Source organism: Lolium perenne, chromosome 2 (assembly GCF_019359855.2).
Source record: "Lolium perenne isolate Kyuss_39 chromosome 2, Kyuss_2.0, whole genome shotgun sequence".
Classification (NCBI taxonomy): domain Eukaryota; kingdom Viridiplantae; phylum Streptophyta; class Magnoliopsida; order Poales; family Poaceae; genus Lolium; species Lolium perenne.
The window spans coordinates 200,507,967-200,652,145 of record NC_067245.2 but is presented as its reverse complement, the minus strand read 5'-3'; the positions used below and the strand labels follow the sequence as shown (position 1 = coordinate 200,652,145).

Here is a 144,179-nt window from a genome sequence, read left to right as displayed (position 1 = left end):
ACATCCCTCCAATGCCACCCATTGCTCCGATGCTGCCCATGCTTCCATAGACACCAATGCCTCCTATGCCTCCCATGGAACTCATCCCTCCAATGGTACTTATCCCTTCCATGCCACTCATTCCTCCCATGGCTCCAGTGCTACCCATGCCTCCATAGCCACCAATTGGTGCTCCCATTCGTCCCATAAAAGCTATGCCTCCATAGCCTTCAAGTGGTGCTCCCATTTCTCCCATCATCCGTTTTTGCGCCGAGACTTGATCACACATGAGGTTGATGTACTCCTTTTGCTTTTCATCGAGGTTGGATGTGTCCATGAAAAAGAGATTTTTCTCATACTCCACGAGTCGGAGATTTTATTCCATGGAAACTACCTTCTCCTCCAATGCCACCCTTCTTTCCTCGGCCGTGACACTCCTCTCCTCGGCCCTCCTTTCTTCGACCGCCGATTCTTTGTCCCTAGACAACCTCCTATTTCCCGTCACTTCCTTTGTTGCTTACACAATAGCCTCCATAGAGTTCTCGAGGTCATCATCCCCGGTCTTCTTTCCTTTAGCTTTTGTTTGTTTCTTTTCCATGGGTCTCGTTGTTTTGGCAACCGAGTTAGGACTTTCTTCACTTGAAGATTCATTGTCCACTCCAATGACTCATTCCATAGTTGCCCTCATTTATTTGTTTGGCACTTCCAAGCCATCATGGTTCTTCAGTTTCTGTTCATTTTTTTAGCTCCTCCCAACTATGGTGCAAGCCAAATGACTTCCCTGTAACCATCTTGCCCTTCTTATTCTTCTTCGGATTTTTTGGGCAATGTTCACCTACATTGACAAAAAGAGAGAACAAATAAGACATGGAGAACAAATAAGTATGCACATGGAACAAAACACATATTCACAAAAGAGTGGAATTTACCCTATCTTTATCATCTGTGCCACTTGGATAAATTTTATCAACAGACGCCAACACCGCTGACCACTTTGAACAATCCGTATTTATAGTGGACCAACAAGAACAAAGAGATCTTGCGGTCGCCTTGGACTTCTTCGTTACGGGCGCGCGGCCGTCGGCGCAGCAATAGATGATGAGCATTCGTGGCGGCTATCCTAGTCGTGCTGCTAGCGCCTGCGCAGCGATTCCGCCCGCCGCGTTCGGCCGGGGCACGGCGCGCACCAGCCTAGCGCTAGGGTTACCCACGACAGTGGCAGGAGAGGTTGCGGGTGGCGGGAGAAGTCCATCGGTGCCTGCGGGAGGGGCGGCATAGTTGGAATTGGGTGGTGGTGGGGGGGGGGGGGGGGAGCGGTCGTCCATCGCCGGTAGATCGCTTGTGCCGACGCGAGGAAGGTCGAAAGCGTGCACACGGGAGAGGATTCAGTTTGGTAATTGACTTTCGCGCGCATCATCTCGGTTTGCCGCGCTCTGGAGCGAACACGCCAAATATGCCGCCCTTGATAGCGAGTTATCTCGGGTGCTCAATTTTGTTTACTGCCCGCTCAGCTTTACATCGCCTACTGGAGCGCCGATTTCCGCCTTCCACGCCCAAAAAAGCAGTTTTTACTGTGTGAGGCCTGTTTTAGGTGCCCGTTGGAGATGCTCTAAAAATGTGCTAGGAATTATATTTCGCCCTTTTTTTCGGTGAGGAGGATGTGCTAGCGACTGCAGTCTTGCAGAGAAGAAAACCCAGGGTCTTATCTCATGTTTGTGGTCTAGCTCTCACGAGATACACAAATTTCAGCCTCACTGGCTCCGTAGCAGCCAATCAGCCAGTTACGCTTGTAAGTTAAAAAAAGAAGACTTTTCAATTATCTTTTGCTACAATCAAATCTAGGAAATACTACACGATCAAAACCTTCATCCAGAGAAAAGGAATAGATTATAATTTCCACATCGTTTTGGCCTGGTACTGCAACTATCAAGCTGTAAGCGAGGTTAAGCTGGGAAAGGCGCCAAGTGGCTTGAGAAAGAACAACTTTGTACTTTCTGTTCGAAGTTCGGACGCACATACCGTTGGCACAAAAGTTCAGGTAAGTAAATAATATAACTCGTTCGGAGTGCAGGAATTGCAAACACGCGAACATAAAAGCAACACAATCCAAACATCACGTATCCTGAATTTATAAATGAATGAATCAAAACCATGGGCAGCCTTGAGCAAGACCAGTAGGTGGTGCAGCCGCACATGCCCCTCAAGAATCAAGGTCCGGCCCAGGCGAGATATTTATATGGATATAGATAAGTGACATTAGTCCAAGGCCCACTCCTTCAGAAAACTGAATCAAACCAGCACATAGGCCCGCTATAATGCAATGTGCTTGTAAAAACAAATCATTTTTAAAGCACTAGTGTTTATCTGTATAGTAAAAAAGACTAGTTAGGTATATTTAGCTTATACTATAAATAGACATCGATGTTAAGTAAGATCTGGATAATTTTTGTAAGGGTCTCTCTAAACATCTCACATTGTAAATGTTGATCAAACATAAAGACGACAATGCATGTTACACATTTTTTTAGATAAAGGACGCTTTATTGCTTTAGCAAGCAATTACACCCGACCTCTGCATAGCTAAGTGCACACAGCTGTTCGAATGTCACAAAAAGTCTCAACTACGAAAAAAGGTGAATTACATATGAAACATGAGTAATTGTAAAAGCGCATAGGGTGAAGGTGGTGAAGCAATCCTTAGATTATGCTGCCACCTATGTAGGGAAAAAGTATCCCTCGTCGTATCCTCCAACCGTGTACAGACCTCAAAGTAGCATATCAAAATGTTTGATAAATTTAATATCAAAGTAGGCCTCAAAGTAGGAGAAATGCACTTTTGATCCCTTACCACGAAAACAAAATTCAAAATGTTAGAAAACTTGGGATTTTTTTGGCATATCTTTGCATTCTAGGTGTGCTCACTTAAAGTTTCATAAAAAGCTGACATTTTTCGTGGCCAGCCCCATAAGATTCTAATTCTAGGTTCCTCCAAATTTTTCTATAATCAATAGGTTTTTCTTTTCTTTTCATTTTGGATTTTAAAACATATACGTAAAACACAATCTACTAAATTTATTCTTTGATCTAAAATTTACTTAACTAGTATTTATAATGCTTCAGGAGCTAATGAAACTATTTTGGCAAAATTCAATTGTAAAAAGACAATGAAAAGTGCCTCGCAAAAGACTTAATTAGCACTGAATTTTATGTTTCTTACACAGGTCACATAAAAATTTGTTGTTTCTTGAACTAACAACTTTTTAAGCATGTAGAATATAGAGATGTACATGTAACATTTTAAAAAAAATATTTTGACATTTTTTAATATGTTTAAAATACATTTTAAATAAAAGGAGCATCTGCACCAAAGAACAAAATGGTAATATCATCAGAGTAGTTTTTTTTCGAAATGGGGGAGAACCCCGGCTTCTGCATCAATCATGAGAGTAGTTGCTACTGAATTATAAACAACCGCTTCTATAAGCTCTAGACATGGCCTTTTTGCACCCAAGAGGATATGGTCCGAACTTTTGAAGTGAGTTTTGAACTAATTTCAAATTGTCAAAAAAATTGAAAAAATGAGTTTAAAACTGAATACAAAGAGATAAGATCATGAGAAGCTGAATTTTAAGATCTGATCACTTGGTACATGCCGAACGGCCGGCAAGCTTAAGTAGTACACAATATTAGTAAACACTATATCTAATACAGTAATACCTTGATCAATCAACTATTAACCACGCACGATGCATATGTACCGTGTTGCATGCATGGCCAATTGGCCAGGCTGATCGGAGTGGCAGGCAGCATCTCGTCGAGGGGCGATTCAGTCGGCAAGGCATGGAGGCAGGCAGCTAGATGCCTAGGCACCGGTGTAGATGCGCAGTTTGAACCCGAGGGTGATGACGGCGAAGAGGGTGAAGAAGACGAGGGTGTGGATGGTGATGGCCTTGCCGGTGGTGCGGTGGCTGCAGAAATCGACGCATCGGCGCGTACCCGGCAGCTCGAGCAGCAACCCCGGCGAGAGCAGCACGAACAACACCACCCCAACCACCAGAGGGGCCCAGTCAATCATCTACCTTGTAACTATAATGTCTGCTGCTGGCGAGTATGTGTTTCAGCTGCCGCCTCTGCTGAAGTACTGATGGTGGGGGTGGAGGATGAGCACGAAGGAATGTGGAGACCAAAAAGATGGAGGAATCAATGAGGAATGAGACATGGACCTGCTTTGATGCTGAAGGAAAAGAAGGATGAAGATGCCACTGGATGAGGGTATATCATTGACTCATTGAGTGATTGCCCATGTTTGATCGGGTGGCCATCAACTTTTTTTTTGACAGGAACGCAAGCACTCCATTAAGACACGGCAATGTCGCCGGCCACAAGACGTACATCATCTGGGTATCCGACACCCACATAGAATGAGTGTTATGGTCCATACCCATACCCAATGCTGCTAAAACATGAGCAGGCTTATTACATGCCCTTGGGCAAAACTCAATACTGAAGTCTAAAAACTCGGTAGCTAGATGGAACTTGATATCTAGAGAAAAAAGCTGTCCCAGACGAGAATGATCAAACGATGAAGATTGAATAGCTTGCTTGAGTGCTTGGCAGTCCGTGGAAATAACCAAGCATCCAATTCCCAGTTGATCAGCTAAGCGAACTCCATTCTGCAGGGCAATAGTTTCAGTGTGCAGTGCATCCCATGCAAGTTCTACACTTCTACCTTTCCCGCATCAGCAAAGACAATACCACCAGATCTAGAGCACTCCACGAGCGCCCCATCCGTGTTCAGTTTAATGAAGTTCTGTGGAGGCAACGACCAGTGGAAATTTAGTACAGTTGTAGCATTGGATTTTGGTTTAAAGAATTGAATCCATTCATCGGTGTTTCGCTTGACAAGGAACTGAAATTCATCTGTAGAGAGGCGCTTCTCCTTATGATTCTCTTTGTTCCGTTCAGACCACCAGCACCACAACAGAGCGACCATGGTCAAGGGCCCTTGGCAAGACATGAATTCTTGTCTGAGTATTCTCCATAGGATTTGACTCCCTTGCAACGAAAAAATAGATGTCCGCCATGTTCGAACTGACGCCGACAGACTACACAGTTGGTATCCAAGTCCACACCTCTTCTAGCTATGTTCATGTGCATCGGATGACTATTGTGTCGAAACCGCCAGAGAAAGTGGTGCACCTTGGCCGGGCAGTGGAGACTCCATAATTTTTCCAAGTTTCTTTCAACCAGGAATCTCCATCAGCAGACATTCCAATGGGGTTGGACGCCTTCAATTCCTGTGTAACCATATGAACTCGACATGCAGACTTTACACGAAAAATACCCTTTTGTATCAAAATGCCATGCCACAAAATCATCGGGCGTCTTGACATATAGGAATGGATAGTATATCAGCAGCGTCTTCCTGTGTAAAAGTCTGCCTAACCAGCTCGGTTCTCCAAATTGATCCCTCTGGATCGATCAGTTCAGACACCCTAGTAACTTGATGGTGTCCTTATGGGGAGGAAGGGAAGGCCATCAAATTTTAAGCTAGTACAAGTGTGCAACTAGTGGCAGGGGTTCAGTGGCTGTGCCTTCCCAAGGGTACAATCGGAACCTCTTTGAAAATATGCATTAAAGAATGTATCAGCTAGATACTTTAAAATAATTAATAAAAATACTTCCATTTTCGGAAAAAGGGGAATCACGGAGGGCTCCCCCGTGTTGCTCTGGTGACTGGTGGTGACACCGGGGTTAACCGAACTCTAGCCCATGTTGTTGTAATCTCCTTTGTATTTTTACTTTTGCGGCATGTTTGAGCTAATAACTGATTTTCTTTTTGTTGTGCTAATTGCTTGATACGTGGGATTGGATCATATATTTTTTCCTAAGGACTTTTTTGCACTGCATTTCATAGGATTTGTTTCATCAATACAAGCTCTTGGATAAAATCATTTGTTTTTTTTTTGTGACACAATCAAACAAATAAAAAACCTGTTGACTCACAATGAGCATGACATCGAAATCCAGCGAATCAAAGATTCCCTTTATGGTGTCAGCGGCCTCGATCAGTGCGATGGTGATGTGTTTTGGACAATCACGGCGGCAACATATCTCCATGCGCCTATTTTGATTTTTTTTCGATAAAGGATGCTTTATTACTTTTGGGAAAGCAATTACATCCAGTCTCTGCATAACCAGGATGCACACAGCCGTTCAAAAAGTCTGGAACCAAAAATATAAAAACTAGACGAAATACATATCGGAACGATGAATCATAAAACGCCTATGGTGTGGGTGGTGCTGCAATCCGTAGACTATGCTGCCACCCATGTAGGGAAAAAGTATCCCTCGCCGTAGCCTCCAACCGTGTACAGACCTCCATAAATAGGTCTCGGTTCTCCATCCGCTGAAGAGGTAACCACAAACGGAGAATACCTGTACATCTGTAGATGACCTGCAACAAAGAACAATTTTTATCGTTAAAAATCTTGTCATTTCTACTTAGCCAGAGTGCGGATAACTGCTAGCGCCCCCACCCTAAGAAGCAACTTAAACCTTGAATCGATAGCGTGGAGCCAGTTGCCAAAGACATTGGCTACACTAGTCGGGGGATACAGGGTAGATGCGACTTGGATGACTGACCAAATAGATCTCGCAAAATGGCACTGGAAAAAAAGGTGTTTAATAGTTTCGTCTTGTTGACAAAAAACACACCTAGCACTTCCATGCCAATTTCGCTTGACAAGATTATCTTTGGTAAGAATAACTCCGCGACGAAGATACCATCCGAATTTTTTTATTTTTAATAGTATTTTCATCTTCCAGATTTTCTTATTATTATCAACCGGTATATCAGAATGAAGAATCACATTGTATAAAGATTTGACTGAGAAAGTGCCATCTACATGAAGATTCCATCTAAATTCATCCGGTTCAGTTGATAATTGAATATCTCCCAACCGTTGAATTAAAGCATTCCATGCCAAAAGCCTTTGTCCAAGTAAAACCCGTCTGAACGTCACATTCGGAGGTGAGGTAGCCATTACTTTGGTAATGGTATCACCTTTGCGACGAACAATACTATACAAGGCAGGATACTGCTCACTCAAGGAAGCATTGTCTAACCAAACATCTTCCCAGAAGCGTATCTGTTCTCCATTCTTAATAGAGAAAGTACCATGGCGAAAGAAAACATTCTTTGTCGCCATGAGACCAGCCCAGAAGTGGGAATCCCCAGGTTTCCAAACCACTTAGGATAGCGCCTTCGAGCCAATATACTTTCTACGAAGAATAGTTTGCCAAATCCCATCCTCAGTAAGAAGCTTAAAAAGCCATTTACCTAGCAGAGCTGAGTTCTTGACCTCTAGGTCATGAACTCCCAGTCCGCCTTGATCTTTGGGACTACAAACTACGCTCCATTTAACCAGTCGATATTTCTTTTTCTCGCTGTCCCCTTGCCAAAATAATCTGGATCGATAATAATCGAGTTTATGCAGAATTCCTTTTGGCAGCAGGAAGAATGATAACATATACAGTCCCTTTTGTCAGTACTGAATTAATGAGAACCAATCTCCCTCCGAGGGACAACAATTTACCCTGCCAACTACTAAGGCGTTTTTGTAATCTTTCTTCCACAATTTTCCATTCAGCAATTGTAAGTCTCCGATAATGAATCGGAATGCCCAAATAGCGAATAGCAAATTGGCCTTGCCCACAACCAAACAACTCAGTATATAGAGTCATATCGTTTTGGGCATCACCGAAATAGAACAATTCACTTTTATGGAAATTGATTTTCAATCCCGACAACTACTCAAAAACCGCCAAAATTAATTTGAGATTGCGAGCTTTTTCGAGATCATGATCCATAAAAAGAATTGTATCGTCGGCATATTGAAGGATAGATAAACCCCTATCAACCAAATGTGGGATCACACCTTCAATCTGGCCATCAGACTTGGCCCGCTCTATGAGTATCGCCAACATATCCGCTACAATGTTAAACAACATCGGTGATAACGGATCCCCTTGGCGTAACCCTTTTCGTGTTTGGAAATAGTGGCCGGTGTCATCATTAACCCGGATAGCCACACTACCTCCATACACAAAATCATAAATTGGAGCGCGCCACTCTGGAGAAAAACCTTTCATCCTAAGTGTCTGTTGCAGAAAAGACCACTTGACCTTGTCATACGCCTTTTCGAAATCTAATTTTAAAATAACCCCATTTAATTTCTTAGAATGCATCTCATGTACCGTCTCGTGTAACACTGCCACTCCATCAAGGATATACCTTCCTTGCATAAAAGCGGTCTGTGATGGTTGAACGACATGATCCGCAACCGTATTAAGTCTAATGGTGGCTGATGACCCACAAGTATAGGGGATCGCAGCAGTCTTCGCGGGAAGTAAATCCCAATTTATTGATTCGACACAAGGGGAGACAAAGAATACTTGGAGGCCTTAATAGCGGAGTTGTCAATTCAGCTGCACCTGGAAACAGACTTGCTCGCAAGAGTTTATCAGTAGTAACAGTTTTATAGCAGTAGCAGTAGTGAAATAACAGTAGCAGAGTAACAGAGACAGCAGTAGTGATTTTAGTAAACAGCAGGATTAAAATACTGTAGGCACGGGGACGGATGACGGGCGTTGCATGGATGAGAGAAACTCATGTAACAATTATAGCAGGGCATTTGCAGATAATAATAAAACGGTGTCCAAGTACAAAGCAATCAATAGGCATGTGTTCCAATTATAGTCGTACGTGCTCGCAATGAGAAACTTGCACAACATCTTTTGTCCTACCAGCCGGTGGCAGCCGGGCCTCAAGGGAATCTACTGGATATTAAGGTACTCCTTTTAATAGAGCACCGGAGCAAAGCATTAACACTCCGTGAACACATGTGATCCTCACGTCACTACCATCCCATCCGGTTGTCCCGATTTCTGTCACTTCGGGGCCATTGGTTCCGGACAGCGACATGTGTATACAACTTGCAGGTAAGACCATAAACAATGAATATCATGATGAAATAATAACATGTTCAGATCTGAGATCATGGCACTCGGGCCCTAGTGACAAGCATTAAGCATAACAAGTTGCAACAATATCATCAAAGTACCAATTACGGACACTAGGCACTATGCCCTAACAATCTTATGCTATTACATGACCAATCTCATCCAATCCCTACCATCCCCTTCGGCCTACAGCGGGGGAATTACTCACACATGGATGGGGGAAGCATGGCTGGTTGATGGAGAGGCGTCGGTGGTGATGATGGCGATGATCTCCTCCAATTCCCCGTCCCGGCGGAGTGCCATAACGGAGACTTCTGGCTCCCGAGACGGAGTTTCGCGATGTGGCAGCGTTCTGGAGGCTTTCTGGCGACTTCGACTTCTCCCTGTGCGTTTTTAGGTCGAAGGCAATAAGTAGTCCGAAGGAGGGCGTCGGAGGCTGACCGAGGCCGCCACACCATAGGGCCGCGCGGGCCCCTCCTGGGCCGCGCCGGCCTATGGTGTGGGGCCCTCGGGCCTCCACCTGGCTTGCCCTTCTGGCTCCGCCAATATTCTGGGAAAATAGGACCTTCTGCATAAATTCCGAGGATTTTCCTGAAAGTTGGATTTCTGCACAAAAACGAGACACCAGAGCAATTCTGCTGAAAACAGCGTTAGTCCGTGTTAGTTGCATCCAAAATACACAAATTAGAGGCAAAACAATAGCAAAAGTGTTTGGGAAAGTAGATACGTTTTGGACGTATCAACTCCCCCCAAGCTTAGCTTATTGCTTGTCCTCAAGCAATTCAGTTAACAACTGAGCGATAAAAGAACTTTCACGAACACATTTGCTCATATGATGTATATATTCTCATGCTATGGCTAACACTTAGGCAGTTCATAATGAGATGCATACAAATAAGATCATCTAACAGCTATGTCAATCATGGAGAGGTACCAACAATTAATAATAAGCATCATGAATCATGTATATAAGCAGGATTGCAATGTTCATAAGAGAGTATGATAAAGTGGTATCTCGCTTGCCCATATTTGATTAGCAAAACATAAATGCTCAGGCACCTCTGAAGTTCATAGAAAGACTAGAAATAGTGATTATCAAAGATAAAAGCATCAAAGTTATACCGCAATCAATCATATTTTGGGACAAGCATATTATACTAAGAATGACAGTTGTGCTCTCAAGATAGTGCTCAAAGAAAGAATGGAGACACAACACAAAAAGTAAAAGATTGACCCTTCGCAGAGGGAAGCAGGGATTAACATGCGCTAGAGCTTTTCATCTTTAAAACAGGAGTAAAATTATTTTGAGAGGTGTTTGTTGTTGTCAACAAATGGTAATGGGTACACCAACTACCTCGCCAACCGGACTTCCAAGAGCGGCTCCCATGAATTATTTTTATGTTTATGCGGCACTCCTTCCAACCTTTCTTTCACAAACCATGGCTAACCGAATCCTCGGGTGCCTGCCAAAAATCTCATACCATGAAGGAGTGCCTTTTTATTTTAGTTTTATTATGATGACACTCCCCCCAACCTTTGCTTACACAAGCCATGGCTAACCGAATCCTTCGGGTGCCGTCCAACAATCACATACCATGGAGGAGTGTCTATTTAGATTAATTAATTCGGGACTGGGAATCCCATTGCCAGCTCTTTTTGCAAAATTATTGGATAAGCGGATGTGCCACTAGTCCATAATGAAAGTCCGTCAAAAGTAAATGACAAGGTTGAAAGTTAAACACCACATACTTCCTCATGAGCTATGAAACATTAACACAAATTGAGAAGCATTTTGAAGGTTTTAAAGGTAGCGCATGAGAATTTACTTGGAATGGTTTGAAATGCCATGCATAGGTATTTATGGTGGACACTTTGGAACAACTTGGTTTTCAGGTGTTTGGAAGCACGAGCAGCGTTCCCGCTCAGTACAAGTGAAGGCTAGCAAAAGACTAGGGAGCGACAAATCAAGAGAGCAGTAACTGTCATAATCATGCTTGCGGCAAAATAAATTAACGGAGGCATAAAAGTGATACAAGAACTCTGAAGCAATATAAATCATCAAGGCTTAATTGACTTCTGTTCAGTCATATGCATGCGTGAGCATGTGCCAAGTCGATATAAATGAATTATTCAGAGGAGGATACCACAATGCCATACTTACTTATGAATAAAACAATGCAAGCAAACATCCATGACATGCTACTCATATTAATAAATTGGAGCTAAACATGAGAGATCATGAACTACTAGACTTTCTCAAATGACATATACCTCACATGAACCAACTAAGCATGCTCACATGGATGAGTATATGTACAAAAATGAAAACAAATAGAGTTCATACCAGCCTCTCACCACAATCCAATTGTCGTAGATCGTCATTATTGCCTTTCACTTGTGTAGCTTGGATAATATGAAATAAAAACCACGCTCCAGCCACCGAAGACCATTGAACTCATGATGAACTTTACAAACCAAAGAAGAACAGCAAATATTTTTGGTGTTTTCGAATTGGAAACAAGAGCAAAAGGAAACAAGCAAACAAAGCAAAATCTTTTTGGGTTTTCTTATAGCAAACTAGCAATAGCAAATAAAGCGAAACAAATGCAAGAAACCAAAGCAAACAAATTATGAAGTGAAACAACAGAAATATTTTTGGTCTTTTTGTGTTTTGGGAAAGAAACAAAGCGAAAACAAGAATTGGCAAACTAGAAGACTCACATAAACACAAAGCAGCAGAAATTCGTCAAACTTGACAGCAGTACAGTACTCGATTTTTAATAAATTCTTACACTGCTCAAATCGAAAAGTCTTCAACTAATGAAAGTTAGATAACAACCTAGGGAACATGCACAAAAATTGGCTTCGGAAAATACTGTTCTGGCTATTTTTGGGAATTTTTTCGGTAACAGTCCAGAATCTGTTTTCAGGCAGCACTTCCCCAAATATCATCTCCCTCTCATTAGAAAACCACTCAAAGCAACTAAACAAGTATATACAAGTATCCAGCAACCATAATATGCAAAGAATGAGTGATGCCGGTATACCTCCCCCCAAGCTTAGGCTTTTGGCCTAAGTGGAGTTCAACCCCAGCGAGGGTCGCTGTTCCTTGCCGGTGGATAATGCATGGCGTAGTCATAGTAAGGTTCCTATGCAGAAGAAAAGCGTGGAGGCTCCACATGCCCAACATGTTGATGCGAGGAACTTGCTGCATCGGACGATGAGTCGAGGTGTTCCTCGGCCTCCTCCGTGTTGTCTCTTGCATGATGGCCTCCTCCCTCTATGTGTGCATTCAGCGCACTTTCTGTGACTGACCAATCCTCCCTGGAATCAAGGTTAAATAGAACAGTGAGCAATCTCACTAGTTTTTCAGTTTTCTTAGTCGTTCTCCAAGACTTCTTGTAATATGTCATCTTATAAAATAGGTTACCCAAATTAGATGAATCAGAAACAAATTCATGTTTAATCATGGAGACTATGTCAAGTTTTTCTATGGAAAGTTGAATATCAAGATGATGAGGTTCTACATTATGCAAAGCTAGTAAACGAGAGGTGATGAGACCTCCACAAATTCCACCTTTCTCACGGTTAGTAGCAAGTCTATAAGCTATCAATGCCCCCAAATTATAAGTCTTACTACCTTGCAGTGCAGCAGCTAGAAAAGCTAAATCCTGGATAGATAGTTTACCACCACTCTTTCTAGCAAGAACGCATTTAGTAATGAAATAAGCAAAGTAGCGGATAGCTGGGAGTTGAATGCTAGCGATTTTACCACCATCCTCTGAGAAACTCCTTCCATGACAAATCTTCTCGAAGAGGCTTAAAAGCTCTCGCGGCGATCCCCTTATCTTCTCGCATGATCCCCATTGCAGTACTCTAATTGCTGTACAAAAATCATTGAATGGCAAGTTGACAGCTTTATTATAAATCTTATACTGAACCATGGGGTTAGATTGCGACCAATTGAACTTAAAATCCTGCACAACAGACATAGTCAATTTTGCATATTGGCATGGTTCTCCATCAACAAAATCATTCAACCCTGCACGAGAAATTAGATTCTGAACATCTTCCAATATTCCTGCGCTTCTCATGAAATCTGTGCACGGGTAGTAAGAGGGGTATACTCCCTCTTCACGGTTCACTCTCATGACTTGTTGCACCTCCAATTCTAGTTGGTTTAGTTGATATCTATTCCACTCCATTTTCTGAAATTTTTCAACAAACAATATAAAATTTGATTTGGTGACATATAATCAAGGGGAACTACTATAGGAACTTGCTAGAGTACTAATCATGCATCAAAACTAGTTTATACAACTTAGAACAAGCATGCAAGCTCACTAAACATGTTACCTACAGCAGCAAAATATTCAAGATATACTCAACCAAACAAAATTCTACTTGGATGATCGGAGGAGTCACATACCGGAGAGCAAATGTGCCAAATTTCAGACAGAATCTGGGCTGAGCAAAGAGATCGAAAAATCCTGAGCTCTTGAGCAAAAACGCGAGTGAGAGGAAGCTGGTGTTGATTTTTTCGGGAGAGAGAAGAGTCTGGGAGAAAGAGATGAAGTAGTGGGGCAAGGAGGGGCCCACACCACAGGGTGGCGCGCCCCCCTCCTTGGCCGCGCCGGCCTGTGGGGTGCCACCCTGGGGTGCCCCACAGGTCATCCTCTGGTGCTCCCAGGTGCATTTTCGAAAAATAGGACCAACGGTATAATTTTTGTGAATTTTTGAAAACTTTGAAAAATGCACATTTCTGGGTATTAAGTTTATTATTACTGGCTAGGAATTTTTTTTGAAATCTCTAATCAACTAAGGAACTTTGCAAAACAAAAGTGCTACAGCAAATAAAGCAAGTGGAGGGAGAAAGAGATGTTGTTTACCTCCTCTATGCATATAAAAGGTATTTGTTAACAAGGTTGATCAAGTCTTGCCACCAAATAAATTTTACATAGCATATGAGGAAATAAACCTCAAATCAATCATGTTACCTTGAATTGTATTGATATGGATCCAATCATAAGATTTTGATAACCTTCTTTAGGCTCATATATAGGACAATCAATAGTCCCAACTTTGATAGTTCTCACATTAGAAATAGTATTGACTCCACATACTTTATCAATCCTCTTGGGGAAATAAACGGTATGCTCCTTATCATCAACATTGAAAGTAACCTTTCCTTTATTGCAATCAATAACAGCCCCTGCGGTGTTAAGAAAAGGTCTCCCAAGAATAATAGACATATTATCATCTTCAGGCATTTCCAACACAACAAAATCAGTTAATATCAAGCAGTTATTAGTAACTTGAACAGGAACATCCTCACATATACCAACAGGAATAGCAGTAGATTTATCAGCCATTTGCAAAGATATATCAGTAGGTATCAACTTATCTAAATAAAGTCTCTTGTAAAGAGAAAAAGGCATAACACTAACACCGGCTCCCAAATCACATAGAGCAGTTTTAACATAATTATTCTTAATAGAACAAGGAATAGTAGGTATACCTGGGTCGTCCAACTTCTTTGGAACTTTGCCATTGAAAGAGTAATTAGCAAGCATAGTGGAAATTTCCTCATTGGGGATTTTCCTTTTGTTAGTAACAATATCTTTCATATACTTTGAATAAGGAGGCAATTTAATAGCATCAGTCAAAGGGATTTGCAAGAATAAAGGTTTCATCCAATCACAAAATTTATTATAGTGTTCTTCTTCCTTTGATTTTAGTTTCTTAGCAGGAAAAGGCATTTGCTTTTGCATCCAAGGTTCTCTTTCATTACCATGTTTCTTAGCAATAAAATCTTCTTTAGTATACTTTTTATTTTTATCATGTTTTTCAGGCTCATCTTCAACCTCTTCTTTATCAGAAGCATCATTCTTATCATTATCATTATCATGTTCATTACCACTTTCAGTTTCAACATCGGAAATAGAAATACTATTAGGATCATTAACAGGTTCAGAGGATTCTACAACATTTTTATGTTTCTTCTTCTTTTTCTTCTTAGAAGGAGCACTAGGTTCAATTTGTTGAGAATCTTGTTCAATTCTTTTGGGATGCCCTTCAGGATATAGAGGATCCTGGGTAGAGACACCACCTCTAGTTGTTACTTCATAAGCATGTTTCTCTTTAGAATTATTATTTAGCAAGTCATTTTGCACTTTAGTGAGTTGATCAATTTGAGTTTGAATCATTTGAAAATGTTTAACAAGCATCTTAACATCATTGGAGGTTCTCTCGACAATATCATGCAAATTGCTAATAGCTTGAGAATTTTCCATTAGATGATTCTCTACTCTCATATTAAAATTTTCTTGTTTAACAATATAATTATCAAACTCATCTAAGCATTGAGCAGGAGGTTTCGAATACGGAATATCTTCCCTAGTAAAGCGTTGAAGGGAGTTTACCTCAATCATGGGTGAAGGGGGAATTATCTCACATATATCTTCTATGGGAGGTAGATTCTTCACATCTTCGGATTTAATACCTTTCTCCTTGAGAGACTTCTTAGCTTCCCTCATATCTTCATCATTCAATTCAATTAAACCCCTCTTCTTCAATATTGGCGTTGGAGTTGGTTCAGGTGTATTCCAATCATCATGATTCCGGCTTATTCTAGCCAATAATTCTTGACTTAAATGCAGAGTTCTTTTCTGAAAACACAACCAGCACAACTATCCAAATATGCTCTAGATTCAATGGTTAGTCCACTATAAAATATATCAAGTAGATCATTCTTTTCTAAATCATGTCCAGGTCGAGCTCTGATAAGAGAACAAAATCTTGCCCATGCCGCAGGCAATTTCTCTTCATCTCCCTGGTCAAACCTATAAATTCTCTGTAAAGCAATATGTTGAGCACTAGCAGGAAAATATTTTCGAAATAAAACATCACGCAAATCAGCTGGACTTTTAATAGAACCAGGAGGCAAATTATTATACCAAGTTTTAGCATCATCCTTTAATGAGAAAGGAAATTTTTTAATGACAAAGTAAGTACGCATCTTGTCATCATCAGAAAACAAGCTACTCATAGAAAAAAGTTCATTCATGTGTTCTACAGCACTTTCTTTTTCAGTACCACAAAATGGTGATTTCTCTACAATAGCTATATGAGATAGATCAAGAGAAAAATCATAATCTTTATCCTTAATGCATATAGGAGATGTGGCAAATTTAGGATCGGGAGATAGCTTATGTCTAACAGTATATTGTGTAAGAAACTTTTTAATTTTACTTGCATCAGCAGTAGCATTGCATCTATTAATAAAATCATCATTAAGCTCCACATAATCTTCATCAGGATCATCACTAGAATAATCAAGTTCAGGTGAACTAACAGGTGTAGTGGCATTTTCATCAGGAGTTTCAGCATTTTCAATTTGTCTAGACCTAGCAATTGTAGCATCTAGAAAGGATCCCAACGAACCACTATCATCAAGCACAGCAGAAACATTATCAATATTATGAGAGTTTTCAGATTCAGCAGACGTACCAGCTTGTGGCGGTGAAACAAGTTGACTTATCACAGATGGTGAATCAAGTGTAGCAGAGGTACTCAGAGTTGTACCTTTTCTTGTAGTGGATGGTAATATGGCGACTTTAGAATCGCGAGCTTTACCCATGATGGAGAATTTGCAGCGAACAATATCAATCCAAGTGAACTTCCAAATAAAGCTATGCTCCCCGGCAACGGCGCCAGAAAACAGTCTTGATGACCCACAAGTATAGGGGATCGCAGCAGTCTTCGCGGGAAGTAAATCCCAATTTATTGATTCGACACAAGGGGAGACAAAGAATACTTGGAGGCCTTAACGACGGAGTTGTCAATTCAGCTGCACTGAAACAGACTTGCTCGCAAGAGTTTATCGATAATGCTGATTTTATAGCGATGGCGATCTTGAAATAACAGTAGCAGAGTAACAGAGACAGCAGTAGTGATTTTAGTAAACAACAGGATTAAAATACTGTAGGCACGGGGACGGATGACGGGCGTTGCATGGATGAGAGAAACTCATGTAACAATCATAGCAGGTCATTTGCAGATAATAATAAAACGGTGTCCAAGTACAAAGCAATCAATAGGCATGTGTTCCAATTATAGTCGTACGTGCTCGCAATGAGAAACTTGAACAACATCTTTTGTCCTACCAGCCGGTGGCAGCCGAGCCTCAAGGGAATCTACTGGATATTAAGGTACTCCTTTTAATAGAGCACCGGAGCAAAGCATTAACACTCCGTGAACACATGTGATCCTCACGTCACTACCATCCCCTCCGGTTGTCCCGATTTCTGTCACTTCGGGGCCATTGGTTCCGGACAGCGACATGTGTATACAACTTGCAGGTAAGACCATAAACAATGAATATCATGATGAAACAATAACATGTTCAGATCTGAGATCATGGCACTCGGGCCCTAGTGACAAGCATTAAGCATAACAAGTTGCAACAATATCATCAAAGTACCAATTACGGACACTAGGCACTATGCCCTAACAATCTTATGCTATTACATGACCAATCTCATCCAATCCCTACCATCCCCTTCGGCCTACAGCGGGGGAATTACTCACACATGGATGGGGGAAGCATGGCTGGTTGATGGAGAGGCGTCGGTGGTGATGATGGCGATGATCTCCTCCAATTCCCCGTCCCGGCAGAGTGCCAGAACGGAGACTTCTGGCTCACGAGACGGAGTTTCGCGATGTGGCGGCGTTCTGGAGGCTTTCTGGTGACTTCGACTTCTCCCTGTGCGTTTTTAGGTCGAAGGCAATAAGTAGTCCGAACGAGGGCGTCGGAGGCTGACCGAGGCCGCCACACCATAGGGCCGCGCCGGCCTATGGTGTGGGGCCCTCGGGCCTCCACCTGGCTTGCCCTTCTAGCTCCGCCAATATTCTGGGAAAATAGGACCTTCTGCATAAATTCCGAGGATTTTCCTGAAAGTTGGATTTCTGCACAAAAACGAGACACCAGAGCAATTCTGCTGAAAACAGCGTTAGTCCGTGTTAGTTGCATCCAAAATACACAAATTAGAGGCAAAACAATAGCAAAAGTGTTCGGGAAAGTAGATACGTTTTGGACGTATCAGTGGCCACTTTCGTGAAAATCTTGAAACTGACGTTTAATAGGCAGATAGGTCTATATTGTTGAATCCTTTCTGCCTCATTAACCTTCGGTAACAAAATTACTTCACCAAAATTTAGACGAAATAATTCTAGTTATCCTGTGTGGAGATCACTGAACAAATCTAGAAGGTCCGATTTAATAGTATCCCAAAAAGTTTGATAAAACTCCGCGGGAAAACCATCTGGACCCGGTGCTTTATTACATTCCATTTGGAAAATTGCCTTCTGAACCTCATCCTCAGAATAAGGTGCGGTTAGTAGGCCATTTTCTTCCATAGAAACTTGGGGTATGTCATCCGTTAAGTCCTCGTTAAGAGAAAAAGAGCTTTCCTCCGGAGGACCGAATAGGTCTTTATAATAATTAGTAATGTAAGATTTGAGTTGCTCGTGGCCTTCAATCACCCCTTCATCTTGGATAAGAGAATGAATACGCTTTTTCCGATGTCTGCCATTGGCTAATCCATGAAAATATCGCGTATTCGAATCACCTTCCAAAATGAATTGGGCTTTGGATCTTTGATACTATTTGAGTTCCTCTTCGCGAAGAAGACTCGCCATTTGTGCATTGGATTGATTCTTAAGATCAATCTCTTGCGTGGACAGCGGTCTCACTTCCGCTACGGCCTCAAGATCATCAATCTCTTTAGACAAGCGAGCCTTCTCTTTTTTCAGAATACCAGCCATATGAGCAGCCCAACCAGAGAGATGTTTGCGCATAGCGCGCATCTTATTATTCCATCTCAATATTGGCGAACTACCCCGAACTGGTCTTTCCCAAACCGTCTTAACCATCTCATGAAAACCCTCACGATGTAACCAGCCAAGTTCAAATTTGAACGGCCACTTACAAACAGATCGAGGATTCCCAATGGTTAACAGGATAGGAGCATGGTCAGACAGTTTTTCAATACGTTCTAGTGCACGGACGGACACCATAGGATATTTGTGTTCCCATTCAAATTTGAATAGAGTGGTGATTGTGGGAAGCGCAAGGCCAAGAGAGAACATAGGGGAAGATTATAGAGGTGGCATGTGGGAGCAGCCGAGCAGGTGTGCACATTGTGTTCCATTAGATATTATGTTACCCCAAAATAAGTAGCTCGTTTGTTGTTTTCGATCTAATATTTTCAATCCACTTAACGCCAAGTGAGACATGCCTAATTCTTACAGTTTCCTAGCAACACATGATCTTTAGAGTATTTCCAACAATATGTAAATTTACGGCAGGCGAGGTACTCACAATGAGTTTAATTTTAGAAGTAATAAGAAGTTAGATTCGCTTCTCTGGATACTTGAACCTAGATGAGTGGGTCATACATTCGCTCTCCTAGCCCGGTGAGTAAGTCTCACATCCTCAACATTATATAAATTAGTAAACAAAAGTTTATTTGTCAATAACCAACCCAATATATCATACAACTACTCAGCTAAGGTATGTTATACTATGTAATTAGAAGTAAGAGAATAAATCTCTTTTTTTCTACATCAAAGCTTGGGCAAAGTTTATTACTCCCTTCACTTCAGATTCATAGTAATTCTAGTTTAATCCTAAGTATAGCTTTTATAAATTTGACAATTTTTACACAAAAAATGTATCATTATTTAAATCATAAAGTGATTTTCGTTAGATTTATCCTACATTATACTCCCTTCATTTGGATTTGTAATGCATGCATTTAGTTTAAGAAAAACTTTAACCACGAGTTTTCTCAATAAAATATGATATATATGCCACAAAAAATATACTCTTGGTTTCATATTCAACGCTATATATTTATGACATATAATTTATATTTTATTTATCAGTTAATGTTCATTTTTTATTTTAATATGTGCATGTATTATAAAATCAAATGGAGGGATTAATTTATTATTATATATTAAGTATTAGGTTTTAACAGTTTAATTTAAGAAAAATAAAGTTTTAAATTAATTAGAAGTAGAGGAAATAAATTCCTCTCTCCATCCCCAGATACATGGAGATAAATATAGCCAAAAACTAAAGTCTTTTTGAAGTCTTGCCAAGTATATATATAAAAGTATGAAGCAAATTTTTAAAACGTTTACATCATTGATATGGACATGCCCTTAATTTACTACTAATCGAAAAATTTGCATCGAGTACCTAGTCGGCTAGTGATTGAAAACTTGTACCCATAAACTCATGACTCCCTGAGAAATCCGAGGTTCTTTTGTTTTGTAAGTTCTAAAAACATGGGAATAAAAATGATTGTGATATGAATTCATTTATAAAGAAGATTCAAAACCACATGCGTTTGACAAACTTACATTATAGCAATAGAAAGAACAAAAAGTTGTGATAAACGAGTAGCATATTATATTATAATATTAGGCCTATATGGGTTGTAATAAACTCGTTGTAGGATTGTAACAGACCATTTTTAGTGTTAATTGATGTGTTTCATATGTTCTATGTTTTGTTTTAAATATTGTTGATGTATGTGTTTTCAAAGCATGTTAAATGAAAAAGTGTTAAATATTGTTGACACCACGTATGAACAGAATCTGATTACTGGGACCAGACCCATCTGACTGTATAGATCAGCTACGAAAATATGTTGAAAAAATAATAATGGACTACAAAAAGGACAAATTCCAGCAAATAAAATGGTTGTAGAAAGATTAAGACCCAAAAGAGAGACGGAAAAAGAAAAGGCTAAGCCTCAAAAGACAAATGGACCAAAAGGGCCAACAACTAGAAAAAAAAATGCTGAAATAATTGGGTTTAGCGCATGTAGACCACTGAAATGGCCAGGGCTGATTTTAAATTAATAGGATTTAATTCATCATAATTTTACCACATCAGATTGTCCACGTAGGATCTGATGTGGCATGGCCACATCATCGGTGATATTGAATCGTTATAAATTGGATCATCATAAAGGTTATAGCGATTTAATATCGTCATGGATAATTAACATGGTTCCAAGTAGAAGGTCATGTTGGTTGATTTCTGGCGGACCATTTTTGACGATCCACTTTTCGCCACAAGATTGGTTGATTTCTGACACATTGTTTTTGACGATCAATTTTTCGCCACAAGAACGTCATAATTTGAATATAGTGATGATTTAGTGACGAAAATGAAAGGGTGTAAGTCAACATATTTCTTGTAGTGTGTGTAGGGATTCGTTGCATAGAAAACAAAATTTTTCCTACCGCGAGAACGCAATCCAAGCCAAGATGCAATCTAGAAAATGGGAGCAACGAGGGGATGAACGAGACTAACCCTTGAAGATTTCCAAAGACTATAAGAGTAGGCTCTTATTGCTGCGGTAGACGATCACTTGCCGCTTGCAAAAGCGCGTAGAAGATCTTGATCACGGTGCCACGATCGGGCAGCACCTCCGTACTCGGTCACACGTTCGGTGTTGATGAAGACGACGTCCTTCTCCCCGTTCCAGCGGGCAGTGGAAGTAGTAGCTCCTCCTTGAATCCGGCAGCACGACGGCGTGGTGGCGGTGGCGATGGAGAACTCCAGCGGAGCTTCGCTAAGCGTGCGGGAGAGGTGGAGGAGAGAGGGGCGGCTAGGGTTTGGGAGAGGGGATGGCCGGCCTCAAGGGGTGCGGCCAAGCTATGGCTCTGTGGTGGCCGGCCCCCTCCCCTATGCCCCTCATTATATAGGTGGAAGCCCCAAGAGTTGTAGTCCAAGTCTTCGAATAAGACCCCAACACCAAAACTTCCCAAAGGTAGGAAACCTACTCAAGGAGGGAGTCCTACCCAAGGTGGGACTCCCACCTTTTCCTTAGGTGGGGTGGCCGGCCACCATGGGTGGAATCCACCTGGGATTCCTTCCCCTTAGGGCTGGCCGGCCATGCTAGTGGAGTCCCTCCGGGACTCCACCTTCCATAGTGCCATTCTTCCGGACTTTTCTAGAACCTTCTAGAACCTGCCATAAATGCACCGGATTATTTCCAAACTTGGAATATGACTTCCTATATATGAATCTTATTCTCCGGACCATTTCGGAACTCCTCGTGATGTCCGAGATCCCATCCGGGACTTCGAACAAAACTTCGAACTCCATTCCATATTCAAGTTCTACCATTTCAACATCAAACCTTAAGTGTGTCACCCTACGGTTCGCGAACTATGTGGACATGGTTGAGTACTCTCTCCAACCAATAACCAATAGCGGGATCTGGAGATCCATAATGGCTCCCACATATTCAACGATGACTTCAGTGATCGAATGAACCATTCACATACGATACCAATTCCCTTTGTCACGCGATATTTTACTTGTCCGAGGTTTGATCATCGGTATCACTCTATACCTTGTTCAACCTCGTCTCCTGACAAGTACTATTTACTCGTACCGTGGTATGTGGTCTCTTATGAACTTATTCATATGCTTGCAAGACATTAGACGACATTCCACCTAGAGGGCCCAGAGTATATCTATCCGTCATCGGGATGGACAAATCCCACTGTTGATCCATATGCCTCAACTCATACTTTCCGGATACTTAATCCCACCTTTATAACCACCCATTTACGCAGTGGCGTTTGATGTAATCAAAGTACCTTTCCGGTATAAGTGATTTACATGATCTCATGGTCATAAGGACTAGGTAACTATGTATCGAAAGCTTATAGCAAATAACTTAATGACGTGATCTTATGCTACGCTTAATTGGGTGTGTCCATTATATCATTCACATAATGACATAACCTTGTTATTAATAACATCCAATGTTCATGATCATGAAACGATGATCATCTATTAATCAACAAGCTAGTTATACAAGAGGCTTACTAGGGACTCCTTGTTGTTCACATAACACACATGTATCAATGTTTCGGTTAATACAATTATAGCATGGTATGTAAACATTATCATAAACTCAAAGATATTATAATAACCATTTTATTATTTCCTCTTGGGCATATCTCCAACAGTCTCCCACTTGCGCTAGAGTCAATAATCTAGTTTACATTTGTAAAGATATAACACCTTAGCCTTCCGGTGCTTTATCATGTTTTGCTCACGGGAGAGGTTTTAGTCAACAGATCTGACACGCTCAGAAACGTATGTATTTTGTAATTCATTTGCGTCTCAACGCATCACTCATTTCCAAATGAGTTGGCATTAAATATGTTTGGTCTTCTGGTGGAACCTTAATTCCGCGGTCTGAAATATGTCACTAATATTGTCACACACAATATAGCTTCAAAGTTCTGACTCTGTCGGAACTACACCAAGTTCTCAAAGAACCTCTTGACTTAACATCCTTTGTCATTGTCAAAACAATGACATACTCTGCCTTCTTTTGTAGAATCCGTCACAATATTTAGAATTCTTCTAAATCTAGCATAGACAACTTCTAGCTCATTGTGCTACCTTTTAAACAACACTTAGTCTAATTTGAGATTGAAATTTTATTTTCATATGTGACAAAACAAATATCGGTGCAACATATTACAGCGATTTCTTTGTCATTTCTCCATACAAAACGATATATATACTTGGTTCTTCTTAAGTACTCAAGAATATTCTTACTGTTTTTCAATGATCATCACATGAACCATTCTGGTACATGCTCATAACACCTTTTAGAGCACAAGACATCTGATTGTGTACATATTATCCGTGATCTATAATCACTCATGTGTTTTTACTCACTGAGTGTCAGATATACTCAAGTCTTGTTAAAACTTCACATGACAAGAACATTTTCTTAATATTTCTATATTGAACTATTTCAATATCCATTCTATGTACTTTGACTTAAACTTATTTTGTGTTTCAATCTATCTTCATAGATCTTGACACTAGATATGTTTCAGTCCATATCCTTTCATTGAAATTAATTCTCAATGAAACCTTTTTTTAATCAAGTATATAATTACATCATTTATAACCAACTATATGTCATCTACATAAAGTATTATAAATATGTCTCAGCGCTCCCACTTAATTTCTTGCAAATGCAAGCCTCTTCATCGTCTCTGATGAAAACAAAAACTCTTTGACTATTTCATCTGGTGAAGATTCCAACTCCGTGATACTTACTTCATCCAATTGAAGTTTGTATATCTATCTAGTATTCCACGGACTAGCAAAACTTTTGGTTGTATCTTGTATACACCTTTAATACACACTTCTTATAAGTAATGTATTTTGCCATCCTACTAGCATATCTCACAAAAGAAATATGTAGTGATTACTAGAATAATCCACATAGACTATAAGCATTGCTACGGAAGATCTAATCTTATCGTAGTCAACTCTTTGAACTTTGTCGTAAACAACTTTTCAACAAGTCAAGCTTCATCAATTTTTATAGATCCATTTACTTTCAAAAAGTATTCATCTATCTTGGATTTCATGGCGTATAGCCATTTTAACGGAGTCAGGGCCCATCATAACTTCTTTGGTTGTAGTTGGTTTATCATTGTTCAAAAACAATCCTTTGTCCACAAATCATTTATTTGATCACAAAGTAAAGCATACCTACAAGGTTCAATATGTACTTCGATCTCCATGGCTAAAACACTTTGTAGTCATGGGAGCCATGATCGTCGTGGCCGCTTCCGAAACCAATTCCGATGCTGCGCTACTCTGATCATTATGCTCAGGTTCATAAACCTTATCAAATTATATTGTCCTCCCACTCAAATACTTCACTAGAAACAATTTCTCAGAAATAAGAAACATTGACAAACACTTTTGTCTTTGTCTCGTGGGAAGAATTCCCAATTAAATCTCTGGGATAACCAACAAAGACATTCATCCGATTTTGGTTGTAAACTCTTAGACCAAAATTTAAAGAAAAGACTATGAGGGTTTATACCCATACCATAACTTGTATGGTGTCATTTCAACGGATCATGATGATGCTCTATTCAGTGTAAAAGCGGTAGTCACTAAAGCATAATCCACAAAAATATAATGGCGTCATAATATTTTATCTCATCATTAATCCAACAAGGTTTGGATACATCTCTCGGATATTATATCATCATTATGATGCTCCAAGAAATGTGAGTTGTAGAACAATTTCATGACTCTCTTAGATGTTCGCTAAAATTCGTAATTCAAATATTTTCACCATGATCCAATCACAGATATTTGACTTTTCTATTACGATGATTTCCACTTCATGCTGAAATTTATTTGAATCCATTCAAATGTTTCAAACTTCTTCCTTATTGAATATATCCACATATATACTCAATTCATTGTTGAAAGTTTTCATGAAGTAGAAGAATCTCCCGCACACAACTATGCCTAGTGAACCACATACATCATCATGTATTTTTTCACTAAGTTTGTTGCCCGTTCAACTCTTGGCCTATGAACAGTATTTTAATCATTCTCTTTAGAAAAGATTTGCAAGCGCCAAATGATTCAAAAAATCAAATGACTCCAAAAATCCATTTGCATGGAGTTCCTTCATGCGTTCCTTTCTAACATGACCTTAATGGCGGTTCCACAAATAAGTGGAATTCAAATCATTTGCCTTATGGCATTTTAGCGTCAGTGTTATGTATGTGTGTTTCACCATTAAGATTTATAATAATTTATCCATCGTACATGGAGTAATGTCATAATTTGAACAACTCATTGTTTTCATTTGACCAGAGCAAAATAACAATTATTAAGTTCTTTATTATAAATTCTAAGGGCTAGATAGAATGCTAACGATGAACATAATAACACTTTATTTTGTTCCAGACGTGCATTCTTATCATATTCCTTGTCAGTCACTTAGGCCATTGTATTCTTGTATTGCGATGTTTTGTATGACACTTCATACCAACCAATATAGTACTAATACCCAAGAATTTCATAGTGTGACTTAACTAGGAATACAACCATAACATGTATATCATTTATATACACCTGAGCTAGACTTTCTAGTCTTTTCTTTTCTTTTTGCCAAAATATCTTTTGCAGTTTCTCTTTTAGCTTTCCTCATTATTCAGAAAACACTTTAACATTATTAACTCTAGGTTTGTTGGTCAAATACCAATAACCTTGAGGTTCTTACTTTAAGTTAATCATCATATGACAAGTGTTTCAGATTTCACTATTAGTAACTTTGTAATATGATGAACAATTTCACTCATAATTTTATCCATTGTATCATGATGACTTTCTGAGACCATGTCTGTACATGCTAGGCTCATAAAGTTTAACCTTAGTATTCGCATGTGCAAATCTGGCTTGCACCCGTTGTATGCACACGTAGAATCTATCACACCCGATCATCACGTGATGCTTCGAAACGACGAGTCTTAGCAACGGTGCATACTAAGGACGATTACTTCATGGATATGCGAATATTGTTAGTGCCCTAATAGTTGGAGGATTCGGACGCCTTGCGTCTTCAACCTTCGTACATTCCCATAAAACTTATGAGTTTATGTAGTCTCACTAAATTATATTCTATCATCTTGTAATAAGGTCTTAGATATCACATATATCTCATACCTTGATTATTTCTGAAAACTAAATTTTCAGCTCCTTACTTTTCAAACAGATTTGAACTTCAAGTTTCACGGAGACAAGATAACTTTAGGTACTAATTGAAACCATAGCTCTTTGAATCAACAATGTGAGGTTTACTAAAAGTTTGCAATAGGACTTAAACAATTCTTGATTATTTAACAATACGGTACCAAACCGTAAAGTTTCTTGTCAGATTTTAACAGTATTTCTATCTCAGTAACAAGACTAGCGCATGGTAGAAAAACGGATGCCAATACTACAAAAATTAATTCAAAATACTACTCAGACTATGTTTATGATAATTAGTTCATGTTTTAATCTAATTACTAATAAACTCCCAATTAATACAACATCCCTCAAAGTTGTTAAGTGGTACACGATCCAAATTCACTACACCAAAACCGATCATCACGTGAGATGATGTAGCTTCAATGGTGAACATCAACATGTTGATCATATCATCCATATGACTCGTGTTCAACCTTTCGGTTTCCGTTGTCCCGAGGCCATGTCTGTACATGCTAGGCTCGTCAAGCAAACCCAAGTATTCCGCGTGTGCAACATGGCTTACACCCGTTGTATATGAACGTTGAATCTATCACATCCGATCATCACGAGATGCTTTGAAACGACGAACTTTGGCAACGGTGCATACGAGGGGAGAACACTTTATTATCTTGATATTAATGTGAGGGATCATCTTATAATGCTACCGCCGCGTTCTAAGCAAAATAAGATGCATAAGGGATTAACATCACATGCAATTCATATGTGATATGATATGGCCCTTTTGTCTTTGCGCCTTTGATCTTCATCTCCAAAGCACGGACATAATCTCCATCATCAACGGGCATGATCTCCATCATCGTCGGCGTAGCGTCAAGGTCCATGGCGCCGTCTTCATGGTTGTTCACCTCATGTAGCAACTATTACAACTACTTTGAAATACTACTCAACATGAAATTTAAAGACAACCATAAGGCTCCTGCCAGTTGCCACAATACAATAATGATCATCTCATATATATTCATCATCACATTATGGCCATATCACATCACCAAACCCTGCAAAAACAAGTTAGACGTCTCTAATTTGGTTTGCATATTTTACGTGGTTTAGGGTTTTCGAGAGAGATCTAATCTACCTACGAACATGAACCACAACGTTGATACTAGTGTTTTCAATAGAAGAGTAAATTGAATCTTCACTATAGTAGGAGAGACAGACACCCGCAAAGCCTCTTATGCAATACAAGTTGCATGTCGAACGAGGAACAAGTCTCATGAACGCGGTCATGTAAAGTTAGTCCGAGCCGCTTCATCCCACTATGCCACAAAGATGCAAAGTACTCAAACTAAAGATAACAAGAGCATCAACGCCCACAAAACCATTGTGTTCTACTCGTGCAACCATCTATGCATAGACACGGCTCTGATACCAATGTAGGGATTCGTTGCATAGAAAACAAAAAATTTCCTACCGCGAGAACGCAATCCAAGCCAAGATGCAATCTAGAAGATGGGAGCAACGAGGGGATGAACGAGACTAACCCTTGAAGATTTCCAAAGCCTATAAGAGTAGGCTCTTATTGCTGCGGTAGACGATCACTTGCCGCTTGCAAAAGCGCGTAGAAGATCTTGATCACGGTGCCACGATCGGGCAGCACCTGACAAGGTATCAACTTGTCAATGCCTATGGATTGTAGGCTAGGGTTTAGTTAGAAGTAGAGGGTAAGTAGATCTCGAAGGTTTCAGCCGAAAAGTACTCGACGATTATAAAAACTAGGGTTTGTAGACAATGATTCGATCCCTTCTTCGTCCCTCGACTCCCCCTTTATATAGGAGGTGGAGCCGAGGGATTCGTGCTATACAAGTTACAGAGTCCGGGACGGTTTCTAACTCATCCCGCCAGATTACAGATAACACTTCCTATTACAACTCTTGACTTTCCTTGATATATCTTGGGCTCCCGAATCTTCTTATTCTTCGGGTAGTGGGCCTTCAATAAACCCCGGGTACTATCTTCGGCAGGCCCATTTGGGATGCCTATGTCAGTAGCCCCCGAGATTTTGCTTGAATCGTAGAATCAGGGAAAATCTCCACTGTTTATTTTTATTCGAAAGCTTCAACTTTTTTATATTTCTTCACATAAAATTCTATATTGTACAGGGATAATGGTAGTTGGGGCTAGTTCATCTGATGGATCAGGTACTAGTTAACTGCTCTAGTGGCAATCCGCAAAAACCTACTTCAAAATCACGTCCCTGGACATGATCTCGGGATCTTGGTGTAAACGTCGACAGTGCCGCTTAAGGTCTTACCATTACGTCGAGTCCGGTAAAATTTATCGGGTACCTAACGCGTCCGTTAGGATTTTTCTTCGTATCTGTTGATACGGATAAAAGCAACGAGCGCGATCTTTGGCGATGCCACGCCCAATGAGAACGGATCTGGGGTCTTACCTTCGCAAATTTGCGGCATTCAGAAATTGATCGCAACTTCGGCGTTACGAGAATATATTGTCGAGTGCTTTTCCGGCTGTTGGAATGGCACATTTTATCGAGTCAATTTTGACTTATATTGTTCTCCCGATGGGAGTATATGTAGAGTTAATTATAACTCGAAATATACTCTCTTGCTTTTCTATCTTTTATTTTTGAACTTCATCGGGTACGCGAACAGCGTTCCCGATGGGAGTAGCCCCCGAGGCTACAACCAAGAACTTGTGCTTGGTTGTAGACTCGACATTTTAGTCCACCTTGTCGCTATATTGTCGTTATTTCCCAATATGATCTCTCTCTTCTTTTTTTATCTCTCGGGTGCGCGAACAGCGCTCCGATGGGAGTAACCCGAGGCTACAGCCAAGGACTTGTGCTTGGTTGTAGGCTCCCAATTTCTATATTGCCATACTCGAAATTTTACTTTTTATCGAAGTAGCCCCCGAGCGTTTGGGCAAAAACTTGTATTTGATCAAAGGCTCCCGAAGTATTTAATAATTCCTTCTGTCGCCAATCTTCTTTTATTTTTCTTGTCGACATTCTTCCCTTAAACAAAATTGCTTCATCTCTGTTTATAATCTTGATTTTTCTGCCTTGTGGGTCCATTGTTTCCACCATGTTGACACGTCGTGCAAGTGGGGGACACACGTCCTCCGCTTTTTCTGGCGCACGTACAGTAACGCCTATCTCAGTAAAAATACCTTTTTACCCTTGTATCTAGAAGATCTTTTTTCACCACACGATTTCTTCATCCAACGGCGCACTGCTTCACCCGATTCTTATATAAACCTTTCTTCAACCTCCGTTCATCCCCTCGCTTGCGCCGCTCATCTGTTACTCTTCGCAAAAGCTTCCCCTGCGCCCAACTCTCTCTGATCATCCGCACGCACGAGCATTGCTCTGCCCATTGCCGTTGATGCCACCGCGCACGCGACTCACTCGCCACGCACTCGGAATCCAAGATGGCCGCCGAGGATCTTGAGTGGGAGAGATCTAAAATCTCCAACCAGGACATCAACATGCTGAAGAGGCTTGGCCTCATGAAGAAGGAAGACGCCATCCGCTTTCCCAGCGAAGAAAGCTACCCCAAGCCTCCAATGGAGTACCGGGTTAGTTTTGTTGATCACCTTATCCGTGGTCTTTCGACCCCAATTCACGATTTCCTCCGCGGCCTTCTTTTCGTTTATGGGATTCAACTGCACCAGTTGACCCCCAATTCCATCCTTCACATTTCTATTTTCATCACACTTTGCGAATGCTTCCTTGGAATCCCTCCCAATTGGGCTCTGTGGAAACGCATTTTCTGCCTCCGCCGCAATGGCTCCCACAACGTCACTTATAACATAGGTGGCGTTGTTATCTGTGTTAAATCTTGATGTCGATTATTTCGACGTCAAATTTCCTGATTCTGTCCAAGGATGGCGCAAAAAGTGGCTCTACATTCACGAAGAAAGCGCCAACTCCGTTGAACACAACATAGTTCCTTTCGACGGAAGTGCCAGAATTCAGCGCCGCCGCTCCTGGGATGCCGAAGCTTCTGAGGAAGAGAAAAAGGCGACAGAGGCACTCATGTCTCGTATTCATCAGCTTCAAAACACTCGAGGCAAAGAGCTGTCTGGTGTTCAAATCACTGCCTACTTCCTTAGGATTAGAGTGCAGCCTCTTCAGGCTCGCAAAAATCCCCTTTGGACGTACTACGGCAAAACGACGCCAACAGAATCTCCAACGATCTTTCTGTAAAGGACTTGGAGAAATTGGTTCGAAGAGTTTCTCGACTAGCCAAGAAGGATCCTATTCCCTCCTCTTGTCGAGTAGAACCATACAGTGCTTCCAATCCTCTTCCCGAGGTATTTTGTCTTCTCGAGTTTTTGTCTTGTTCTAAACTTTTCCTTGCATCTCATTGTATTGGTATCTCGCTAATTTTCTTGCAGAACCATCCTACTATGTCTTCCCTTCCTCCTCTTCCTGAGGATGGAGAAGTCGAAGAACAGGCCATCGTTGCCGAAGATACTCAAGGTTCTTCTATTCCTGAAAGTGAAGTCGCGGGTTCTCACAAATCTGCGGCTTCTCACGAAAAAGAAGTTGAGTCTGAAGCCAGTGAGTCGACGCAATCCCTTCCTCCTGCTGTTTCTCCAAGGAACAAAAGGAAAAGGACTGATGCCGAGGATTCTGGCACCTCTAAGGCTGAAGAAGTTGTTCCTTCTCATCCGAAGGCAGCTTACGATCCTTATGTTGAATCCCTCGTCAGCTCGTAAGTCGTCTTTATTTCTCCCTTTTTTTTTTTTTTTTTTTTTTTTTGTACTCGAAATATTTATCTTGTCTTGCTTTTTATGCTGCCGATTTTTTGATCAACAGTGATGACGAGGAAGAAGTACCAACTACTGACGTGGCTCCTCGGACAAGCACGTCAGGTACTGTACTTGCTTCAGACACGCTAGTTGAAGGAGAAGAAACCTCGCCTCCTCAACAAAACGTCGTCACCACTACTCCACCATCAAGCCCCTTGCTCCTTCACCAAAAAGGACAAGGGTTGAAAAGATTGTTGAACCTGCCCCTCAGTTGGGCAGCTCGTCGACTCTGCTATTAGATGATGTAAGCTTGTCGACATCTATATTTTCCTTATTTTGTTTTTTCACACCTTTTCTCTTTTTCATGCCGATGTTTCTCTTGCTGTGTTCACCTTGAACAGCCTATGATCAAAGATCTTCTCCGCATCGGTTCCCAATTTATTGGATACCGTGAATATGCTAGTAGAGCCGAAGGTAACGACTTTTATACTTGTTGTTTTTCCTTGATTTTTTACTCCTGTTGCTTTTCACGATTTTGATCTTTCTTCTCTCTCTTTTCCATATCTCGACAGAGAAACTTGCAGAGGCCAACGAACGCGCCAACGCACTTGCTCGAAAACTTGAGCAAAGTGAGGCGGCTCGCAAGAAAGCCGAACTCGCTGCTAGCAAAGCCAAGGCCGAAGCTGATGAAGCCAAGGCAAAAGCTGCTGGTGTCGAGGAACTGCAGAAAAAACTTGAGGATGCTACAGCTGCCTTGGATGAGCACAAAGCTGCGCAAGCTTCTCGTGAAGAAGGAATCCTCAAGCGCCTGAAAACTCAGAGTCGCCGCACTTTCAGTAATTTTGTTGATCCCTTCTATTTTTATGAGAATCGTTGTTTCTTGTCTTTTCACTAATGCTTTGTTTCCTTGACAGACCAAACAAACCAGGATTTTGATCTGACGAATCCTGTCAATGACCCTGTCCTTGACGCACTTTCCTATCTGGAGCTTCATGGATCCGAGATTCGTGAAGGTGTGTCGAATGCTAGCGCAGTGTTGTCTGCATTGTTCCCCTACTTCTTCCCGAAGAAAGAGGAGCCTGCGACTTTCCTCAACCTTGCCAAGATGTTCAATACACCGGAAGACCTTGGACTGAAGATGCGCCAAGAAAATATGAAGGTTGCCGTTGAGAACACTGTCGCGTTGGTTGGCGTGATCGACAGGACTATTGATTTGGATGAAAGTTGGCGACACCGAGCGAGATAGAGCAATCAAGATGGAGGTCGTTGATTAAGGCAGCCAAGCCCAACACGAAGAAGATCTTGGCCTATCTCGGGATCAAACCAGCGTCGACTCCTAGCTCATCAAGGCCGGAGGTCTAGTTGCATGCCTCTTTATTTTTCTTTCTATGTTTCTTTTGCTCTTGTCGCCAAAGTAGTCATTTGGCGACACGTACTTCCTTAGTTCCACTGTAATGCCCTTGTAATTATTCCAAGAGATTAATGAAAACTTTATCTTTGCTTGTTGTTTGATGTTGTCTTGTTTAAATTTCAGTTGATATTTGATAACTATACTCCATCTTCCGCTCCTTCCGATGTTTCGCCTTCTTCTTCTCGCGCGAGGAGAACTTTTGCTGATACTGCACCTGTCGATGATACCTTGTCGCAAGAACTGGATGAACTTCGACAGCAGCTTCAGTATGCGAAGAAGCAAACACTTGTGATGATGGAGCAATCTCGTAAGTCATCTGAAGCCGAAAAAGTTGCTCTTCAGCAAGCTCGCGAGGCCGTGGCTGCTAAGGAAATTGCTGCTTCCGAGGCTGAAAAGGCAACCACTCGAGAAAATTTCATGCTCGAATTAATGAATGAAGCCAGTGCAGATATGTCGGGTATGCTTGCTTCATCCTCCGATATCTTTCATCCTCATGCTATGTCTCTTAAAGGTTTCCCCTTCGTTGTTTTGATAGGTTCCTTTACTGATGCTGCTGCCGATGAAGAGAGGGTAAATGCTAGGACGAACCTCCTTGTTAACCTTTCCCTGGACCGTGGTTCTTTGTTTTGGGCTACCCCAGAGAGGACCCGACAAATTGTCAGATTCCAAGATCGCACCTCTCAAACTCGCGATTTCCTTGACTTCTGTACCAAGACCTTGTCCATGGTTTACAACTCCATGTTTCCTCGGAACGTCCAACCAAAAACTCTCCCTGAATTGATGGAAAGATTCAAGGATCTTTGGCAGTATCCATGATTTTGTCAAAGCTCAACCGGGTAGCTGGCGCCAGATTTGCTCTTATCATGCTCCAGATCTGCCACTCAAATCTTGACCTTACCCAAGTTGTCGCAAAAGTTCATCAAAAGGTACAACGTCGAAGAGTTGGTGTTGACAGGATTAACACGAAGGTTACGCCTATAGCCGAAGAAATGATTGAGGACCTTCTTCGGATGGACGCCGACTTTTTTGCCGATGGCCATTATGCCGATTTTCTTGGTGCTGCTCCTGAAGAAAACAGAGTTACTCTTGATGACATATTGAATCAAGACTAGTTATTTTCCTCTTGTAGATACTTCTTCTTTGTAATCCATGACTATATTGTAAAGTAATCATTATATTTCTCTGTTCGTCTAGCCCCCGAGTGTTTCGGTGACTCTTTACTGTATTTATATATTTGCGAGGTTTTGAACCAAGGCATTTATATATTTATGGCGAATGTGAGCCCCCGAGCTTCTTTATTGAGTACTATTTTGTACTGACTCACGAGGTATTTTAATACCAAGGCAAGGTTTTTTCTTTTTTGATGGACTATATTGAAATTCGTCGGAGCGAAGACTTTGAACATGTCGATAAAGAGAAAGGTATATTGACACTATCTTTATTATATTGCAGCACCGCGAGCCCGCCTCATTAAAAACCTTCTCCGGCCCCACTCGGTGCCCCGAAAAAGGAAAAGAGTGCGTTCTGAAAACTCGCGGGCGTTTCAGTATATTGAAGTTTTACAAGGACTATATTTCGACTCTAGGCGTAGAACCGCCTGAGTTGCGCCACGTTCCAGGGGTTTGGCTCCTCCACCCTGTCTTCTTGTCCTTTATCCTGTATGCTCCTCCTCCGATTACTTCCGTGACAATGTAAGGGCCAAGCCATGGTGACTCGAGTTTTTCATGACTTTTTTGCGTGAGCCGAAGAACTAGGTCTCCCACCTGAAAAGATCTTGGTCGCAAACGTCGACTGTGGTAATTCTTCAAGTCCTGTTGGTATTTGGTTACCCGAGACAATACTTCGTCTCGGGCTTCATCAAGTGCGTCCACGTCGTCTTCTAGTGCTTTTCTCGACACTTCTTCGTCATATTCGACGACACGTGGAGAGTTGCGCTCTATCTCGATTGGTAGTACTGCTTCTGCTCCATGAACCAAGAAAAACGGAGTTTCCTGTGTTGCTGTGTTTGATGTTGTTCGGATGCTCCACAACACACTTGGTAGTTCTTCTGGCCAGGTATGTCGAGCTTTTTCCAGTGGTCCTAACAAGCGTTTCTTGATGCCATTGCAGATTATACCATTGGCTTTCTCGACTTGCCCATTGGTTTGAGGATGTGCAACTGACGCAAAGTGCAACTTGATACCCACCTCTTCGCAATAATCTTTGAATTCGTGGGATGTGAAGTTACTGCCGTTGTCTGTGACGATGCTGTGGGGCACTCCAAATCTGAAAACGAGGCCTTTTATGAATTTTACTGCGGATGCTCCGTCTGGTGAATTTATCGGCTTCGCTTCTATCCACTTTGTAAATTTATCGACGACTACTAGCATATACTCCTTTCCTCTGGCCAGGATTTGTGTAACTTGCCTACCATATCGAGTCCCCATTGAGCAAAGGGCCATGACAATGGTATTGGTGCTAGCTCTGCCGGAGAGTGAGGTTTTGCGGCAAACCTTTGACACGCGTCGCAAGTTCTTACTATGTCCTTGGCGTCCTCGATTGCTGTCAACCAAGAGAATCCTGCCCGAAAGACCTTGGCTGCAATAGCTCGACTACTCGCGTGGTGGCCACATATTCCTTCGTGTACGTCCTTCGAATTATTCTTCCTTCTTCGGGTGTAACACACCTTTGCAAGACGCCTGAAATACTTCGCTTATACAGTTCTCCTTTGACCACCGTGAAAGCTTTGGAGCGTCGAATTACTCGCCTTGCCTCAACCGGATCGTCGGGTATTTCTTTCCGAGGATGTATGATATGGACGGCTGCATCCCCGGTGTCTGTATCCTCATGACCAGGTCCTGATCTTCTTCTTCTTCTTCTTGCTTTTCCTTGGTAGCCCCCGAGGGTTTCTTCTCCTTCTTTTTTGATTTTGTTGATTTGGTGGAACTCTCTGTTATCTCTTCCCAGAATACACCTGGCGGGACTGCAAGGCATTGCGACCCGATGTTTGCAAGAACGTCGGCTTCGTCGTTGCTCAATCTACTAATATGATTTACTTCGCATCCATCGAACAACTTCTCGAGCTCGTTGTACACCTCCTTGTATGCCATCATGCTATCATTGACTGCGTCACATTGGTTCATAACTTGCTGAGCCACCAACTGTGAGTCGCCAAAGATTTTTAGTCGAGTTGCACATGGCTTTCGCCATCTTCATCCCGTGTATGAGAGCCTCATATTCTGCTTCATTGTTAGATGCGTTAGGGAACGTCATCCGAAGGATGTACTTTAACTTATCGCCTTCAGGTGATATGAGTACTACTCTGCGCCAGACTCCTTCTAGTCTTTTGGACCCGTCAAAGTTCATGGTCCAGGTTCTCGACAAGTCTGGAGGTCCTGTATTTTGCAACTCCATCCACTCTGCAATGAAGTCCGGCAGTATTTGCGACTTGATTGCTTTTCTTTTTTCATACGTGATGTCCCGAGGGGAAAGTTCTATTCCCCAAAGGGAGACACGACCCGTAGCTTCGGGTTGTTCAAGATATTTGACAAGGGAGCTTCATTGACCACTATGATCGGATGTGCCGAAAAATAGTGGCGCAATTTTCGTGCTGTCGTGAACACTCCATATGCTATCTTTTGGTACTGAGGATACCTTTGTTTTGAGGGCGATAAAACTTCGCTAACGAAGTATACTGGCCTCTGCACGCCGTGGAGTTTTCCTTGTTCTTCCCTTTCAACAACTAGCACCGTGCTCACCACTTGGGGCGTGGCTGCGATATACAGCAGGAGAGGTTCCCTTTCTTTTGGCGCCACCAAAATTGGTGGTGTCGAGATTGTGCGCTTCAAATCCTCGAAAGCTCTGTCGGCTTCTTCGTTCCACTGGAATTTATCTCCTTGCTTTATCAAAGCGTAAAATGGTAACGCTTTTTCACCCAGCCTAGCGACGAATCTGCTCAAAGCTGCGACTCGCTTGATTAGCTGTTGTATCTCCTTCAACTTTGTTGGCTTCCTCATTGTTACGATAGCTTGTATTTTGTCGGGATTTGCTTCAATCCCTCTTCTTTGAGACTAGAAACCCCAGAAGTTCTCCTGTTTGGGACGCCAAAGGAACACTTCGTCGGGTTCAGCTTCAGGCAGAATTTGTCGAGGTTATCAAAAGTTTCTTTGAGATCCTCGATCAGTGTTGTCCCCTTTTTTGACGTTATGACGACATCGTCGATGTATACTTGTACGTTTTTTCCGATCTGTGTCGCCAAACACTTCTGCATCATTCTCTGATATGTTGCTCCCGCATTTTTTAGACCGAAGGGCATTGTTCTGTAGCAAAACACGCCGTAAGGTGTAATAAACGCGGTCTTTACTTCATCTTCTTCTTTCAATCTGATCTGGTTATAACCAGAATATGCATCCAGGAAGGAAAGACGTTCACATCCAGCCGTGGAGTCGATAATTTGATCGATCCTCGGGAGGGGAAAGTGATCCTTTGGGCAATGTTTATTGAGACACGTAAAGTCGACGCACATGCGAAGGACCTTAGTGTTTTTCTTCGGCACCAAAGACAGATTTGCTACCCATGTGGCTTCTGTGAATATCTCTTTGATAAAACCAGCTTCTTGTAGTCGATTGATTTCTGACAGCATGGCTTTGCGGTTTGGTTCCGAAAAACGCCGTAAAGGTTGTTTAATTGGTCTCGCTAGTGGATCCAAGTTTAGGTGGTGCTCGGCAAGTTCCCTGGGTACTCCTGGCATGTCAGCTGGACACCATGCGAAGATTTTCCAGTGCTCACGGAGGAACTCGACGAGCGCGCTTTCCTATGCGATATCCATGTCGTTTGCGATAGATGTCGTCTTTTTCGGGTCTGTCGGGTGAATCTGCACCTCTTTTGAATTTTTCTCAGTACTGAAAGTTGATTCTTTGTTTGGCCTTCCAACGTCAGGCAGTACGTCGTAATCAGTCATGCTTTTTGACGCCAAGTACTCAGCTTGCATCCCGAAAGTTTCTGACAACCGGTGGAAATCCTTGTCGCACTTATCGGCTAAGGCAAAGCTTCCTTTTACTGTGATTGGTCCCTTTGGTCCAGGCATCCTCCACAACAGGTATGTATAGTGTGGCACCGCCATAAATCTAGCATATGCTGGTCGTCCCAACAGAGCGTGGTACTGCGACGGAAAATCCACGACTTCAAATTCGAGCCTCTCGATTCTATAATTTTCTCGATTCTATAATCCTCCGTACTCAGTCACACGTTCGGTGTTGATGAAGACGACGTCCTTCTCCCCGTTCCAGCGGGCAGCGGAAGTAGTAGCTCCTCCTTGAATCCGGCAGCACGACGGCGTGGTGGCGGTGGTGATGGAGAACGCCGGCGGAGCTTCGCTAAGCGTGCGGGAGAGGTGGAGGAGAGAGGGGGCGGCTAGGGTTTGGGAGAGGGGGTGGCCGGCCTCAAGGGGTGCGGCCAAGCTATGGCTCTGTGGTGGCCGGCCCCCTCCCCTATGCCCCTCATTATATAGGTGGAAGCCCCAAGAGTTGTTGTCCAAGTCTTCGAATAAGACCCCAACACCAAAACTTCCCAAAGGTGGGAAACCTACTCAAGGAGGGAGTCCTACCCAAGGTGGGACTCCCACCTTTTCCTTAGGTGGGGTGGCCGGCCACCATGGGTGGAATCCACCTGGGATTCCTTCCCCTTAGGGCTGGCCGGCCACCTTCCATAGTACCATTCTTCCGGACTTTTCTAGAACCTTCTAGAACCTGCCATAAATGCACCGGATCATTTCCAAACTTGGAATATGACTTCCTATATATGAATCTTATTCTCCGGACCATTTCGGAACTCCTCGTGATGTCCGGGATCCCATCCGGGACTTCGAACAAAACTTCGAACTCCATTCCATATTCAAGTTCTACCATTTCAACATCAAACCTTAAGTGTGTCACCCTACGGTTCGCGAACTATGTGGACATGGTTGAGTACTCTCTCCAACCAATAACCAATAGCGGGATCTGGAGATCCATAATGGCTCCCACATATTCAACGATGACTTCAGTGATCGAATGAACCATTCACATACGATACCAATTCCCTTTGTCACGCGATATTTTACTTGTCCGAGGTTTGATCATCGGTATCACTCTATACCTTGTTCAACCTCGTCTCCTGACAAGTACTCTTTACTCGTACCGTGGTATGTGGTCTCTTATGAACTTATTCATATGCTTGCAAGACATTAGACGACATTCCACCTAGAGGGCCCAGAGTATATCTATCCGTCATCGGGATGGACAAATCCCACTATTGATCCATATGCCTCAACTCATACTTTCCGGATACTTAATCCCACCTTTATAACCACCCATTTACGCAGTGGCGTTTGATGTAATCAAAGTACCTTTCCGGTATAAGTGATTTACATGATCTCATGGTCATAAGGACTAGGTAACTATGTATCGAAAGCTTATAGCAAATAACTTAATGACGTGATCTTATGCTACGCTTAATTGGGTGTGTCCATTATATCATTCACATAATGACATAACCTTGTTATTAATAACATCCAATGTTCATGATCATGAAACGATGATCATCTATTAATCAACAAGCTAGTTATACAAGAGACTTACTAGGGACTCCTTGTTGTTCACATAACACACATGTATCAATGTTTCGGTTAATACAATTATAGCATGGTATGTAAACATTATCATAAACTCAAAGATATTATAATAACCTTTTTATTATTGCCTCTTGGGCATATCTCCAACAGTGTGGTGCACTTAAGTGATTATTATACTGGTAAAAACCTTGGCCCTCTATGTATTCATTGAAATCATAACAAGAGATCTAAACATATTGTAAAACTAGTTAAGTTCATAAGACTGTTTCTTGTATTTTCTATTTTGAACCAAATAGATGACGTGGGCTTAGCCCAGGGATTGGGGTCGTAGTGGCGCACCCTAACGACCGGGTTCGATTCCTGTCTGGGACGAATTTCGGAATTGTACGCCAAGTCCCGTTTCTACTATATCAAAAAGTGTCTAGTTCCTCCTAGACACGGTTTCATTTTTTTTGTTTTGAACCAAATAACTAAATGGTGTCACGAAAAAAAATCTAGGACCAGACTACGTGCCACGGTGCATGCGGGGATTATAGTGTGGTGACTCACTCCTCTAATGAATATGCGATTACATCTCCAAGATTCGGTCAATATTTCAAATTTTGTAACTTCTATCTCAGTATCTCTTCAAATATCTTTGTTTCATAGTCGACTAGTTGGGAGATCTTTGAAAATAGATCCTATGTTGACATTTATTTTTATTTTTATTTATAACTATCATTAACATAGCAATACGTTATTTTTATTTATATTTCAATTTTTTTAACTTATATCTCAGTATCTCTTAGTCTGGTAACAATAAAAGGCGGAGTGGCGTTTTGGCACCTGGGAGCATATGCTCCCGGTTTTAAACTTCGTTTTAAATGCACTTTTAAAATGTTGAAAAATTTGAACACAAAATTTAGTAGATACATCTTGAAATTTTACACGTTCAAAAAGTGGTTTCATAGAAAACCGACATTTTGAGTGTCATCCGTAAAAAAGACAAATTTTTCTGTAAAAAAAATTGTGTACGAGACGTTTTATTTGTCTTTTTTACACAAGTCAAAAATAATGTCGGTTTTTCGCAAGACTCTATGTGCGCACGTAAAATGTTGATACGTAAGTGAGAAATTTTTTGTTTGATTTTTTTAAACAATTTAAAATGTTTTTCCGGTGGCAGGAGCATACGCTCCCATGTTTCAAATTGAATTTCCGTATTTGAAACACATAGAAATACATTTTGAAATCCTCGTGGAGATGAGTGAAGATGGACCACTGATCGGTTTAATCAACGTTTAGAAAGTAAATCATTCCAATTTTTTTACTTAATAATTTATGTGATAATATTAGCATGAATAGATATATTTCTACATGATTTACACACATACACGTGGTACTTGTATTTTCTCGTGGTACTTGTATTTTCTCAAACTTGTATTTCATCTCCTCCATCCGGCCACAAACAAATGGACGTATAAATTTTTATGATAAATCACCAGGTGGGGAAGAAAGTGTATTGAGAAGGTGTCACTCACCATTTTTTTTCTTTTTAATTCCCCACTTTAATGAACTAAGGTCATTTAAAAAATAAGGAGGTTGTGTATTGAATATGATTTAGCTTGATTCGCGTCTGACAAGAGAGAAGCAAATTTTCTTTTTAAAATGCACTGTAAAGATAAGAATACACTCCTTATGAACAATTCTTAAAGCAAAACATCAATTCATTTCTAGATTTAGTACAAAACGCCAAGCCGGGGAAGAAAGGGCCCTGAAGGGGCGACAAGAACCCCGATCCAACGCCTTCTGTATCGTGAGCCTCCAGTCTCACAGTTCTCCCGTTTGAAAAAGGTAGTCTCAATGTGGAAACTCAAAACTGGTCTCTGATGCATATGGTCGGTATGTATAGAGTATATTTGAAAAAGTTAAGAAAATCCGCATGTAGAGGGGCATGTTCTATGTGCGCAGATAAAGTTTCGCATAAAACCGATATTTTTTATGCCTTGTGTAAAAAAACAAAAAAAAAAAAAATCTCAAGAAATGAACTATTTTAGCACCAAAATTTGTCTTTTTCACACATGTCATAAAACATGTCGGGTTTTTCTGAAGCAACTTTGTAAGTATGTAACATATCAACATATACAGGAGATATTTTTTTATATCTATTTTAACATTTTTAAATATATATAAAATACATTTCAAATGAAAGCTTCATATGCAACCAGAGACACCGTTGCTGTCTCACCGTCCGTTTTTTTTCTCTCGTGGGGCGTGGGATGGGGACACCCGAGAGTCCGAGACGCTCTTTCTGGTTCCTTCCATCCGTTGCCACGACACGCAACCCGCAGCGAAGGGTTTCCTCAACGAGCACGGATTCTTTGCCCCTCCAGATACACACGGCAATGACGTACGGGCCCCTTATCCCTTCCCATCTGCCCCACGTGTCATGCGTATATCAGCTAGTACTACCCACTATTGGGAACTGAGCTGGAGCCCACCTGCAAGCCTTCCCCCACCCTGCCCACCAGCTGGAGTACAAATTAATGCGTGGCTTCCTCTGCTCACTCCAGTCCAGTGCGCTTCCCAGAGAGTTCCAGCAAATCCGATCCAGAAGCTGTTCAGAATTCGGGGGAGGGGAAAATGGCGGACTGGGGCCCGGTGATCGTGGCGACGGTGCTCTTCGTGCTGCTCACGCCGGGGCTGCTGTGCACGCTGCCGGGGCGCGGCCGGGTGGCGGAGTTCGGGAGCATGCACACCAGCGGCCTCTCCATACTCGTCCACGCCGTCCTCTACTTCGCGCTCGTCACCATCTTCCTCATCGCCATCGGCGTCCACGTCTACGCTGGCTAGCATCGATCGACCGATTCGAGCTCTTCCCCACTTGCATCTAGCTCGAGATCTGGCTGACTGTTGGGCTATGTACGGTCTTTGCTTGTAAACTTTTTTTGAGAATTCGGCAGGTGAGCTGCTCGATATATTAATAGAAGAAGATTTGGCTCAGTTAATCAGGGAAACCGGGCCCAAAAACCATACAGAGTGGCCAAGTTTATGAGGGAAACCGGCCGGAAAAACCGCACAAAAGTCAGGGCCTCCTCGCCCACACGAAACGAGACCACCGACGACCAAACACACACCACCAAACCCGGAGCCGCTACTCCGACGTCCCCTGCTCGGAGGCGAGCCGCAACGCCGCACGGCGTGGACGACCTGTAGCCCAAGCTACCAAGGCGACCACCCGCAGACCACGAACGCCGCGCCAAAAGATCCGGGGCCGCCGCCCGACTCTGCCGACCACACCGACCACCCCGTCGCGTAGGCCGGGCCGACGAGCTCGCTACCCACGTAGCACGAACACGCCACCCAAGCCTTGCAAGACCATGACCACACCCCATGGAGTCATCGCTGCAAGACCGTCCGAGGCCGCCGCCTCGGCGCACGTCAACCGTCCGGGGCCGCCGCCCCGGCATCCACCACCCTCGACGACAAGGCAACCAAGCAGCGCAACAACCACACATCTACCGCACCACGAGGACTACGGACTCCAAAAGCGGCGCCTTCAAGAAGGTAACGGCACAGTGTGTCGCCGCCGCCCGCTCCAAGGAGCATAGATTTTCACCCGGAGAACGCAAGAACTCGCGACAGCATGAGACCAAGCTCCCCGATGAAGCCCTCAACAGGGAAAACGGTACCCAAAAGCACCGCCAACATCGGCACCAATGGTGCGAAGCTTTCGCCTGGAGTGTCAGCGCTGTCGTCTGTCGTCGGGCCCAACGTAGGCCCTGGCAGAAGAGGTGTCCCGCCGAGCAGGGTGCCTTGTAGCCGTCCACCAAACAGAGAACGGAGCTGGGAGGCGTCCATCGGGGCCCGCAGGAGCCCATCTGAGCCCGCAGGGGCCCATCTGAGCCCGCAGGAGCCCGCCGAACAGATCCCTGCGCGCGAGCGCCGGCGGCGCACTGTGCAGCCGCCGTGCCCGGCGGAAACCGCGGCCACCCCAAGGCTGCAGGGGCCGCGCAGAGGCGGAGGACGAGCCGCCGAGCGACAAAGGCTGCAGCCGGCCAACATCCCGCCGCCGGGGCCGGCGCGCAGAGACGGCCACCGCGTGGACGACGCCGACGCGACGAGGGGACGGCGGCGAGCCACGCACGGAGCCAGCGCGGACGACGGCGACCTCCGGGACCGGCATGACGGCTTCCCTCCGAGACGGCCATGCGGGGGCCCGAGAGGCATAGATCCTCGCCGCCCCCGTCCTTGGCGGCGCACGGCTTAGCCGGCGGCGGCCTCGGGAGGCGACGAGGGGGCGGGCAGAGGAGGTGGGGAGGTGGCGGCGGGAGGCTAGGGTTTCCCTCCCCCGTCGCCTGGAGGGGGCCAAAGATCCGAGATGCTGCATATGTTGTGTTGTCTAAACTCGTGCGTAATAGGTGTTTCGATTGTGAAACGATCTCGTGTCCTCGACTATTTATTTATTTTTTCGAAAAATCCACCAATCTATTGATAATTATGAAGTGTAATAATTTTTTTAAAATAAAACAAATTACATGTAAATTCTTGGATTACTTATTACATCAACTCCAACAAAGACGCTGTATTGCGCCCTCCAGCAGACGGGCTAAAATTGCAAGTGATGAAAATCTTTTTCCGTGCAATGTATTGATAATCTATTTATTTATTTATTTTTACGAAAAATTAGCGATCTACTGATAATTATTAAGTGTAGTACAAAAGCTTTAAAAGTAAAATAAATTATAAATATATATTTTTGGATCACCTAGCGAAAAACTATAAATACTAGAGGAAACCGAAGGCATACAGCTGTCCTCATTCCTTCCCACTTTGAGCTGAGTAAATTTTGTCATAGTAAAATTTGTTGTGGTACATGGATGTGAAATTATCGTGCTAAGGTTCAAAGGACCAACACATAATAAGTTAATAACTATTGCCATGAACCATAGATTAAACAAGTCGACTTGCAACTACATCAACAAACACAAACATCGACGAGATCCATCGAAAAACTACTGCACACGCCTTAATTTTCTAATAATACTATAAAAATTAAAATATGCAGATACACTTCATTATGTATTCAACAATACTAACTTTATATTATAATTGTTAATATTTTTCATAAACCTAGACAATTTTTTACATTGTTTGAGTTTAATTAAACTGTATACGTCTTATTTTGGGAAACAGAGAGGGGCGTACACTTTGTGAAAATATAATAAAAGCCATATACTCCCTTTGTTCCAATTTATGTTGGGCATAATTCCAAATTTGGTAATGTTTGATCAATTATTATTTATTAAAATACACAAACTTATGTAATATGAAATTAATATTATTAGAATCGCGGTGAAATATAGTTTCATATTATAATAATAACTTTTGCTATATACTAGGTTAATTTTTGTGAAGTTTAACTTTGACTAAAACTTATAGGCAACATAATTTGAGACCGAGGGAGTACTAGAGGGTCACTTGTGTTGTAATGCTACTAATGAAAACCTTATGACACTTCTAGAATGTGTTTGGTTACGGAATCAAGCCGAATGTAATGGAACTGTTCTACTCTTGGAGCCATTTCATGTGCTTGGTTGTAGAACTAAGGGAATATATTTCTATTATTCAGAATGCACTAGTTCCATCGAATCAGTGAAATCTGGTGAAACCGCTCGCTAATCATCACCTAGTCGAGCAAAACAATTGGCTTATCCTAACCCGCGCGACCCAAAACCTCTCTGTCCTTTAGTTTCTCCCTTTTGTGTCCGTCGTCTCTCCACATGCTCTACATCATCTCTCCAAGTAGCTACGCAGCAACGTTGGTACCTGGCTAGGAGGGTTGGCAGTTGTAACTAGGGGCGCAGTGGCCCTCAAGCGAGCAACCGCGATTGAGGCCACATGAACCAGCGGCAGCCAGAATCTGTCAAGGCGGTGCTAGCAATAGTACGGTAAGAAGGAGGAGGCTAGCAAGCACGCAGGTGGGGCGGTGGGGATTAGAGGCTTCGACGCCGGCTCTCAATGGCGGTGGTGGCACGAACACGTGGCTGTGGCGGAAATCGATCATGACGACGGCGGGAATCCGGCGCGGTGGCGGCTGGTCCCTGTCTACTTGAGTTTTACAACACTAATCAGATTAGAGGAGCTGAAGTTTGTCTTTTTTTTTTTGCAGTTTTACTTGTGAGTATGTGTGAGATAACCTCACCATTGGTATGGAAGAGCCGAGTTCAATCCAATTTTAGGCATTCCATTTCACTTATTTTGTCCCAACCAAACACAAAATGGAACCATTCCATTCTACCGTTTTGTCCAAACCAAACACAACAATTGAACTGTTCCATTACAGTGGAATGAAACCATGACATTCCATTCCATTCCACTTCATTCCATTACCAAACACACCTAGTATCATAGTGCATTATATGATAATTTGCATTGCAAGTGGCTTAAGTCGAACCTTGGAAGTGCTCTAAATTTTTTGTTCTACAGTGGCACATGACTCTTTAATGACTCCAAATGTAAATTAATTGAAAAAAATAATGTGAGTAACCAACAAAAAAATCAGACAAGTACACTAATAATGTCGTTAAATCATTTAACAAGAGGTAATAAATAAATAAAATTTCACATTTATCCACCATGAAGCTTGTGTATATTTTATCAGTTTATATGCAAACAACCCTATTCTCTCTCATGTTTTATTTATTGTCTCATCATAAAAAGACCTACTACATAGAATATTTAAGCAACAATTACAACGCTACTTTGAAGAAATAGATGGCTATTATTTATTTCAGGGCACTGTAAAAGAGACTTTGCCTAATTAATGTCAAACCGCATGCAATCTTGAGAGAGAGAGAGAGAGAGCAAGCACGCCTTGTGCAAGGAAACCGGAGAGAAGGCGTGGGACGCGAGCAGGTAGGGGCCGAGAAAATGCCGACTAAAATCCTAGATTCGTTAGATATGCAAGCAAGGATATTCATTAGATACCGACGCAAATATTAATTTTCCATGAAATTTGTACCTCACCTCCTCTAAGACTGATGGAAATATAATTATTATATTGATAAAGACCTTTGTTGCCTATATCATCGTGGAAATTATAAAAAGTGGTCCAAACACACTGTAAAACTGTGTTCGTAGGAATGTTTTTTAATACTATTCCTCCAAACAAACAAAAAACTGTTACTAATTAATCCTCTTATATATTTTGTTTTTCCTCTAAAACAAAAGACACACGGCTAGATCTAGGGGAAGAAAAAGAGAGAGCAGGAAGACTGCCTTTGGACGAGGCGACATGAACGCTGATACAGCGCCGTTCGTATCGTGTGTCTGCACTCCAACCGCTCATTCTTTTGAGGCCTCCGTCTGGTTCCTTCCATCCGCGCCCACGCCACGCAACGCACAGCCAAAGTGTATTGCTGAACGAAACGGAACGGACCCATTGCCCTTTCCGATGAACACCAGATCGGGCCCCTGCCTCGCCAATGATGTGTGGGCCCCTATAATTCCCCAAAGCTGTCCACCTACCATCGGGAGCCGATCTGGAGGAGCCCACCGCACGCTTTCCCCCACTGCGAACCCGCTGGAGCCGCACTAATTAACGCTCGACTTCCCCACTCTGCTCACTCCAGTCCAGTGCACACCCCACCCACCAGCAAATCCGATCCAGAAAGCTGCTCAAAATTTTGGAGATTTAGACAGGGAGGAGAGCTGGAGGAGGGGGAATGGCGGACTGGGGCCCGGTGATCGTGGCGACGGTGCTCTTCGTGCTGCTCACGCCGGGGCTGCTCTGCACGCTGCCGGGCCGCGGCCGGGTGGCCGAGTTCGGCAGCCTGCACACCAGCGGCCTCTCCATCCTCGTCCACGCCGTCGTCTACTTCGCGCTCGTCACCATCTTCCTCATCGCCATCGGCGTCCACGTCTACGTCGGCTAGCCCACTGATTCGGGATCGTCCACACTTATTTATTTGGCTAAAGATCTGGCTGGTTCTTGATCGAACTATGTATGTATGGTCTTGTACTGTGATTTCGCGGTGTATTTGGTTATAAACTTTGAGTAATCGGCGGGCGGTAAAGATCCGCGATGCTGCATATGTCGTGTTGCCCTCAACTCCTGCGTTCGATTCACCCTCTACCTGTTTTTCTTCTGCCGTGTGTTCCGCGAGTTCGTGGATTGATTGAGGTTGAAGATTTGATTGCGCTTTACTACAAGGTACAATTATTTCACCAATACGTAATCTCGCAAATCGTCTGGGTGGTGTAGTTGGTTATCACGTTAGTCTCACACACTAAAGGTCCCCAGTTCGAACCTGGGCTCAGACAAATTATTTTTTTTCTCTTTATTTATATTTTACTGATAATTGTGCATGTACATGTTGCAAAATGTCCGTTTCAATTTGTTTCATTTTCCAAACATTTTTTTTTTACTTTGGGGACGCTGCAAAGTATAAAAATAAAATCGACAAATACTCCTGAGGAAGGGTGAGGGGCTTCATAATAAATAAAATTATTACGAAGATACAAGTTCATAATGTGTATCATAGCCGATGCACCACTAAATGAATAGCTTATAAGAAGCTTAAGAACGGTAGAGCCTACATCAACCATTTTGAAAGTTATTTAAGGGACTTGTCTTAGTAGTTAAACAAAGTACACATCGCAACAATGACTTTATTCATTGCACAAAGAAATTATTTCTTTTTTTGGTGAAAAGGGATCTGTTCCTAGCTCCATTTCATAGAAAAGAAGCCTTACACGAGTTTAGTTTCGGAAACGAAAAGGAGCCTCACAAAGAAATGAACATCGAAGGCTTGAAGATTCAATAATTGCTTCTCCGATTTTAGTTTGAGTTATGTGCAATGAGAAAACATAATAAGTGAGAGCTTCCATCAACTTTCTGAGGGTTTAAACAAAATTGATGCTATGATGTGAAGTGGCTGAAACATCACCTCCTTCTAATTGTAGAAGATTTAAGAGCATCTTCACTCGCATCTGTCAAAGAAAATTGGAGCGCTTCAGACGTTTGACCATTCTTGACCACGCGGCTCAAAGCCTTCTTTTATCCAGTGTGGTTCAATATGGTGTCCGGCGCCTAGAGCCTATCCCGCTTCGGGATGCCAAACGCAACTAAAAGCGTCGTGGCAACTAGTGGGTCCACCTCGTCAGCGATAGTAACTGAAGCGGTGCGACTTTGCCTTAATGATGACGATAGTTTCCTAGGCAAAGCAGGCGAGACTTTTCGTCGGCGTTGCGCCTCCTCCACGCGTTGTCGTCGGTCGCCTTCTCGCGCCTTCTCCATCGCTTACAGCGCTTTCTCTCTGACTCTTCCCGCGCATCCATCGGCAGTAAAAGGCCGCATCCGCTCGCTGTCACCACCACAACCACCGACAATCCTTCCCTTCGCCTCCACGAGAACATGTCTCGTCGCGTTGCGTCCATCTACGCAATGATGAGCCGCACCAGCAACTGCCAGGCACCTTCACCACCGCATCCATCTCCGCCTCCTCTGCCCCTGGCCCACATCCCCGAGGTCCCCGAGCTCGACTTGTTTTTTCGAGGTTGACGACGATGTCCTCGAGGAGGACCCGGAGCTCGCAGCGTTGAACATGCAGTTCATGGATGACGCGTACCTGGAGGCGGCGTAGGAGGAGGCGACCCACACGACGTTCAACACAGAGCAGAGGCAACGGGAGGCAGCGGCCGCGGAGGAGGCGGACGACGACGACAACCTCGACGGCTGGAGAGACGATGGGCCTAACCCGGAGGAGAAGACGACGTAGAAGAGGGTCATCCTCGCGTCCTTCGAGTCGCTGAAGAAGACCGAGGACGACGCTCGTGCCCGCGAAGAAGCCAACGAGGAGCAACATCGCTGTGACATCAACGTCTCAATCCAACGGGCGCCGATATAGGAGGCGGACCGCTGCTTCTTCGCCGACGAGTGGCAGGGGCTTCTCAAGGACGTGGTGGAATGCTTAGCTCCTCGAGCCCGGAGGATGCGACGGCTCCAGGAGCGAAAGAGGGAGGGAGGTGGCGACGGGGTGGGATTGTCGAACGCCCCGAAGGAAAGCGAGTAGGCTAGGGTAGATCAACTAGCCGTTCTCATTCAAAATTATAAAATATAATTAAATTTGAATGTAAATTTTTATTTCGTGCTATTTAAATGTTTTGGGGTCTCCTTTAGGGAAATGGACGCCCCCTCCACACATTTAGTTTTTGTGTAGCGCACAAATGAGCATACTTATTAATGAAAATGTATACAAATGTGAAAAGTATCTATGGGATTTTGATAGTATAATATTTTAAAATACGATTTTATCTTATTTTTCGTGAAAATTCGGGGTCCAAGCAATCCAAGATCCAAACGACCGCGCTCATTTTTACCTCGCGAGAGGATCCACGTTTGGAGCGGCGTCAGTTCAGGGCTTCACGGGCCCCGTGCAGGCGGCGCGTGCCAAGAACACCTGGCGGCTGCAGCCGGAGCCTTGGGACACGCGGCAGGGAAATGGACAGAATCTCTCCGTGCTTCTCGTCCGGTCCCAATCCTCCTCGCTCCAACGACGGACGCAACGCCGGCGCCGCCCGACGCGCGATCGGAGAAGAGAGCGCCCTCGAGCAATGGAACGGCCCGCAAGGAAATCTTCCCGTCAGAGCAAGGTGTGTAAGGTTTCTTCACAACGTGCTGCTTCTTCTTCTGCTATACAGTAGATGTGTAGCTACGGGTTACCTCTAGTCCCCATATGGCCATGTTGGTTCACATCCTGGAAGTATTAAATGATCTATAGTTTCTAGGAGTTCTTTCGAGCATGCACAATCCGGAACATAGGACCGGAGAGATGGATCACATACATCTCCGCAAGTGGTGATGAGTGTGGAAATTTGGAATTCGATGGATCCCCATCCGCTGAATTGCAAATTATGTGATTGAACAGACAGAAAACATGTTTATTACCCTTTACATCTCTCCTCGTCTCCCTGAGAACTCAAACATCAGTAATAAAGTTACTAAAAAAAACGAACTGTAGTAATTCTGCTGGATTTTACTAATTTGATTTCACCCGACTAGCAAACTTGATACTGAAGATATCTTCATGACACAGAAAAAGGCTTGATTTTATCAGAGATTCAGAGATTTATGCCTTTACAGAGAGTACATCATCAGTAGAATAGAAATATTCTGTAAAATACTAATGTTCATGGTGAAATCTGGAGAGATGTAAGAGCAACTTCAGCAGATCAACGGTTCCACTTGGTTTGCGCCGCATATCAGATCCTGTATTCGAGGCCTGGACCATAAACATTTCACGGGGGCTCGTGAAATCATCGGTACGGCCGGTATATATAGAGGCTGATGGCTGATGCGGCGGGTACGGCTTAGAAACCCTACTTCCCCTCCGCCACAGTCGGGCCCACACTCCGGCGAGAGATTCCGCCGCATTCGCCGCACCACCTCACCCATCCCGGTCCCTAGATGCCTCACGGCGGTAGTTCCGGCAGGGGGGGCGACCGAATTGGGGTCCAGTATTCAGCAGACAGTGGAGCGCGCAAAATGGGTCTACTCCGAGGGCACGCAGAAGCGCACCGCAAGGCACTGGACCAACTGGTTCCTTGTGCTGCCGGGGAAGCTTGCCCCGTACGCCAATTCTAGCAAGGGGTCGTCTTCCGGTTGTCACCGCTGCCGCCGCCGCTCTCCTTCACCATCCAACGACGAGGTGACCTCGGACGAGGAGGAGGCGCCCGCGAGGCTGTTCGGCAACGGCGACTACATCCACAACGACGAGGAGAAGGCGGCCATGATCGAGGTGGCCCGCATCATCACCGAGGCGGAGGCGGCCGGGGGTGGAGGCGCAAGGAGGCCGACACCATCCGCCTGGTACACGCCTTCGAGGCCACCTAAAAGGAGGCTGCCGTCAAGCACGAGCTCGTCGTCCTCGACGACGAGTAGAGCTTGCCGTCCTCTGCCTCCGCCGCGCCTAAAGGTCCCGGTGAGGTATCCTGGGGCCTTTTTTTTGGTAAAAATAGGTTAGCAGCCACGTAGATTTAACTTTATCGCGCCGCTTTTGTAAAATCTATGTATATAGTTGAATTGCACCGACGAACTCGATCTACCGATGAACTCGTTGTTTAATTCTCTCGCGAAATTCGATTTTGAGTTTATCGGTTAGTATTTACGGGATCTGATCTGCATGAGCTCGAAATGCATGCGAAACTGATTTTTCGGTGCCTGGTATTCGCGATTTTACAAGCCCAATTTTAAGGGGAGGCAAGTGGCCTTTTAAGTTTCATCCAATACACCATTTACCACAGAAACATATTAGATATATGCTCACAGCAACACTAACAAGGGTGCCACTTGGGATGGTTCTCTCACGCAGTGGTGGATCTAGGTTGATAATATTGGGGGTGCCAAAGTTTTTTTTCGAGAGTAATAAATGGACCCAAATTTTGTGAAGATTACATCACAGATAGTATATTTTAGTGTAATTACCATCACAATTTCAACAAATAGTGTTAAATTGTGCAAATACCTAGTGTATTATAATTGGTATAAACTATTTTGCATTATTGGAGGGGGTGCCATGTCACCCCCACTAGATACGCCTCTGCTCTCACGAGCTCACAGCCGGTTGAGGTTTATTGGCAATTTGTGCCTATGTAAGCCACCACTGCCACAACGAATACCAGTGCGGAGGCTGAGCGTCAAATCTACCTCCCCATCTCTCTGCTGGCTTCCAGTTTCATACCTTCCTCCATCCTCCTTCTGTGTAAATGTCAGAGATCAACAACGCAGCGAAACCGAGTGTTATGAATAATTGGAATGGGTCAATCTACTTGCCTGCTCCGTCCTGGAGACCATCTTCATGAGGTCGCTCTCATCGAGCACCGCTTTAGCCTGCAGGCATGTAGAAAGGTCTAATCAAGGTACAGAGTAAGTTGTTCCATCTGTTTTTGAGATTCGTCTACTGCTTGCTTTTCCGTTGCTATTACAATTCAATCACGGAGTAGCAGGTCGCTGGGTCCTTAGCACATCAAGCATGAAAAAAGGTGGACATCTAGCAATAGCAGGCATTACGAACATTTGAGTCATGCATTTCTCTGATTAAGTTTCCTTCATTACACAGAACTGAACAGATAATAGCCTCTTGGCTGCTGCTTGACTACAGTGTGAACTTGATGATCCCAAAGGAGATCTGAATGGACACATCTGTTGGATGTGGTAAAACTAGTACTGAGTGCAAAGATGAATTAGAAACTTCTTGTTTGTATATTGGGACTCAACTTCTCTTTTACTGCGACGATCCTATCCGCCTTCAACTAAATCCACGCAGGATAAGGTGTGTTGAATTAAAATATGAATCCGAGGGCGCATCGAACTGCGACTCAGAATGTTTTAAAGCACCAAAAGATAGAAACCCACAACAAACCAAAATAATTGGCAATGCAGCCAGCTGAAATGCGCATTGATACTGAAAGAAACAGGACTAGTCATCTTCCTGTCACAAGTGACTGACCAAGAATCGTGAGGCAGAGCTTTGTTTGAATTTTTGTCCTAACAGTGCTACAAACGCACTCCCTTTACTAAGAGTGGAAACTATGTTGGCACAACTCCCATATCACCGTAAGACAGGAAAATTCATCGCGGACAGTGGAGGGCTTAGCAGGATCATACCTTCAAAAGGGGTAAATTTTGGATTTCTCGATAATTTTTTATCTATATTTGTGATTTCTCAAAAAAAAAAACTTTCGAACTGTTGAACCAATAACATAGGAGGTTGTACTATGAACATGTAATATTATGAATGATGGAGCATGTTTTCATAAAGGTAGTTCAAGACGTGAGTAGTGTTATATTAACGACAAGTGACTATCATGTTGCGTCAAACCCCTGTTCCATGTCAGACCTGTCAATGTTACATGTTCTGCTAAGTAATTTGACTATGAGCAACCCTAGCTTTCATGGAACATAAGTATCTGTCGAACTGAAAAAATGGCACAGAATCAGAAACGGGAAGAAAATGCTTTGGAGTCCTGTCTGAGATAGCCATGACTTGTTTGTTGTGTAGATCATTTATTAGCTTCCTACCCAAATGTACTTTCAAAGACTTCGTTGCATAGTTTTCCTTTGGATGCTTATTCAAGAATTTCAAATAAAGTATCATGTTACCTCAGGGTCTTTGAAAGCAACAGGGTAAGGTTAAACTTTGCTTTAAACAACTGGGGTATCCACGAATTTGAAATTTTCTTTTTTATTTAGCATTGATCACATGAAATTCATATTAAGAATCACACTCCATACAGATATTTATGTAGTTATTTTCATGTCCATTACTGCTGTACAACTATACCACACTGTGCATACCTTTCTTGCCTTTGTATTCCTTAGTGCATATTCCAGTTCTCTTTCAATTTTGCTAAGCTGTTCAATGGTCAACTGGGATATGCTTGATTCATCAATTGACCTGCAGATGGTTCATGTTAGTTAACATTTTGGATCAATTTGTAGTTGCCACGTGCAGAAGTAAATTTCAGTTATTACATGTCATCATTGCTTGGCCTTCTATCTATTGTTGTTACAGGAACTTGACAATCTTTACTTCTTCTCTGGAAAAGAAATGAGCATTAGCAGTACTAAAAATACTCTCAAACCAAAATGTCATACATGTGCATAATGTCTCATTTATTCAACACCGTCACCATGCAACTTCCAAATTTCTAAGAACTTATATCATGAATGAAAAGAAAGAAAATAAATGGTTACTGTTGTAGCAAGACTACATTGATATGCTCTTAGTAAGATATCTGTATCATCTGTATCAAAGCACTAAAAATAACTTTTGATGTCCAGTAGAGGGGATACAACAAAACTCTCTTAAAATGGTGGTTTAATGATGTTGGTGCTGTCCTTTGTGACCTCTTTAAGAAGGCTCCTGCCGTGTACTCTTTTTTGTGCTGCTGGCCGGTTCTGATAACGTTTGATGATGTTCTCCATACTGCAAAAAAGTTTTGTAAATGTGCAAAAGTTATTCAGAATAAAATGTACCAAGTATATCATTAAGAAAAAGGAGGCAGGAAAGCTACTACGAGGATGGACAATATAACAACTAAACTGATGCTCGCCTAGCTAGGTGTACTGTTTCTTGTTTTGTTTTCCTTAGTTGTGTTTCTTCGCCGTGCTTAGCCAGCGTAGGTTTTGTTCTGTTTTGGTTTTACAGTATCAGCTTTTGTACACCTTCTAATAATACAGAGCTGACAAAGGTTTGGAGAACAACTGCAAAGACCATCACTATCCAGTCTTACTGGGAACATGCTGGTTATCGGCAGTATGCCACCAGTTTTCAATTCCTCATACCCTTGATCACCTGCAGTTGTTTACTTGTTACCCGTAGGATGTTACCATTTCTGGAGAGATGTGAAGTCACCTGCACTCAACTGGAAATTACATCCCAAGCCCTTCAGAAGGCGGACCGTTATTCCATTTGGTCGTAACAAATAGCCGCGAAAAGGGGTATGAAGACTTCCACACAAGATAGGATTATGGGCAGTGCAGATTTTATTGCGTTTGTACCAAGTCAGAACCTGTGCTTTGGTTTATGTGGTATCTTGGAATTGGATGTATTGCAGATTTAGGTTATATTTGTGATATGTACCATCAATTTAATGTAATTCTACTTTCCTTGGCAGCAAAAGGTAAATGTTCCATTCTACGATGGGTTGCAGATGTTTGTTGCAAATGGACGCATATCACTATTTATAGGCTCTTTTGATTCATAGGATTTTCAACAGATTTACATATGATTGAGATCTTATGGGAGTTTCTCTGCGGAAGCCGTGTGTCATAGGGATAGGGTCATATCCTATAGAAAACAATCTCATAGAAATCATGTAGTGTAAACTTCATAGAAGAAAAGCTTTAGGTTAGACCTGGTAAATTTCTTCTCCACAATCAAAGAGAATTACTCCTAGTCATATATTTTCTCTATCCTATGGATCAAACAACAACATCGATGGGTTTTTTCAAGCATGTTGGGATAGGTTAGATATGAAGGGATAGGCTATTTATGAAACCCCAACATAACTACAAGAAAGCTGAAAGGAGAAGAATAGAGAAAAGAAGAAGGAATGAGAAAATTATAATTCTGACACATAGATTGCTGATTTTCATGCCCTACCATTAAGAGGTCCATTTCAATCCATAGTCTTTTTTTTACTGTCTCTGCTCATGCTAACTTTGGTCGCCCTTTGTCCTTCCTACTATTTTCCATACTCTTGAGAATACCACTAGTAACTGGTGTTTCAGGAGGTCTCCTGAAACACCATTCATCATCGTAGTAGCATGCGCATCTCGGCACCACTTATTTGTTAGATGTGTTGTTTTTAGTGGGCCAACATTCTGCTCTATACAACATCACGGGTTTGATAGCCATCCTATTGCCTTTTTAACTTTCATGAGACCTTGTCACATAGGATTCCACATGCTTGCCGCCACTTCATCAACCTATCTTGAGCATGTGGCGAACATCCTCATCGCCATCACCATTATTTTCAAACATTGATTCCCAAGTATTGAAAGGTGTCTCTTTAGGCACCATTTATCATTCTAAACTAACGTCTCCGTCTTTACACCCGACATCACTAAAATCGCATCTCCTATACTCGGTCTTAATTTTATGAAGTCTAATCCCCTTGGATTCCAAAATTTGCCTCCATATGTCTAGCCTCCTATGAATCAAAAGAGCCTTTAAATCCACTGGGGCACAAAAGAAGTTATAGACCTATTGTTACATTATGTATATATTGCTCGTCTTCTTTTCATTAGTTCAGATTTTTTGTTCTCTTGGTTGGTGTATCAAACTTAACATGGTATCAGTATCACATCATAGTTCTTTGGTTCAAGTCTTGGCTTTTGCAATTCAATGAAATTGTCCTTTGCACTCCTTTTGTCCAAGTATACGCCTTATTGACTAACTCTATTCACGTGTTGGCCTCCACGTATAGGACTTTTAAGTGATTCTATTCACATGTTGGCCTTATCGAGTCACAAGAGGCAATGTATGTGGATTGCCTAGAGATGCTAGAAACACTATTGTCCAAATACTATACTTCCATAAAAAGGAACTTAATCAAAGAGCGTCCATCAAGAAAAGGTGCACGCTAACAAACTCAACTAGAGTACTTCCATAACTGTGTATACCTCAAAATTTTGCCGAACCTAGGGTAAGCTGGAGGCCTGGAGGAACTAGATATCAATGCCCCTGTCTTTCATCCTTCTTTGAGTGTTGTTAAATAGATTGTCGTGCGTGCATCCATAATTGTGGCTTCCATCAAGGAGAAGCGCTATAGCCCACACTCTTCACCGTGACGGTCGATTATCAGGTAGAAAATGCTCTAAAAGGCATGTACGTGGGATTATTAAAGCCAACACCTCCAAGAATGACCAAATATTTTTTTTTTGGCTGACAATGTTAGAATTTTGGACAACCTACTTAATTAAGGAGGAGTTTGGTGCATTCTTCCCTCCTTTTGAAATCACCAAAAACTTCAAGACAAAGATGGAAATATTCTCAATTGAATGTGAATGGCTTGATACAGGGACATCCTATCCACCTTCGCAGAGCTTGCAAATTCACAGGAAAGAGGCTCGCCTATAGAGTAGGAGGACTTTAGCACTTGTAGTCATTCATCTTAAGGCAACTTGTAATATATTTTTGGTGAGGAGTTCGCATGTTAGTGGGTTTTAACTGAAATATTAGAAATTAGATGCGACCTTTGCCAAAAAGGACCTGTCCGGAAGGGACACCTCCAAACTTGCAACTCGTGCTTGTCCTTTCCGCTAATTATAAATACCATCATAATAGAGAGAATATACTTGATCATGATCCATTTTTTGTCTCCATACTTCATCAAGTAATGGTTTTGCATATTGATCCCTAGGATGACTATAGAAGGTTATCTCCTCTTAACAAGGAAACGAACATAACAAGCAAATTCCGTCCTAGAAGATGTTGTGTTTAAGGTATTTTCAAGATGACAGTGCATTGCAAACTTGACACGAACATTAGTCATGGTTTAATGATGCTAAATTCTCCCAATCTCCAGATTTTATGTGTAATACATGTGACACATCAAAGCTTTAAGGCCCTCGTTCCTTAAAACCGAAGGTGAACCATTCAACTTATTTAAACACATTCTATATAAGATATGTGGCTCTTCCAAACTATTAGCTAGACCTTTGAGGTGTTAAATGGTTCTAATAAACATATCTACACGATGATCCAATGTGTGCCTCTTAACAACAAGACAGATTATTAAATTAGATTATCATTATCTTGAACACACAATTAAATCAATTCAATGGACAACTCAATAGAATTATCCTCACATAGCTTCATTGTTTATTGTATGGCCCTATAGCTTGGATCGAAGTTCAACACTATGCCCAATGTGTCCAAGCTCAAATTGGTCTAGGTAAATTCCATATGAAGAGAATCAAGCTCACTACATGATCCTTAGTATTATATCGTAACTAACAAACCTTAATGTTGAGGTCATGCAATTTTACACTTTGTGTCTTTACTCAATTGTCACTTTATGCATATAAAGTACTTGCCTACAATTAGTAACTAAAAAATTCAACAAGTATCTCCTACATGTCATAATTTGGTTACATGTTGATACTACCACCCTAGCGTACATCAATGCTTCCTCATAGCAATATGGGATCTATATGTGAGGAATAGTTGTATTTTTTCAATCATAAATACCTTAAGATCCTAATATGTAGAGTTATCCCAGGACAATATGATATATATTCACCATGGACCATTTTTAGAAACTAGGAGCATTTTAATTAAGTACCATTAATAATGTCATGAAATCAATTGGAACCTTCGAGACATTCCCACCTCAAATGTAGGTAGCCAAGAATCTAAATTCCACGTTAAAAAAATTATGAAAGCTCGCCGATTCACTTACGTAATTCAAAGATGTCACAAAAATCTATAGCCATGTGTGGCCTAAAGTTGGATGATTTTGTTACACCTTTGTATTTTATTTTTATATACATGGCCACATATATTTTTAACATGTCGTCCACACATGAGTGGAATCACTTTTCGGTAACATGGTGGTAGTAGAAACTCACATACCTATGTAGTTAATACAAAAGAAGCCTGGTGACCGGGTGTATACGTGAGCACGCATCTATTGGTTGACACGTGTCACATCTAGCAATCCACTGTTACCATCATTGTTGGGTTAGCAAACCACATCAGCATTAACAACACTTTCAAATCACGTAGGACCAACCTTTTTGAATTCAAATAGTGGGCCAGATGCACTTTCAAATCATGTAGGACCCACGCCAAGTACGCTTAGCGATGGATAAGACAACGTCAAGGTAACATATCCAATTGACGATAACCGGATCTCAACGCAGATCGTGTGGCACCTAGAGGGTGCTCACGTATACACCTAGTCACCAAATCCCCTCTCGTAGTTAATATATGTAGTGTCCACATCTTTACTGCTACTTGATCACATAGGTTTGCTATGATCAGAATATAAAGGAAAAAAACATGTATAAACTCACTAAGTCGCTACATGACTTAAAATAGCTGGAGCAATTTTGGTACAACAGTCGCGGCTACTTAGACAATGATGATTTTCCCATGTATTTCAGTTGTAAGATCCTTAACATGGTTTTGCATCATCTCAATGTTTGTTGAAGATCTAAACATGAAAGTAAAAACATAGAATCTGTAGAAAAAATATGTGATCATCTAAAAGTTGAAACATGAGATTAATATTTTGGATAAAACCAGATTTTTCTTGGGAGTACAATTTGAGCAACTTCACTCAAGTTTGATGGTACACCATCCTTCCTAAATTTAGAAATTATCAATATGGAGATGTCATATTCGTGTAGCACCCTCATGGTTGTTTGACCTCTTGATGTAGACAAAGATTCATTTAGACTATGAGAAGATCAATAATAGATATTGTACCTGAAGTTCCATATTTCCATGCCATTGGACCTACCAAACACCATTGGTTGGCAATAAAGATGTCTTTCAATATTTTCAAGGCAGCAACGATCTTGGCCTATTGTTTCGATCGCTGAGAAAATCTAGGCTATGGTAATGTGGGATTAACTAATGCATACTGATATCTTATTCCCACAATCCCAAATCACATAAATGCTTTGTGTACCTACATAGTGGGATAAAAACCCAGTGATGTGTTCCAAACAAAGTCTCAGTCGCTACCTATGTTAATCATTGTGAAATAGAAGTCTTCATGTGAATACATGTGCTTCACAGAATGCAACCACATACATTCATTACTCATTTGGTATTGCTTCCACCGAATCATTAGCCATTATAAAAAAATGATTATCTTGTTGGTGTTGCACATATTCAAACTCAAACATGTCACATAAATAGCACTATTAGCAAGCATACTATTTCCAAATAGTTTTATCATCATTAACAATAAGAAAGCGGGTAGTTAACATCTTAGAGAAAGTCCAGTGGACTTGTCATCTCGCTCGGCCCATAGAAACTTGGCAAATTTTGGAAAAAGGGAAGTTCGAGCAACCTCTACAAAGGACATGGCAAAAATATTAAGATACCAAAGCAAATGCTTTGAGCAACACTTTTGTAGAGCGAGAGATGGATCAGCTCGAGCAATGACCTCCCTCCCACATCTACCCAGAGGCTCCCACGGTGAGCAGATCAACGATGTCCAATGTCATTCCAGCTACACCACTGCAATCAAGCATATGAGAGGAGAGGAGGATTGATTGAGTCAAAACCAAAGCCAGACGGATAAAGCGAGTGGAAAAGCTGCATCGAAGTCACCACGGCGAGTTGGCAATGTCGCCTCATTCTGCCATGTGAGGAGACGAGGAGCTCATCTCTTTGTTGCTCGCTACATCCCAAGTGAGGAGGTCGACGCCCGATGAGGAGCTCTAGAAGGTTGCATCCTTCTGCCAACACGTGGAGAACATGAAAGGCAGAGAGGGTAGAGAGACACTAATGGAGAACCGACACCGCTAGGAGAAACAAGGCGATACAAGGGGACGGGGCAAAAAATGTAGGTTTCCTTCCTATTCAAGTGATGAGAATGCCAAGGGAAGATGGGAAGACCAAGGGATTGAGAGAGAAGAGCTTCGTAGTTATGAAGAACTAAAATCTATATTTTGGTGGAATATAGAGAGTGGTAGACATTTTTGGAGAGACTCTTCAAATGAAGATATGAAGAGGCAATTTTGTAGACAACACTGGACTTCACTAGTATAGAGCGACGCAAACGACACCTTGATACGTCTCCGACGTATCGATAATTTCTTGTGTTCCATGCCACATTATTGATGATATCTACATGTTTTATGCACACTTTATGTCATATTCGTGCATTTTCTGGAACTAACCTATTAACAAGATGCCGAAGTGCCGATTCTTTGTTTTCTGCTGTTTTTGGTTTCAGAAATCCTAGTAAGGAAATATTCTCGGAATTGGACGAAATCAACGCCCAGGATCCTATTTTGCCACGAAGCTTCCAGAAGACCGAAGAGGAGACGAAGTGGGGCCACGAGGTGGCCAGACTATAGGGCGGCGCGGCCCAAGCCCTGGCCGCGCCGACCTATAGTGTGGGCCCCTCGTGTGGCCCCCTGACCTGCCCTTCCGCCTACTTAAAGCCTCCGTCGCGAAACCCCCAGTACCGAGAGCCACGATACGGAAAACCTTCCAGAGACGCCGCCGCCGCCAATCCCATCTCGGGGGATTCAGGAGATCGCCTCCGGCACCCTGCCGGAGAGGGGATTCATCTCCCGGAGGACTCTACGCCGCCATGGTCGCCTCCGGAGTGATGAGTGAGTAGTCTACCCCTGGACTATGGGTCCATAGCAGTAGCTAGATGGTTGTCTTCTCCCCATTGTGCTTAATTGTCGGGTCTTGTGAGCTGCCTAACATGATCAAGATCATCTATCTGTAATTCTATATGTTGCGTTTGTTGGGATCCGATGAATAGAGAATACTATGTTATGTTGATTATCAATTCATGTCTATGTGTTGTTTATGATCTTGCATGCTCTCCGTTACTAGTAGATGCTCTGGCCAAGTAGATGCTTGTAACTCCAAGAGGGAGTATTTATGCTCGATAGTGGGTTCATGTCTCCGTGAATCTGGGGAAGTGACAGAAATCTCTAAGATTATGGATGTGCTGTTGCCACTAGGGATAAAACATTGGTGCTATGTTCGAGGATGTAGTTACTGATTACATTACGCGCAATACTTAATGCAATTGTCTGTTGTTAGCAACTTAATACTTTGGAGGGTTCGGATGATAACACGAAGGTGGACTTTTTAGACATAGATGCATGCTGGATAGCGGTCTATGTACTTTGTCGTAATGCCCAATTAAATCTCACAATACTCATCATAATATGTATGTGCATGGTCATGCCCTCTCTATTTGTCAATTGCCCAACTGTAATTTGTTCACCCAACATGCTGTTTATCTTATGGGAGAGACACCTCTAGTGGACTGTGGACCCCGGTCCAATTCTCTTTACTGAAATACAATCTACTGCAATACTGTTCTACTGTTTTCTGCAAACAATCATCATCCACACTATACATCTAATCCTTTGTTACAGCAAGCCGGTGAGATTGACAACCTCACTGTTTCGTTGGGGCAAAGTACTTTGGTTGTGTTGTGCAGGTTCCACGTTGGCGCCGGAATCTCTGGTGTTGCGCCGCACTACATCCCGCCGCCATCAACCTTCAACGTGCTTCTTGACTCCTACTGGTTCGATTAAACCTTGGTTTCTTACTGAGGGAAACTTGCCGCTGTGCGCATCACACCTTCCTCTTGGGGTTCCCAACGGACGTGTCAACTACACGCATCAAGCAAATTTCTGGCGCCGTTGCCGGGGAGATCAAGACACGCTGCAAGGGGAGTCTCCACATCCCAATCTCTTTTACTTTGTTTTTGTCTTGCTTAGTTTTATTTACTACTTTGTTTGCTGCACTAAATCAAAACACAAAAAAATTAGTTGCTAGTTTTACTTTATTTGCTATCTTGTTTGCTATATCAAAAACACAAAAAAAATTAGTTACTTGTTTTACTTTACTTAATATCATGCATGTTTTTATTTCACTAGTTAAGCATAATGGAAAACAACAAAAATATGAGAGATCTTTATGAACTTTATCTTGAATTAGGACATGATGTGTTTGAAGAGAGAATTAAAAAACCCATGGAACTTTATATGCATGCTAATGGGAATGTTATTACTATGAATGCTTTGAACACCATTGTTGCTAATGCTATGGAAAATTCTAAGCTTGGGGAAGCTGGCTTTGATGAGCATGATCTTTTTAGTCCACCAAGCATTGAGGAGAAAATTTTCTTTTATGATTACAATATGCCTCCTATATATGATGATAGCCACTTTGTTGAATTTGCTCCCACTACAACTAATAAAATTGATTATGCTTATGTGGAGAGTAATAATTTTATGCATGAGACTCATAATAAGAATGCTTTATGTGATAGTTATATTGTTGAGTTTGCTCATGATGCTACTGAAAATTATTATGAGAGAGGAAAATATGGTTGTAGAAATTTTCATGTTACTAAAACACCTCTCTATGTGCTGAAATTCTTGAAGCTACACTTGTTTTATCTTTCTGTGCTTGTTACTTTGCTCTTCATGAACTTGTTTATTTACAAGATTCCTATGCATAGGAAGCATTTTAGACTTAAATGTGTTTTGAATTTGCCTCTTGATGCTCTCTTTTGCTTCAAATACTATTTCTTGCGAGTGCATCATTAAAACTGCTGAGCCCATCTTAATGGCTATAAAGAAAGAACTTCTTGGGAGATAACCCATATGTTATTTTGCTATAGTATTTTGTTTTTATTTTGTGTCTTGGAAGTTGTTACTACTGTAGCAACCTCTCCTTATCTTAGTTTTGTGTTTTGTTGTGCCAAGTAAAGTCGTTGATAGTAAAGTTCATACTAGATTTGGATTACTGCGCAGAAACAGATTTCTTTGCTGTCACGAATCTGGGCTGTTTTCTCTGTAGGTAACTCAGAAAATTATGCCAATTTACGTGAGTGATTCTCAGATATGTACGCAACTTTCATTCAATTTGAGCATTTTCATTTGAGCAAGTCTGGTGCCTCGATAAAATTCGTCAATACGAACTGTTCTGTTTTGACAGATTCTGCCTTTTATTTCGCATTGCCAGTTTTGTTATGTTCGATGGATATTTCGATTCCATTGACTTTCAGTTGCTTTGTGCAATGTCCAGAAGTGTTAAGAATGATTATGTCACCTCTGAACATGTTAATTTTGATTGTGAACTAACCCTCTAATGAGTTGTTCTAAGTTTGGTGTGGAGGAAGTTTTCAAGGATCAAGAGAGGAGTATGATGCAATATGATCAAGGAGAGTGAAAGCTCTAAGCTTGGGGATGCCCCGGTGGTTCACCCCTGCATATTCTAAGAAGACTCAAGCGTCTAAGCTTGGGGATGCCCAAGGCATCCCCTTCTTCATCGACAACATTATCAGGTTCCTCCCCTGAAACTATATTTTTATTACATCACATCTTATGTGCTTTGCTTGGAGCGTCGGTTTGTTTTTGTTTTTGTTTTTGTTTTGTTTGAATAAAATGGATCCTAGCATTCATTGTATGGGAGAGAGACACGCTCCGCTGTAGCATATGGATAAGTATGTCCTTAGGCTCTACTCATAGTATTCATGGCGAAGTTTCTTCTTCGTTAAATTGTTATATGGTTGGAATTGGAAAATGATACATGTAGTAAATTGCTAAAATGTCTTGGATAATGTGATACTTGGTAATTGTTGTGCTCATGTTTAAGCTCTTGCATCATATGCTTTGCACCCATTAATGAAGAAATACATAGAGCATGCTAAAATTTGGTTTGCATATTTGGTCTCTCTAAAGTCTAGATAATTTCTAGTATTGAGTTTGAACAACAAGGAAGACGGTGTAGAGTCTTATAATGTTTACAATATGTCTTTTATGTGAGTTTTGCTGCGCCGTTCATCCTTGTGTTTGTTTCAAATAACTGTCGTTGCCTAATCGACGGTACCTCGGAGGAGGGATCCTCACGATGGGGAGAAGAAGTAGGGGCCATAGGGCGGAGTGCACACGGGACGGTGGTACGCGAGTTACCCAGCTTCGGAACACCTGCACGATGACAGGGCCTACTGCTGCTTGTCTGGAATTATCTGGGCGCTTTCGCGTTGTTACAATGAGTTGTGGTTGTGCCTCTAGGGCTCCCGGGATCCGGCTTATAAAGGCGCACGGATCTAGGGTTTACATGGAGAGTCCTAGCCGGATTACAGATAGCCTAGCTACGGTACAATATCTTGCCGTGCACGCCACGGATCCGCCTCCCATACACGTCGTACTGGATCCGGGTTCCTCGTGGACCTCCATGGATCCGGGTTACTCCTATGTCGGTACGGATCCGGCCTGCTGATCCTGGGCTGGACTTCTTCCTTCATGATCAACGACAATCGGGCCGCCCGATGGGCCACATGCCTCATCACCGTCTGTGGGCCACCCGGGCTTGCCGGATCTAGGCACTGTCGATGGTACACCCATGAAGTATACCCACAACAGTAGCCCCCAGAGTTCTCCGAGTTTCACCTGCAGTTTCCGCCATGCTTGTTCCTTAGGTTTCCGGCATCGTCGGCAACGCGGAGAAACTTGAAGAGCTCCAACTTTGCATTTTCTTCTTTTTCCAACTTACAGCCGGAAAATGCTCTCATCCTGCGGGACTTCACCCATCGACGTTCCAAAGAACATTTCCGGGTTACTCCCTGCGCGCGAACGAGAGCCAACTTATCTTCACGCACTTTCCCGGAATCTTAAAAGACTCAAACGGTTCCGCCAATTCTGGCGCCATTTTTGCGCGATTCGCACAGTAACTTATCTCTAGCCATTTTTACCGCTAGGGTTTGGGACACGTGTCACGCATCCAACGGCGCGACGCTTGCGTTCCGACCACAGGATGCGGAACACGAATCTTATCCCCTCAGCCTATAAATATCAGCCGTTGACCCCTTTACCCCATTCACCCCCTATTCATCTCTCTGCCGAGCGCCGCCCGTGAGCCCTTCCTCCGCCGCGCCGGAACCTGCCGGAAAGTCACCGGAGCATCGCCGGAACGAGCCCTCCGCCGCAGTGTTCTTCGTGTTCTTAACTCCGGCGAGCCACCGCACGGAAAACTCGCCGCCGATCAGCTCCGTCCACCGCACGCACCATTACGGTAACCTTCGAGCTTTACTTTCGCGCCGTTGTTGGTAGGGATGAACTTGGGGAAGACAACGTGGGATCCGACTAAGAAAAGTTTCCGCCAACCTTTTTCTTCAGATGTCTTCAACGACTCCGCCTCCGAGCTCGGAGCCAATCATGGCGACGCCAATCTCCTCCGCCCCTCCTCCCTTTGTCCCAATCAGGCTGGATCCTTCAAAGGATTCCGGCAAGGAGACTGAGGGGACCTCCGCTCACCCGGAGAAAACCTCCGGGGCGGGCCAGTCGGAGCAGCAAACAGAAGAAGCTGCCAAGAAATCGAAAGCTCGGAAGCGCGACTCCGAAGCTAAGGGAAAATGGTGGCCCTGCACCACCACCGAGATGGAATTGAAGAATCTCGAGTCGGAGGGCTTCCTGCAACCCGGAAGCTGGAGGTCAGTTCCTAATGAACCTGCTCCGGCTCCAAGGGACGACGAGATGGTGCTGACGAAGGCACTAGTGGAGCGCAGATTTTCATTTCCGCCTTCGGATTTCTTCCGGGAGATTCTGAAGACGTATGGACTCCAACCCCACAACATATCTCCGAACAGCGTGCTCGCCATCAGCAACCACGTCGCTCTCTGCGAAGGCCACCTCCGGGTAACTCCAGAGCTTTCCCTCTTCCAATACTATTTCTCTGTCAAGAAGGAGAAGATCCGCCAAACTTCCGAGTTGGCGACTTGCGGATCTGTCACCTTCATCATCCGCCCGGGCCGCGTCTACCCCCCCACCGACCGCCACGAATCCGCGAGATACTGGTCTGGGGGTTTCTTCTATCTGAAGGACGTCTCCGACCCCGCGAGCGACAAGAAGCTACCACCTTTCAAGAACTGCCCCGCCACCGAGCTTCCGTCATGGACGCACTGCCCCCACTTCTCCGACTCGCCTCAGCTGACCCGCGCTGTCAGGCGGATCTGCAAGCTCACGGAGGAGGGGCTGACGGGGAAAGACCTAACCCTCTCCTGGTTCACGAAGCGGATCCAGCCGCTGCAACATAGAGACCGCCTGATGTTTGAATACACAGGGCGCGACGATCCGATGCGCGCCACCAAGGATAATCTCTCCGCCGACGCCATCGACAAGAGGATCCGGGTCCTCATCAAAATCCCACGTGAACTCCACGTTCACGTATGCAACAAAGACATCCACACGGAGGGATCCGGTACTGCGGTACGTCGTCTTGACTTTGGTTTATCGTTTTTCTTCAAACTTTTGGCTAAGTGTAACTTTGAACTAGCTCGAGGCGCTTGAGGAAAATGAGCTCGGAACTCTCCTCCGAGTCCCATCCACCGGCCACGCGGATCCGGAAGCCACGTCAGAGGCGGAAGCTCCTGAAGCTCCACGTCCCGCGAAGAGGAAGAAGCCAGCCCCTTCCAGCCCTTACGCGAAACGCCCCCGCGAAACGCTCAGCATCGCGGCTACCCGGAAAGCTGAGGCGGAAAAGAAGCGCCTCGCGCTGATTAATACCAGCAACAAAGGGCAGCCTGCCATCCAGCACTTTTTCAAGCCTTCCGGGTAAGCGTCTTCTTCCGAGACCCAAGTTCTGGTTTAACACTCGCTCTTATATTTGTATGTTTTTCCTGAAGTTCCGGAAGCCAGCCTCCCAAGGCCCCAAGGGTCATCAAGAAGAAGGCCAAACCATCTCCGGCTTCTTTCCCTATCACTCCTGAGGTGGAAGTTCCGCCCAAGGCTTCTTCTGCCAGCAAGCCGGATCCGAAGGACATCATTGACCTTGATGACCTTCCTGAAGACCCTGCTCACCATGGCGACTCCGCCCAGGGGACTTCCTCACCCATTCCTCCACCAGATCAACCAAGTTCCGCTTTCGCGGGGCCTACTGATGAAGAGCAAGAGCAAAAGGTCAAGCTTCTCCAAGTTACCAATGCGACCCGAGTCACCCTCGAGCCAACTCCGTCCCTCCAAAAACTTACCCTCGCAGAGCGTCACGCGGAAGTTTCCGCCATGCTGAACAAGGTATGGGGGAAGCCGGAGGAGGAGGTGGGTTATCTCGCCGAGCTGGAAGACAGCCTGAAGGAATTTTTCGCCAAGCACAAGGAAGTGCGGCAGGTAATACTAGCCCCCAAGCATTGGGTGATATAGTTCCGTGTAACATGTATTAGCCAATGCTTTCTCAAAATGTACTGTTAGGCGGAAATTTGAAATTTTTATCCAAGTCTTTGAAATCTTCGCCAGCCCCCCAGATTTTAATATCCGACTAACTCTCTGCTGCTTCTCAGTCCACGCGGAAACTGCACGAAGATTTGCGCATACACGTGCTGGAGCAAATCACGGAGATCGAGGGGCTGCGCCAACACGCGGAAAATAGCCGAAAGGCTATCCAGCTGCTTGAGACCCGACTTCAAGGTACGAGATCCGGATCTTCACTTTTTTGTACTGACAGTTGTTCAGGGTGCATAATATGTTCAACTCTGCTTTCAGAAGAAACTGCCAAGCATTCCTCGCTTGATGAACTATCTGCCAAGGTCAAGGTGCTTGAGGCGGAGAACGAGTCCCTCAGAAACTTCATGAAAGAATCCTCAAGCAAAGAGACTGAGGCGAGGAAGGAGCTCTCCGAGAAGCATGCCCGTGAGCAGGCGGAGCTGATTGACAAGCTGGAGAAAAGCCAGGGCCGCGTGATCTCCACAATTGCCAAGAACAAAGCCCTGGAAGCGGAGGCGGAAGCCATTGACAAGCTTATCTTCCGTAAGCATTTTTCCGCGTCGTTGCTCCGACCACCTTGCATGTTTTCTCTGACGGAACTGAACCTCTTTCTTTCACAGCAAGCCTTGGCTTTGAGTGGACAAAAGATTCAAACCTGACGAGGACGGAGGCGTACGATGAAGCGCGGATGTCAATTGATGCGCTGTTTGAAGCCTGTCGCGGAATCGCCACGGCTCTGTCGCTAAAGAAGGCCAAAACCACAGTCATCGATACGATGACCAAACTTATGCGACAGGTGCCGGAGTTCATCAAGGACTGGCAGAAGTCTTCAGCGCGCGGAGCCGCCTCCTTAGTCCTGGCCACCTGCAAGGCTTTCTTCCCCTCACTCAACCTGGCGCAAGTTGCACGCGGAGCCCCCGAGAGTTCCGACATGAGCGCCCTCCTCGCGGAAACTGAAGGCTATGAAGAGCTGTTTGTCAGGCGAGTGGATCACTCGTTACGGTACAACAAGCACAATCTGCCCGAAGGTTTTTCCAATGCGAGAGGAGGAAGCGGCGAGTGAGTATTATGGGGAAGGATCCGGGTCCAGCAGCGAGCACTCCGGAGAAAATTCGAGACGACTCTGAAGCCGGATCTGGTGGCAGCGACAACGGCTCCAGCTACCAGCAATCTGAAGAGGAGGACTCCGAGTAGAGTTCCTGTTTGAAACAATGAAACAAGTTGCATCATTTTGGCCCCAGCGAGGGTTTGTAATAAGACTAAATTCTTAAGTAGCTAGGAACGAAACGATTATGCATGGGGCGGAAACACTTATCCTGCTATCCGTTAAATATTATGTGCATGTTTCGTTTTATGTCGGAAAGCAAGTGCTGACTTCGTTATTTTCTGGCTTGCCCGCTTGACCTTCCACGAGCCGGAAAACCTTAGCCGGAAACGCTCGCCAGCGGCGACGAAGCCCAATGGCAGTCCGTCCATAACCGCGGAAACAAGCCCCCAGGCATAGGTGCCGGAAATCGCTACTAGGAATCCACGAGTTCGCAACAGATAACAACTTAATCAGAAAACTTAAGCTTACGTCCTAAAGGACGATTTTGAAAATCCCAACTTTCATACACGCCTAGGCGGAAATATCCAGCTCTGCGGTTTTAGTCGGAAAAAACATACACGATCTAAAATGAACAAGTAAAGGAGGTAAAAGACTCAAAGAGTGAACCATAAGCTTTATTTCATTGATCATGTATAACTATTACAGAGTTTAGAACTCGGAAAATATATGCTAAGTGTAGAAAGGACGTAGCTGTGCAATGTTCCAAGGGCGATCTGTTTCATCGTAGATGTCATCCGGATCCTCGCGCTTGCGTTTCCGGTGCCAGTTAGCAGGTCTATCCCTTAGCTCACGGAAATCAACAAGGTAGTACGACCCGTTATGGAGCACTTTGCTAACGACGAAGGGTCCTTCCCATGGAGATTGCAGCTTATGGTCTTTCACCTGTCGAAGGCGGAGGACCAGGTCTCCTGCCATGAAGGAGCGTTTCCGAACTCGACGACTGTGATAACGTCGGAGCTTTTGCTGGTAGATGGCGGATCTCTGGTCTGCTAAGTTCCGAGCTTCCTCGATCAGGTCCACAGATAGCTGTCTGGCCTCGTCAGCTGTTTCTTCATTGTAGGCGGAAACTCGCGGTGAATCGTGGATGATGTCGGAGGGAAGCACGGCTTCGGATCCGTATACCAGGAAAAAAGGGGTAAACCCGGTCGATCTGTTTAGGGGTAGTTCGTAAACTCCACAGAACAGCTTCCAACTCATCAGCCCAAGCTCCAGCTGCTCGTCGCAGCGGTCCTTCAAGGCGTGGTTTAATTCCTGATAATATTAGGCCGTTAGCCCTTTCAACCTGACCATTGGACTGTGGGTGAGCCACAGATGCGAGGTCTAGTCGTATCCCCATTGTTTCACAATAATCCCTCAATTCTCCTTGAGCGAAGTTCGTGCCATTATCTGTGATTATGCTGTGTGGGATGCCGAATCTCATCACGAGGCTGCAGACGAATTTTAGTGCCGTAGCACCATCGGCTTTTCTCACTGGCTTAGCCTCGATCCATTTGCTGAACTTGTCAACAGCGACCAGGAGGTACTCAAAACCGCCAGGAGATGATCTTTTTAACTTACCAACCATATCGAGCCCCCAGACCGCAAATGGCCAGGTGATAGGTATGGTCTTCAGCTCTTGGGCTGGAGCGTTCGGTTGAGTAGCGTAGTACTGACAACCTCGGCAGGTCTTGACTATTTTATCAGCGTCTTCTTTAGCTGTAAGCCAATAGAAACCTAACCGAAAAGCTTTTGCAACGAGTGATCTGGGAGCGGCGTGATGCCCGCAATCCCCTGCGTGGATCTCTCTGAGGATTTCAATGCCATCTTGATTGGAGACGCATTTAAGAAATACCCCTGCTGCACTTCGTTTGTAGAGCTGTCCATCAACTATTGTGTAGGTTCTTGCTCGTCTGACGATCTGTCGTGCGAGGACCTCGTCCTCTGGCAACTTCTGATCGATGAGGTAGTCCAGGAAAGGCTGTGTCCAAGCCGGAATGATAGCCATCACTTCCCTAGCCGGAGATACTGCCACCTCTGGGTTTTCCGGGTTAGCGCCCTTAACTGAGGGTATCCGGAGATGCTCCAGGAAAATGCCAGGCGGAATTGGTTTCCTGCCGGATCCGAGCTTGGATAGCATGTCTGCCGCTGTGTTATCGTCTCTCCTGACGTACTTGACTTCGTATCCGAGGAAGCTCTTGGCGATCTCGTCAACTTCGTCTCTGTAGGCCGCCATGACGGAATTTCTGGCGTTCCAGGTTCCGGCTACTTGTTGTGCCACCAGGTCGGAATCTCCACAGCATATGATGTGCTTGATCCCAAGTTCCTTAGCGATGCGCAGACCGTGTAATAGAGCCTCATATTCCGCCATGTTGTTAGTAGCTTCGAAGTGGATCTGCAGAACATACTGCAGTTCTTCTCCGGTAGGGGACTTCAGGGTGACTCCGGCTCCTGAGCCTTGATGCTGCTTGGATCCGTCGAAGTGCATGACCCATGTCTCTGGTTCCGGCTCCAGACTTGCATCCGGAGCTTCTGTCCAATCTGCAACGAAATCTGCCAGAACCTGGGATTTTACCGCAGTCCTTGGCTTGTAAGCGATGTCGAAGGCGGATAATTCGATGCCCCATTTAGCCGTACGTCCTGTTGCGTCAGCGTTGTTGAGAATTGTTGACAGCGGAGCCTTGCTCACGGCCACATTCTTGGATGCTCTTGGAAATAATGCCTCAACTTCCGGCTGCCTAGGAACACGCCATAAGCTAGTTTCTGAAAGTGAGGATATCTCTGTTTTGATTCCGTCAGCACCTCGCTAATGTAGTAGACAGGTCTCTGGACGTCATATTCATGACCTTCTTCCTTTCGCTCCACCACGATGACGAGGCTGACGACTTTGTTGGTAGCTGCCAGATAAAGGAGCATTGGCTCTGACTCTACTGGAGCTGCCAAGATAGGAGGGGAGGTAAGTATTTCCTTCAACCCTCGAAGAGCTGCGTCGGCTGCGTCATCCCAGACAAATTTGTCTGTTTTCTTCAGCAGCTTGTACAGAGGTAATGCCTTCTCGCCAAGACGGCTAACAAACCTACTGATTGCTGCGACACAACCAGTTAGTCGTTGCACATCTTTGAGACAAGTTGGCCTTTTGATACACAGAATTGCCTTGATCTTTTCCGGGTTAACCTCAATGCCCCTGTGAGAGACTATGAAGCCAAGGAGTTTTCCGGCTGGCACGCCAAAGACGCACTTCAGCGGATTCAACATCATCTTGTACCTGCGGAGGTTGTCGAAGGTTTCCGTGAGATCGCTGATCAAGTCGGATCCTTTCCGGGTCATGACCGCGATGTCGTCGACGTAAGCGTGCACGTTCCGGCCAATTTGGTCCTTCGAGCACCGCTTGCATCGTACGTTGGTAGGTAGCACCTGCATTTTTCAAACCAAAGGGCATAGTAACATAGCAGTAAGTACCGAACGGGGTAATGAATGAAGTCGCCTTTTGGTCGGATTCCTTCATCCGGATCTGATGATACCCGGAATACGCATCAAGAAAACACAGAAGTTCCGCCCCTGCCGTCGAATCAATGACTTGGTCAATGCGCGGCAAGGGGAACGGATCCTTCGGGCAATGTTTGTTCAAGCCAGAGTAATCGATGCACATTCTTAGTATTTCAGTGTTCTTTTTGGGTACAAGGACGGGATTCGCGACCCAATCGGTATGGATAACTTCTATTACAAAACCTGCTTGTAGTAACTTTGCTAGTTCCATTCCTATGGCGCGGCGCTTCTTATCTCCAAAGCGTCGCATAGCTTGCTTCACTGGTTTGGCCCCCGGATTTATGTTGAGGTAGTGCTCGGCGAGTTCCCTAGGTACTCCGGACATGTCAGAAGGTTGCCATGCGAAGATATCCACGTTAGCGCGGAGGAACTCGACGAGCGCGCTTTCCTATTTGGGGTCCATGTTGGCTCCGACTGAAACCTGCTTGGAAGAGTCACCTGGGATGAGGTCATGCTTCTTGGTTTCTATCGCGGGCTTGAAGGAGGTTTTCTGCTCGGAGATTTGCTTCTTGGTGGTCTGCATCTCAGTCGGATCCACCGCGGCTCTGTAGCCTTTCAGCTCTTCTCCGGATATCACAGACTCTGCGAAGGCGGCTTCACCTAACTCGCACTCATGAGCCTTTTTGTAATCTCCGGATACGGTAATCATACCTTTAGGACCCAGAATCTTGAGCTTGTTGTAGATGTAGCACGCTCTTGCGTGGAACTTGTGGTAGGTGGGCCTGCCGAAGATGACGTGATAGGAGCTCTTGAAGGGCACAACTTCAAACGTGATTTTCTCTTCGCGGAAATTATGAACATCGCCAAAAGCCACGGGAAGTGTGATGCTGCCGAGGGAGTTCGCCTTCTTACCCGGAACCACGCCATGAAACTCAGTGTTGCTGTGTTTGAGCTGTTCCTTGGTGAGGTTCATCCGCTCTAGAGTCTCCAGGTACATGATGTTCAAGCTGGCTCCGCCATCCATGAGGCACTTGGAGAAGTCATACCCGTCTATGCGGGGACTTACAACCAAGGCGTAGCATTCTTTTGGCACAATTGCGGGGTGATCCTTCCTGTCAAATGTGCACGGGATTTCCGACCACCTGACATACTGCGGCACAGCCGGAACTATGGCGTTCAGGATCCGGGTAGCTGACTTGGAGGCGCGTACTGTTGGGGTTCCGAGGAAAGTGTGGTAAGCCCCCCCGCTCTTTTTGTCGAATGGATTGGATTTACCTGCGGCTCCTGCCTTGGGATCCGGCGAGTTATCATCCTCATCCATCGCCTCGGAACTATCGTCCTCCTTGTCTTTGTTCTTGCCCTTGCCACCTTTTCCGCGAGGGCGGTGCTTCCGGGCGCGCTTGTATCCGGCCTCCGGGTCGTTCTTTAGATCATTGACCCACTTGCAGTTGCGGTTGGTATGAGTGGACTTCCCTGTAACCGGATCCAGATGGGCCGAGCAGGGGCATGTCTCTGTATTCCTCATAGGTTTGCGGGGCGCGGGATCCGGCAGCAGTGACCTCGGAGGTATGCTGCTGACCCCTGCCGGCTCCGCCTCCGCGTCCGCGTCCTCTGCCGCCTCCTGGACCTCCGCGTTGAAACGCCATGGCGACCATCTCGGATCCGCCACTCTTCTGGTCATCAGGGTTCTTGCGCTTATGGCTGCTGCTGCCGCCGTTGTCACGGTTCTTCTTTTGTTGATGCAGGGGGAGTGCTGTAGCTGCGAGATCACCGCCTGCGTCGTCATCGGCGGCAGTGTGATCGCTAGCGATGGTGATCATGTCATCCAACGTCAGTTTATTTGCATTGACCAAGCAGGTTAGCTTGTGTCGCAGCAATCCTCCTCGCTGCAGGCCCCCAATGAAGGCGTGCATTGCTGTGCGGTTGTCAACGTTCTCGCACTCGTTTCTGCATGCCAACCATCGGGTGAGGAAATTCCTCGATGTTTCGCCCTTCTTACGGATGCAAGCACATGGGTCGCTTGTTGTGGCAGGTCTCTTGTAGGTACCCCTGAAGTGTTTCTCAAAAGCGTTCTTCAGGTCGAACCAGCAAAAGATGGAGTTCTTCTCGAGGTCGCTGAGCCAGATCCGGGCTGGACCTACAAGGTACAACTGGAGCATGCGGCAGGCGATGTTAGGGGTTCCTCCAGCGAAGGTTACAGCATTGTAGTAATCCTCGATCCAGGTATCCGGCCTTTCGGTGCCATCATAATGCTTCAGATTTCCGGGTAGCTTGAGGTTCATCCTTGGCTTTGGTTCCTCTCGAATCATCCTGCCAAAGCACTTCGGGCCAATGTAGTCGGTTCTGTACTCGTTAAGGCGGTCCCGCGCATCGCGCGAGCCGTGGCGAGGAGACTTTGAGCGAGAGCGAGATCTCCGGCCATTGCCTCCGCCTCCACCTCCGCCGCCACCGCTAGGTGGTGGTGAGGGAGACCTGCGAGGTGGGCGGTCTGACTTCTTGCTTCCGCCATCTGAATCTCCTCGGCCTTCCTGGTGCTGACTCCGGCTCCTGTGGCTGCCCTCGCCTTGGCGCTGGCTGCCCTGGTCGTTCCGGCGAGGCTCCGGGTCACGGCTCCGACGAGGCTCTGGGTCCCGGCTCGGGCGAGGTTCTGGATCACGGTTCCGGCGAGGCTCTGGACCGCGGTCTTCATTCCGACTCCTCCTGGGCTCGGGCTCATGAACATTGTTCTGATTCCGGCGAGGTTCCGGCGAGCGCTCCCTGTTTCTGTTTCTTGGCAGCACGTTGTCGCGGATAACAAGCGCACCATGCCCTATGGGCCTGGTGTTTCCGGCTGGACTACGGCGGCGAGGGGGTCGCGGGTAACCGTTGGGCGGAGGAGAGGGGTTGCGGTATTTGTCTCTTCCGGAGTACATCGCATCCTTTCCCTTTCTTGGATCCGACGGAGGCGTCTGTGACGGAACGGGGATCGGATTTGGGTGCTCCCTGGCCCTTTTTCTGCGCTCCGAGGATCCGGTGTGCGATTCATCGTCCTTCTGCGCGGTAGATACACAGTTATCCGGATTGGATTCCAACCTGCGCGAAGTATCTGCCTTGCTCTGCTGCTGCATTGCTGAAGCGACAAGTGTGCGGAGATAGTTGATGTCAACTTCTTCGTCCTTCTTCTTCAGCAATTCCGCTGCTTTCTGCATGTTGTCCTTTGGAGTTTCCAGCGGCTGGTGATCTGCGGGCGTATTGAAGGGTATCCTGCGAGGCGGAATTGCTTCTCTAACAATACGATCGGCCTCCGCCTGCGCATAGGTCATCTTTCCTTCCCACTCAGCCCTCATGTTCTTAACCTGCTCGAGTGTGGCAGTGATCTCGCGGTCCTGTCTGTCGAAGTTCTCCAGCCAGGCTGCATGATCTGCCCTTCCTACCTTTAACGCAGCTTCGGTATGGGCGAGTCTCTTGGCTGTAGCCAGCATTTCCTTTACGGCGGTTTCTAGAGCCTCCGGATCTGCGGCGTCGCCGGGGTTATAGGTGTGTTAAGAACTGCACGCGCGGCCACCTCCTCACGACAGGATTTCCTCCGAGGAAGGATCCCCGTGGGGTCGCACCCGAGACATTGGAGATCCTTGTTGGGATGGTTGAGGGTCAGATTGGCTGGTTGGCTCTTGAGATCCGGTTTGTCCTCGCGCCGCTATCGTTGCGAGAACTTGCTTAGGCTGGGCGGAGTCGACTTCGGGCTGATCACTGTATCCGTATTCCCTTATCTTGCGAACGAAGTCATCAGACTCCATGGAGGAGGTATCTCCGGAAATTGGGCTCAGATTGCCCAAAATCGACTCTTCAACCGGAGCTTCGCTTTTTCCGACAGGCTGAGCCTGATCCGGATCTGCGCCGTTTTCCGGTGCCTCTACCTGCTCAGGACCAGCTCCGGCTTCTTGAGGGGCGGTTCCGGCGGTATGGGCCAAGAAGTGTACGAAGTGGCACCTCTGCTTTTCTAACACCTGGGAGACCCAGGCGGATCTGCATTGGTCTTCCACCGTTGTTTCCTACTCAGGGGCGGATTGGGTGGGCTTTGAAATTTCCAGATCTAAGGCGGAATCTTCCTTGGGGAGCTCCTGCATCTCAGATCGGATCTTCGCGACAGCGTCCAGCTCTGCGGCGGTCGCGTCTGCGTTACTTACCAGTGGGTTTCCGTCGGAATCGACGGTTTCCCCGATGAAGATGTGTATGCCGCCTACAGGGACGATGGAGAGCTTGACGGGGTTTGTCCTAGCCGGAATCCAGCACTCATCCGGAGGGACGATCGGCAGATTCCCGGCGTAAAGGACGCGCCCCACAGCGATGGTGTCGTCGTAGCTTCCCATGGCGGAACCCTCCCGGTTCCGGCCTCCGCACGCCACAGCCCCACGGTGGGCGCCAACTGTCGTTGCCTAATCGACGGTACCTCGGAGGAGGGATCCTCACGAGGGGGAGAAGAAGTAGGGGCCATAGGGCGGAGTGCACACGGGACGGTGGTACGCGAGTTACCCAGCTTCGGAACACCTGCACGATGACAGGGCCTACTGCTGCTTGTCTGGAATTATCTGGGCGCTTTCGCGTTGTTACAATGAGTTGTGGTTGTGCCTCTAGGGCTCCCGGGATCCGGCTTATAAAGGCGCACGGATCTAGGGTTTACATGGAGAGTCCTAGCCGGATTACAGATAGCCTAGCTACGGTACAATATCTTGCCGTGCACGCCACGGATCCGCCTCCCATACACGTAAATCTTGGATCCGGGTTCCTCGTGGACCTCCATGGATCCGGGTTACTCCTATGTCGGTACGGATCCGGCCTGCTGATCCTGGGCTGGACTTCTTCCTTCATGATCAACAGCAACTGGGCCGCCCGATGGGCCACATGCCTCATCACCGTCTGTGGCCCACCCGGGCTTGCCGGATCTAGGCATATGGATAAGTATGTCCTTAGGCTCTACTCATAGTATTCATGGCGAAGTTTCTTCTTCGTTAAATTGTTATATGGTTGGAATTGGAAAATGATACATGTAGTAAATTGCTAAAATGTCTTGGATAATGTGATACTTGGCAATTGTTGTGCTCATGTTTAAGCTCTTGCATCATATGCTTTGCACCCATTAATGAAGAAATACATAGAGCATGCTAAAATTTGGTTTGCATATTTGGTCTCTCTAAAGTCTAGATAATTTCTAGTATTGAGTTTGAACAACAAGGAAGACGGTGTAGAGTCTTATAATGTTTACAATATGTCTTTTATGTGAGTTTTGCTGCGCCGTTCATCCTTGTGTTTGTTTCAAATAACCTTGCTAGCCTAAACCTTGTATCGAGAGGGAATACTTCTCATGCATCCAAAATCCTTGAGCCAACCACTATGCCATTTGTGTCCACCATACCTACCTACTACATGGTATTTCTCCACCATTCCAAAGTAAATTGCTTGAGTGCTACCTTTAAAATTCCATCATTCGCCTTTACAATATATAGCTCATGGGACAAATAGCTTAAAAACTATTGTGGTATTGAATATGTACTTATGCACTTTATCTCTTATTAAGTTGCTTGTTGTGCGATAACCATGTTTCTGGGGACGCCATCAACTATTCTTTGTTGAATATCATGTGAGTTGCTATGCATGTCCGTCTTGTGCGAAGTAAGAGAGATCTACCACCTTAATGGTTGGAGCATACATATTGTTAGAGAAGAACATTGGGCCGCTAACTAAAGCCATGATTCATGGTGGAAGTTTCAGTTTTGGACATATATCCTCAATCTCATATGAGAATAATAATTGTTGCCACATGCTTATGCATTAAAGAGGAGTCCATTATCTGTTGTCCATGTTGTCCCGGTATGGATGTCTAAGTTGAGAATAATCAAAAGCGAGAAATCCAAAATGCAAGCTTTCTCCTTAGACCTTTGTACAGGCGGCATGGAGGTACCCCATTGTGACACTTGGTTAAAACATGTGTATTGCGATGATCCGGTAGTCCAAGCTAATTAGGACAAGGTGCGGGCACTATTAGTATACTATGCATGAGGCTTGCAACTTGTAAGATATAATTTACATAACTCATATGCTTTATTACTACCGTTGACAAAGTTGTTTCATGTTTTCAAAATAAAAGCTCTAGCACAAATATAGCAATCGATGCTTTCCTCTTTGAAGGACCATTCTTTTTACTTTTATGTTGAGTCAGTTCACCTATTTCTCTCCACCTCAAGAAGCAAACACTTGTGTGAACTGTGCATTGATTCCTACATACTTGCATATTGCACTTATTATATTACTCTATGTTGACAATTATCCATGAGATATACATGTTATAAGTTGAAAGCAACCGCTGAAACTTAATCTTCCTTTGTGTTGCTTCAATACCTTTACTTTGATTTATTGCTTTATGAGTTAACTCTTATGCAAGACTTATTGATGCTTGTCTTGAAGTACTATTCATGAAAGGTCTTTGCTTTATGATTCACTTGTTTACTCATGTCATTACCATTGTTTTGATCGCTGCATTCATTACATATGTTTACAAATAGTATGATCAAGGTTATGATGGCATGTCACTCCAGAAATTATCTTTGTTATCGTTTTACTCGCTCGGGACGAGCGAGAACTAAGCTTGGGGATGCTGATACGTCTCCGACGTATCGATAATTTCTTGTGTTCCATGCCACATTATTGATGATATCTACATGTTTTATGCACACTTTATGTCATATTCGTGCATTTTACGGAACTAACCTATTAACAAGATGCCGAAGTGCCGATTCTTTGTTTTCTGCTGTTTTTGGTTTCAGAATTCCTAGTAAGGAAATATTCTCGGAATTGGACGAAATCAACGCCCAGGGTCCTATTTTGCCACGAAGCTTCCAGAAGACCGAAGAGGAGACGAAGTGGGGCCACGAGGTGGCCAGACTATAGGGCGGCGCGGCCCAAGCCCTGGCCGCGCCGACCTATAGTGTGGGCCCCTCGTGTGGCCCCCTGACCTGCCCTTCCGCCTACTTAAAGCCTCCGTCGCGAAACCCCCGCACCGAGAGCCACGATACGGAAAACCTTCCCGAGAGACGCCGCCGCCGCCAATCCCATCTCGGGGATTCAGGAGATCGCCTCCGGCACCCTGCCGGAGAGGGGATTCATCTCCCGGAGGACTCTACGCCGCCATGGTCGCCTCCGGAGTGATGAGTGAGTAGTCTACCCCTGGACTATGGGTCCATAGCAGTAGCTAGATGGTTGTCTTCTCCCCATTGTGCTTAATTGTCGGGTCTTGTGAGCTGCCTAACATGATCAAGATCATCTATCTGTAATTCTATATGTTGCGTTTGTTGGGATCCGATGAATAGAGAATACTATGTTATGTTGATTATCAATTCATGTCTATGTGTTGTTTATGATCTTGCATGCTCTCCGTTACTAGTAGATGCTCTGGCCAAGTAGATGCTTGTAACTCCAAGAGGGAGTATTTATGCTCGATAGTGGGTTCATGTCTCCGTGATATTGGGAAGTGAGAAATCTCTAAGATTATGGATGTGCTGTTGCCACTAGGGATAAAACATTGGTGCTATGTTCGAGGATGTAGTTACTGATTACATTACGCGCAATACTTAATGCAATTGTCTGTTGTTAGCAACTTAATACTGGAGGGGGTTCGGATGATAACCTGAAGGTGGACTTTTTAGGCATAGATGCATGCTGGATAGCGGTCTATGTACTTTGTCGTAATGCCCAATTAAATCTCACAATACTCATCATAATATGTATGTGCATGGTCATGCCCTCTCTATTTGTCAATTGCCCAACTGTAATTTGTTCACCCAACATGCTGTTTATCTTATGGGAGAGACACCTCTAGTGGACTGTGGACCCCGGTCCAATTCTCTTTACTGAAATACAATCTACTGCATCTTTTGTTCTCTTGTTTTTCTGCAAACAATCATCATCCACACTATACATCTAATCCTTTGTTACAGCAAGCCGGTGAGATTGACAACCTCACTGTTTCGTTGGGGCAAAGTACTTTGGTTGTGTTGTGCAGGTTCCACGTTGGCGCCGGAATCTCTGGTGTTGCGCCGCACTACATCCCGCCGCCATCAACCTTCAACGTGCTTCTTGACTCCTACTGGTTCGATTAAACCTTGGTTTCTTACTGAGGGAAACTTGCCGCTGTGCGCATCACACCTTCCTCTTGGGGTTCCCAACGGACGTGTCAACTACACGCATCACACCTCCCTTTGGAAATGACATCGATACGAGCTATGATTAAAAATATTTACGCGTTTCTGAGGAGGTCGGCGAGAAATGCCTCACCGAAAGCATGGGCCATGGTCATATTTTTATGCTCATCATTGAAATATTGTAGACAGAGTTTAGCATACATCCGTTTCCAATATGATCCTCTATAGAAACGGTGCTACACAAAACTCCGTTACCGACCACAAACTCTCGGCGTAATTGAAGATATAAATCTTCTGTAGCCAGTTGTTGCAACGATAAACTAGCCTTTCTTCATAGTTAGGGATATTGTTATTCCAATTACTTAGGGCATATGTTATTGTGAATGTGTTGTTATCAATCTTATTAAGTAGGTCTCATGTTTTTTTATTATAGATCTCCAATTCGACTGTTTACTGTTTTCTGTCGATTCTTTATGATTCACTCATGTCATTTTGCATACTTAGGGCAGATGTTATTGTGAATGTTTTGTTTAGAAAAATTGTATAGTTATCAATCTGATTAAGTACGTCGCATGTGTTTTATTATAGATCTTCACGTCGGCTATTTACCATTTTCTGTCGATTCTTCATAACTCGCTATTGTCATTTTATTTAATTAGGGGAGATTTTACTGTGAATGTTCTATTAGGTTACAGGTAGCCACAAATTTGTGTTCTAGTTCATGTTAATTGTGAGTGTTGTTACGCCGTTTTATGTTAGGTTTTTTTGTTTAGTTACAAAATTGTGTTATGGTTAAATTGTGGGTGTTGTTCAGGTTATTTTGGGATTTATTGCTAACTTTTAACTTGACTGGAAATTTGTAGTTTATTTCGTGACATTGCATAAAAGAAAAAAGCAGCCGTGGCATATGTACATGCACAACGAGTGGTGTTTCTTCACTTGTAAGAAGCAATATCGCAACTCAAGTGTGAAATCTGCAGTTATGTACAACGATGGTGATGAAAGATAAATAAAGAAATATCGTCTCCATGCGAACATGACTAGAGAGAAGTTCCACTTTCCTTTTATATCCTTGCAAGGTATGATAGGTAGTCAAAATATCATGTAACTGTTCTCTTTCACTAATTCACCTAGATCTATATCGATATGTCAAAGTATCAAAGATATGCATGCTTGATTTGATTACATTTTGAAATATATGTAATATTCTTCTGTGTCATGAATCAGTCTCATTATGTATTGATATTGATGATGTTATGCTTGTGATGCAAGGAAAGTTAAATGTTGAGTGAAATAATCTGCGGTTGTTGTATACATACGAAAATTCCCTCACCGCAAATGGGTAGAACCATAAAACTGTAATTATTGTTCCCGATGTTAAGGAAATTACAGGATCTTCCAAATAACCTTTGCCCAAAAAAGGGCCTCATCGGTGACGAGTATTAGCACCATGCACAACTAGCCAACTAGGCCTTCACATTAACTTCGGGCTCGTGGCAACGAGGCCCTTTTTTTGCCGATAGAGTTTTTGATCCGTCTCCATATCATTGCTCTATACTAGTGCTTGCTCCTACAAACAAATATAGCAACAATTTTGCTAACTTTTCACAATGTCATTCCCAGCTTTCACATTTTAAAACATGTTCGTGGAAGTGGTATGCAAAGCCTTCCAAGGTTCGGTGAAAGTCTCCTCCTAAGCTATAACAAACATAACTCCTTTTCCTTGTATGAGTTTACTCTCAAGTCAGTAAGCTCGTGTCTTTGCAAAATCATATGGGCTCGTACCTTCTAGTTCATGTAATAGGTTTTATAAAGTATACAATGCGCACTTATTTTTCTCTGAACTCACTTATGAGGTTTTTTACTTTTAAATATTTATACCACATGAGTTATGAAGAAGAAAATAATTATTTTATTTTGTATATTATTATTTTTATTATGTTTCCATCCTTCGAAGGAGTTTTGTAACCATATGAAGTACATATCATCATAGTTCTGTTATATGGTTTTTGGAGGAGTTTTCAAGACGATATATTTGAACAAGTGATACGTCTCCGACGTATCGATAATTTCTTATGTTCCATGCCACATTATTGATGATATCTACATGTTTTATGCACACTTTATGTCATATTCGTGCATTTTCTGGAACTAACCTATTAACAAGATGCCGAAGTGCCAGTTGCTGTTTTCTGCTGTTTTTGGTTTCAGAAATCCTAGTAACGAAATATTCTCGGAATCGGACGAAATCAACGCCCAGGTTCCTATTTTGCCCGGAAGCATCCAGAACACACGAGAACCGCCAGAGAGGGGGCACAGGCCCACCAAACCCTAGGGCGGCGCGGCCAGGGGGGGCCCGTGCCCCCCTATAGTGTCGGCGCCCCTTCGACCTCCTGACGCCGCCTCTTCGCCTATATAAAGCCCCTGGACCTAAAACCTCGATACGAAAAAGCCACGGTACGAGAAACCATCCAGAGCCGCCGCCATCGCGAAGCCAAGATCTGGGGGACAGGAGTCTCTGTTCCGGCACGCCGCCAGGACGGGAAAGTGCCCCCAGAAGGCTTCTCCATCGACATCACCGCCATCTTCATCACCGCTGCTGTCTCCCATGAGGAGGGAGTAGTTCTCCATCGAGGCTCGGGGCTGTACCGGTAGCTATGTGGTTAATCTCTCTCCTATGTACTTCAATACAATGATCTCATGAGCTGCTTACATGATTGAGATTCATATGAGTTTTGTATCACAATTCATCTATGTGCTACTCTAGTGATGTTATTAAAGTAGTCTATTCCTCCTCCATGATGTAATGTTGGCAGTGTGTGCATCATGAAGTACTTGGTTTATGCTATGATTGTGATCTCTTGTAGATTATGAAGTTAACTATTACTATGATGGTATTGATGCGATCTATTCCTCCTTTCATAGTGTGAAGGTTACAGTGTGCATGCTATGTTAGTACTTGGTTTGGTTGTGTTGATCTATCTTGCACTCTAAGGTTATTTAAATATGAACATTGAATTGTGGAGCTTGTTAACTCCGGCATTGAGGGTTCGTGTAATCCTACGCAATGGTGTTCATCATCCAACAAGAGTGTAGAGTATGCATTTATCTATTCTGTTATGTGATCAATGTTGAGAGTGTCCACTAGTGAAAGTATGATCCCTAGGCCTTGTTCCTAAATACTGCTATCGCTGCTTGTTTACTGTTTTACTGCGTTACTACTGCTGCGTTACTACTGCTTGTTTACTGTCCTGGGCAAAGCACTTTTCTGGTGCCATTGCTACTGCTACTATATATTCATACCACCTGTATTTCACTATCTCTTCGCCGAACTAGTGCACCTATTAGGTGTGTTGGGGACACAAGAGACTTCTTGCTTTGTGGTTGCAGGGTTGCATGAGAGGGATATCTTTGACCTCTTCCTCCCTGAGTTCGATAAACCTTGGGTGATCCACTTAAGGGAAAACTTGCTGCTGTTCTACAAACCTCTGCTCTTGGAGGCCCAACACTGTCTACAGGAAAAGGAGGGGGGCTTAGACATCAAGCTATTTTCTGGCGCCGTTGCCGGGGAGGAAAGGTAAAAGGCACTCATACTCCGGTTCCAGGTAACAGTACTCTTCTGGCGCCATTGTGTTTGTGCTCGAAGCTATTTCCTTTAGATCCTGCAATTGCAACTTTTTGTTTCTTGTTTACACTAGTTAGGCATAATGGAAAACAACAAAAATATGAGAGATCTTTATGAACTTTATCTTGAATTAGGACATGATGTGTTTGAAGAGAGAATTAAAAAACCCATGGAACTTTATATGCATGCTAATGGGAATGTTATTAATATGAATGCTTTGAACACTATTGTTGCTAATGCTATGGAAAATTCTAAGCTTGGGGAAGCTGGCTTTGATGAGCATGATCTTTTTAGTCCCCCGGGCATTGAGGAGGAAATTTTCTTTGATGATACTTTGCCTCCTATTTATGATGATTATAATGATAGTAGTCTTTTGGTTCCACCTACTATGGAGAGTGAATTTGATTATGAATACAATATGCCTCCTACATTTGATGATGAGAATAATAATGATAGCTACTTTGTTGAATTTGCTCACACTACAACTAATAAAATTGACTATGCTTATGTGGAGAGTAATAATTTTATGCATGAGACTCATGATAAGAATGCTTTATGTGATAGTTATATTGTTGAGTTTGCTCATGATGCTACTGAAAGTTATTATGAGAGAGGAAAATATGGTTGTAGAAATTTTCATGTTACTAAAACACCTCTCTATGCGCTGAAATTTTTGAAGCTACACTTGTTTTATCTTCCTATGCTTGTCACTTTGCTCTTCATGAACTTGTTTATTTACAAGATTCCTATGCATAGGAAGCATGTTAGACTTAAATGTGTTTTGAATTTGCCTCTTGATGCTCTCTTTTGCTTCAAATACTATTTCTTGCGAGTGCCCATCATTAAAACTGCTGAGCCCATCTTAATGGCTATAAAGAAAGAACTTCTTGGGAGATAACCCATGTATTATTTTGCTACAGTAATTTGTTTTATATTTGTGTCTTGGAAGTTGTTTACTACTGTAGCAACCTCTCCTTATCTTAGTTTAGTGTTTTATTGTGCCAAGTAAAGTCGTTGATAGTAAGGTTCATACTAGATTTGGATTACTGCGCAGAAACAGATTTCTTTGCTGTCACGAATCTGGGCAAAATTCTCTGTAGGTAACTCAGAAAACTATGCCAATTTACGTGAGTGATCCTCAGATATGTACGCAACTTTCATTCAATTTGAGCATTTTCATTTGAGCAAGTCTGGTGCCCTTTTAAAATTCGTCTTTACGGACTGTTCTGTTTTGACAGATTCTGCCTTTTATTTCGCATTGCTCCTTTTGCTATGTGGGATGGATTTCTTTGTTCCATTAACTTCCAGTAGCTTTGAGAAATGTCCAGAAGTGTTAAGAATGATTGTGTCACCTCTGAACATGTGGATTTTTGATTATGCACTAACCCTCTAATGAGTTTGTTTCGAGTTTGGTGTGGAGGAAGTTTTCAAGGGTCAAGAGAGGAGGATGATACAATATGATCAAGAAGAGTGAAAGCTCTAAGCTTGGGGATGCCCCGGTGGTTCACCCCTGCATATTCTAAGAAGACTCAAGCGTCTAAGCTTGGGGATGCCCAAGGCATCCCCTTCTTCATCGACAACATTATCAGGTTCCTCCCCTGAAACTATATTTTTATTCCGTCACATCTTATGTGCTTTGCTTGGAGCGTCGGTTTGTTTTTGTTTTTGTTTTTGTTTTGTTTGAATAAAATGGATCCTAGCATTCACTTTGTGGGAGAGAGACACGCTCCGCTGTAGCATATGGACAAGTATGTCCTTAGGCTCTACTCATAATATTCATGGCGAAGTTTCTTCTTCGTTAAATTGTTATATGGTTGGAATTGGAAAATGATACATGTAGTAATTTGCTAAAATGTCTTGGATAATGTGATACTTGGCAATTGTTGTGCTCATGTTTAAGCTCTTGCATCATATACTTTGCACCCATTAATGAAGAAACACATAGAGCTTGCTAAATTTGGTTTGCATATTTGGTCTCTCTAAAGTCTAGATAATTTCTAGTATTGAGTTTTGAACAACAAGGAAGACGGTGTAGATTCTTATAATGTTTACAATATGTATTTTATGTGAGTTTTGCTGCACCGGTTCATCCTTGTGTTTGTTTCAAATAGCCTTGCTAGCCTAAACCTTGTATCGAGAGGAAATACTTCTCATGCATCCAAAATACTTGAGCCAACCACTATGCCATTTGTGTCCACCATACCTACCTACTACATGGTATTTCTCCGCCATTCCAAAGTAAATTTCTTGAGTGCTACCTTTAAATTTCCATTCTTCACCTTTACAATATATAGCTCATGGGACAAATAGCTTAAAAACTATTGTGGTATTGAATATGTACTTATGCACTTTATCTCTTATTAAGTTGCTTGTTGTGCGATAACCATGTTCCTGGGGACGCCATCAACTACTCTTTGTTGAATATCATGTGAGTTGCTATGCATGTTCGTCTTGTCTGAAGTAAGGGCGATCTACCACTTTATGGTTAGAGCATGCATATTGTTAGAGAAGAACATTGGGCCGCTAACTAAAGCCATGATTCATGGTGGAAGTTTCAGTTTTGGACATATATCCTCAATCTCATATGAGAATAATAATTGTTGCCACATGCTTATGCATTAAAGAGGAGTCCATTATCTGTTGTCCATGTTGTCCCGGTATGGATGTCTAAGTTGAGAATAATCAAAAGCGAGAAATCCAAAATGCGAGCTTTCTCCTTAGACCTTTGTACAAGCGGCATGGAGGTACCCCATTGTGACACTTGGTTAAAACATGTGTATTGCGATGATCCGGTAGTCCAAGCTAATTAGGACAAGGTGCGGGCACTATTAGTATACTATGCATGAGGCTTGCAACTTGTAAGATATAATTTACATGATACATATGCTTTATTACTACCGTTGACAAAATTGTTTCTTGTTTTCAAAATCAAAGCTCTAGCACAAATATAGCAATCGATGCTTTCCTCTTTGAAGGACCATTCTTTTACTTTTATTGTTGAGTCAGTTTACCTATTTCTCTCCACCTCAAGAAGCAAACACTTGTGTGAACTGTGCATTGATTCTTACATACTTGCATATTGCACTTGTTATATTACTTTGCATTGACAACTATCCATGAGATATACATGTTACAAGTTGAAAGCAACCGCTGAAACTTAATCTTCCTTTGTGTTGCTTCAATGCTTCTACTATGAATTATTGCTTTATGAGTTAACTCTTATGCAAGACTTATTGATGCTTGTCTTGAAGTACTATTCATGAAAGGTCTTTGCTATATGATTCATTTGTTTACTCATGTCATTTACCATTGTCTTGGATTGCTGCATTCATTACATGTGTTTACAATAGTATGATCAAGTTTATGATGGCATGTCACTCCAGAAATTATCTTTGTTATCGTTTACCTGCTCAGGACGAGCAGGAACTAAGCTTGGGGATGCTGATACGTCTCCGACGTATCGATAATTTCTTATGTTCCATGCCACATTATTGATGATATCTACATGTTTTATGCACACTTTATGTCATATTCGTGCATTTTCTGGAACTAACCTATTAACAAGATGCCGAAGTGCCAGTTGCTGTTTTCTGCTGTTTTTGGTTTCATAAATCCTAGTAACGAAATATTCTCGGAATCGGACGAAATCAACGCCCAGGTTCCTATTTTGCCCGGAAGCATCCAGAACACACGAGAACCGCCAGAGAGGGGGCACAGGCCCACCAAACCCTAGGCCGGCGCGGCCAGGGGGGGGCCCGCGCCCCCCTATAGTGTCGGCGCCCCTTCGACCTCCTGACGCCGCCTCTTCGCCTATATAAAGCCCCTGGACCTAAAACCTCGATACGAAAAAGCCACGGTACGAGAAACCATCCAGAGCCACCGCCATCGCAAAGCCAAGATCTGGGGGACAGGAGTCTCTGTTCCGGCACGCCGCCGGGACGGGGAAGTGCCCCCGGAAGGCTCCTCCATCGACACCACCGCCATCTTCATCACCGCTGCTGTCTCCCATGAGGAGGGAGTAGTTCTCCATCGAGGCTCGGGGCTGTACCGGTAGCTATGTGGTTAATCTCTCTCCTATGTACTTCAATACAATGATCTCATGAGCTGCTTACATGATTGAGATTCATATGAGTTTTGTATCACAATTCATCTATGTGGTACTCTAGTGATGTTATTAAAGTAGTCTATTCCTCCTCCATGATGTAATGTTGGCAGTGTGTGCATCATGAAGTACTTGGTTTATGCTATGATTGTGATCTCTTGTAGATTATGAAGTTAACTATTACTATGATGGTATTGATGCGATCTATTCCTCCTTTCATAGTGTGAAGGTTACGGTGTGCATGCTATGTTAGTACTTGGTTTGGTTGTGTTGATCTATCTTGCACTCTAAGGTTATTTAAATATGAACATTGAATTGTGGAGCTTGTTAACTCCGGCATTGAGGGTTCGTGTAATCCTACGCAATGGTGTTCATCATCCAACAAGAGTGTAGAGTATGCATTTATCTATTCTGTTATGTGATCAATGTTGAGAGTGTCCACTAGTGAAAGTATGATCCCTAGGCCTTGTTCCTAAATACAGCTATCGCTGCTTGTTTACTGTTTTACTGCGTTACTACTGCTGCGTTACTACTGCTTGTTTACTGTCCTGGGCAAAGCACTTTTCTGGTGCCGTTGCTACTGCTACTATATATTCATACCACCTGTATTTCACTATCTCTTCGCCGAACTAGTGCACCTATTAGGTGTGTTGGGGACACAAGAGACTTCTTGCTTTGTGGTTGCAGGGTTGCATGAGAGGGATATCTTTGACCTCTTCCTCCCTGAGTTCGATAAACCTTGGGTGATCCACTTAAGGGAAAACTTGCTGCTGTTCTACAAACCTCTGCTCTTGGAGGCCCAACACTGTCTACAGGAAAAGGAGGGGGGCGTAGACATCAAGCTATTTTCTGGCGCCGTTGCCGGGGAGGAAAGGTAAAAGGCACTCATACTCCGATTCCAGGTAACAGTACTCTTCTGGCGCCATTGTGTTTGTGCTCGAAGCTATTTCCTTTAGATCCTGCAATTGCAACTTTTTGTTTCTTGTTTACACTAGTTTGGCATAATGGAAAACAACAAAAATATGAAAGATCTTTATGAACTTTATCTTGAATTAGGAGATGATGTGTTTGAAGAGAGAATTAAAAAACCCATGGAACTTTATATGCATGCTAATGGGAATGTTATTAATATGAATGCTTTGAACACTATTGTTGCTAATGCTATGGAAAATTCTAAGCTTGGGGAAGCTGGCTTTGATGAGCATGATCTTTTTAGTCCCCCGGGCATTGAGGAGGAAATTTTCTTTGATGATACTTTGCCTCCTATTTATGATGATTATAATGATAGTAGTCTTTTGGTTCCACCTACTATGGAGAGTGAATTTGATTATGAATACAATATGCCTCCTACATTTGATGATGAGAATAATAATGATAGCTACTTTGTTGAATTTGCTCACACTACAACTAATAAAATTGACTATGCTTATGTGGAGAGTAATAATTTTATGCATGAGACTCATGATAAGAATGCTTTATGTGATAGTTATATTGTTGAGTTTGCTCATGATGCTACTGAAAGTTATTATGAGAGAGGAAAATATGGTTGTAGAAATTTTCATGTTACTAAAACACCTCTCTATGCGCTGAAATTTTTGAAGCTACACTTGTTTTATCTTCCTATGCTTGTCACTTTGCTCTTCATGAACTTGTTTATTTACAAGATTCCTATGCATAGGAAGCATGTTAGACTTAAATGTATTTTGAATTTGCCTCTTGATGCTCTCTTTTGCTTCAAATACTATTTCTTGCGAGTGCCCATCATTAAAACTGCTGAGCCCATCTTAATGGCTATAAAGAAAGAACTTCTTGGGAGATAACCCATGTATTATTTTGCTACAGTACTTCGTTTTATATTTGTGTCTTGGAAGTTGTTTACTACTGTAGCAACCTCTCCTTATCTTAGTTTAGTGTTTTGTTTTGCCAAGTAAAGTCGTTGATAGTAAGGTTCATACTAGATTTGGATTACTGTGCAGAAACAGATTTCTTTGCTGTCACGAATCTGGGCAAAATTCTCTGTAGGTAACTCATAAAATTATGCCAATTTACGTGAGTGATCCTCAGATATGTACGCAACTTTCATTCAATTTGAGCATTTTCATTTGAGCAAGTCTGGTGCCCTTTTAAAATTCGTCTTTACGGACTGTTCTGTTTTGACAGATTCTGCCTTTTATTTCGTATTGCTCCTTTTGCTATGTGGGATGGATTTCTTTGTTCCATTAACTTCCAGTAGCTTTGAGAAATGTCCAGAAGTGTTAAGAATGATTGTGTCACCTCTGAACATGTGGATTTTTGATTATGCACTAACCCTCTAATGAGTTTGTTTCGAGTTTGGTGTGGAGGAAGTTTTCAAGGGTCAAGAGAGGAGGATGATACAATATGATCAAGAAGAGTGAAAGCTCTAAGCTTGGGGATGCCCCGGTGGTTCACCCCTGCATATTCTAAGAAGACTCAAGCGTCTAAGCTTGGGGATGCCCAAGGCATCCCCTTCTTCATCGACAACATTATCAGGTTCCTCCCCTGAAACTATATTTTTATTCTGTCACATCTTATGTGCTTTGCTTGGAGCGTCGGTTTGTTTTTGTTTTTGTTTTTGTTTTGTTTGAATAAAATGGATCCTAGCATTCACTTTGTGGGAGAGAGACACGCTCCGCTGTAGCATATGGACAAGTATGTCCTTAGGCTCTACTCATAATATTCATGGCGAAGTTTCTTCTTCGTTAAATTGTTATATGGTTGGAATTGGAAAATGATACATGTAGTAATTTGCTAAAATGTCTTGGATAATGTGATACTTGGCAATTGTTGTGCTCATGTTTAAGCTCTTGCATCATATACTTTGCACCCATTAATGAAGAAACACATAGATCTTGCTAAATTTGGTTTGCATATTTGGTCTCTCTAAAGTCTAGATAATTTCTAGTATTGAGTTTTGAACAACAAGGAAGACGGTGTAGATTCTTATAATGTTTACAATATGTCTTTTATGTGAGTTTTGCTGCACCGGTTCATCCTTGTGTTTGTTTCAAATAGCCTTGCTAGCCTAAACCTTGTATCGAGAGGAAATACTTCTCATGCATCCAAAATACTTGAGCCAACCACTATGCCATTTGTGTCCACCATACCTACCTACTACATGGTATTTCTCCGCCATTCCAAAGTAAATTGCTTGAGTGCTAACTTTAAATTTCCATTCTTCACCTTTACAATATATAGCTCATGGGACAAATAGCTTAAAAACTATTGTGGTATTGAATATGTACTTATACACTTTATCTCTTATTAAGTTGCTTGTTGTGCGATAACCATATTCCTGGGGACGCCATCAACTACTCTTTGTTGAATATCATGTGAGTTGCTATGCATGTTCGTCTTGTCTGAAGTAAGGGCGATCTACCACTTTATGGTTAGAGCATGAATATTGTTAGAGAAGAACATTGGGCCGCTAACTAAAGCCATGATTCATGGTGGAAGTTTCAGTTTTGGACATATATCCTCAATCTCATATGAGAATAATAATTGTTGCCACATGCTTATGCATTAAAGAGGAGTCCATTATCTGTTGTCCATGTTGTCCCGGTATGGATGTCTAAGTTGAGAATAATCAAAAGCGAGAAATCCAAAATGCGAGCTTTCTCCTTAGACCTTTGTACAGGCGGCATGGAGGTACCCCATTGTGACACTTGGTTAAAACATGTGTATTGCGATGATCCGGTAGTCCAAGCTAATTAGGACAAGGTGCGGGCACTATTAGTATACTATGCATGAGGCTTGCAACTTGTAAGATATAATTTACATGATACATATGCTTTATTACTACCGTTGACAAAATTGTTTCTTGTTTTCAAAATCAAAGCTCTAGCACAAATATAGCAATCGATGCTTTCCTCTTTGAAGGACCATTCTTTTACTTTTATTGTTGAGTCAGTTTACCTATTTCTCTCCACCTCAAGAAGCAAACACTTGTGTGAACTGTGCATTGATTCTTACATACTTGCATATTGCACTTGTTATATTACTTTGCATTGACAACTATCCATGAGATATACATGTTACAAGTTGAAAGCAACCGCTGAAACTTAATCTTCCTTTGTGTTGCTTCAATGCTTCTACTATGAATTATTGCTTTATGAGTTAACTCTTATGCAAGACTTATTGATGCTTGTCTTGAAGTACTATTCATGAAAGGTCTTTGCTATATGATTCATTTGTTTACTCATGTCATTTACCATTGTCTTGGATTGCTGCATTCATTACATGTGTTTACAATAGTATGATCAAGTTTATGATGGCATGTCACTCCAGAAATTATCTTTGTTATCGTTTACCTGCTCGGGACGAGCAGGAACTAAGCTTGGGGATGCTGATACGTCTCCGACGTATCGATAATTTCTTATGTTCCATGCCACATTATTGATGATATCTACATGTTTTATGCACACTTTATGTCATATTCGTGCATTTTCTGTAACTAACCTATTAACAAGATGCCGAAGTGCCGATTCTTTGTCTTGCTGTTTTTGGTTTCAGAAATCCTAGTAACGAAATATTCTCGGAATCGGACGAAATCAACGCCCAGGTTCCTATTTTGCCCGGAAGCATCCAGAACACACGAGAACCGCCAGAGAGGGGGCACAGGCCCACCAAACCCTAGGGCGGCGCGGCCAGGGGGGCCCGTGCCCCCCTATAGTGTCGGCGCCCCTTCGACCTCCTGACGCCGCCTCTTCGCCTATATAAAGCCCCTGGACCTAAAACCTCGATACGAAAAAGCCACGGTACGAGAAACCATCCAGAGCCGCCGCCATCGCGAAGCCAAGATCTGGGGGACAGGAGTCTCTGTTCCGGCACGCCGCCGGGACGGGGAAGTGCCCCCGGAAGGCTCCTCCATCGACACCACCGCCATCTTCATCACCGCTGCTGTCTCCCATGAGGAGGGAGTAGTTCTCCATCGAGGCTCGGGGTTGTACCGGTAGCTATGTGGTTAATCTCTCTCCTATGTACTTCAATACAATGATCTCATGAGCTGCTTACATGATTGAGATTCATATGAGTTTTGTATCACAATTCATCTATGTGCTACTCTAGTGATGTTATTAAAGTAGTCTATTCCTCCTCCATGATGTAATGTTGGCAGTGTGTGCATCATGAAGTACTTGGTTTATGCTATGATTGTGATCTCTTGTAGATTATGAAGTTAACTATTACTATGATGGTATTGATGCGATCTATTCCTCCTTTCATAGTGTGAAGGTTACGGTGTGCATGCTATGTTAGTACTTGGTTTGATTGTGTTGATCTATCTTGCACTCTAAGGTTATTTAAATATGAACATTGAATTGTGGAGCTTGTTAACTCCGGCATTGAGGGTTCGTGTAATCCTACGCAATGGTGTTCATCATCCAACAAGAGTGTAGAGTATGCATTTATCTATTCTGTTATGTGATCAATGTTGAGAGTGTCCACTAGTGAAAGTATGATCCCTAGGCCTTGTTCCTAAATACTGCTATCGCTGCTTGTTTACTGTTTTACTGCGTTACTACTGCTGCGTTACTACTGCTTGTTTACTGTCCTGGGCAAAGCACTTTTCTCGGTGCCGTTGCTACTGCTACTATATATTCATACCACCTGTATTTCACTATCTCTTCGCCGAACTAGTGCACCTATTAGGTGTGTTGGGGACACAAGAGACTTCTTGCTTTGTGGTTGCAGGGTTGCATGAGAGGGATATCTTTGACCTCTTCCTCCCTGAGTTCGATAAACCTTGGGTGATCCACTTAAGGGAAAACTTGCTGCTGTTCTACAAACCTCTGCTCTTGGAGGCCCAACATTGTCTACAGGAAAAGGAGGGGGGCGTAGACATCAAGCTATTTTTTGGTGCCGTTGCCGGGGAGGAAAGGTAAAAGGCACTCATATTCCGATTCCAGGTAACAGTACTCTTCTGGCGCCATTGTGTTTGTGCTCGAAGCTATTTCCTTTAGATCCTGCAATTGCAACTTTTTGTTTCTTGTTTACACTAGTTAGGCATAATGGAAAACAACAAAAATATGAGAGATCTTTATGAACTTTATCTTGAATTAGGAGATGATGTGTTTGAAGAGAGAATTAAAAAACCCATGGAACTTTATATGCATGCTAATGGGAATGTTATTAATATGAATGCTTTGAACACTATTGTTGCTAATGCTATGGAAAATTCTAAGCTTGGGGAAGCTGGCTTTGATGAGCATGATCTTTTTAGTCCCCCGGGCATTGAGGAGGAAATTTTCTTTGATGATACTTTGCCTCCTATTTATGATGATTATAATGATAGTAGTCTTTTGGTTCCACCTACTATGGAGAGTGAATTTGATTATGAATACAATATGCCTCCTACATTTGATGATGAGAATAATAATGATAGCTACTTTGTTGAATTTGCTCACACTACAACTAATAAAATTGACTATGCTTATGTGGAGAGTAATAATTTTATGCATGAGACTCATGATAAGGATGCTTTATGTGATAGTTATATTGTTGAGTTTGCTCATGATGCTACTGAAAGTTATTATGAGAGAGGAAAATATGGTTGTAGAAATTTTCATGTTACTAAAACACCTCTCTATGCGCTGAAATTTTTGAAGCTACACTTGTTTTATCTTCCTATGCTTGTCACTTTGCTCTTCATGAACTTGTTTATTTACAAGATTCCTATGCATAGGAAGCATGTTAGACTTAAATGTGTTTTGAATTTGCCTCTTGATGCTCTCTTTTGCTTCAAATACTATTTCTTGCGAGTGCATCATTAAAACTGCTGAGCCCATCTTAATGGCTATAAAGAAAGAACTTCTTGGGAGATAACCCATGTGTTATTTTGCTATAGTACTTTGTTTTATATTTGTGTCTTGGAAGTTGTTTACTACTATAGCAACCTCTCCTTATCTTAGTTTAGTGTTTTGTCGTGCCAAGTAAAGTCGTTGATAGTAAGGTTCATACTAGATTTGGATTACTGCGCAGAAACAGATTTCTTTGCTGTCACGAATCTGGGCAAAATTCTCTGTAGGTAACTCAGAAAATTATGCCAATTTACGTGAGTGATCCTAAGATATGTACGCAACTTTCATTCAATTTGAGCATTTTCATTTGAGCAAGTCTGGTGCCCTTTTAAAATTCGTCTTTACAGACTGTTCTGTTTTGACAGATTCTGCCTTTTATTTCGCATTGCTCCTTTTGCTATGTGGGATGGATTTCTTTGTTCCATTAACTTCCAGTAGCTTTGAGAAATGTCCAGAAGTGTTAAGAATGATTGTGTCACCTCTGAACATGTGGATTTTTGATTATGCACTAACCCTCTAATGAGTTTGTTTCGAGTTTGGTGTGGAGGAAGTTTTCAAGGGTCAAGAGAGGAGGATGATACAATATGATCAAGAAGAGTGAAAGCTCTAAGCTTGGGGATGCCCCGGTGGTTCACCCCTGCATATTCTAAGAAGACTCAAGCGTCTAAGCTTGGGGATGCCCAAGGCATCCCCTTCTTCATCGACAACATTATCAGGTTCCTCCCCTGAAACTATATTTTTATTCCGTCACATCTTATGTGCTTTGCTTGGAGCGTCGGTTTGTTTTTGTTTTTGTTTTTGTTTTGTTTGAATAAAATGGATCCTAGCATTCACTTTGTGGGAGAGAGACACGCTCCGCTGTAGCATATGGACAAGTATGTCCTTAGGCTCTACTCATAATATTCATGGCGAAGTTTCTTCTTCGTTAAATTGTTATATGGTTGGAATTGGAAAATGATACATGTAGTAATTTGCTAAAATGTCTTGGATAATATGATACTTGGCAATTGTTGTGCTCATGTTTAAGCTCTTGCATCATATACTTTGCACCCATTAATGAAGAAACACATAGATCTTGCTAAATTTGGTTTGCATATTTGGACTCTCTAAAGTCTAGATAATTTCTAGTATTGAGTTTTGAACAACAAGGAAGACGGTGTAGATTCTTATAATATTTACAATATGTCTTTTATGTGAGTTTTGCTGCACCGGTTCATCCTTGTGTTTGTTTCAAATAGCCTTGCTAGCCTAAACCTTGTATCGAGAGGAAATACTTCTCATGCATCCAAAATACTTGAGCCAACCACTATGCCATTTGTGTCCACCATACCTACCTACTACATGGTATTTCTCCGCCATTCCAAAGTAAATTTCTTGAGTGCTACCTTTAAATTTCCATTCTTCACCTTTACAATATATAGCTCATGGGACAAATAGCTTAAAAACTATTGTGGTATTGAATATGTACTTATGCACTTTATCTCTTATTAAGTTGCTTGTTGTGCGATAACCATGTTCCTGGGGACGCCATCAACTACTCTTTGTTGAATATCATGTGAGTTGCTATGCATGTTCGTCTTGTCTGAAGTAAGGGCGATCTACCACTTTATGGTTAGAGCATGCATATTGTTAGAGAAGAACATTGGGCCGCTAACTAAAGCCATGATTCATGGTGGAAGTTTCAGTTTTGGACATATATCCTCAATCTCATATGAGAATAATAATTGTTGCCACATGCTTATGCATTAAAGAGGAGTCCATTATCTGTTGTCCATGTTGTCCCGGTATGGATGTCTAAGTTGAGAATAATCAAAAGCGAGAAATCCAAAATGCGAGCTTTCTCCTTAGACCTTTGTACAAGCGGCATGGAGGTACCCCATTGTGACACTTGGTTAAAACATGTGTATTGCGATGATCCGGTAGTCCAAGCTAATTAGGACAAGGTGCGGGCACTATTAGTATACTATGCATGAGGCTTGCAACTTGTAAGATATAATTTACATGATACATATGCTTTATTACTACCGTTGACAAAATTGTTTCTTATTTTCAAAATCAAAGCTCTAGCACAAATATAGCAATCGATGCTTTCCTCTTTGAAGGACCATTCTTTTACTTTTATTGTTGAGTCAGTTTACCTATTTCTCTCCACCTCAAGAAGCAAACACTTGTGTGAACTGTGCATTGATTCTTACATACTTGCATATTGCACTTGTTATATTACTTTGCATTGACAACTATCCATGAGATATACATGTTACAAGTTGAAAGCAACCGCTGAAACTTAATCTTCCTTTGTGTTGCTTCAATGCTTCTACTATGAATTATTGCTTTATGAGTTAACTCTTATGCAAGACTTATTGATGCTTGTCTTGAAGTACTATTCATGAAAGGTCTTTGCTATATGATTCATTTGTTTACTCATGTCATTTACCATTGTCTTGGATTGCTGCATTCATTACATGTGTTTACAATAGTATGATCAAGTTTATGATGGCATGTCACTCCAGAAATTATCTTTGTTATCATTTACCTGCTCGGGACGAGCAGGAACTAAGCTTGGGGATGCTGATACGTCTCCGACGTATCGATAATTTCTTATGTTCCATGCCACATTATTGATGATATCTACATGTTTTATGCACACTTTATGTCATATTCGTGCATTTTCTGGAACTAACCTATTAACAAGATGCCGAAGTGCCGCTTCTGTTTCTGCTGTTTTTGGTTTCAGAAATCCTAGTAACGAAATATTCTCGGAATCGGACGAAATCAACGCCCAGGTTCCTATTTTGCCCGGAAGCATCCAGAACACACGAGAACCGCCAGAGAGGGGGCACAGGCCCACCAAACCCTAGGCCGGCGCGGCCAGGGGGGGCCCACGCCCCCCTATAGTGTCGGCGCCCCTTCGACCTCCTGACGCCGCCTCTTCGCCTATATAAAGCCCCTGGACCTAAAACCTCGATACGAAAAAGCCACGGTACGAGAAACCATCCAGAGCCGCCGCCATCGCGAAGCCAAGATCTGGGGGACAGGAGTCTCTGTTCCGGCACGCCGCCGGGACGGGGAAGTGCCCCCGGAAGGCTCCTCCATCGACACCACCGCCATCTTCATCACCGCTGCTGTCTCCCATGAGGAGGGAGTAGTTCTCCATCGAGGCTCGGGGCTGTACCGGTAGCTATGTGGTTAATCTCTCTCCTATGTACTTCAATACAATGATCTCATGAGCTGCTTACATGATTGAGGTTCATATGAGTTTTGTATCACAATTCATCTATGTGCTACTCTAGTGATGTTATTAAAGTAGTCTATTCCTCCTCCATGATGTAATGTTGGCAGTGTGTGCATCATGAAGTACTTGGTTTATGCTATGATTGTGATCTCTTGTAGATTATGAAGTTAACTATTACTATGATGGTATTGATGCGATCTATTCCTCCTTTCATAGTGTGAAGGTTACGGTGTGCATGCTATGTTAGTACTTGGTTTGGTTGTGTTGATCTATCTTGCACTCTAAGGTTATTTAAATATGAACATTGAATTGTGGAGCTTGTTAACTCCGGCATTGAGGGTTCGTGTAATCCTACGCAATGGTGTTCATCATCCAACAAGAGTGTAGAGTATGCATTTATCTATTCTGTTATGTGATCAATGTTGAGAGTGTCCACTAGTGAAAGTATGATCCCTAGGCCTTGTTCCTAAATACTGCTATCGCTGCTTGTTTCTTGTTCTTTACTGCGTTACTACTGCTGCGTTACTACTGCTTGTTTACTGTCCTGGGCAAAGCACTTTTCTGGTGCCGTTGCTACTGCTACTATATATTCATACCACCTGTATTTCACTATCTCTTCGCCGAACTAGTGCACCTATTAGGTGTGTTGGGGACACAAGAGACTTCTTGCTTTGTGGTTGCAGGGTTGCATGAGAGGGATATCTTTGACCTCTTCCTACCTGAGTTCGATAAACCTTGGGTGACCCACTTAAGGGAAAACTTGCTGCTGTTCTACAAACCTCTGCTCTTGGAGGCCCAACACTGTCTACAGGAAAAGGAGGGGGACGTAGACATCAACAAGCACCGATAATCAAAGGGGAGGTGTTAGAAGACAAAAGTGTTCATTGCGAAAAGGCACATGCTTGGAAGGGATGCCTCAAAAGAAGAATCTTTTTAGAAAACCAATTTGATCTTTACCAAAATACACATGTTTGGGTGGGATGTCTCAAAAAATGCATCTCTTTCTTATACCTTCTAACCATGTATAAATAACTATTCACCTTTTGCTTCTACAATTCTACTCATTACCTAAATTACTACAGTAAATGCAACTTTACTTCGTATAAATAGAAAAGTAGTGCTCCTTACATTTCGTAAATTTGTTAAGCAAATAAAACCTTCCGTAGTAGCCTCCTCATCTAGGACATCCATTTAAGCCATTATGTTAAACGATATCTTCTAACCACTTTGAACCGATACAGTACCCTTATGTGAGTTCATCGTCACTTCAACATCATTTCTGAGATGCAATATGAGATGATGTTATTCACACGTTAACCCACCATCTATTGGAATAGGAGATGCTACGAGGGCATAAACATCTTTGAACTTCTGCGAGTCAGAGAGCATCGCCTATAAGGTTCCGAACACTGATGAAGCTGACAAGTGTTTCTAGATCAGAAGCAAGAGTAGACAACTACTCCCTGAAGATCAAAAGGACAATGTTTGCCTTGGGCTTCATCCAAAGAATTGGTTTCCAAACCGCATAGTGGAAATTCGCGTGGAAGTTTCTAAGTGGCACGACTAGCCGGCCTCACGCCCTCTTCGGTGAATGGTTTCTCTAGTTGGAGAACATGTACACAAGGAAGATGCGATCATGAAGTTCTCACTGGCACCGACACCACAAGGGTGGCGGTGAAAGAAGGTAACTCTATAAGAAAATTGTACTGTGTCCTTGACTTCTATATCTGCTCTCGCGCACCTTGCCTAATCAAACTCTACTTCTGAGTGGCGTGCATTGAGTCTGAGGAGATACGAGTCCCCTCGGTGTATCTTATTCCGTATTGGCTATGAAGCCTCAAGCTAACACATGAATATGGGCCACTTCATAATCAATCAAAACTAAGTCACAATAACATTTGTTCATAGCCACAATGAGCGGGAACTTTGGGACGTCGAGCCTAGGTGACCAACATATGGTGGAGTTTACGAATTCAAGGTGGGGACCCCTATCAATGGGAGAAATATGAAAATACTGCTTGCCTCTAGCCATTGGTGAGCAGGAACTTCTTCAAGCGCTTCCTCTAGCCATTGGTTTTCTAAAACTCCTATCCAAATCCATATTAATAAGCCATGACTTGGGGGCTTATTTGCAGACCTTGATAAGAAGGAAGAATAAGAAAATGATGTGATGAAGGGAGTTCTTCCATAAACCTCTCTTTTTAGCCCCGTTGGAGGAACTCTTGACCCTTTACATTTACTACTCCAGGCTACTAGAACTTTTGCACATGTACCATCTTATTCAAAACGTCGGGCCACTCCCAAAGCAAGCGTAAAGAAGTTGGCATAGAACCGACATCACATATGATGGAAACAGTGCAAAGATTCACTACAAAAGTATAGGGAACAAAACTAGTTAGTTCCTCAAACTTTATTGAAAAAGTTAGTTTCTCAAAGACCTTGTTCTCTTATTAACACCCCTCCCGCAGCCCCCATATCTTGATAATGACTTGGTTTACCCTTATTAGACCTTATGTGAGAAGCCATAATTTTGTACTCAGAGGTAGTTTGAGAAGGTCAACCAAGCATCACCCAATTCCTTAAGTCTGAAGTAAATTTGCATTCTTGCATGTAGATTATAAGAGACTATCTAGTAAAGACACTTTCATTGGATGGGTAGGGTTCCTTATCTTGTCATTCCCCATTTCATATAGTGATTAGGGTTTGACAATAGCTAGTGCAAAACCCTTTTGAATCTCCTCATAATATCGTCGTAGTTTGACTCATAAGCCACAAGTAAATGCACTCTTGAAAATGAGGAACTACCCATAGGCATCATGAGGTCTAGCCTACTATGGAAACCCCTTCAGTTGGCGGATGGCAAATGAGATCTACTCGTTAGATAGATGCGTGAAGACTTAAGACATGGTCTGGTTGGAGCCCATCACAATCTTGGCACCGATCATTCAACATGGAAGTTCCACCGATATTTGTGAATCCTAACTAGATGGAGCGGTATGCCTTGGTTGTACATCTTGAGCCACAATAACAGATTTACCAATCTACATTATGGCATTTACAACCATGGTATACTGGATCATAGGATTGCAACAAAGAAAATTTATAATATAACAATCTTATTTAGGAGGAAACCATGCGAGCTCTAACCTTGTCTGAAATTCGATGTGATTTCACCAATGCATATTGTGTTTCTATCTAACTTATATTGCTATTCAAATAACAAAAAACTTTAGGAATCATGCAATTTTTTGCATTGCATGTTCCAAGGCTTCTTGGGATCAATCTTAATTCAAGGCTTTCACTTTAGTAGTCGTTCAGCTTGAAAGACGACTCGGGAGGCTCGCTTTTCCACTTTACACCACCCTCATACAAATATATCATACAAATATTTTAGGATCCCATCCAAGTCGGGGAGGGTTATGGACCTTTCCTCACGTAGTTTCTTGAGAAACCCTTATCCGTGGGACCTAATTCATCTACCCCGTAGATCTGCTTCTGAAGTTGTGATCTCATGTGACTTTACTATTTTTTGTTTTGTTTTAATATAGGTCATAGGAACATGAACAACACAAAAATAGCACAAGTTTCAGACTACAAGTCTGTAATCTTCTAACAGGTAGTCATGTTTGTGAACCAGGTGCCACCTAAGAGTTGTGCTGCATAAAACTCCTAATGAAGCCACCTACTGCCTGCTAACAGTCAGCATGCTCTGGCTTGCCCATGGAGGCGATGGAACCTCTCTTCTGCGCACTCATGTTCATGTGACGTTCTTGTGCACCCCCGCCCCCTATTTCGATGGAGAGCCACTACCTTGTTTCATGAAATGGTACAACTCGTACCTCATGGTGTACGTTCCTCTCTCCAATGTCGCTAGCTCCATGTGCAGTGGCTACTGAGCCAATTTTCCTTTCCCATTCCTCCCTTGCTTGTGTCATTTTTACCGATCTAGATGTAGCTATCATAGTCATGGTAGCAGTGTCATGGGGGGATGGGTTCTCACCTTCCTTTGTGCCTAATCTATCATATATCTCATCATAGGCCCACCTCCTTGCTCCAATCACAAATCTCCTTGCATTCTTCTTAGCCCTTTTTTACTTCACCATGTTGATTGTGTTGTATCGGTGTGCCAACTCTTGTAGCACTCCTTCTTCTCCTTGATAACCCTTTGGACATCCTCATTCCACCACCATGTATCATTAGCTTTCGGCTTCTTACCCTTTTGTCACTCCAAGCACCTCCCTAGCTACCATCCGAATGCATGTACCCATCTTCACCCACATGCTATCTGCATATCCCTCTTCGCCCCATGGTCCTTTCGTGATCATCCTCTCCCAAAAGTTCTATTGTGCTTCACCTTTGAGCTTCCACCACTTCGTTCTTGTGATTTTGATGCCTTTATCCCGCATCACACGACCGTGAAAACGGAAGTTTGCTACCACAAGCTTATGTTGCACCACAACACACTCTCCAGGGATCACCTTGCAATCCAAACAAGCCCTCCTATCCCTTCTTCTAGTGAGAACAAAGTCAATCTGGTTATAGTGTTAGGCACTACTAAAGGTCACTAAGTGATATTGCCTCTTCCTAATGAAGGTGTTAGTGACTAACAAGTCATAGGCTACCGCAAAGTCTAGGATGTCTTTACCCTCCTGTTTTCTGTCGTCATACCCGAAGCCTCCATGCACACCCTCAAACCCTATGTTAGATGTGCCCACACGACCATTGAGATCTCCTCTAATGAAGAGCTTCTTGTTTGTCGGTACACTTCTGACGACATCATCCAAGTCCTTCCAAAACTGCCTCTTAGCGCTCATGTCGAACCCAACTTGTGGCGCATAAGCACTAGCAATGCTCAGGACAAGAATCCCAACTAACTTAACTAGGATGATCATATCCCCCTTTCTCCAAACGTTCACTAATACATCCTTAAGGTTCTTAATTTAACATGCCATGAGTTTTAATTGTGCGTTTTCAGATTTTCAACATTTCCACTATCCCTTGTTTCAAAGCATCCGCCTAAATTGTTTTCTAGGGTAAAATCGTACCTTTAAATTATTGATGCAGCTCGTGCCATGTACACCCTTCAATTCAAAGGACAGTTCTGGTGTAAAAGTTGGACAGATATTGTGAAAGTCAAGATAAGAGGGAGCGATTTTTTTTCTTCTTTTCCTCCTCGAAATATGCTTTCGCCCCGCTTTATAAATAAAGCCACACACGGTCAAACCGTTACAAAGTAGTGAGAAGAACCTCTTACAAAGCAGATCAAAAATAAGAAATAAGAAAAAGAAGTCGCCACACCCTCTAAGATACAACCGATACAACCAACAGAAGGTGAAACCCCGCCTCCTTGTGAAACCACCGGACAACATCGTCTCGCACCCACCAAGTTGTAGCTGGGAAGGGCCGCCTGCCCTCCCACTCCGGGCCGTGAAGCGCCGATCCTGCCAACACACAACCAGTACCGAGGCGAAGACAACAATGCCACGTGTGAAAGATAGGATGCCGTCGAGTCCACCCACGCTAGGATTGGAGAGCATCGAGAGAGGATCCGAGCATGCCTGCCAATGATGACGCGGAACGACCAAGGCAACTAAGCTCCACACGACGCCCCCAAGAGGGTGACGACGCTAGGCGCCGCCGCCGTCGAGACAAAATGGTCAAGGGTTTTCACCCGGAGCTCTGGCATGGGGAGGCGACCACAACGGTACCTCCAAGAGGGACACGACACCCGCAGGCGTCGTCACCGTTGGCGCCAAAGCGCTGGGCTTTCGCCCGAAATCACGCTCCACCATGCCAAGGAACCACGATCATCTGGTCGTCAACAAACCAAGCCTCCATGACACGATCTGGGAGTCGCCATTGCCGAAGCACCACCAACACCAGGAACCCCCGCCGCTCACTCCACGCCGTCCTCACGACCCAGGAGAGAAACCACCACCACAGCAGCGCCGCTCGCCGGAGAGCCAGACGAGCAGTTTCCAGGGCCGCCGCCCCGGCATCCAGACTCTAACCATCAACCAACGGCCACCTACAGCCAGCCAAGCGGTGTGATCGAGGGCGTCAATGACAAAACTAGGGGCAGTGCGCCGAGTGAAGCACGAGGAAGCTGCCACCCGAAGACCCGCCTGGCCCCGAATGGCCTCTGGCCGCACCGCACTCCCTGCGGACCCAGAGTTGCCCCAAATGTGCAAGCCTGCCAGGCCAGATCAGGCCCAGATATGCTTCGGCAATGGGTGTAAAACTCATTAATCACTTGGGAGGCCCATTAATCAATTTTTTTTCTTCTTTTGGGTGTAAGGGCATCTCCAACGGGGCGACCCATCCCGCGTCTGCGCGTCCGGATGGGTCGAACCGGACAAAAATAACACCCAACGCTTGGACCCAAACTAAAAACGGACCTCTGCCGCGTCCGGGACGACCCAAAGCCAGCCCAAATTTGTGTGGCTTTTGGGGCGAGCCGGAATAGCGTGGCAGTGACAGGAAAAAGGAGACACATCTTCTCTCTCCTCTGCTCCCTCTCTGTTTGCTTTTTGCCATGGATACCTTCACCCTCCCCGCCAGATTGAAGCTCACCTAGCTCACTTCCGCCGTCGACCTCCGCTGGAGACTCCCGGCGCCGCCGCCTCCTATTTTTTCCATCCCAGCTAGAAGTCGCCGGAGCCGAAATGAGCTCCGTGCTGCCGGCCTCGACGCCGATGAGCAAGGCGGAGACCACCGCGCCATGTACTCCGCCCGTGCCATGGCCTGCCCACGCAGGGTGTCGGTCGCCACAGCACGCGCGCGCATCGCCGAGCTCCGTGCAGGGCGTCGGCAAGCTCCGTGCAGGGCGCAGGACCACGTCGCCGTGCGCCGCCTAGCTAGGGCTCGAGGCCATCCTCGCAGCTGCTCCGAGCCGCGAGCGCCCTTGCTGGCCGCCACGCGCGCGTGAAGATGCGGCGCGCGTCCGCGCGTCCTTTGTGCGCCGCAGCCCCACCCCGCCGCAGCTCCCGCACGACGCGCGCCGCAGCTCCGCCGAGGCCGCGCGGCAGCTCGCGCACGCCGCTGCACTCGCCATGCCACCCCACGCCGGCCACTCGCCACGCCGCCCCACGCCGGCCTTGCCACGCCACGCCACCGCGGGGGCCGGCCGTGCGGGCACGGGGCTGGCCGCGCCTCGCCTCGCCCCGTCGCCGGCCTCGCCACGCCGCGCAGGGGGCTCGTGCCGTGCCGCGCCTCGACGCCGCCCCGTCGCTGGCCTTCGCCATGACGCGAGCGCCTCGACGCCGCCCCGTCCGTGCCGCCCGTCGCTGGCCTCGACACCGCCCCATGCCGCGCCTCGACGCCGCTCCGTCCATGCCGCGCCTCGGGCCGCCGCCGTCCCAGGCCCGCGCCATCTCGTGTCGCGCCGCACGCCCTGGCCCGCGCCTCGCCTCGCGCGCCAGGGACGCGCTGCGCTGGACGCCGCGCCCGCGGGGAGGGCAGGGAGCGGGGCACAGACTCGCCTATGCCTGCGCACGCGACTCGCCGGCCTCGCCCGCCACGCCGTCTGGCCGCGCCGCTGCACTCGCTCGCGGAGTAGGGGCGCGCGCGGGCTCGCCGGCGCCGGCCGCGCCGCGCCCAAGCCGTCGCCGGCCTCGCCACGCCCACGCCCGCCTCGCACCTGCGCGCAGTGCCGGCCGCGCCGCGCCCACGCCGTCGCCCGCCTCGCCACGCCTACGCCCGCCTCGCACCTGCGCAGCGCCGGCCTCTGCCTCTGTTTGTTCTAGTTTTGGGTTTGGGTCGTATGTAGCGTTGGGAATTAAAAATGTGGCCGGATGTGTGTGGGCGTCCGGGTGACATCCGCGTGTCCGCACGGCGACCCAAACGACCCGAAACGGACGTGAGTTGGAGATGCCCTAAAACTCGAGATATGCTCGAAGTAGGACACAAATAGGCCCTTTCCCACAGTTACAGTCGATGCATCCACTTGCATGTACATGAAATCATATACATAGTCACTTCAACTGATATTTCCTTGTCGCCTAGCATTAAGTGATATTGATGTGGCCAGTACCTAATACGATAGGTACAAACATTGTGTAATTCTGGTTTGCAGGTCTTCTTATATGTATGGCAATTGTGGACTCGTTGCGCATATGCATGTACGTTAGAACTTAAGCTTCATTGTAATGAAGCTCGCTGGCTCGCTGCATAAGCTTATACTGATTTTCATGAAAGATATATATTCAAAATAAAGCCCCCCTACACAATCAAAAGCCTACATAAACAAGTTTCGCAAGACACGTTGGATATTTAATACATGCATCTAGACACTATTTCACATATGGATATATTTAAATTTTAACAAAGTTAAGACAAGTTTCATAGGAGGGAGGCCCATCTATAAAAGTAGCCGCACGTGGGATTGATTAATGAATCGGCGAGCTACATGGAACTAGGGAGATCCCTGTGAATCTAAAAAAACGAATTGGGGAGTTTGCATCACGAATATATGAATCCTAACCGCATGCATCCAGAGAGAAAAACACATATGGTAGTATTGGCATGAGTACTAAATACAATATTGTCACTAGCTATGGTGAGCACTGACAAGTTTTAATCTTTTATAAAAGTTCAGCTAATAATGACCCTCCTCCAAAGTTTAAGCAAACCTAATACTTTTGGTCAATGAACTTTTTTTTTACTCCTAGGTATATTTGTTCAATGAAAGAAAGGTCAACATTGAGAAAAATGGTCATATTTTTGCTAAAGCTATAGATCAAGGTTATTATTTTTGAACTTTCAAATTTTTTTTTGAAGCAAAGAAGATTTTATCCTGTAAAATTCCCATGGTTGTTCTATATTCCAAACTCCTAAGGGCATTGAGCTTTCAAAAAAACATTGTTCCTCCAAAAAAGTATTTTCTAAACAGTACAAAAGTTCTTCCTGATGTTAAGAATTAAGACATGTGCCGGTGAAATAACCAAGAACACGAGAGAGTCTAATGTTGGGAAAAGGTTATGTTTGGCGAAAGTTTGGAGGAGGATCATCCTTTGGTTGGACTTTCACAAAATGTTCAAATTTATGAAAATTACACTAGCTATGAGGCTTAGGGAATTGCTTGCGTATAATTTGAAATTTCGCCATAATTAAGGTATAACCCAGCGTAACTTGTAATAATAATTGCAATGCATAGAGTGAACTTTGCTATGGGGAGCAGGCGAAATTATTTTGAAGTCTTTAATTATAGGCCACCAGACCTTAAGCTTAAGACAACTTAAGTAATTGCACTATGTATGCCTCTGCGTACCTTTTGCACATAGTGGTGTGATTTTTGTAGTGATGCCATGCATTAGGGAAGATAGGATTTAAGCGTTGTGAGTCTTGGATAGTTTTGGCGCGTACCAGACTACATGGCTGATTCAAGACAACGTACATACACTGAATCAGCCGCCTGCGAGCATTTAAATAAATGCAAGCGAGGCCTGTACTGCCTCACATAGCAGAAGCATAAAATACTGTAGTGTGCACTGGTGTAACAGTGCAGTGTGTAGCCATCTCAAAGCAGCCAGCCACTGGCCTCACCGGAGTGGCTGCCGATCAACTGCCGGAACGGCGTCAGAAAACAAACTAGCGGCGACCCGGATCGGAGACAGAAGAGGTGCCGGATCGGAGAAAGAAAATTAGCTAGCGGCGGCAAGAGTGAGGTGCCGGCCGGCGAACCACGCATTCGCACGGGAAAAAAAAAAGTGAGTGCTTTTGGAGACAATTAGGTAGCTTGATTCTAAGTGAGAGCAACAAATCGCCGGAGGAGAAGAGGGGGAAATGGGGGGGCACTTACGTTGCCGGCGCGGCGAAGCGGTGGAAGGTGCCGTCGAAGGGGCTGACGATGAGGAGCGCGACGTCGGCGTCGCAGAGCACAGCCAGCTCCTCCGCCTTCTTGACCAGCCCCGCCTGTCGCTTCCGGAAGCAGATCCCCCGCCGCCTCCGGTCCTCGATCCGCCGCAGCACCACGCGCCCCCGCTGCCGCGCCATCCTCCTCAGCTCCTCTTCCTTCCCGAACGAACGGCCGGGAGAAACGGAGGGAGGCGGGGCTTATGTAGTAGCCGCGCTTCCTCATGGCCTCCCCCTCGCCGTCGCTCGCTTTGCCGGATTCGCTCCGCACCGGCCAGGGAATAATCTCTTGGCTGGGACTGGGATCGATCGAGTCGAAAATTTGGTTGCCACTCTGTGCTTCTCTGTTTAGTCGAGCGCGCATAAAGAAATAGTATATAAATAAATCCAAAATCGAAATGTTGTTCCGGATTGGGTCGGCCGGGAGATGGCTGGCCCACCGTATATAGGGCACGCGAATAGCTACTGTACATGAGGTACGTCGTCGCGTTGTCGGACCAAGGGTGGTGGAGTACGCCCAAGCCCCAGCACGGCCGGGTCGGGGAGCCTCGCGCAACTCGACACCTTGCAATTGCACTGTTGTACGGTCTTCTAGTTTCTTCGGTCAGCCCAGTTTCGATCTTAGGGAGGAGAGCCCGGCGAATTTTTTTTAAATAATACGAATTTTTTATTTAATTCGAGGAATAGCGCGCGATTTGAAAAAATTCGGAAACTGTGACCTGGTCGGTCAGCAGCCGACCGATCGGACAGCAGCGGGCCGATCGGCCAGCAGCTGACCGATTGCAGGCCGAGCGCAGGCGGGGGCAGGCCGACCAGCCTTGTCGGCCACTAGCAGGCCGATCGGCCGGTAGCCGGCCGACCGTGCATGCCGCACGCCTTTCCACGCCGCAGACGTTCGTAGCTGCCTCCCGTGTCCGTCTCCTTTTATTTTATGCGCCGCAGACGCTCGCAGCTGCACTGTTTTCTCTTCTTCCTTCCTCCTTTCTTCTTCCTTGCTCCTGCAGCACACGAAAATAGCTCGAAGAACTCTGCGTTTTTCGCAGATCCCCAGTGATTTAGCCAATAAAACTTCACCATTTTGCTGGTATTAGTTGAGGGAAGCCCGATCTACAGATGAGTTAGGGTTTGGAGGCGTTTGGTGGTGCTGTTTAGCAGCAATGGTGATGAAGTGGTGGAGGTTGGTGGTGGTGTAAGGGGCTGAGCTGCTGCTGTGGATTGGTGGTGGTGGTGAGCTGCTGCGTGCTGTTCGTGCTGCTGCTGTTGGAGAGGCTGCTCACGCTACAAGGGTAAACCCTAATCTTTGCATATTAGTGTTAACTGTGTAGGTTTATGTGGGCTGGTTGTAGTGTTAGTGTATGTATGTGCTTTGTAGTAGTTACGTTTGTTGACGTGGGCGGAATTTTTTTAGGTGAGCAAAGATGGCAGATGTAGTGAAGATAGTATTTTACTATGGTATGGGTAGTGTCCGATCAAATGAAATGGGAGTTGATCTGAGTGAGTTCAAATATGTAGAGATGAGTATGACTGCTCCTAGAACATGGACAATTGAGCAGGTGAAGGATTGGTTGACAGAATGTTTCGGGCTTAATCCTGAAGTGCATACAGTGGGTGTGCATGCATTGTGGACTAAGTCGGTATCAAACATTTTGTGGTATCTGAGGCCTGTAGATGATACCTCTAAGTGGGTGAGCTGGTTAAAAGGGTCTGAAAGGAGAGGAACTAACCCTGTGGCATTAGTTCTTCCGGTGGCGAAGGAGGTAGCGCCTCCTGAAGGCGGTTACAGTGGAGGAGGTGGTTACGAATCAGGTCAGAGCAGTCAAGCACCCGGCGGTGGCGGTGATTACGAGCCTGAACAGAGCAGCCATGGGGAAGATGTTTATAGTGGTCAGGGTGATGGTTACACAGGAGAAACAGTGTACAAAATTAAGATACAATAGAGCTGAAATTTAAATACTGTTTATCCCTACAACAGAATTTAAGATACATAAAAAAACTTAAACTTAAACTAAAAACGCAGCACACCCTTTCCCTTGCCCTTCAACGATGCAGCTTTCATGGCTTTGGTGCTAGGCTCGAAGTCGTCGTCCGAGTCGACGACCGGCGGTGCAGCACTCTTGCCCTTCGACGATGCAGCTTTCTTCGCCTTGGTGCTAGGCTCGAAGTCATCGTCCGAGTCAACGACCGGCGGTGCTGCACTCTTGCCCTTCGAGGAATTGGCACTCTTGCCCTTCGACGATGCAGCTTTCTTCGCCTTCGTGCTAGGCTCGAAGTCGTCGTCCGAGTCGACGACCGGTGGTGCAGCACTCTTGCCCTTCGAGGACTTGGCACTCTTGCCCTTCGACGATGCAGCTCTCTTCGCCTTGCTGCTAGGCTCAAAGATATCATCGTCGTCCTCACTCTCAACCGCCCACCGTGCTGGATATTTCAAATCCCTTTCCCTATCTTCTTCATTCTTCCATGTTAGTGACTTCCACTTCTCATTCAACCTGATAAGCTCACACCTTATCTCCCGTGGGCTGCGAGCAGGCATCTTCTTCACTGGCCACCCATAAGAATATTTCTCAAACTCCCTACCCACCTTACGCAGCAAGGCGTCGCTACTGATGAACTCCTCGAATGTGTCTACCTTACTCTCCGTCATCACTTTGCGGGCCTCGTCTAGAAGAGGCCCGGCCATGAATTCGTTGAAAAGATGGGGGGGATTCTTATATGGGGGATCCATCTTCTTCACAGAATACACTGAAACACAAGGAAACGGTTGGGGGTTTTTATAGGCTACAAGAGATGACTTTCGGCGGGAAGATTGAGCGGGAAAATTGGGCGGGAAAAAGTGGCGGCAGATTTCGGCGGGAATAAATGGCGGGAAAATTGGGCGCGAAAAATTGGGCGGGAATAAATGGCTCGAAAATTGGGCGCGAAAAATTGGGCGGCAAATTTCGGCGGGTAACACTTGAGCCAAAATTTCGGACACAACAATTTTGCGGCAAATTCATTTCACATTAATACTAAAACTGAAATAAAGATACATTGAAGCTGTAATTAAAATACGCCTTATCACTACAACGGAATTTAAGATACAATGACAAACTAAAACTGAAATTAAGATACATAGCTAGTACGACACATCACACTACTTTCCCTGCGTCCACCGTGGCCATTTTCCAGACTTGTCGCCGCGTTCTTCTGCCGCTTGCGCCTCAGCAGCTCTTTCCCTTAGTCTCTTCCTTTCTGCTTCACGAGCCTCCCTGCGCACCTCTTCCTCTGCAAACCTACGTGCAGCCTCATCATCCATCCTCTTCTGATTCACCTCGCGATTACGAGCTTGTTCCGCCCTAAGTTTCTGTATCTGCCTCTCTCGCTCTGCTTTTTCATTAGCACGAACCTTTTCCCAACGCTCCTCCTCAAAGAACGTTGCCCACGCACGCCGGTGTTTCTCCTCAACCTCCTAACGCGCCCAATCCGGCTGCTCCGTGTCTATCCAGTGAAACCATTTGCATAGGGGCGGGGGAGACTGCAACACAAACAATAACATTAAATCACATTCATAAATAAATTTATGCGTACATAAAATTATGTCGAAACATACCGGCGGCCTGGTGGACGACGAAGCTGAACTACGGGGTGGATCATGCTCATAGCTCGCACACATAAAAAATTTCATGCCGAACTGGTCGGAGAAATCCTCCACCTGCTTAACCTTAGCAAGACGGCCGCACCAACACCGCTCCGCAGTCACACCCGGGGGCAAACTTGCAACCTTCGCCTTCACCGGCCTTAACTCCTGGTCAGAGCACGGCACACTCATGATGGCTAAGGGTGAGCCAACAGAAAAAATAGAGAGATAGAAGCACTTGTGCAGCGATGAGTGTCGATGCCTGCTTTTATAGGAAAAAATCCGAGAGCGTGGCGGGAAAATATAGCGGGAGATGGTGGCGGGATAAATTTGGCGGGAGATGGTGGCGGGAAGAAGTGGCGGGATAAATTTGGCGGGAGATGTTGGCGGGAAGAAGTGGCGGGAAGGGTGGCGGCAAAGGGCGAGAGGGAAATACGGCGGTGTGAACGGGAGCGGGAGAAGATATGGCGGGAAAATAATGGGGAGAAGTGCCAGCAGATATCCCTAGTAATAAACCTAAACTAAATCCATGCAAGGGGTGGGGCTACTTTCTGACTGTCAGAGAGCAGGGCAGCCGACTCTCAATCGGCCGGCTACTGACCGATCGGTCGCAGTCGACCGACCAGTCACGCTTCGGATTTTTTCAAATCGCGCGCTATTCCTCGAATTAAATAAAAAATTCGTATTATTTAAAAAAAATTCGCGGAGAGCCCGCAACATACTTTCGCTTTTCCCAACTGTGCACGCGCCGGGAACGTTCAGGAGCAGGGTAGTTCGGGCGATACATAGCTAGAAATGCTAGCTAGGGTTTAGCCCTGCCACAAATATGAGATGAGCACACCAAAGCAACACTACCAAAAACCGAACTTTTCCTCTCGGCTGGCTATTTTCCTGTGAGGCCCGGATTAGTTCCTAGGAAAAAATATAATCCTGACGGGTTTTCTATGGACGCCAGGAATATACTGTATTTTGCTGTGGGCTCGCCCGGCCCGCATAACACATTTTCATGTGTGTAGTTCAGCCCACAGGAATTATTTTACAGTTAGCCCACCACCGGGTATCCGCGAAAGGTGAGTTCGCGGGCCAACATTTCCATCTCCGCGCCAACTCTAGAGTATTCGTGCCATGGCTTCACGGGAGAAAAAAAGAACACTAGATAAGGCAATCCCTAGAAAAATTCCCCATTTCTTTGTCTTCTTCACGTACTCAGTACTCACCGCCGCCGCTGTCGAGGGTACTCCTCGGCAATGCCCTCCGTTTGGGGCTTAGGGTTAGCGGAATCCTGCAAGCTGACACGAGACATCGGTTCACAGACAAGCGAGGAGAGCGATTTACCCAGGTTCGGGGCCCTCGATGAGGTAAAACCCTTACGTCTTGCCTGTCTGTTCTTTATTATAATGATAATGGGTTACAATGGGGTGCCGAATAGTTCGGCTGAGATCTCGTCGAGAGGCTAAGTGCTATAGTGACCTAGCGTTAGATTTCCTGGTGGCTACGGTTGCTATGATTGATTCTCCCCCTCGGCAGCCCCTTTTCTGGCCTTTATATAGGAGGCCAGGTCTCAAGAGGTCTAACCAAGTACGACTAGGTTTACAACAGTTTTAGATCTAATCTTTCCTTGTTCGGCCGCTTTCTTGTCTTGCCCGTCAAGGATTCATCTAGTGCGCCGTCCAGGTGGCCCATTTTGCCTCCAGGTGTCTTCATGGGCCTCCAACTAACCAATACAGGATAGGGCAATGTCGGTTACCCGAAGGGTAATGCCCACGTCAGTAGCCCCCGAGTGTCTAGCCGAACATTGTTCGGGTAGAGACTGAAGCATGTTTTCTGTTGATGTTCTTCTCCTTGATTGTCCTTGTTCACCTTGAATCAGCATTGTCCTTTTTATCGGGTGCGCGTCAGCGCTCCCGATGGGAGTAGCCCCCGAGTCTAGGTACGGATGCTTGCAATCCGTGCGTAGACTCAAGTTGTACCACTCGAGCATTCTTCTCTGCCGAAGTTTTCTGCAGGTCTTCATAGGTCTTCCGATATATTCTCCACTTGCAAGGGATAATGAGTAACGTGCCCAACTTTTGTTAGTTAACTACCGATGGCAAAACAACGTTACTCTACACAGAATCAAGTCCCCGGGCATGATCCTGGAGTGCAAAAAAATTAGACGGGTGCGCTTCCGGCGCTCCCGATGGGAGTAGCCCCCCGAGTCTGGGCACAGGTGCTTGCAACTGGGTGCAGGCTTGAGCTAAATAACCCTCTTTTTCTTCCTTCTTTTTTCTTTGAGTCTTCAATATATCGGGTGCGCGTCAGCGCTCCCGATGGGAGTAGCCCCCGAGTCTAAGTGCAGATGCTTCGTAGTCTGTGCTTAGACTCAAGTTTACCATCCGATAGTTTTTTATTCCTTCGAGTGCTTCTGGCAACCTTTATGACGTCATTGATGATGTTTTATTGATATCTTGATTCTGACTGACAAGATGTGACCCGCTGGGCCCATTCTCTCTCTGTCTGGTCCTGTTTTCAAGAATTTTCCGGTCTCTGCGCACAGTTACCAAGGTGTCTCCTCGATTCCCGCAACCATTAATCGGAAATAGGCCCGTTTAATAGACTGGCATCAACGACACGTGCTCACGCACCTCTTCTCCTCTTAAGATCTCCAAAGGGCGAGGAATCCCTAACCTTTTCCCACATCTGCATTTGCCTTACTTCTTCTTCCTTCCACAGCCGATGCGCCGCCGCTTCTCCAATCTTCCCCAGATCTAGACAATGGTGAAGAAGAAGAATGTTACTGCCGCCGGCAGCTCTACGACCGGTGGTGCCGCCGCCAAATCTTCCTCCACTCTCTCAAGGAAGAGTCCTTCCGATGCTCCTCCCACAGCTCCGGCGCCGCCGACGCCGGCAGGCTCATTAGCCAAGCCAGGAGATTGGCTGGCGTCCTCCATCACGAAACGTGATGAGAAGAGGGCCCGAAGCCTTGGGTTAGTCTCCCCCGATGAGGGAAACGTGATACTTCCAGGTGCGATCTCTCGGCCCAATCCCCCTGCTGGTTTTACCGTGGTGTTCTTATCATTCCTACATCGGGGTCTTTCGCTTCCTGCCCATGAATTCCTCCTTCGCCTTCTTCGGACTTATGAAATCCAACTATGGCAACTTACTCCCAACTCAATCCTTCACGTTGCCATGTTTATCACCCTCTGTGAGGCATTTTTGGGCATCGAGCCCCATTTCGGATTGTGGAAGAAAATCTTCTATGTTAAGAGGTACAGTAGTAGCAATGGATCCTTCGTCATTGGAGGTGTGGGGTTCGTGGCTCGCTCAGAGGTTAACTATTTCAATTTCCCGATGAGAGAATTCGTGCAAGGATGGAGACTGAAATGGTTTTATGTCAAAGATTCTGTGACAACCGAGTCCCAGCTCCCTTGCTTTGCCGACGTTCTTGAGGCTAAGCCGAAAGATTCCTGGAAGAACATTCTTTCTTCTGACGAAAAGGCAGCAGCCGATGAGCTATTCACCAAATTCCTTCGGATCAAAGAAGCCGATGGTCAAACCATGATTGGCACAGAGGTAGTAGCGGTGTTCCTGAGGCGTCGGGTTCAACCAGTCATGGCGAGGGTTCGTCCAATGTGGATGTATACGGGTCCAAAAGATGAAACTAGAATCAATGTCGCTGAACTGTCGGAAAAGAAGCTGCTTGATGAAGTCCGTCGCCTTACTCTCTTTAGTCAGGAGGACTTGATCCCATTGGTATCTTCCTGTCAACACCCGGATTTTTAAGTCTGGATGCCTATTATGTCATACATCGCAATCCCAGGAAATTGTTGTTGCGAGGCATAATAGTTAAGTATCACCGTCATCATTCATTACAAACCATAATGTCTTACAAATTGGAATCACATGATCCATATTACACGAATAGTTGATCTAATGATCAACGAACAAACACAAGTTCATAGCGGAAGCGTAAGATACAAGGACTCTCTAGTCCACAGGCCAACGCTTGACGTTAGAAGCTCCTAGTTGTGGTAGACGTCCTGCTGATCGTCATCCTCGTACTGCTGCTCGGCTTCATAGTCTGGCCATTTGAATAGCCAGGGACAAAGCCGTGAGTACTTTAAGTACTCGCAATCTAATACTAATGTAAGTACTAACATTGCTATGGAAAGTGTTCTAAGCTCTAGGTTTATTTGCATAAAGCCAATTTTAGTTTAGAAACATTTTTGTAAACAACTCCTCAAGTGCTAACTAACTCAAGTGGGAACATTAGTGTCATTCTCACAACTCAGTTGTGATTCAAAATCATAATCACCGTTCAAGTTCAAAAAGATGTAAAATCTGATGACGGAAACAGTATGGCCCTTCCAACTGTCCCTGACCGCGGACGCGGCTATTCGAATAGTTCTACACTCTGCAGAGGTTGCACACTTGTGCCACAACATTTGATTACATTCGTCAGGGATAAAACCCCGAATAATCGTAACTCAGTACGCGGATCATCAACCGTTAACCTTTCACTTACACACCCTAGTATAGGCACCTCTCCCCATGAGCTTGGCCTCCCGGTGAAAACCAACTGTTAACCCGGGAACTGCACAGGGCTTGGCCGTACAATTCACCTCAATTCACATCATTTCTCAACAACGGAGGCAGCCTCAAGCGTAACCCCTATGACGTGTGTTCAGAGGGAACCCATACTAAGACACATAAATTTCCAGTTAAGCCTTACCCATAATCAGGTATTGTGGGGGTACTCAAAAATTGGAAAGGTATCGCATCCAACTCAATCATCAGTCTTTAGCCAAAAACACCAGGTCAAATTCATGTCATATTCACCTTCAAAATCTTTCAATGGAAATGACTCCTCATTCCAAGGTTTTCAACTTCATCATTTCGTAAACACATGTTCCCATCTAGAGTAGTCATTTTTAATTTAGCACTAGCAACTATGTATGAGGGGTGCTAAGTACTTGCTTTGCTTCTAGGCTAAGTTTGATACTCTTGTACTAATTCAATACTAACTAGGTAAATCATGAATCAAAAGTACTTTGATAAAAACAAAAGTAAATAAGGCTTGTAAAGGAAAACTGGGAAATAGGATCATAAGCATAAATGTAAAGGGGGTAATGCCTTGCTCATGGTGAGCTTTGCACTTTGCAAGAGTATTATCTTGCCTTGGTTGGGGAATTGGTCAAAGTGGTATTCTTCTCCTTCGAAGTAGACCTCCTCCTCCTCCTCCTCCTGGTACTCCTCGGTACTAGCGTCTAAAATACGAATACGGGGTACACAATTATCATACCAAACTAGCTTACTAAACTAGGCACACTCATGAGCTACACATTTTAAACTAGCATCATACATTAATATTGAGTTGGTGGGTGTGTTCTTCTTATCATTTAAGAAAAATAATTTCCTCTCATACTAAACTTAAATGTTACTTTGAATTATTCAGAGAAAATAATTTCCTCTCATTATCTTATTAAGATTTAATTTCTCTTATGCATAATATGTGACCTAGGTTGACCCAAGTCAACCTCTTCACACTTATCATTTTGAGAAAATGATTTAAATGAGGTGAGCACCTCATACTATTTAGTTTTAGCATAGCAAAGATTTAATATCACCAACAATTCCTATGAGACCCTAATGACCAGAGTCTCTACTTCATTTGGAATTGGTGGTGACAAGATTTAAATGAGAGAAACCCTCTCATAAGATTTCTTAATAGTTTTGGACAATATCTTTGACTAGAAATAGCCATAAAATCATTTAAATCAACTAAGCCATGATCATTCAAAGTAAGCATGGCATATTTTTGTAGAAACAATTAGTATGAGTGAAATGTGAATTATTGGAGGTGGAATTAACTGAAAAGCATTTATGGTTGATTTTTAAGAATTATTACAAGGCAGAAAAGTCCCTGCCTTGTTTATTTTGTCCCTTTATTTCTACAATAGATCTAGGGTTCAATCCAGTGGTATTGGGTAGATAAAACTCTAAGCTTTCCAACAATATCAAGTTGGTAAAATTTGGCTGAGTAGATTTGTCCCTATTGAATTTTAAACTTGGCATCAGATTGCAAAATAACTCTAAACTGGATTTTTGAATTTGAACTAGTTGGGCTGGCGGGAACTGTTAACGGGCTGCGCAGAGAGAGAAAGGATTGGGCCAGCCCAGTACTGCGTCTGGCGCAGCGGGCCGACTGACAGCGTGGGGGCCACGCGTCAGTGGGTTTCCACGCGCGAAGCGGTACGCGCAACGCGAGCCGTGCGATTAGAAAGAGATCGCACGGTCGAGGGAGGCCTTCGTCTCCGGCGAGATGGTCACTTACGGGCGGCGGCAGTAGGGGGTCGGAGCGGCCGTCGGAGCTCCGGCGAGCGTCGGAGTGGTGCGCCGCGTCGTTGTCAAGGACGAGGATCTCCCTTGTAGCAGCGGCGTGTCCTGGGGTGGCCTCCTGCTTCGGCTTGCTCCGTGTACTGGCGGCGGCGGCGAGCTTGCGATTGGAGGCCTCCGGCGACTAATCGAGCAGGGGTGGTGGTCGAGGCGAGTTTGTGGGAGGAGGGGAGGTGAGTGGAGTACTCAATTTTAGAGGGCGGGGGCTCCTTTTATAGCAGCTCCGAGCAAGGGCGGAGGGTCACGGTGACGGTGGCGATGGCGCTCTCCCGTCGATCAACGGCGTGGGCGATGGTACGGCTTTGCTCAGAAGGGCTCAGGGAACGTCACGGTGAGCTCGGAACAGCGTTCGGTGGTCAAGCATAGTGGCGAGTGTCACGCGTCGACGCGGTACTGTGGCGGACGTCGTCCTCCTCCTCGACGGCGACAGGGCACGGGAGAGCTCGTGGTAGTGTCTGGCGGGTTCCTGGTGATGAGGTGAGTCGACGTGCAGGCGCTGGTGGCGAGGGACAGGCTGAGGCGACGAGGCGCAGCGCGCTCTGGCGCGTCCAGGGCGCTCGCCGTGCGCGCACTGGCGCGTGCATGGGCATGCCTGGGCGTGTGCGTGCTGACGCGTGCAAGCTCAGTCTTGGTCAAGGGAGGGCACGAGCGTGTCCAGGGAGGTGAGAGGAAGCTGCTAGACATGGCAGGGCTTGGCTGAGGTGAGAGGTGAGGGAGATGGCACAAGGTGGCCATGCCATGCCACGGCATGGCATGCTCTGGTCAATGTGAGCAAGTGGAGGCGATGGCAAGTGGTGGCAGTGATGCAGTGAGGTGAGAGGTGGCTCCAGGAGTGCAGGGGTGGCCAGAGTGGACCAAGTCCAAGGTGAAAAATCAGTATGGGCACTTGTTTCACCCCTGCCTGCAAGGTGTTTGTCAAAATGGCCGAAAGAAAAAGATTTTTGAATTTTGAAATTCTTTTTGGTGGGTTGTAATCATATAATAAAAGGAGTAGAATGGTGGTGGTTTGGTTCAATTTGGAGTTGTTTTGCAAAATCCCAAAATGCATATGATCTTACATATGTTTCAAAGTCCTGTCTTTGCTTGCTTGCCATTTGAATTTGAGACAGAGTTTCAGGTGGGTCCCTTGAGCAAAGTTGTAGTCCTTGATGAGATGTTGGAAGAGGTGCAAAGAGTTGGCCAAGTGTAGAAAGAGAAAGTTGAAAACCAGGGGCTCAAAGTGGGTATCATGCTGAAATTGTCACATATGACTATAATCATATGTGAGCTCAAATTTGATTCAAATTTGGTTTGACTTGAGTTTGATTGATTCCAAAAGTGTTAAAAAGTGTTTAGTATCTATTTACAACTAATGGTGCAAACCAAAATGGCCTAGATCAAAGATTTGTAAAAATGGCATAGGCCATATGTGGGTGTGAAGTGGATTTTTAGAATTCCTTTTCTATTTTATTTTTATTTGACTTTGGATGATCAAGTGATCATTGCTAGGGTTTTAGAGTGAGAGTAACACATAAACAAGCATCATGGCAAAAGCACACTCAAAAAAAAATTAATAAGGTGAGCTAATATGCATAGTCCTATATGATGAGAAAAAGTTTTTGTTGGCTCTGATTTTTGGATTCTTGAATTCTCTCTCTTGTTCCTTTTATTGAAACTTGGGATGTTACACTTCCTATGCTCCTCTCGACGCCAACCATCCGCTGTCAGAGGTAACTTTCTTTCTTATACCCTTATTATGCTGCTTTTTCTCAGTCGATAGTTTTCGTTTAGTCGACATATTTCCATTGTTCTTATTCACTCCATCTTCAGCAGGTTCCCATAGTTTCTGGAAACTTGCAAGATTCACCAAATGCCAATACTGAAGGAAGAGGTTCCTCAGTCCCTGTTGATTTTCGTACTGCCGAACATGTAGATCCAGAGGATGAATATGACAACCCGGTAGATTCGGAAGCTGCCCATGCAAACCTTCCTTCCTCAGCCGATGATGCTTGCAACACAGAAGGATCAGTGCGCGATGATGACGCTGATCATGATGCCTTTATTGATGCAGCTGTGGAGGAGGCCAGGTCTTCACCCGCGAAGAGATCGACCGGCGGCTTTGCCGACGAAGATGACCTCTTCGATATGTAAGTATCTTCTTCCCTGAAGCCGCATAGTGTCCTGTTTACTCCTTGCATTCCTTTCATAACTTTTTGTCAATCACAGTGACGAAGGTTTTGTCGAGCCGCCGGCTAAGAAGGCCAAATCCGGAGCTGTTCTGCCGGAGGTCGCTGCTTCTGAAGCGTCAGTTCCTAAAGCAGCTCCCGCTGCCCAGGTATCAACAGCTTCCTCCCTTTCCAAAGGGAAGGATGCTCCCTCAACTGCCGCCACCAAGACTCCTCCTTCTGTAAGTCCCTTTTGATTGCAGCACGAGTCTTTCTGGTGTGTACCTTGCTTAATCTTCTCTTTTTTTCTTAGGACCTGCGAGGAGTTATCTCCTCTTTGGAGGCCTTCGCTTCCCAGTTCACTTCTCTGGAGGCAGAGAAGGTTCGGCTGCAGAAGGAGGTCAAATCTTCTTCCTCAAAGTTGGATGGTGCGGTCAAGATAGCTGTCGAGGCCCGCCAAGAAGTTGACTCCCTGAAGGAGGAGCTAGGCAAGCTAAAGGAAAAGTTGAAGGAGGAAGAGGCGACCAGGCTGGCTGCCGAAGCTTGGGCGGCTGAGAAGGATGAACTCCTTCGCCAGTCTTCCTTGGCTTTACTTGGTAATCTCCTTTGTGCTCCTCTGTGGGTTCGGCCTTTTACCAATGATCTTTCTCATTTTTCTCCTGCAGAAGCCGCCAACATTCCTGCCGACGCCTTGGAAAAAATTCCAAGCAACTCTCCGGCCAACGGCCTGTCGATGACTCTTGCCTCCCATCAGCTCACGCGGGAGCTTCTTAAGAAGGGAAAGGGTGCCATGGCGCGGATACACTCGATGATCTTCCCCAAAATCAGTCAAGATAAAACTCTAGGGGAGTTGATCGACGCCTTCGCGGTTGATACCAAGGAGGTTATCGAGGTATTCAAACGTACTTCGCGTACCTATGGTGCCGTCCTTGCCTTCCAGCTTATGATGGGTCACGGCTTTAAGGCCGATACTGAAGAAATGTCCAAGGAACTGCCGAAGGAGGAGATGGGCGGTTTGTTGATTTGAGCACTTTTAAGGCGTCAGCTGTTAGATGTGCACCCCAGCTCCTCGAGTTGGTTTCATCAAGGAAGACATCGACAGGCCCTAGCTTATCAACTCAGACCCAAGCCCTCTGATTTTTGTAGCAGGCTTTTCTTTCGATTGGATGTGAAACATTGTCTTGCTTGGATAACCTTTGGTTGTAATAAACTTTTGTGCTAGCAATGCTGCTAGCACACTCTTCGTTATAATATTGTCACTTGCATTCTCCCGATGGGAGTATCTTCCGATGCTGGTGTGAATCAGTCTGTCATGCTTGTTGGCGTTGTTTCTTGCAGGTGTTCCCCGTGCCCGCATCTGTCAAAGATACTTCGGGTGCTCTTTCTGAAGGTGATCGGGTCCAACGTATGAAGGATCAGATCACACAGTTAGAGAAGGACCTGCGCAGCACCTACGCCTTGGCTGCTATCATCAAGAAGAAGGGCGAAATTGCGGCTGATGTAGAGCGCTACGCCCTTACTGAACTTCATAAAGCCACCGAAAGTTTAAACTGTAAGTCCCTGATACGTCTCCGACGTATCGATAATTTCTTATGTTCCATGCCACATTATTGATGAAATCTACATGTTTTATGCACACTTTATGTCATATTCGTGCATTTTCTGGAACTAACCTATTAACAAGATGCCGAAGTGCGATTCTTGTCGTTTTCTGCTGTTTTTGGTTTCAGAAATCCTAGTAACGAAATATTCTCGGAATTGGACGAAATCAGCGCCCAGGTTCCTATTTTGCCCGGAAGCATCCAGAACACACGAGAACCGCCAGAGAGGGGGCACAGGCCCACCAAACCCTAGGCCGGCGCGGCCAAGGGGGGCCCGCGCCCCCCTATAGTGTCGGCGCCCCTTCGACCTTCTGACGCCGCCTCTTCGCCTATATAAAGCCCCTGGACCTAAAACCTCGATACGGAAAAGCCACGGTACGAGAAACCTTCCAGAGCCGCCGCCATCGCGAAGCCAAGATCTGGGGGACAGGACTCTCTGTTCCGGCACACCGCCGGGACGGGGAAGTGCCCCCGGAAGGCTCCTCCATCGACACCACCGCCATCTTCATCAACGCCGCTGTCTCCCATGAGGAGGGAGTAGTTCTCCATCGAGGCTCGGGGCTGTACCGGTAGCTATGTGGTTCATCTCTCTCCTATGTACTTCAATACAATAATCTCATGAGCTGCCTTACATGATTGAGATTCATATGATGATGCTTGTAATCTAGATGTCGTTATGCTAGTCAAGTGAATTTTACTTATGTGATCTCCGGAGACTCCTTGTCCCACGTGTGTAAAGGTGACAGTGTGTGCACCGTGTGGGTCTCTTAGGCTATATTTCACAGAATACTTATTCACTGTTATGAATGGCATAGTGAAGTGCTTATTTATATCTCTTTATGATTGCAATGTGTTTTGTATCACAATTCATCTATGTGCTACTCTAGTGATGTTATTAAAGTAGTTTATTCCTCCTGCACGGTGTAATGGTGACAGTGTGTGCATCCGTGTTAGTACTTGGCGTATGCTATGATTATGATCTCTTGTAGATTATGAAGTTAACTATTGCTATGATGGTATTGATGTGATCTATTCCTCCTACATAGTGTGAAGGTGACAGTGTGCATGCTATGTTAGTACTTGGTTTAGTCGTGTTGATCTTTCATGCACTCTAAGGTTATTTAAATATGAACATTGAATTGTGGAGCTTGTTAACTCCGGCATTGAGGGTTCGTGTAATCCTACGCAATGGTGTTCATCATCCAACAAGAGAGTGTAGAGTATGCATTTATCTATTCTGTTATGTGATCAAAGTTGAGAGTGTCCACTAGTGAAAGTCTAATCCCTAGGCCTTGTTCCTAAATACTGCTATCGCTGCTTGTTTACTGTTTTACTGCGTTACTACTGCTGCGTTACTACTGCTTGTTTACTGTCCTGGGCAAAGCACTTTTCTGGTGCCGTTGCTACTGCTCATATATATTCATACCACCTGTATTGCACTATCTCTTCGCCGAACTAGTGCACCTATTAGGTGTGTTGGGGACACAAGAGACTTCTTGCTTTGTGGTTGCAGGGTTGCATGAGAGGGATATCTTTGACCTCTTCCTCCCTGAGTTCGATAAACCTTGGGTGATCCACTTAAGGGAAAACTTGCTGCTGTTCTACAAACCTATGCTCTTGGAGGCCCAACACTGTCTACAGGAAAAGGAGGGGGGCGTAGACATCAAGCTATTTTCTGGCGCCGTTGCCGGGGAGGAAAGGTAAAAGGCACTCATACTTCGGTTCCAGGTAACAGTACTTTTCTGGCGCCATTGTGTTTGTGCTCGAAGCTATTTCCTTTAGATCCTGCAATTGCATCTTTTTGTTTCTTGTTTACACTAGTTAGGCATAATGGAAAACAACAAAAATATGAGAGATCTTTATGAACTTTATCTTGAACTAGCACAGTGGCCCGCGCACATGCGCGGGCGACATCTTGATGGTTCATTATAATTTCTAATACAATTAGAGTACTAATAATAAATTGGAATTCAATCAAATTGTAGGATGCCATTAACAATTTATTACAGACATTACTTTTTATTCATTTTTAAGTATAATTTTCTATGAATATATATTGTCCTTAAAATACCTTTGGTTAGTTGTTATTATTGGAATATATATCTAAAACAATGTATATGGGTGAATTACTACTCAATTGATCTTGTACAATTGCCTTTTTTTAATCGACATCTATGGATAATGGATATTAGTTTTTTTTATGTTTTGAATAAAGTCACTTGCACTTTTACGTTTTATGAGTTAGTGGGTCCCGTGCAGTGCTTATCTTGTTTTTTATATTAAGTGGCTTGTAAGAAAAAAATTAATACTCCAGTATAATTTTCTTTAACACCCTTCATTTTCCCCATTTCTCGGCGTTCCACTTCTCTTTTTCTAATTGCCTCTGCTCCCAGTAATCCACCAAATCTAGTTGTCTCCGCTGAGTCCGCTCCCGTAATCCACCAATTCTACTTGTCTAGCTACGCTCCCCGCACGAATCCACCGAAATCAGAGCACCAATGATTTCCCTCACCCACAAATTGATCCCACAAATGGAGTGTGAGGTGCTGCTGTTGGAGGACGATGGCGGATGTAGAAGAGTGCGCGAAGGTTGCCGGTCGTGTACTTGGAGAAGATAGAGAACTTCTTGCACTTCGATCTGGAAACCATCCATGTCCTGATTCATCGAATGTGCATAGGGAAACATGGGGAATCGCTTCATAGTGCTGATTTCGAGTCGGCCGGATGCCACGGCCGAAGTTGGAACGATCTGTACGATGGGAACTACTTTCAGCCTTCTCTGTAGCCACTGATTTATGTAAGCCAATCTCTCTCTTCTTAAAACTCTGATCGTATCTTTCTTTGATCTAGAACATGAAGGAATAGAAAATACTTGGGACCAGTAAAGATTGATCGCATAACTATCTACATCCACTGTCCTACAACCTCGGCTAGGTGTTTCCATTATGAGTGATATCATTTTTTGCTATGCCTTTGTATACAGTTTCTTCTTACTTATGTGGAAGTGACGATGAGTTTTTAGCTTCATCAATTTTTGTTCTGGATTTCAATCAAGTTATTTCGAAAAGTAAATGATTTCTACAGTCATAGCATTAGCAGGTCTATTTAGTATTGTTTTTGTTTTGCTCATACCATATATAAAGATACAGGTTCTTAATAATAGTTATTCTTGTCAGAGGTCCAGTGGTATGTTTACAGTTTCAGCAGGTGTCCATTTCAATACTTTGTCATCTAACTTACTTATGAAACACATATTGTAAGGTTGTTTTTGTTAGTCACAAACTGCTCCTCTACTTTTTTCTGGGCTTGGGAGTTGGGACCGGCATTGGCAGTATTAGCCCCCTTCATCCACGTAAATCTTACTAAATGAAGGAGTGTTAGTTTTCTTTGTTATTAGTTTTAATATTTTACCATTTAGATATTGCTACATAAATATTTATCTATGTACCGGCAAAATCACATGTGTACATCTATTTTATATGTTTGTCCCTTTCTTCCTTGCACATGTCATCGATATCTCTATGGTTATAATTCTTGTGAAGGCGGACAAATTAAAGAAGGATATAAAAAAAATGTTCTGGTTGACCTGTGCAATTGTACTATACAATATAATAGAACCCTGAAGCTTTAAACATCTGATGTGATTAGAATTGTATGTTATTAAAAAAACATCATGTCTGCATATCTCTATCTCTATCCTTCTCGCACAAAAAAAAGGAGGTTTGTACCGAGATTCTTGCTCAAATATGCAATTGGATACATATTTTATGAATACAGTTTTTTAGAATAAATAAATGGCCGACAAATGCCCTCAAACCTTCGTTGTACCAATCAACACTTATTTACGTGCTTATTGATCCATGTTCAGTCAGGACTGATATATTTAAAAGTAACATGTCCACTTTAAAGAAATTTCCTAAGACCTGGCTTATACGATGATCTATCATAAGTGACTTATTTGGATATAGTCATGAATATATACTGCTTATTAGCCTGTTTTGAGTTATTTCATACACGCGTATAAATTTATATGTTAGTAATAACATTATTGTATACAAATTGAGAACATTACATTGGAAGTAACAATATATGTGTTTGCAATCGTATGTCCACCATATATTTTAATGTTTCTTCTCCAACCTTGTAAACAATATATATCACACTGTGGCATTATAAGAAAAATAATATATAGTGTGCTATTTAATTTTGAATTTAGGGGTGGAAAACAAAATGAGAATTTTAAATAATATTATACTTGTATTTAATTGTAAAACACATAGTTGTAATCACACGCACATATTTCCCTATTTTAGATCGTTGTATGACCACACTATTATTTTGGTAGGAGTTATCAGAGGACAAAGAACACCATAGATGACATTTTATCTATGATATTTTATCTTGAAACAACGCAAACGTGATGACTCTAGCAACCATAATCAGTTGAATGGACATGCATGGTGGTATTTTATACCTAGTGAAGAAGTAATTGAATGACAAGGATGTTCATTGGCAGGTCCAAAGTCCAGACTCCAGAGTCCTCACGTCCCCAATAAAACCATGGTACGTCATCATTATATGTAAAACACATAGTGCAAACACACACACATATTTTGGCTTCCCTATTTTAGTTTGTTGTATGATCACACTATTATTTTGCTAGGAGATATCAGAGGACAAAGAACACCATAGATAACAACTTAGCTATCATATTTTATCTTGAAACAAAGCTAATGTGATAGCAACCATAATCAATTGAATGGACATGCGTGGTGGTATTTTATACCTAGTGAAGAAGCAATTAAATGACAAGGAAGTTAATTTGGCAGGTCCAAAGTCCAGACTCCAGAGTGCTCACGCCCCCAATAAAACCATGGTATGTTATTCTTATACTTGTATCTTGGTTGTAGAATAAAACCTACAAATGAAGAGAAAATAGTAACACTTTGGACAGAATATTGTTAGATGTCTCTAGAGGCTAGAGCCAACAGGAAACGACCATGAAAAGAGAAATCACACTGAATTACAGAAGGCAAACAAATCCCTGTGGAAAAACTTCCTAGCTACTAATATTTAATAATTTGTTACCTCCAGATGCAGGATGAATTAACTGACAACTGTTACTTTGGTAGAGATTAATACTGTAGTGCAAAACTCATAGAGACAGAAATTGAAGCTGCACCTGTCAAAAAAAGTTGAAGCTGCTCATTGTCTGCTTGCCCCTAGCATATTCTGGGAAGAGATTAACCGTTATTAAGTAGAAGGTCATCCAAATTTCAAACTAATACTCTTGGCTGAAATATGATTTGACGTCTTTATAGGGATGACTACAGAACACAGAACAAATGTTAGCTGCTTCTGCTTGCTGAGGCGCGCCATTGGTCTTCTTCGGCGCTCAGTCAAATCACTTATGCACGCCTTACTCGAAGTAATCGTCAGCCTTTTTGTTTTACTCTTGCTGGTTAGCACGGCACTGCTCACCGGCAAAGGATTGTGGTGCACTTGATTACAAAGCAAGAAGTTGGAGGGAGTCTGCTTCTGCTTGCTAAGGCGCGTTATTGGTCTTCTTCGGCAGCCGCAGCTGGTTCAAATCACTTATGCACGCCTTACTCCAAGTAATCATCAGCATTTTTGTTTTGCTCCCGCTGGTTAGCATGGCACTGCTCGACGGCAAAGGATTGTGATGCACCTGATTACAAAGCAGGAGCTTGGAGGGAGTAGCAATGACCTGGATGAAAACTATGTTTTGTCGCTTTGGAGTCTTGCCGTCTCCCCCTTGTCTTTTGAAAATCAATACCTGTATATTAAGCCAGCGATTTCACTTGCCGAACTACTGCGGTTGAGATTCACAGGCCAGCATACTAACGCAGACTTGAAGGGGTGCCTCATTGAGGTTGCTGACAACTTCAGCGGCTTCGGCGCAGGAATTTATTCATAACTTAGAAGCTTGTTGTATCTTCAGCCGATCTTATCGGAACACATGCATAAAGATGAGCGTGAGGATTAGATGCCAGGAAAGTATATGAGTACAATACCAGAATACGTGTACTTGTTCAGTCACTGGTCGCTGGATCGTTTCGCTCCGGTGCTGCACGACCGGATCATCTCAATCGCCCAGATCATCTGGCTTCTGGTGCTAGACTGCTTGCACGATCGGATCATCTCAATCCACAGATTTGATAGTTGCAGATCTAGATGCACGTGCAAACCTAAGTGTGAGGATCCATAACGACACATTAGAGAAGATGACGGCGGCATGAGGATGAGAGGAGGACGTTGCCTTGATATTTTGCTTTAGGGCACACGCTATTGCTTTTTTTAGAGAAGAACGCATCATTCATTGATCCAATAAGATTGAAAAGGTACCGGAAACTTAAGTTATGGCATTGGTGGGTAATTTCTTTTAACTCTGTTGTCAATAAATTATCTCTATAATCTGTTGGTTGTGGTTTGATGAGCTAGTAAATTGACGGTCAGATGTTTCTGATTTTTGTGGTAATTTCTATTATAAATCATTTTTTCTAGTTAACCCGTAATGTACTTTTAATATATAATAGATTAGGACATGATGTGTTTGAAGAGAGAATTAAAAAACCCATGGAACTTTATATGCATGCTAATGGGAATGTTATTAATATGAATGCTTTGAACACTATTGTTGCTAATGCTATGGAAAATTCTAAGCTTGGGGAAGCTGGCTTTGATGAGCATGATCTTTTTAGTCCCCCGGGCATGGAGGAGAAAATTTACTTTGATGATACTTTGCCTCCTATTTATGATGATTATAATGATAGTAGTCTTTTGTTGCCGCCTGTTATGGAGGATAAATTTGATTATGATTACAATATGCCTCCTATATTTGATAGCTACTTTGTTGAATTTGCTCCCACTACAACTAATAAAATTGATTATGCTTATGTGGAGAGTAATAATTTTATGCATGAGACTCATGATAAGAATGCTTTATGTGATAGTTATATTGTTGAGTTTGCTCATGTTGCTACTGAAAGTTATTATGAGAGAGAAAAATATGGTTGTAGAAATTTTCATGTTACTAAAATGCCTCTCTATGTGCTGAAATTTTTGAAGCTACACTTGTTTTATCTTCCTGTGCTTGTCACTTTGCTCTTCATGAACTTGTTTATTTACAAGATTCCTATGCATAGGAAGCATGTTAGGCTTAAATGTGTTTTGAATTTGCCTCTTGATGCTCTCTTTTGCTTTAAATACTATTTCTTGCGAGTGCATCATTAAAACTGCTGAGCCCATCTTAATGGCTATAAAGAAAGAACTTCTTGGGAGATAACCCATGTGTTATTTTGCTACAGTACTTGTTTTATATTTGTGTCTTGTAAGTTTTTTACTACTGTAGCAACCTCTCCTTATCTTAGTTTTGTGTTTTGTTGTGCCAAGTAAAGTCGTTGATAGTAAGGTTCATACTAGATTTGGATTACTGCGCAGAAACAGATTTTTTTGCTGTCATGAATCTGGGAAAAATTCTCTGTAGGTAACTCAGAAAATTATGCCAATTTACGTGAGTGATCCTCAGATATGTACGCAACTTTGATTCAATTTGAGCATTTTCATTTGAGCAAGTCTGGTGCCTCAATAAAATTCGTCAATACGAACTGTTCTGTTTTGACAGATTCTGCCTTTTATTTCGCATTGCTTCTTTTGCTATGTGGGATGGATTTCTTTGTTCCATTGACTTCCATTAGCTTTAGGCAATGTCCAGAAGTGTTAAGAATGATTGTGTCACCTCTGAACATGTGAATTTTTGATTATGCACTAACCCTCTAATAAGTTGTTTCGAGTTTGGTGTGGAGGAAGTTTTCAAGGGTCAAGAGAGGAGGATGATACAATATGATCAAGAAGAGTGAAAGCTCTAAGCTTGGGGATGCCCCGGTGGTTCACCCCTGCATATATCAAGAAGACTCAAGCGTCTAAGCTTGGGGATGCCCAAGGCATCCCCTTCTTCATCGACAACATTATCAGGTTCCTTCCCTGAAACTATATTTTTATTCCATCACATCTTATGTGCTTTTCTTGGAGCGTCGGTTTGTTTTTGTTTTGTTTGAATAAAATGGATCCTAGCATTCTTTGTGTGGGAGAGAGACACGCTCCGCTGTAGCATATGGACAAGTATGTCCTTAGGCTTTACTCATAGTATTCATGGCGAAGTTTCTTCTTCGTTAAATTGTTATATGGTTGGAATTGGAAAATGATACATGTAGTAGTTGCTAAAATGTCTTGGATAATGTGATACTTGGTAATTATTGTGCTCATGTTTAAGCTCTTGCATCATATACTTTGCACTTATTAATGAAGAAATACATAGAGCATGCTAAAATTTGGTTTGCATATTTAGTCTCTCTAAGGTCTAGATAATTTCTAGTATTGAGTTTGAACAACAAGGAAGACGGTGTAGAGTCTTATAATGTTTACAATATGTCTTTTATGTGAGTTTTGCTGCACCGGTTCATCCTTGTGTTTGTTTCAAATAGCCTTGCTAGCCTAAACCTTGTATCGAGAGGGAATACTTCTCATGCATCCAAAATACTTGAGCCAACCACTATGCCATTTGTGTCCACCATACCTACCTACTACATGGTATTTCTCCGCCATTCCAAAGTAAATTGCTTGAGTGCTACCTTTAAATTTCCATTCTTCACCTTTACAATATATAGCTCATGGGACAAATAGCTTAAAAACTATTGTGGTATTGAATATGTACTTATGCACTTTATCTCTTATTAAGTTGCTTGTTGTGCGATAACCATGTTCCTGGGGACGCCATCAACTACTCTTTGTTGAATATCATGTGAGTTGCTATGCATGTTCGTCTTGTCTGAAGTAAGGGCGATCTACCACCTTATGGTTAGAGCGTGCATATTGTTAGAGAAGAACATTGGGCCGCTAACTAAAGCCATGATCCATGGTGGAAGTTTCAGTTTTGGACAAATATCCTCAATCTCATATGAGAAAATTAATTGTTGCTACATGCTTATGCATATAAGAGGAGTCCATTATCTGTTGTCTATGTTGTCCCGGTATGGATGTCTAAGTTGAGAATAATCAATAGCGAGAAATCCGATGCGAGCTTTCTCCTTAGACCTTTGTACAGGCGGCATAGAGGTACCCCTTTGTGACACTTGGTTAAAACATGTGCATTGCGATGATAATCCAGGTAATCCGAGCTAATTACGACAAGGTGCGGGCACTATTAGTATACTATGCATGAGGCTTGCAACTTGTAAGATATAATTTACATAACTCATATGCTTTATTACTACCGTTGACAAAATTGTTTCATGTTTTCAAAATCAAAGCTCTAGCACAAATATAGCAATCGATGCTTTTCCTCTTTGAAGGACCATTCTTTTTACTTTCATTGTTGAGTCAGTTCACCTATTTCTCTCCACCTCAAGAAGCAAACACTTGTGTGAACTGTGCATTGATTCCTACATACTTGCATATTGCACTTATTATATTACTCTATGTTGACAATATCCATGAGATATACATGTTATAAGTTGAAAGCAACCGCTGAAACTTAATCTTCCTTTGTGTTGCTTCAATACCTTTACTTTGATTTATTGCTTTATGAGTTAACTCTTATGCAAGACTTATTGATGCTTGTCTTGAAGTACTATTCATGAAAAGTCTTTGCTTTATGATTCATTTGTTTACCCATGTCATTACTATTGTCTTGGATTGCTGCATTCATTACATGTGTTTACAATAGTATGATCAAGTTTATGATGGCATGTCACTTCAGAAATTATCTTTGTTATCGTTTACCTGCTCGAGACGAGCAGAAACTAAGCTTGGGGATGCTGATACGTCTCCGACGTATCGATAATTTCTTATGTTCCATGCCACATTATTGATGATATCTACATGTTTTATGCACACTTTATGTCATATTCGTGCATTTTCTGGAACTAACCTATTAACAAGATGCCGAAGTGCCGATTCTGTTTTTTCTGCTGTTTTTGGTTTCAGAAATCCTAGTAACGAAATATTCTCGGAATTGGACGAAATCAGCGCCCAGGTTCCTATTTTGCCCGGAAGCATCCAGAACACACGAGAACCGCCAGAGAGGGGGCACAGGCCCACCAAACCCTAGGCCGGCGCGGCCAAGGGGGGGCCCGCGCCCCCCTATAGTGTCGGCGCCCCTTCGACCTTCTGACGCCGCCTCTTCGCCTATATAAAGCCCCTGGACCTAAAACCTCGATACGGAAAAGCCATGGTACGAGAAACCTTCCAGAGCAGCCGCCATCGCGAAGCCAAGATCTGGGGGACAGGACTCTCTGTTCCGGCACGCCGCCGGGACGGGGAAGTGCCCCCGGAAGGCTCCTCCATCGACACCACCGCCATCTTCATCAACGCCGCTGTCTCCCATGAGGAGGGAGTAGTTCTCCATCGAGGCTCGGGGCTGTACCGGTAGCTATGTGGTTCATCTCTCTCCTATGTACTTCAATACAATAATCTCATGAGCTGCCTTACATGATTGAGATTCATATGATGATGCTTGTAATCTAGATGTCGTTATGCTAGTCAAGTGAATTTTACTTATGTGATCTCCGGAGACTCCTTGTCCCACGTGTGTAAAGGTGACAGTGTGTGCACCGTGTGGGTCTCTTAGGCTATATTTCACAGAATACTTATTCACTGTTATGAATGGCATAGTGAAGTGCTTATTTATATCTCTTTATGATTGCAATGTGTTTTGTATCACAATTTATCTATGTGCTACTCTAGTGATGTTATTAAAGTAGTTTATTCCTCCTGCACGGTGTAATGGTGACAGTGTGTGCATCCGTGTTAGTACTTGGCGTAGGCTATGATTATGATCTCTTGTAGATTATGAAGTTAACTATTGCTATGATGGTATTGATGTGATCTATTCCTCCTACATAGTGTGAAGGTGACAGTGTGCATGCTATGTTAGTACTTGGTTTAGTCGTGTTGATCTTTCATGCACTCTAAGGTTATTTAAATATGAACATTGAATTGTGGAGCTTGTTAACTCCGGCATTGAGGGTTCGTGTAATCCTACGCAATGGTGTTCATCATCCAACAAGAGAGTGTAGAGTATGCATTTATCTATTCTGTTATGTGATCAAAGTTGAGAGTGTCCACTAGTGAAAGTCTAATCCCTAGGCCTTGTTCCTAAATACTGCTATCGCTGCTTGTTTACTGTTTTACTGCGTTACTACTGCTGCGTTACTACTGCTTGTTTACTGTCCTGGGCAAAGCACTTTTCTGGTGCCGTTGCTACTGCTCATATATATTCATACCACCTGTATTTCACTATCTCTTCGCCGAACTAGTGCACCTATTAGGTGTGTTGGGGACACAAGAGACTTCTTGCTTTGTGGTTGCAGGGTTGCATGAGAGGGATATCTTTGACCTCTTCCTCCCTGAGTTCGATAAACCTTGGGTGATCCACTTAAGGGAAAACTTGCTGCTGTTCTACAAACCTCTGCTCTTGGAGGCCCAACACTGTCTACAGGAAAAGGAGGGGGCGTAGACATCAAGCTATTTTCTGGCGCCGTTGCCGGGGAGGAAAGGTAAAAGGCACTCATACTTCGGTTCCAGGTAACAGTACTTTTCTGGCGCCATTGTGTTTGTGCTCGAAGCTATTTCCTTTAGATCCTGCAATTGCATCTTTTTGTTTCTTGTTTACACTAGTTAGGCATAATGGAAAACAACAAAAATATGAGAGATCTTTATGAACTTTATCTTGAATTAGGACATGATGTGTTTGAAGAGAGAATTAAAAAACCCATGGAACTTTATATGCATGCTAATGGGAATGTTATTAATATGAATGCTTTGAACACTATTGTTGCTAATGCTATGGAAAATTCTAAGCTTGGGGAAGCTGGCTTTGATGAGCATGATCTTTTTAGTCCCCCGGGCGTGGAGGAGAAAATTTACTTTGATGATACTTTGCCTCCTATTTATGATGATTATAATGATAGTAGTCTTTTGTTGCCGCCTGTTATGGAGGATAAATTTGATTATGATTACAATATGCCTCCTATATTTGATAGCTACTTTGTTGAATTTGCTCCCACTACAACTAATAAAATTGATTATGCTTATGTGGAGAGTAATAATTTTATGCATGAGACTCATGATAAGAATGCTTTATGTGATAGTTATATTGTTGAGTTTGCTCATGTTGCTACTGAAAGTTATTATGAGAGAGAAAAATATGGTTGTAGAAATTTTCATGTTACTAAAATGCCTCTCTATATGCTGAAATTTTTGAAGCTACACTTGTTTTATCTTCCTGTGCTTGTCACTTTGCTCTTCATGAACTTGTTTATTTACAAGATTCCTATGCATAGGAAGCATGTTAGGTTTAAATGTGTTTTGAATTTGCCTCTTGATGCTCTCTTTTGCTTCAAATACTATTTCTTGCGAGTGCATCATTAAAACTGCTGAGCCCATCTTAATGGCTATAAAGAAAGAACTTCTTGGGAGATAACCCATGTGTTATTTTGCTACAGTACTTGTTTTATATTTGTGTCTTGTAAGTTGTTTACTACTGTAGCAACCTCTCCTTATCTTAGTTTTGTATTTTGTTGTGCCAAGTAAAGTCGTTGATAGTAAGGTTCATACTAGATTTGGATTACTGCGCAGAAACAGATTTCTTTGCTGTCACGAATCTGGGCAAAATTCTCTGTAGGTAACTCAGAAAATTATGCCAATTTACGTGAGTGATCCTCAGATATGTACGCAACTTTCATTCAATTTGAGCATTTTCATTTGAGCAAGTCTGGTGCCTCAATAAAATTCGTCAATACGAACTGTTCTGTTTTGACAGATTCTGCCTTTTATTTCGCATTGCTTCTTTTGCTATGTGGGATGGATTTCTTTGTTCCATTGACTTCCATTAGCTTTAGGCAATGTCCAGAAGTGTTAAGAATGATTGTGTCACCTCTGAACATGTGAATTTTTGATTATGCACTAACCCTCTAATGAGTTGTTTCGAGTTTGGTGTGGAGGAAGTTTTCAAGGGTCAAGAGAGGAGGATGATACAATATGATCAAGAAGAGTGAAAGCTCTAAGCTTGGGGATGCCCCGGTGGTTCACCCCTGCATATATCAAGAAGACTCAAGCGTCTAAGCTTGGGGATGCCCAAGGCATCCCCTTCTTCATCGACAACATTATCAGGTTCCTCCCCTGAAACTATATTTTTATTCCATCACATCTTATGTGCTTTTCTTGGAGCGTCGGTTTGTTTTTGTTTTTGTTTTGTTTGAATAAAATGGATCCTAGCATTCTTTGTGTGGGAGAGAGACACGCTCCGCTGTAGCATATGGACAAGTATGTCCTTAGGCTTTACTCATAGTATTCATGGCGAAGTTTCTTCTTCGTTAAATTGTTATATGGTTGGAATTGGAAAATGATACATGTAGTAGTTGCTAAAATGTCTTGGATAATGTGATACTTGGCAATTTTTGTGCTCATGTTTAAGCTCTTGCATCATATACTTTGCACTTATTAATGAAGAAATACATAGAGCATGCTAAAATTTGGTTTGCATATTTAGTCTCTCTAAGGTCTAGATAATTTCTAGTATTGAGTTTGAACAACAAGGAAGACGGTGTAGAGTCTTATAATGTTTACAATATGTCTTTTATGTGAGTTTTGCTGCACCGGTTCATCCTTGTGTTTGTTTCAAATAGCCTTGCTAGCCTAAACCTTGTATCGAGAGGGAATACTTCTCATGCATCCAAAATACTTGAGCCAACCACTATGCCATTTGTGTCCACCATACCTACCTACTACATGGTATTTCTCCGCCATTCCAAAGTAAATTGCTTGAGTGCTACCTTTAAATTTCCATTCTTCACCTTTACAATATATAGCTCATGGGACAAATAGCTTAAAAACTATTGTGGTATTGAATATGTACTTATGCACTTTATCTCTTATTAAGTTGCTTGTTGTGCGATAACCATGTTCCTGGGGACGCCATCAACTACTCTTTGTTGAATATCATGTGAGTTGCTATGCATGTTCGTCTTGTCTGAAGTAAGGGCGATCTACCACCTTATGGTTAGAGCGTGCATATTGTTAGAGAAGAACATTGGGCCGCTAACTAAAGCCATGATCCATGGTGGAAGTTTCAGTTTTGGACAAATATCCTCAATCTCATATGAGAAAATTAATTGTTGCTACATGCTTATGCATATAAGAGGAGTCCATTATCTGTTGTCTATGTTGTCCCGGTATGGATGTCTAAGTTGAGAATAATCAATAGCGAGAAATCCGATGCGAGCTTTCTCCTTAGACCTTTGTACAGGCGGCATAGAGGTACCCCTTTGTGACACTTGGTTAAAACATGTGCATTGCGATGATAATCCAGGTAATCCGAGCTAATTAGGACAAGGTGCGGGCACTATTAGTATACTATGCATGAGGCTTGCAACTTGTAAGATATAATTTACATAACTCATATGCTTTATTACTACCGTTGACAAAATTGTTTCATGTTTTCAAAATCAAAGCTCTAGCACAAATATAGCAATCGATGCTTTTCCTCTTTGAAGGACCATTCTTTTTTACTTTCATTGTTGAGTCAGTTCACCTATTTCTCTCCACCTCAAGAAGCAAACACTTGTGTGAACTGTGCATTGATTCCTACATACTTGCATATTGCACTTATTATATTACTCTATGTTGACAATATCCATGAGATATACATGTTATAAGTTGAAAGCAACCGCTGAAACTTAATCTTCCTTTGTGTTGCTTCAATACCTTTACTTTGATTTATTGCTTTATGAGTTAACTCTTATGCAAGACTTATTGATGCTTGTCTTGAAGTACTATTCATGAAAGTCTTTGCTTTATGATTCATTTGTTTACCCATGTCATTACTATTGTCTTGGATTGCTGCATTCATTACATGTGTTTACAATAGTATGATCAAGTTTATGATGGCATGTCACTTCAGAAATTATCTTTGTTATCGTTTACCTGCTCGGGACGAGCAGAAACTAAGCTTGGGGATGCTGATACGTCTCCGACGTATCGATAATTTCTTATGTTCCATGCCACATTATTGATGATATCTACATGTTTTATGCACACTTTATGTCATATTCGTGCATTTTCTGGAACTAACCTATTAAAAAGATGCCGAAGTGCCAGTTGCTGTTTTCTGCTGTTTTTGGTTTCAGAAATCCTAGTAACGAAATATTCTCGGAATTGGACGAAATCAGCGCCCAGGTTCCTATTTTGCCCGGAAGCATCCAGAACACACGAGAACCGCCAGAGAGGGGGCACAGGCCCACCAAACCCTAGGCCGACGCGGCCAAGGGGGGGCCCGCGCCCCCCTATAGTGTCGGCGCCCCTTCGACCTTCTGACGCCGCCTCTTCGCCTATATAAAGCCCCTGGACCTAAAACCTCGATACGGAAAAGCCACGGTACGAGAAACCTTCCAGAGCCGCCGCCATCGCGAAGCCAAGATCTGGGGGACAGGACTCTCTGTTCCGGCACACCGCCGGGACGGGGAAGTGCCCCCGGAAGGCTCCTCCATCGACACCACCGCCATCTTCATCAACGCCGCTGTCTCCCATGAGGAGGGAGTAGTTCTCCATCTAGACTCGGGGCTGTACCGGTAGCTATGTGGTTCATCTCTCTCCTATGTACTTCAATACAATAATCTCATGAGCTACCTTACATGATTGAGATTCATATGATGATGCTTGTAATCTAGATGTCGTTATGCTAGTCAAGTGAATTTTACTTATGTGATCTCCGGAGACTCCTTGTCCCACGTGTGTAAAGGTGACAGTGTGTGCACCGTGTGGGTCTCTTAGGCTATATTTCACAGAATACTTATTCACTGTTATGAATGGCATAGTGAAGTGCTTATTTATATCTCTTTATGATTGCAATGTGTTTTGTATCACAATTCATCTATGTGCTACTCTAGTGATGTTATTAAAGTAGTTTATTCCTCCTGCACGGTGTAATGGTGACAGTGTGTGCATCCGTGTTAGTACTTGGCGTATGCTATGATTATGATCTCTTGTAGATTATGAAGTTAACTATTGCTATGATGGTATTGATGTGATCTATTCCTCCTACATAGTGTGAAGGTGACAGTGTGCATGCTATGTTAGTACTTGGTTTAGTCGTGTTGATCTTTCATGCACTCTAAGGTTATTTAAATATGAACATTGAATTGTGGAGCTTGTTAACTCCGGCATTGAGGGTTTGTGTAATCCTACGCAATGGTGTTCATCATCCAACAAGAGAGTGTAGAGTATGCATTTATCTATTCTGTTATGTGATCAAAGTTGAGAGTGTCCACTAGTGAAAGTCTAATCCCTAGGCCTTGTTCCTAAATACTGCTATCGCTGCTTGTTTACTGTTTTACTGCGTTACTACTGCTGCGTTACTACTGCTTGTTTACTGTCCTGGGCAAAGCACTTTTCTGGTGCCGTTGCTACTGCTCATATATATTCATACCACCTGTATTTCACTATCTCTTCGCCGAACTAGTGCACCTATTAGGTGTGTTGGGGACACAAGAGACTTCTTGCTTTGTGGTTGCAGGGTTGCATGAGAGGGATATCTTTGACCTCTTCCTCCCTGAGTTCGATAAACCTTGGGTGATCCACTTAAGGGAAAACTTGCTGCTGTTCTACAAACCTCTGCTCTTGGAGGCCCAACACTGTCTACAGGAAAAGGAGGGGGGCGTAGACATCAGTCCCCTGACCCTTGTATTCATTACTCTTCCACCAGAAATGTACTGCCTGATCTTTTATTGATCGCTCTGTCAGTCATATCTCTGAATCGTGCGGAGGAGAACAAGCGGATTCACAAGCGTGTACACGCGCTGACCCAGTTGTCGTCAGCCGAAGAAATTTTCTGGCGAGAGCAGTCGAAGGCATCGGCTGTTGCACAATTTCAAGATCGGGTCCAACAGGTTCACCATTTCTTCGACAAGTGCTACAAGGCCCTGAGGGTAGTTTGGAGGACAATGTTTCCCCTGAACAGAGTTCCCCCCACACTATTAACTCTGATGTCGGAGTTTGGGAATACCAAGAAGATTCGGGACTTGGTGCGAGCTCAGGTCTTTGCAGGGGCCAGGTTTACGCTTGCTCTTGTGCTTGCGCGTTATCCTTCAGCGAATTTACTGTCCATTGGCAATGCAACTGGTGACTTGAAGACGCTGTATCCGAAGGTTTTGCTACCTGCCAATATGATTGTCGACAAGCTGGAGAAGGATTCGAAGGCACCTGAAGAAAAAGACACTCCGCAAGGGTGATTTCAGGAATTAAGGTTGTTTGTATAGATGTTTTGACTACTTTATCCAAGTGTTAGGATCGTTTATTATTTGGTAGTTACATGTATATGTATTTTTACCATGTTGATGCCGTTGGCAAATTTTGAAGGAGCAAATCTTAATTGCTCGTTTAGTCGTGTATGTATTTCGTTGGTCGGCAAATCTTTTGAGTGATCATCTCGTGTTGCGGGTTTTGCTAATCCCGTTGTATGCGCAACTTTGCCTTCAACTGATGTATGCTTCGACAGCCATTCCCGAATTATTCGGGTGTAATGACTGCCGGTGAACCCGTTGTTCCTTGATATTTCCGTAAGCAAAATATCGAACGTGGGTTGTGTTGATGTGTACTTCCGGACTCTTGCTATTTACGGCGCTCATAGAGGCACCTATAGCAGAGGGAAGGGTTAATGTCCTTGTTTATTTTGCATCCTGTAGCACTCGTAGAGGCATTTTTCGGAGCACGATCCTTTGCCGCGTACTGTGTTGGACCATCGTTTGCCAAGGTTTACAAAGATACGGTTTAGGTGCTCCGGTCAACTGCAAAGCTTTTCAAGGAATCGAAACTTGAGTTCTTATTAATAAAAAACGCTGGACTAAAGGGCGAAAAAAGGGGAAGCCCTGTTTGGAAAGGAAAATGAAACTAAATGCTAGTAGATTGCTTAAGTATTGAAGGGGTTCTTCTCATCTTCTGGCTTGGTCACCGTGTTGGTGTTTTTTGAAGCGTCGTCGACTTCGCCAGGGATCTGGGCAGTGATTGTCAGTGTCTTGCTGCCTCCTATATCTTCTGCATCGTCAGCTGCCGAAGCTTTTGCTGCCGAAACTTGGGCTGCCGAAGTTTGTACTGCCAGAGCTTCAAGGGCGAGGTCGGCTGACTTCTTCTTTGCTCCTCTAACGCGTTCTTCTTCCTTAATACTGCGTGACGAGGTCTTCGACGGAAGGTCAGCAATTTCCTGCCTCAGGCCAAACTTAGCAGCAATCCTCTGAAAGTCCCGATCACAATTGTCCGAGCGTGAGAAACTTCCATAGACTGTAATGTTTGTCCCGTTGTTTCCAGGCATTTTCAGCTTGAGGTATGCGTAGTGCGGTACAGCCATGAACTTGACATAAGCTGGTCTCCCGAGTATAGCGTGATACTGCGACTCCCAGTTCACGACTTCGAACTCGATCTTTTCCTTCCTGAAATTGTCGGGTTTGCCAAAGACGACGTTCAGGTACGCTTTGCCAAGAGAGTACGCTGGTGAAGTAGGGAGGATCCCATGGAAGCGGGTGTCTGATTCTTCTAGCATTCTCATGGTGATCCCCATACTCTTGATTGTGTCAAGGAATATCAGATTGAGTCCACTTCCTCCGTCCATGAAGACTTTGCTCATCTTGAATCCTCCTATCTGCGCTTCGACCACTAGGGCAGCGTGTCCTGGTTTTGGTATAGTCATCGGGTGATCCGCTCGGCTGAACGTGATGTTCTGAGACGACCACTCGACATACTCAGGGATGTTCGCCATGATGCTTTCTGCCAGGTTGATTTCTCGGGTGAGGTTCTTCATTTCTCTCCTTGAAGCACATGTCCTGTGGATCATACTCATCTGCCCACGTGGTGGTGGAAATGCCTCGTTGGGTTGATGAGGTTGAGCTTGCTGGACCTGGTGTTGCGGCGGGGGTGGTGGTGGTGGTGGTGGTGGTAGCTGTTGCTGGCCCGCCTGCTGGATGAGTTTATGCATATCGATGAACTGCCGACAGTCCCTGAGCAGGTGGTTGGACTTTATTTTACCATCCTTGGAATCGGTATACGAATGCAAGTAGCAGGGGGCGTTGATCTGCTCGGCGTAGGTAGTTCGGGGGTTCTCTGTTGTCGTGGTTTATAGTTGCCACGGTTCCCAGAGTTGTTCCGATTACCATCCTGTCGATCATCTCGCATGTCATCGTACCGATCGTCCTGCCGATCAGAGTACCCTGCGGCTACCAAGTTGTTGTCATCATAGCTGCGGTTCTTCCTTCTCTTGTTACGATCCCGTCGACCACCCGAATCATGCTTCGGCTGGTCATCATCTTCGTCGTCGCTGCGCTGTCGTGGCTTTCGAACGTTGTCTTCGCCATCGGCCCAGCTGTTGACAATTTCCATTAACTTGGTTATGGTTTTCGCCTTCTTGTGTCCGAGTTCTTCTATATAGCTTTCACGTCGGATGCCATCGCCGAAGGCGTCGATTGCTCTGTCGACAGATACGTCTTCTGCAGCGTTCAGGAGCTTGGTGAATCTCCCGATATATGCGCGCATCGACTCCTTCTGCTTTTGCTGACAATGCCGTAACTCTTCGATCCCGACGGGTCTTTTGTACGTTGCTTGAAAGTTGGCGACGAAGGCTTCTACTAGGTCGTCCCATGACTTGATGGAACCCTTTGGCAGACCTCTTAGCCAGGCTCGCGCTGAGTCCTTTAGGTAAAGTTGCAGGCACTGCATTGCTGCTATCTGGTTCCCTTTTGCAGAATCACTGTCTGTAGATAATCCTCTATCCAGGATCTCGGCTCCTGCTGCCCATCGTACTTGGCGGCGTCGGTCGGGGTGGGTTTGAACTTCCTGGGTGGCATCGCCTCCCGAATTTTGTAGCTTAAACAATCGGCTCCCCTAAGCTCGCCGTCGTTCTCCTGGCTCTCATCCGAAGAATCACTGTCGTGTTCCTCTCTGGCGGCGCGTCGCCGCCTTGCTTTGTCGATCCTGCTCTGAGTAATTTCATCCCGAGCATCTCTCGCATGGTGTTTCGAGCCACTAGCTTGCAACGTGGTCTTGTCCTTTCTTGGGACCAGATTGTCTCCCAATATCGCGAGACTTTCTAGGGCACCTCGGTGGGCTTGAGCCATGGAACCTTCAGGGCGCTGATTGATGAGATATGCAGCGAGATTGGCGGTTGCTCGCGCGATGGTCTTTGGTCGTGGCATGCCCGCGGTGTCTGTGGTCATGAAGGACTTGGTCAGATTTGATGTTATTTCTCTAGCATCGTCTTCCGAGAGCCTGGACATTCTTGATCGATGTTTGCCTCCTCCATGAGTACTTCGAGAGGCGCTTCCCTGCGAGCCCCTTCGTCGCTCACTGGATCGGTCTACCGCAGATAGGCGTCTCTCGAGTGTGGCTTGCTCCTTGGATAGTCGCTCCCGATTTTTCTCCAGTATGGAGCGGTAAGCATTGAGAGTGCCAACCGTGGTTCCTGCTGGAAGTGGCGTATTGTTAAGCACGGCTGCCTTGGCTGCTGCCCACTCCTCCTCTGCGATGGTATGGTCGCTGTTGTTGTTGCTGGCGCTGTTCTCAAAACTAGCTCGCCTGCTGGAACGGGGGGTGCGATCTCCGTCTCCCCTGTTAGCAACACAAACTTGGAGGAGCGCCGCTCTTCGGGTGCCTCCTTGGGTGATGTTGTCGATGTTGACCTCTCCCGATGAATAGTGGGCATTGCAGATGAACGGCGTGTCGCTCGACCCCAGCCCGTGCCTGGTGTCGCAGTTCATGCAGTAGTACGAGGTTAGCTCCGAGGACGCGGGATCGTCGGACCCGACCGACATGGAGGATGCCGAACGGGGAGTCGAAGGCGCGGGCGAACTCGACGGGCTTGCCAGGCCAGCCGAAAGGTCGAGTGATGACGATGCGCTTGGGCTCGTCGATCTGGAGATGGGCGATTCCAGCAGCCGAAGGATTCCTTCCGAGTTGACGTTGTAGTGGACGCTCCCGAAGGTCATCTCCATGTTGTCTTGTAGATCGGAGAAAGTCGAGCGAGACGAGTCGCTGTGCGGGGTGAATTCGTAGGAGCCGAAACGAATCGGGCTTCCCAGATGAGGCGATGATGGTGTTGATGAAGCTGCCGATGACATGACGGGTTCCGCCGATGTCCGATCTTGTGCCGACAGGGTTCCCACAGACGGCGCCAATTGTCGAGGGTACTCCTCGGCAATGCCCTCCATTTGGGGCTTAGGGTTAGCGGAATCCTGCAAGCTGACACGAGATATCGGTTCACAGACAAGCGGGGAGAGCGATTTACCCAGGTTTGGGGCCTTCCATGAGGTAAAACCCTTACGTCCTGCCTGTCTGTTCTTTATTATAATAATAATGGGTTACAATGGGGTGCCGAATAGTTCGGCTGAGATCTCGTCGAGAGGCTAAGTGCTATAGTGACCTAGCGTTAGATTTCCTGGTGGCTACGGTTGCTATGATTGATTCTCCCCCTCGGCAGCCCCTTTCTTGGCCTTTAAATAGGAGGCCAGGTCTCAAGAGGTCTAACCAAGTACGACTAGGCTTACAACAGTTTTAGATCTAATCTTTCCTTGTTCGGCCGCTTCCTTGTCTTGCCCGTCAAGGATTCATCTAGTGCGCCGTCCAGGTGGCCCATCTTGCCTCCAGGTGTCTTCATGGGCCTCCAACTAATCAATACAGGATAGGGCAATGTTGGTTACCCGAAGGGTAATGCCCACGTCAGCCACCCTTAGCCTAGCTCCTCTCCATTTCTGGTCGCCGGCCTCCAGGCCCTCCACCGCCGATTGCCACCATATCCCTGCACGGATAGCTCCCATCTCCGACATGCAGCTCCGCCTCTCCCACCCTCCCCCGCCTCCATCAACGAGCGCCGCCCCTGCCTCCACCCTCGGCCTCCTTCTCCCGCCTCCATTCATGGCCGGAACTCCGTCTGAAGCCTGACGCCGTATCCGTCCGCGCCCATCTACTATATAATCCAAATAAATATGCTTTCTTCTCGCAGATGCTTTTTGCTGAGATGGACAGAGACCTACCGGAATGGTTCCAACAAGGTCAAACCCAAGCTCATACCCAGGTCAAAATACATTTCCCATCTTTGAACCTTAAGCTAATTTAGTTTTGCTTACTATTGCATGAGCTGTACAT

The 144,179-nt window shown here is 44.0% G+C and overlaps 5 protein-coding genes, 1 long non-coding RNA gene and 1 other non-coding gene across 7 annotated transcripts; 5 read left to right on the top strand and 2 right to left on the bottom strand.

Annotated features, from left to right (window-relative positions):
* Positions 1-3,592: 3,592 nt before the first annotated feature.
* Positions 3,593-4,195, bottom strand: LOC127324206 (uncharacterized). The gene has a single exon (XM_051352199.2). The coding sequence runs from the start codon at positions 4,052-4,054 to the stop codon at positions 3,842-3,844; it is 213 nt and encodes a 70-aa protein (XP_051208159.1). The 5' UTR covers positions 4,055-4,195; the 3' UTR covers positions 3,593-3,841.
* A 37,782-nt stretch (positions 4,196-41,977) lies between these two features.
* LOC127324204 (uncharacterized) lies at positions 41,978-42,367 on the top strand. The gene has a single exon (XM_051352197.2). It carries the CDS (start codon positions 42,028-42,030, stop codon positions 42,235-42,237), a length of 210 nt encoding a protein of 69 aa, XP_051208157.1. The 5' UTR covers positions 41,978-42,027; the 3' UTR covers positions 42,238-42,367.
* A 4,606-nt stretch (positions 42,368-46,973) lies between these two features.
* Positions 46,974-47,497, top strand: LOC127324205 (uncharacterized). The gene has a single exon (XM_051352198.2). The coding sequence runs from the start codon at positions 47,112-47,114 to the stop codon at positions 47,319-47,321; it is 210 nt and encodes a 69-aa protein (XP_051208158.1). The 5' UTR covers positions 46,974-47,111; the 3' UTR covers positions 47,322-47,497.
* Positions 47,498-47,635: 138 nt separating this feature from the next.
* Positions 47,636-47,709, top strand: TRNAV-CAC (transfer RNA valine (anticodon CAC)). The gene has a single exon. It is a non-coding gene; the product is annotated as a tRNA-Val (tRNA).
* Positions 47,710-51,792: 4,083 nt separating this feature from the next.
* LOC127324207 (MADS-box transcription factor 18-like) lies at positions 51,793-108,638 on the bottom strand. Its single transcript, XM_071826413.1, has 5 exons — positions 108,194-108,638; positions 54,296-54,374; positions 53,921-53,985; positions 53,744-53,843; positions 51,793-52,276 (listed from the first exon to the last, which is right to left on the bottom strand). Exons 1-5 carry the CDS (start codon positions 108,385-108,387, stop codon positions 52,187-52,189), a joined length of 528 nt encoding a protein of 175 aa, XP_071682514.1. The 5' UTR covers positions 108,388-108,638; the 3' UTR covers positions 51,793-52,186.
* On the top strand, positions 67,951-68,939 carry LOC139835081 (uncharacterized). Its single transcript, XM_071825065.1, has 2 exons — positions 67,951-68,419; positions 68,497-68,939. Exons 1-2 carry the CDS (start codon positions 68,242-68,244, stop codon positions 68,937-68,939), a joined length of 621 nt encoding a protein of 206 aa, XP_071681166.1. The 5' UTR covers positions 67,951-68,241.
* Positions 108,639-124,350: 15,712 nt separating the features above from the next.
* Positions 124,351-128,343, top strand: LOC127330353 (uncharacterized). Its single transcript, XR_007869243.2, has 4 exons — positions 124,351-124,776; positions 126,496-126,542; positions 126,809-126,855; positions 127,301-128,343. It is a non-coding gene; the product is annotated as an uncharacterized lncRNA (long non-coding RNA).
* The last annotated feature ends 15,836 nt before the right edge of the window (positions 128,344-144,179 follow it).

Coding starts and splice junctions, on each gene's coding strand:
- LOC139835081 (XM_071825065.1), top strand. CDS start 68,242: ATGAAAGAATCCTCAAGCAAAGAGACTGAGGCGAGGAAGGAGCTCTCC. Junction 68,420..68,496: donor CATTGACAAGCTTATCTTCC/GTAAGCATTTTT, acceptor TTTCTTTCACAG/CAAGCCTTGGCTTTGAGTGG.
- LOC127324207 (XM_071826413.1), bottom strand. CDS start 108,387: ATGGCGCGGCAGCGGGGGCGCGTGGTGCTGCGGCGGATCGAGGACCGG. Junction 53,986..54,295: donor GCAGGAGCCTTCTTAAAGAG/GTCACAAAGGAC, acceptor TTTCTTTTCCAG/AGAAGAAGTAAAGATTGTCA. Junction 52,277..53,743: donor GGAATACAAAGGCAAGAAAG/GTATGCACAGTG, acceptor ACATGCCTGCAG/GCTAAAGCGGTGCTCGATGA.
- LOC127324205 (XM_051352198.2), top strand. CDS start 47,112: ATGGCGGACTGGGGCCCGGTGATCGTGGCGACGGTGCTCTTCGTGCTG.
- LOC127324206 (XM_051352199.2), bottom strand. CDS start 4,054: ATGATTGACTGGGCCCCTCTGGTGGTTGGGGTGGTGTTGTTCGTGCTG.
- LOC127324204 (XM_051352197.2), top strand. CDS start 42,028: ATGGCGGACTGGGGCCCGGTGATCGTGGCGACGGTGCTCTTCGTGCTG.